Source organism: Castor canadensis, chromosome 15 (assembly GCF_047511655.1).
Source record: "Castor canadensis chromosome 15, mCasCan1.hap1v2, whole genome shotgun sequence".
In the NCBI taxonomy this organism is placed as follows: Eukaryota; Metazoa; Chordata; class Mammalia; order Rodentia; family Castoridae; genus Castor; species Castor canadensis.
The window spans coordinates 59,635,544-59,757,439 of NC_133400.1; the positions used below are offsets into that span (position 1 = coordinate 59,635,544).

Sequence of the window (121,896 nt, forward strand, 5' to 3'; positions counted from 1 at the left end):
TCTGAAGAAATAAAGCTAATAGAATGTGCATGGAGAGACAGAGGGAGAGAGTGAGACAGAGAGAGAGAGAGAGAGAGAGAGAGAGAGAGAGACCCATGTAAGATCTTCAGGGTGATTTGGGAAACTGGAAGCACAGGAGAGGTGATAGTCTAAGTTAAAGTCTGATGGTTAACAAGCTCAAGCTCTAGAAGAACCAATGCTTCAGCTTTAGTTTAAAGGTAGGATAAAGCCAGTGTCCCAGTTTAAAGAGAGTCAGATGGGAGGAACTCTCTTACTCGGGTAAAGATCAGTCTTTTTATTTGTTTTAGGCCTTCAACTGATCAGATGGGCCCACCCAAATTAGGGAGGGCAATTTGCTCTATTTAGTCTACCAATTTAAATTTTAATCTCATCCAAATCACACTCATAGGAACCCAGAAGGATGTTTGACCGAGTATCTGGGCACCCCATGGCCCACTCAACTAGACACACAAAATTGTCAAACTATATTTTGAGTAAAGTCAAATTCACTTACTTCTCTATCTCATAAATAACAAATGTTTTCAGATTCTTTACAATTGCTATGCTCATTTGCATGTTTTCTTTCTTATGGCTTAAATCTGTGTTTTTCATTCACGTCTGATTTGTGGCAATGCTGATGGACAGAAGTTCCATTTCATTCTCATGTAAAATTATGGATTGAATTATTGAAATACAGATTTGATGACTCAGTAAACAGGCATTTAAGCTTAACTATTAAATTTTAAAGTGTTCCTAACTATCTCTACACCCTGTGTTGTGGGGCACACAAAGGCTGTTGTTTGTATTCAGTGGAGCAGGACATCCACAAACACATTTGTTTACCTTGAAAACACATTGTGGTCATGTAAATGTTAAAAAGTCATTTAGTAAAACACTTCACTTAGTAGATCCACATGAACACCCGTACACAGAAAATCTGATACAAGTGGCTATTTGTAGAAACATTCCTTTGGAAAATGACTTCTTAGGCTTGGTGGAGGCGGTAAAAAGGACATAGGAGATGAGACTTGACTCCCAATTCCTGCTCTGGTTTGAAACAGTTGTCTGACCTTGGGTAAATCATTTCATTTGCTTTATCTACAATGACTCTAAGGGTTTTTCCAGTTACAGAAATCTCTACTTTTACAAAATAAAAGGATATTTCTTCTTCCTTATCATGGTTATCATAGGAAATAAAAAGATTCCATGAATGGAAACAGGAAAACTGTGCATATCTGGAAAACACTGGAAATTCACACCATTTGGTCCCAAGTCAAGCGCATCATCTTTAAAAACACAATTTGAATTAGGTTTCATAGCATTTGATCAGAAAAATCTTTTTATTTTATCATTTTGAAGTTTGTGACATTCATTAATTGTGAGTTGTCATAGTCTTCCAGTGCTAAAATTTTTAATAGAATAATCCATATCCAAAGGTACTAGAATAAGTGAGAGCTTTTCTTAGCAGCACCTGAGAACCAAATCTATTTCATCCTACGGGAAGCTGGATTTGACAGCTAATGGATCTGTTTGTTCTAAAATTACAATCTGTTCCAAGGCACTTTTTAAGGTTTCTATCGACTCCATTATGTGTGAGATGTATAAATATGTATTCATAGTTATTCACTTCTAAGAAAAAAGATACAAGCACAATTATATTTAGACAATAAGATATGATGTTTAAACAACATAGTTTAGTTTAAATTTTAGCTAATTAAGAAGTTTCAATACCCACTGACCTTTTAGATATATGTATATTTTCTATGTCTAAAAACAAAAGGAACTTCTACTACAACAGAATTATACATAATGTTGGAAGTAACAGCACCATCACAGCTTCTAATTATGTGCTACTAATTCCACAGCAGCTGTGCTCAGATGTGCATCATTTCTTTTGAGGAGGTCTTGGGGACATTGGTTTCTTTTCTAGCCAGAGCCATGTTTGTGCCCCTGCAGGTACCTGCTGTCATTTGAATCTTGGACTCTGATTCAGCACTGTGCCTTAATTTACCCAACCCATTTTCAACCCCTCACCCAATTCTGTGATTCAATTAAATCTTTCAATATAAATTGACCAAGATAGCTCACTTGGTTTTTGTCATTTGTACAAAAAAATCCTTACTGCTGTATTGATATTTTACTCAAAGTATAGCTAGCTGCCTTTTGTTCCATCCCTTTATTCTTTATTCTCCAGCTAAGCTGGTAAATTATTACATGGTCGGAGTTCACTAGGCTCCAATAATCTTATTCCCTCCAGGTTAATAGGTGCCTTTTAAGCTTGACCTCAGAAAGTATTTGCCTTTATCTGGAATCAAGGTTTGTCAACAGTAAGGTGATTTGGGATAGAATAAGGGTGTGATCCTCCTTAAGGGAATTTGGTATACATGTGCAGGCTGCTCTGTTGAATAGGAGAATTTGTTTTCCTGTTTCTCTAAGCTGACAACAAGTCTTGGAAGTCTCCTGGTGTCATGTGCTAGAGGAGTATAGGGAACCAACTCCTTACAAGCAGCAGGTAGCAAGGACAAGAAGACACTGGTGGAATCACAGGAGAGCAGCTGGAGGAAAGTGTGCTGTGGTTTCATGCTGGGTGATTGCCCTGGGATGGGATTGAATGGGGCCCAGGAGGGTGGAAGGAAGAGAGGAGCATTCTGTGAGATCAATGGCCTGTGGAGAGGCTTCTGGGGAGGAACACACAGAGTGGTAAGAGATGGGACCACCATATAGAGTGGGAGTGGTCTGATGATCTGTGAAATATCTTACTAAGAACTTAACTATAGAATGCATCTGACATAGAAATTTGAATGGAGAAAGCCTTTCATATAGATTTGCAGAAGAATCGTTTGATCAAAATGAGATTTATGTCAGATTGTTCTCCAGGTTCTGTAGGAAATCTGAGCAAATAGATGAGGTGAATGACAACCCCCGTCCCCCACACCCCAGATGAGAAAGTATTGCCAAAATTGCAGGGATACATTGGAAAGGATGAGCTGGAAGGATACAAATACAAGACCCAGCATTGACTTGCTTTGTCAGGAAGGGAGGAGGAGTCAGACAAGAGAAGGAGGTCAGGCCTGAGGTTGACTTAAAACTGAGGACCTCAAGGAGAAAAGCACCCAATACAGCTGTTTGAAAGTAGGAAGGAGGGAAGAGGGGAGAGGGAACCAGCACTGAATATTTTAGAAAAAAATGTGTATGATGCTTCAAAACTTGGTATCTTCTAAGATAAGAATTCCAAAAAAGGACAAGAATTCCCCTCCCCCCCACCCCCCACACTCAATAATGATCAGACCAAAGTACTGGGCACTAAGAGAATTAATTCCATCTGGCCTTAATCTAGGAAACAGCTACTCAAATCAGTAACTCATTAACAAAACCATTTTATGTATTCATTTTTTGTCAAGAAATTTATCTGAATATTCTTTCTACCTCTTGCTTTTTCTTTGGGGAGAGGAGAAGGGTTGTTTGAAAATTAAATAATTGGTTAGTAATGATGATTATGAATAATCATACACATAAATAAAACTTATCCTCACAATCTATAGAAACTCTCCTGAGTTTTAAGAAGGGGAAATAAATGTAAAATCCATTTACATTTTTCATATATGCAGAGTTAAGTATGAACATAACAGAGCATCAATCATAGATGTGACACCCAGTCTTGACATCAAGAAACTTTCTTGTCCTGCTGACCTCTGTTTTGTCAGTGGCCATGTTGTATGCCATGTGACCCAAGGGCATCCAGTAACCAGGCAGATGTTTGGAAACAAGTCTGTTCAGACAGAGAGCATGGTGATTAAGTTAACCAATGAAATTCTTTCTCTTGGAAATTTTGTTTCTTAGAAACTCAAAGTCCATTGAAACTATACCTCCTTGACTCCAAAGTTTGATCTTACCTGTCTAGTCTCTGCAGACAGTTAGACAGAAAGATTCCATAATTTCTCCTCTCCCTGACCTATAACAAGGTCAGGTCCCTAGACGAGCATCACTGGCAAAGGTGAGTTCACTGCTGTTGGAATAGCCCAGAATCAAAGTGCCACAGCCAAGAGCCAGATTTGTGGGATCCTTACCTCTTCTACTCTTTTCCCTCCCTCCATCTCCACAACTTCAAATAAAGTTTCTTGCTTAAAGAGTGCACACACACACACACACACATACACACACACACACACACACACACACACACACACACACAATGACTACAACATCTAAGCATTCTTTACTGACGCAAATTTAAGAACACTGGCCATGACCCTTCTCTCCTCAATGTTGCCAATTATCAGTCCCGGAATCAGAGGCACTGTCCTCCTGAATGTCATCAAGGAGAGAGGCCAGTTGTAGCTTGCAAACAGCTAGCTCTAAAGTGAAACACACTATTGTCTGTGGCCTTTTTAATGTAGTAATAGAAAGGGGCCTGTCGCCATCAACCACTTATTAGAGGAACAGTTCCCCTGATTGATGGTTCAAGATCCACCTCTTTCCAGTTATCCCAGGTATAATTTACTGATCTTGCTGTCAGCTCAGAGCAATCAGCTTTTTCCTCAAAAGGATCAAGCCTGCAGTGGCTGCCTTTGTCCAGCCATTCAGCCATCAGAGCATCTACTTCAGCTATCTTCACAGGCTTCATGGGTGAATTGCCTGGCTTGTACTACATGGCAGTTCTCTGATGCTGTTGTACTTTTAAAAAGAAAGGAAGAGACCCTTCATCCTGCCCCAGAAGGAGTGCACAGTGCCCTCTTGATTCAGGTGTCTGTCTTTTACTGTCCCAATCAGTCTGGTGTGTTGTGTGGTATGACAGTTACAAGGAGAAATCCCTGCAGAGCAGCTCTGAGGTGTGCGAGGAAATAAGTTGCAACACACACTGTCTGGTTGACCAGAGGGAGCTACTGTGATGGCAGACTAAAAAGATATGGAATGCAAAGCAAACTACAGTGAGATATCACATCACACTCACTAGGATAGCTTTTTCAACAGCAAAGCACAGCAAATGTCAGAAGAATTTGGAGAAACTGGAATCCATGCTCATTGCTGTGGGGATGAAAAATGACCCTGACACAGGGCAGATTCTCAAGAAGTTAAGCATAGAATTAGCATCTGATCTAGCAATTCCACTTCTGGGTGTATATCCCCAAAGAACAGAAGTAGTGACTCAAAACAGGTGTTTGACATCAATGTTCACAGAAGTATAATTCACAATGGCCAAAATGAAAGAAAAAACCTCATGTACATCAACAGGTGAATGAGTGAACAGGATGTAGTATGTATATGTATGTGTACACACACACACATATATGTATGACAATAGGGACACACATCATTAGAGTCTAATGACTCTCTCTCTTTTATATATATATATTTATTCACATATAAATATATATGTGTATGTGTACATACACATATACATACAAATATATCTATGTGTGTACATATACATACATATATAGAGAGAATTATATATTATTCAGCCTTAAAAAGTAGTGCTGCAACATGGATGAACCTCAAAGACATTGTCCTAACTGAAATAAGTCAGATACAAAATGAGAAATATATTATTCTACTTATATGAGGCACTTAGAACAGGTAACTTTCTGGAGAGAAAATAGTTTTTCCAGGGGCCGAATTGTGGGAGTGTTGGGGAGTTATTGGTTAATAGATACAGAGTTTGTTCGGGATAATTAAAATTTTCTGGAACTGGACAGAGGTGATAGTTGTACAACACCAGGAATGTATTTAGTGTCACTGGAATGTACACTCAACATGGTAAAAATTAAAAAATTAAAAATAAATTTAATTTGCTCAATCCCTAACCAAAGTGGCACAGTTCCATCTACCATCTTCTACCAGGGTGTTTGTAAATATGTTGTTACATTCCAACAGAGAAAACTAGGCAGTCTGATTCTGGAAGACTGGTTTTGCTGGACATCCAGGCTGCCTTGCTTCACCATTATTAATAAACTCTGCAACTGCAAAGCCGTTACAGTTTTCCAAGTTCAGACAAATTCGCGTCCATTTTTCTTCCTGTCCTCCTGAGCAAGTGAGCTCTGCTGTAGGCTGCAAGCAAGTTCTTCTCTTCTCCCTGAGAAACCTTTCCGAATGAAAAAAACATGGTCCGGAGCCCTTCCACCTTCTCTGTGCTGCTGGTTCTCAGCAATCTATAGTGCCTCTTGCTGCATTCTGCCCTTTACAGCAGGCTGGCTTTGCTCATCTGCAGACTTTGATTCCTGTGAGGCTGGGGATTACAGGCTGTCTGTTAGTCCTGTCTCACCAGAGTTTAATTTAGATTCTAATGGTTAGCAGTGCTATGCTACCCAGAACTACACGTAGGTCCTCACATCGTCCAAGTTGCCCAGTGATAGTCCTTCACAGTGTCACCGCAAATCTAGGACAGGGATAGCCAAACAGCCCTGCAAGCTGTCCATCCCGTGTTGGAAAAGGGAAGCCCCGTTCCTCTAGCTGGTGGAGTGTTCCCCACAGTCCTGGGGCACTATGATGCTGACACACAGCTTAGCCATGGTTTCTGCAGGCAACAATGCCTGTACATTGTAAATCTGTTGACAGAATAAAAACACTGGTGTTCTCACTTTAGAAGGAAATAATTGTCAGATTTCTGTGTAGGTACTGTGTTACTCAGCTTTCCATCATGCTAATGCAATACCTGAGATAATTAACTTGTAAAGAGAAGAGATTTAGTTTGGTTCATGGGGTTCTAGTCCATGATAATTAGTTCCATTGTTTTGAGTCTATGGCAGAACAAAAACACTCACCTCACAAGTCAGGGAGCAAAAGACAGGAAGAGGAAGGAGCTGGGATCCCACTATCCTTTTTGAGGGGATGCCTCCAATGACCTAAAGACCTCCCACAAGGCCCCACCTCCCAAATTTTCCACCACCTCCCAATAACACCACCCTTGAGACCCATTCTCTTACCCATGGACCTTTAGAGGACATTCAAGATTCAAAATATAACATGCACCAAATACACAGAAAATTCCTGTTGAAACACATTTATAAATTAGAAGTGAAAACACTCATGCCCCAGGAAGCATCAGGCTCACCCTATTTGTCATCTCAGTCTAGATGATTGGAACAAGTGACAGAGCTTGGAAATAAGTGTTATAATATAATGAGAATACAATAGTGACAGCTGAGGATAACAGAGCAGACACCGAGGTGGCAGCTTGTTTGTTTTGCACCTTCATTCTTTGGAGGGATTTCCTCCTCCCCACTATGGATATTAGGAAAACAAAAATAAAACATTCTAATTTCCAATGCTTTCTTCCTCTTCCTACTCACTTCAGCTACTTCCCTTGTGAATCTCTATAATCTGGTAGCATGATTCTGACAGGTTAGCATCTGTTTGTGTTTGGTGTGGCATTTCTGATGTGGTGCTGGCTTTACTTTAAGCAGGAATAATTATTTAGAACAAAAGTAGTTCACAAGAGTGGGTGAAGGGTAGAGCTTCGGATCAAAATCTAATAGTCAAGCACTCTATCTCTTTAAACAACGTTTGGCCAGTGTCATCGGTACCAACATAATATTAAATCAATTAGACCATTCTATGGAGTTGGGATAAAGCTATGGGAAGTTCATCAGATCTGAAGGCTTAATAAAAATAAAATGCCATTCTTAAAGAATCCAACTAAAAACATATTGGAAGCAATGTGTAAATAAGCTTGTATAATGTGGGGTTATTTGTTGTATTGGCAAGTATTACCAAAGCACACTCACTCCCTTTGGAGAGACAGAACAATGCCCAATCCATTCCATTCTGGATCCCAAAGTTTTCCCCCATGGAATAATATGATTCTTATAAATCTATGTAGATTTCTAGTTTGTGCAATTAGAATCTAATAAAGCAATTAAGCCCTTTAAAAACTAGTCTTCCATGGGAATGGAAAGGAAGTATTGCATCTTACATGAGAAAGCAGTCATTCTGGGAGCTGTCCTGGCTAAAGTAAAGGGTGGTGGGTATGCATGGGTAACATACACTACAGCAGCCTCTTTTCAAGAGTCTAGTAACACCGTCAGTACCTTTTCTGGATTTTCCTTCCTTGTGGGCATCACTGACAGCTGGAGGTAAGCATAGCTGCAGATTCTGTCGCCTCTACCTGGAAATTGTTGCCATGGTACCTTCGAGTAGATGCAGACCTGTGCACCACCCTGGCACTGGCCCACCAATATGTACAGGGAGGTAGTGTCAGCCTCAGAACAAATGGAAACCAGGCCCAGATACTCAGGTTGGCTATTTTGAATGTTCAGGCAAGAGAATTTGGCCCGAACACAGACAGTACTTGAATTTGAGATCACTGAAACTTTCAGTGAGTTTATAAATGGCCACATTACATTCAGCCTGGCCCACTGCTTGCCTGGCATTCTCCTGTTAAATTTGGAAGAAAAGGCATCAAAGTACTGTCCTAACCATGAGTACAATGTGCATCAAATATCCAAAGGAAGAGTCATGCAAATGTATGACAGTCCTGTATGCCTCAAGGAACACTCTTCATTTAGTTTCCGATGAATACTTTGTCCACAGCATTTTTGTTAACATTTCCCACACATTTATTCATCTTATCACTGGGCCCAAACTACTCTTAGATTTTCTCTCTTTCTTCACACACAGGTGTTGCATACACACATGTGGTGAGCAAGCACACGCATAACACAAATGCTCTTCTACCTCACATTTTATATTAGAGGTCTCTCATTGAGGTATTGTTTTGGAAACTTGTGCTGTCTGGGTTTCCTGGAAGAATGAAGATGACTAAATATTCCTACCTCTCAGAGTATGTTGACAAAACATTTTATGATATTTCAGTACATTTAAGGAGCTCTAATGCTTTGTTTTAACCTGAAAATGCACACACTCTTTGTAATACTATTATCTTATCATAAAAGAAGGAAGAAAGGGAGGGAAAGAGGGAGGGAGGGAGGGAGGAAGTAAACTACAATCTTAATTTCCAATTAAAAGCCTAAGTGAAATGGTCCTTCCTAAAATTCGTAGACCACATTATCTTTGTAACATTTTTCCTACAAAAATCAAACAGATATAGAAATAGCTTCTTCCCATGGTTTTCAACAAGGAGAGGCCTAGCCTATGCTCCTGAGTTATATTTAGTCCCCCAAAACTGAAGCTACATCCAGGTTGCAGAGTGCTATGATATGCCAGGTACTTCATGTTGCTCTCCTTTCCTCTCATGAACTTCAAGAAGACTGCAACATGAGAACAGCCAATGTTTATAGAACATTGACTCTATACTGAATGTTTTCATGCAATATCTTATTTAATCCTCAAATCCAGACTGTGCTTTGTTATGATATAAAGAAACTGAGGCTCAGACAATTAACTTGATTTGCCTAAAGAACACAACACATGACAGCATTGAGAGCTAACCCAAGTCGGACTCCAGAGCTGTGTTTTTCTCCCTCAAGGTTGTTCACCTCCTGATAAGCAGGGAAATACTTTTCTCTGAATACATTCAGCTCCCCAGTTGGGGAAGCCAATGCTTTGTGGTTAGGAAGCTCTACAGAGTGAGAGAACAGGGACTATTATGGTATTCCTAAGAGTACCTCACAGTATCAGGCTATTATTGGGATTGTTCACAAGTCATGGCTTGCAAACTTTGGGGCACATCGGAATTAGAGAATTTGTTTAAAAATGCAGATTTCTGGGCCCCGCTCTAACCAATATTTTTTCCAAATAGTACAGAAATGTACTATTGCTTTAATAGGTTCAGACTATGACATTTCTAGTCTTAATGGTTTATCTTGTGAATGGCAGGTGTCATCAAGCATCTTGCCACTAGGAAACTTACAATTTGGTGTGATAAGCAAGATATTTATGCAAACAGATATGCAGTATGTGGAATGGCATGCACTTGTGTTGAGATTTTAGTAGAAACTGCGCGAATGTAGCAGGGAAACAGAATAAATCATGTAACCTGGAAAATGGGGATGTTAAATAAACGTGCATCACTGAGTAGCAGTGGGTATTAACTGTGAGCTAAAGATGTTTCATGGCCTTTAATTTAAATGCCAAGTAAGCACTTCCAATGTGAGCCTCAGGTCATTTGCTTTTATGAGGAAGAGAATATTCTGTTTTTCCAAAGCAATGATGCATTAGTGTCTGTGGGATTCCTTTTATTGTCTCTATATTAGCGTTTAAAATCTACATGCAAAAAGAAATCTATGTGGTGACTCACATCCATAGTCCTTGCCACTGGGAGGCTGAGATCTGGAGGACTGTGGTTCATGACCAGCCTGGCAAGTTCTCAACTCTAACAAGTTCTCAACCCCATCTCAATCAATATCTGGCCGTTGTAGTGTGTCTATCACTCCATGCCATGTGGGAGACAGAGATTAGGAGGATGACAGTTCCAGGCCTGCTGGAGCAAAAAATTTGGGAGACCCCATTTCAATGGAAAAAAGCTGGGTGTGGTATTATGTGCCTATCATCCCAGTGATAGCAAGAAGTCTAAAATAGGAGAAACACAGTCCAGGCTGGCCTGGACAAAAAGTGAGACCCTACCTCCAAAATAGCCAGAGCAAAAGGGTTGGAGGTATACACAGTAGTAGAGTATCTTTCTAGCCAAATACTGAAGCCCTGAGTTCAAACCCCAGTACCACCAAAAAAAAAAAAATCTATCTTTTGACTTTTAAATATATTCCCTTAAATATAATTATTAACATATTAAAATGGTATATCAGGTAGCTAAAAATTGCCTTTACTTTCCTTTAAGTACTTTATCATTAAAAGATTGAGTTCTCACAGCCCTCATTTTGTCACCATCTCTGGAAGTTATTTGTGTGCCCAGGGCCCTATTCTTGTTACATTTGATTAGGGAAAATGGAACAGTAAGAACAGTATTGGGCATAATATTGGAACAATGCATTGTGAAGTAGCAGCAAAGAATTAGTAACTGGAAGTGTTCTACATCTTACAAGTCTTTTAAGATAGAAAATCCATCATAATCCCATATGCGCCTACTGATACACAGTAGCCCCTGATATAGCAAACAAGTGGCTCAATAACCATGAATGAAGCAATGTTCCCTCAAAAAGATAATTGTGTTTATGAATGGCATCTGTCCAAATAACTTAGAATGCTATAGTTCTGGAGTATGCTGTGTAAGGAGGGAAAAAGAAATACAGTGGATTTAATACTACATCTGTGACTAGTTAGTTATGGCTACCTCTAGGTATTTGGTGGTTTCAGCAAAAGTTCTAATTCATATTCCAGATATCAATAACTATAGGGAAGACTGTAAAACTACATAGACAAAAGATTTGATACACCCACTAGTTTAAGAAAACTGAAAAGTGAACGCAGCTCCCTGCTGACCTGAAAATTGCATTCAGTGCATCATTTCATGAGGTATCTATGGGTATCTATGCACAGATGGAGGCTTTGTATAGAAATGAGGTATCCTGCAGGTCCTTATCAATGCTGATTGCAAAAAATGCACTAGATTGTCAGGAGAGCACGGGAAGGACATAGCAAAGGAAACATTGCTACAGTTACCCAGGAGCTTGGAGACACTAATTATTACAGCTAGATAAGACACTGGGTTTGGATTGTCACTGTTACTTTTCAACTATGGCTGTTGAAGGCTGACTTTTATTTGATTTAATACTTTTGCTCAGACATTTTTCATGTCTATTAATTTCCTTTCTACAAATCACTAATTATTCTCTTCAGGCTTGCTTTTTTTTACATTTTGATATTATTTGCCTTTGGAAAATTTGAATTTTTTATTAAACAGAATATACAAACAGCATGTAATCTGGTTGGCATAGGTAGCTAGGTATGTAAGAGGCTAATGAGTAGAGTTTTAGGAGGATAAGCTTGGTAGAGCCTAGAAAAAAGCAAAAATAATATACCAGACAAATTTAAAATGAATTGATAAAGAATTCAAAATCTAGACATTTTCTAAAAGAGCTAGCCATTTTCTCTTTTTTCTTTTGGTAAACTGATTGGTGCCTAAGTCTTTATTTATGACTTCTTGTTGTTGGTGGTAATGATGATGATAATGGTATGTGTGTGTGTGTGTGTGTGTGTGTGTGTGTGTGTGTGTGTTGTGTGTGTGTGTGTGTGTGTGTGTGTATTGGGAGATGAAACAAAGGCCTTACATGTGTTAAGCAGGTACTGTATCACAGAGCTACACATCCAGCCTTTGTTCTGCATTTATAAGCTTTTTTTTGGTGGTACTGGGGTTTGAACTCGGGACCTTGCACTTGCTAGGCAGGCATTCTACAACTTGAGCTACACCTCCAGCCCCTGGGTTTTAATTTACAATGGTGACACTGCTTGATACATACCATTCAGGTATTTAATGTATATATAATAAGTTTACAAGTAGAGTTTTAGGACAGTAAGCTGGGTTTAACGTAACTTACTTATCTGTGTTCTTCCAGAATGCAGAAAAAGCAAAAATCACATCAATGGTCAATGCCATCTGAAGAAAACACTTAGGAGACAGGCATAACATACCATGCAGGACAATGGGAGAAGCTTTAGGGTTGGTCAGGATGCAGAAGAAGCAAGGGGAAGGCCTAGCCCTCAGCCTTAATTTGGGTATGCTCCTGATAGGTAAGACCAGGCAAGGGATACAGCCAAGGATTGGTTAGTTTGCATAATTTGGGGGAGACTTGTGGCATAGTTGTCCCTAATTAGTCTGTACATGGCCCTAGATTGATTAGGTGCAGGAAACATGTAGGCACAGTGTGTGAGGGTTAGAAAAGAAGGTGGCTCTGATCACAGGGGCAGTATAAACAACTGTGGCAATCAGTTTGGCCCTGTGACTAATGGATGTCAAATACACAAATACAGAACCTAAGGAAGTACTGTTAGGGCAAAGACAAACAATCCCTTCCACCAGGAACTCAGAATCTAGTAGCTAAATCAAGTATTTATGCTGACAAAGTAAATCCAAAATATGAATGATGCTGCTATACTAGCAGCTTGTTATGGCTTGGGCCTCAAATGTCCCCCAAAGGCTCATATGCTAATGGCTTGGTCACCAGCTCACGCTACTGCTAAAGGGTGGACCCTTTAGCAGGTGGAGCCTTGTAAAGGAAGTTAAGAAACTGAAGGTGTGCCCTTGTAGTGGGTACTGGAGCCCTGGCTCCTCCTGGCTTTTTGCTTCCTGGCCAGCATGAAGTGAACAGCATTGCTCCACCATGCACTCTCCGCCATGATGTTCTGCCTTGCCACAGGCCAAGAAGCAACAGAGCCAATTGATGATCTGAAACCTCTGAAACTGTAAGCCAAAACAAATCTTTCCTTCTTATAAATCGATTATCTCAAATATTTTCCACAGTGACAGAGAACTGACTAACACCCAGTTCAAACAAAAGATGATGGACATTTTAGAGAGATAAGCAAGGGAACAGAAAGTTTTCTTTCTTTAATACCCTCTTCAATATTGAACTAGAATAACTACTTCAAAATCATACAAACCTGGGGCTGGATGTGTGGCTCAAGTGATGGAGAGCTTGCCTAGAAAGTGCAAAGTCCTGAGTTCAAACTCCAGTATCATAAAAAAAAATGTAAGAAAATGGACTGGGGTATGGCTCAAGTGGTAGAGTGCTGGCCTAGTTAGCCGTGAATTCAAGCCCCAGTGCCACCTCCTCCCCCACCCCCCACCAAATCATATAGCCTTGTTAATAAATGCTACCCAGTGCACATGGAAGGACATAAGTCAAGGCCTTACCCAGTGCCTGGCCCATAAGAAAGGTTAAAGGAAAGAAGTTCTTATATCTCCCTCCCACCTTGATGTCATTTTTGTCTTGCCATACATCATTGAATTAATGACAGCCTGACGTCATTCTTTTACTAAATAGAAGTATTCTTTGTTTGCAATTAATATTGGTAGACAGTTTGGCTCATAGTTGTTCATGATTCTTTGTAGATTTGTTTGTTCGCAGGGCCTTGCACATACTAGACAAGTACTCTACCACTGAGCTACACCCCCACCCCAGTTGTTCGCATACTTTCCATTTCAAAAGAAAGTCACACAGAGTTAAAAAAAAAACAAAACCTGGGTTAATTTTGAGTGATTCTTGATTAGTTGGTGTGTGATGGGGGAGAGGCAGCCTAGAGGTGCCCAGATCTGGACCTCTGTGGTGATGGTCACATCTCTTTCTGCTAGAACCACATTGGCATTTCCCTGTTCCAGTGGGACCTCATCCAGGCACTGCCATTCCTGGAGGGCATTACCACTTGAGGGTTTCCTTATGAATCTGGCAAAGAATTATAGAGCACAGGCTCAGGATGCTTGGAATGTCCTGTCTACCACTAGCAAAAGCAATCCTTTCCAATGAGGAGTGGTAACAGGGTTTGGGAGAGAGACAGAGAAGCTGTTTCCCATTAATTTATAACCTTTTGTAGGAAAAAGCTGAGACAAAGATAGTCTATAATTAAAAATTATTTTTCTCATGCAATAACCATGGAGATTCAATTTCCATGGAGTAAAAGTATATGATTTAAAATGTTTACATTTTTCTTAGTCCCTAGGGTTGTAAATTTTGTTTCAGTGCCAAATCCTCTAAGCAAACAGCCATCAAACATCTAATACACTTGATGCACAAAGGCCATTGCTGAGTTAGTCTGTATCATGATACAATGATATCCATGGCTACTGTGTTTTCATGTATATTAAACGCCAATCATTCTGTTCCGCTCTCAGCAAACATTATTTCCAATTTTTGTGCTCTATCCTTACTTCTTAAACTTTACTGTGTGCAATAATCATCACAACATTTATGTGAAGAACAGATCCCATGAACTCAACCATACAAATCAGAAATTCTGATTATGCCCATGGTTAATGAAGCCCAAGCATCTATTAGTCAACCCCTCTCACTAGGTCAGGGCTTAAAATAATTAGGCAGTATAGCCTCTGAGTTACTATAAAGTCTGTCAGTATTTAAAACCAGATTTTATTAGTATATGTTGATATAAGACTCTTGCTAGTTTTTGTATAACCATCATTGTTTGACCTTCCAGAACAAGTCAACAAGAAGGAATCAAGTTTTTATCAAGAATATTAATCTTTTTTTAAAAACAAATATGAGAACTGGTAGTGTTTTTACAGACCAGGGGGGGAAAAGTCAAAGAATATCTAAGTCAGCTAAAGGAAACTTTACAATCTTCAAAGACCAGCCCTAAAGGAAGGAGAGAGGTGGGTTGTTCTAGGTCTTTGCAAAGGCAGTAGGTTAAAGAAACAAGGGCTTTGTCTTTTTTCCTTAAAGCAGGCTCTTAAGCATTCTTTCTCTGGTCATTGCACATCTGCCCCATGAGTCAGTAATCCCAGTTCCTTCCTGAGTCTGTAAAATCCCTTGTCCAGGACTCAGGAGAAGGCGGGGACATTGGGCATCCGGGGCTGGATCCCAGCCCATGTTCTTGAGGCTTTGTGAGACTTCTAACAGCATCATGCTACAAGTTGTTTTGCATCATGTTTTACATTTTACATCATATAAACAATAGGTATTTTCTCCTGTGTTCTAACCCCCCCAGCATCAAGTAGGTGGGAGAAGTTGCAGGAAAGCAGGTGGCAACTGGGAAATTAGGAGGTTAGGAAAAGGAATGTTATTCCCCTGTAGGTCAAAACACAATGTACACAGGTGTTTTTTGAGTTACCAAGACCTGACTTAGGAAGAAATGCCATCTTATATAAAACCATAATCGCAAACATATGTTATATATGCGTATGTGTGTGTATGTGTGTATGTGTGTGTATACACACAGATACTTATTTATATGTCTGTTTTCCCCTATCTCCTATCCACCATCCCATGTGTGTACACTGGAAACCAGTATGGAAACTAGCCAAATGGATTGTTCTCACTACCTTTCATCTTCATGTGTCTTCTTACACGTATAATTCGGACAATCACCAATACATCCCCATGCATCTTTTCAGCCTTACCCTCCTTTCTCTCATAATTCTCTTCCCAGATCTTTAGATCTTCTGTCCATGATGCCCAGCACCAGCACCATTTTCTCTCCTAATTTTTTCATTCTGTTTCTTCATTGGAAATGGCCTTAGTCATGGCTGGAAAACATTGCGGTAGGGCTAGTGACACATCTGTGCTGAGCAAACAGAGAAGCCAAACATTTTGAAATGAGGACATCATGATAAAGAGCCAGGGCCAAGAAACCACAAAAATCTTTGAAATTATTTTGTCATCTTTTTTTGAATCTCCTGTATCTCTACCTCATTACCTTCCTCCAATTAAATCTGTCTTGTCAGCTTTTCTGCTAAAACACAATTTCTTATCAAGCTTTATTTTGTTTAGCTTCTTTCCTAAGTATTGTATCAATGTTATCTTCTGTTATTCTACAGGATTTTAGATACATTATAAAACTTCTACGGGTTTGACCCAAAACCCCAACAATATGACATTGTTGTAGGACTAAACAATTCCTAATCTCAGTTTACTAATTGATAAATGGTCTTCCAGGAACATTTGGCTCTGTGTGTGTCTGACATATAAATAAGCAGGTATACCTACTATATGTAGGTATATACATATAGTATATGTATTTTATACATTCACATATCCATGGATATACACATGCTTGTGATTATGTTTTTGGAAAACAGTCACATATAGGTGCCCCACAATAACAAAAGTTATTTCATTGAGTTGGCAAACTGAGGATGTCATTGAAGAAACCCATCCTTGGAAGACACCAAAAAGTAATAAAATAACTGTTAAATACTGACTTGACAACCCCCAAAAGTCTTCTGTGTTTCATTTTCCTTTAAAATTTTTTCCCATCCAATTTCCCCAGTCTGGGGATTATGTTTGTGTCTCTGCTTAGTCACTGCCCACCTGTTCTTTAGGGTGCTCCCCACAGTTTTCCTGGTGGTTCCAGCCCAAACTGTACCATTTTCTGAAACCTGAATTATGCCAAGTGCTAAGCAGGTATTATTTAATTCTCATACTCTCCCATGAGGTGAACCCTGCCACCCCTATTTTATTAGAGAGGAAACTGAGGCTAACAGAAGTGATATAACCAAAAAGTGGCAAAATCAGCCAAGATTGGGACCCAGCTACCTGCTTCTTGAGCCTCTGATGATGCTATCTGCTCCCACCTCCCCTAACTGGCTTCCTTGGATGTCCTGTTGACAATACAGCACTTGGTTATACTGTTTTCTTTTCTAGCATTAGTGTGTTTGACAATACAGCACTTGGTTATACTGTTTTCTTTTCTAGCATTAGTGTGTTTGGGTTTTTTGTTCTCTATTAGATTATCTAGTGTTTAGTTTTTTTTGATTAGGTTATACATCCCTCTGAGGAGCATATAAAGGCTCAGACATGAAGAGAGTATAAATGTCTTTAGTCATTAATGGTGTCAGGATAGCAAGCACGGTCCTACAAACATGGTGGGGTTAAATGACTTTCTGAGGATTCAGTGGGGTGTGCAATAGCTTTTGTCCGGTGAACTCAATTTAGCCAACACTCCTTGCTTCTCTCCAACTTCTCAGCAAAGTTTAACATGTTATGTCTTTTCTCTGCCCTCCAAAGTCTGAGAAACTTTGCTCCTGCACAGATCTGGGAAGCAGTCTAATCTTTCTGCCTCTCTGTGGCTGCAAGGGAAACTTGGAGTGGGGTTGGGGTCAGGAATGTTCAGGCTAGTGTGAACTCTCCCACTGACCTTCTCCTGTTCTCCCACCCCAGCCTTTTGGCAAATCCCACTTCAGGCTTCGGTTTCCTCACCTGCCATCAGAGGATGGACCAGTTGACCTCCAAGATTTCTTCCAGGGCCACAGCTAAGGCTCTAAGATGTTGTTTAAAGAAGTAAATCCCAAATATTAAGCTGTTGTCACCACTACTGTTTCTGCTTTCCATGCCATCACTGTGTTGTGTGTTGTATGTGTGTGTGTGTGTGTGTGTGTGTGTGTGTGTGTACGTGCACTGTTTGTGTGACTTACAGGAATGGTTTGTGTGCATCAGTGTGTGTATAGATCTGTACGTGCTCCTGGGTTATCTGTATATGTGGGCATTCGCCCAGGGTTGACATGTCCCAAACGCTAGTGACACGTTAAGAAGGGAAAGGGTGGTCAGCCCACCTGTGCCTTCCACGCAACTCTCCCTGTCTGTCTCTGAGGCTCGCGCACCGCCCCCTGCCCTGGTGCCGCCCTGTGGCGCTAAGAACCTAAACTTGACTGTGGCCAGGGATGTGGGCGGGGCGAACGCGGGCGGTGGGCGGGGCGAACGCGGGCGGTGGGCGGGGCGAGCGCTGCGCTCCGGGCATGCTGGGCCAGGGCGGCTGCTGCCTGGGCGGGTGGCGCTGGTCCCCGGCCGGCCCGAGCGGCGGCGGCGGCGGCGGCGCAGGTCAGCATGAGGGAGCCACTCGGTAAGTCCCGGCGTCTGCCGCGCTCCTGACACCCGCTATTTGGCTCCCTCCCGCGGCGCTTCGCGGGCCTCTCCCTCAGCCTCCCGCGCTCGCCCCCCAACTTCTTCTGCCGGGACGTTGCTCCGGTCCCTTCCCTAGCTCTAGGAGATGTCCGCACCCCTGGTCGCAGCCCCGCCCGAGCCCCCGCGAGGTGTCCAGCCCGCAGCTTAGCCGCACGGTGGGCCCCATGCCCGCAGCCTGGGGTTGGGGGGCGCCTGCGAGCCTGGAGGGTCCCCGCCCCTCAGGTGCCCAGCCCACGCGCGGGGCTCCCTGGGTGGGTCCGGGCGGCGGCTGGCGTTAGCGCCGTGGCGCCTGGGGGCGCGGGAATGCCCCAGTCCCTCGCCATCCTTCCCGCGTTGTTCTCCACGCCGGGGTTCAGCCAACCCCCTTTCTCGGCCGCGCCCCCAAACCCCGTGGACACCCCACCCCACCCGAAGAACTGACAGCCTCAGGGGTCCCCGGTTCTCGGAGCGCCCCCCGCAGTCGGGACTGCAGGCGGGACGTTGGGAGCTCGCCCCGGCTCCCCGCTCCCTACTCGGGTCTCCGCCCCAGTGTCGCGCGCCCGTAGCGCCGCGCCGCGCCGCGCCGCACCGCACCGCACCGCACAGACCCGCTGCGGATTAAGGCGCTAATCAGCGCTACCTCCCAGCTAGTGCTCATGGCGTGCGAGGTGGAAAGTTTTGCCTGTAAATCTCCTTAATCGGCTCCTGGGTGGGATCTGGAGCCCGCCCGTCTGGGTCTCTGCACCCAGATCTCCGCTAGCACCCCTGACCCCACCACACCCCCAGTTGCAGTCAGTTTACTCCCAGATGCGGGGGTCTCAGCGTCTAGGTGTCCTGAGCACAGTGCTGCTGAGCACCCACAGCTAAAAGCCGCTCTTGCTGCTTGTCACTCACGGGCCAAAGAAGCCGAGTGCCACGGATTCGTCTGGGGGTTTGAAAAAGAAGCTCTGATTTCACTAGTGAAAAAAAAAATAAAAGGGGAACTTATGCCAGCGCCACCTGGCCATGCTCCAGTCTTCACTCATCCACACTCTCTAGGAGCACAGGACTTTTATCTCCAGGTTCCCGCATCCCTCACCCCAGTCTGGATGCCTAGGTACCTGGCCTTGACTTCCAGAGAGGACTGAGCTGAGTGGACCACACAACCCCCCGGTTTTTCCTGTTGGTGACAGTTTAATGTGATGTTTGTCCACAGCTTTGTATTTTCCTTTGAGTTTTTGTGTTTTCAGACTTAAAAAGAGTAGACTCCCCAGGGATTTATTTGGGGGGAATGTTCGGATTCTTGGGAGGAAAGTGAGAGGTGGGATCCTGGCAACCAGAAATGCTTTGTCAAAAAAGAAAAGAAAAAAGCAGACTCAGTAGTGTAAAATGAATAGTCAGAGGCTGTGGAGGTAAAAGTTAGGAAAAAAAAATGCTTTATGTCAGGTGCTTTTAGAATTTAAAAATGACTGAATTGAGACTGTAGCAAAGCAAGAAGTGGAAATCATATGGAGATTCTGTTTCACAGGGGTTGTGTTGGTTTCATTGTGAAATAAAAAGAGTTTGATAAATAGAGTTTGATAAATTCCTCTGGTTTTCCATAATAGTCTGTGGATTTGGACTTAATTGTTTAGCTTGATATTAAGTCTAATTCTCAGTCACCAGCTGAAGAAGCTTCCTGAAGGTCTTTCCCTGTTAACTCTAGACAGGCAGCATATACCAAACTTTCACTCCCTCTGGAGTGGGCAAGCAAATATTTGTTGAACAGAGGCCTTTAATCTGTTGGGCCTTCCTCCTGCAAAATGTCACTCTCTGCCTTGGAGAGGGAAGGTCAGGGCCTTGGCAGGCCCCAGGGATTTAGGGGGACAGGGAGGGTGGAGGAGGCCTGATTCAGGAAAAAAAAAAAGTTTGTCTTCCATCTCCTTGGAACATACAATGCTTGTGTGGCCACGTGCTCTGAAGGGCTTGACAAGCTCATCAGAGTTATCTGATAGTTCATCTGAGAATTAGATTCCAGAGCCTGTGGTGTATTGTTCAGTAGCTATGGAATATAACTGGTGATCTGAGCTATACAAGGAAAATAGATAAGCACCAGTTTTTCGGTTTTTAAAAGAAGACAAACATGAAAAATTCTTGAGACCTACATTTTAAAATGCAATTTAAAGATGAATTCTTTCTTTATGCCAGTAAAGAAAGCCCAGGAGTTGGTGTCTCTTCCAAATCCTGCTTGTCCTGGCTAGGAGAACCCTCTAGTTTAGAAGAACAGTAAACACCCACCCTAGTAGGAGGCCCGAGTTTCCCTTTTAATGAGTTTGGCTTGACTCCATGGGTAATTAATCTAGAGAGAGTTTAGAACACAGAGCGTTGGATTGAAACAATTGTTCTGTTGTGGATTTTATTTTGATAAGCAAGGACTCTGTCTTTGCAATCCATCCCAGCTGAGCCCCTTGCTCTGCAGTATCTTTTGGTTCTTAGCAGATGTTGTTTTTCACCTTTTGGGTGGGAAGGCTTATCTCCTGCATGGAATCTTATATTGTGCTTTGCGTCAAGGGCCTGCTGGCTGAGGGACACTGACTTGCTGAAGTCAGCAGCCAGGGAAGGGAAGGCCTGCCTTTCAGTGCTTTGCTGTATCCTTAAAGCACTAAAAAATAGTACTTGAAAACAACACACACACACACACACACACACACACACAGAGGAATCCCCTCGAACACTAAAACCTCAGTCATCTTAATTTAAATTTGGTGTGTCTCCTTTCAAATATATTTATTGTCTTTACTTCCTGTAACTAAATGTATTTTCCAACAACTTTCTGTTGATGATATGATCTTTGCTGGCAAAGATCTCTTCTCAGACTACTGTCTAGAGTTTTCTGCTTATTGGTTATCTCTTTATAGTTTACCTAATAAGCTTGTTTCTCCTTTATGGTCATACTGTTATGAACAGTGCCAAGGTATAGTTCAAAGAGAGAAAGAAGAAAAAGAACTGAGTGTGTATGTGGGGAGAATAGTTGGAGAAAGAGAAACAACTGCTGATGCTAGCTATCTCTTGGCACAGCGGGCTCACTGAAACTTTTTCCTTTTTGCTTAAGCATTGAATTTTGCAATGTTTACTTTGGAAATAACTTTATATGTCTTTTGTAATTAGAAAATAAGTAAAATGTAATAATTATAGGAAATAATTTGAAAAATGTTTTTAGAAAACTCTGGCTCTTTTATGCCAAAGATATTTATAAATAAAAAACAAAACTAGTGTGTTAAAAGTTTAATAGAACATTTTAGCAATCTTTACATGAAGCAGTTGACATATATGATGATAAGGGAATAAAATTCTAGCCTATTATGTTAAATAACCCCGAATTTCAGAGGAATTTTAAATCTTATCCAATTTCAGTCTGTTCTTAAATGACTAGCAATCTTTTAGAAATGTTAATGAGGTACTTAGGGTTCCATAAAGATGGGGTGAAGTAGCCAAAATACTAATTGTGTGATACAGAGTTTACAGGTGGAAAGAAAATGGGGGTTGGAGAGAGAGAGAGCTCTCACTAGTTGTGGAAAGAAAAGATAATACTTATTAAACCTAAGTGCATAAAATTGGGCACTTTTTTGCCTTTTCTCATTTTTAGTCACTGCCTTAACTCAACCCAACCCAGCACGTTCCAAGTTCCTTTTGATCTTAGACCCAAGTTTTCCATTTCGTTTTTTTTTTTTGCCACCTTAAGGAAAGCTAACTCAGTGATGCCTGCCCTGCTAAGATGGTTACTTCATAGATTAAATATGCTTTTTATGTCTTATTCGAGTTTAACAACTTGAGTGCTCTGGCAGCACTGACCATCGCACTGCCTGGTATGGTAATAACAGTTTGTGAGAACTTACTGTCCCAGAACTTAAAATGGAGCTGTGGAGTTATTTCTTTAATAATTAAGACTAGAAAGGGAAGTGGCAGTCCTATTCATAATAAAACCCACAACTCCACCATTAAATAAAAAGCTGTAGAAAGCATTAAAACTCTATGTATTAGTTAGCAACATACTCCATTCTGGCTTGTTTTATGTCTTGGCTGTTTACCTCTTGTTTAAAGAAAGCACTTCGTTATATATTAATCATAACATTAGCCCTAAAAGTTGTCAGTTGGAGAAATATTTATACTGAACTGCCAACAATTTGAAGGACCAATTACATCTTAAGTATGGAATGTCAGTGAACACAAGTGGGAAGTTTAAGGTTATTAGAGGAGGACCATTGTCTACTGGAGACCTTTATGGGGTAAACTGTAATCTGGAATTAGAGTTGTTCAGTGGAACATGTGACTTTAGATTTACTGGAAACAGGTTGAGTCTCTGGCAGATAGGACATATGTGCTATATACTAGAACCATATGTAATGTACTATTCATTTATTTTCTCCAGTGTTTCTTTTATGGCCATTGAGTCTTTCAAATATGCAATATATTTTCAAAGGTACACTTTCCTAATCCTTCCTAAGCAGCACTTTTTTTTCCTTTTGGGCTAGAACATGAACTAAAGATTAATAAAAAGAGATAAATGCACATATACTATCAGAATATTTTTAAAGCAGTGTTTGTTGTTGGTGAGGGCATGGTGAGCTATATTATTTTTATTTATAAACAGTATAGCTAATTATAATAATATATAAGTTACAAATATTAAGTTCTCTTAATATACTGATAAGTTATAAGTGATGACTAATGAAATACTATATTAATATAGTTTAATATTAATAATGTATTTATTATATTAAATTATATAATACTTAAGCTAGTAGGAAGTATAGATATAAAGTTAATCTCAACTATGCTAAGTATATGAAGTTGCCAGTATTTGATCATTTTGGACTTGCAAAATGATAAGGTCATATGTTTTGGCCTAATACATTTCATGACAGAACATAATGAAATAAAGTTAATGTATAAATAATGGAAACATTTTTTAAACCTCAGAGGCTAGTGCTGTTGTTGATATTTTGGTATGATTCTTCTTGGTGTTTTTCTCTCTTTCTATGCATATGTGTACAAATAAAATTGATAACACACTAGTCTAGGGGTCTGTATCCTGTCTTTGTTGTTTAATATGGTAGCATGTCCATTTCCCTGTGCCATAATAAACCTAAAACTATAATTTTATATGGATGTATACATATAGTCCACTATGTGTATGCACCAGAATTTTTTAAACTACCCTTAAATGGACATTTACCTCAATTTATTTGTTTATTTGCTTTTGGCAGTTCTGGAGTTTGAACTCAGGGCCTATGAATTTGCTCGATAGGTGCTCTGCTGCTTGAGCCATGCCTCCAGCCCTGGCTCAGTGTTGCATTGTAAGTAAAACATTGTGCATCTCTGGCTATTTCACTAGAATGATCCCAAGAAGTGAGATAATTAGTCCACAAGGTTTCAGATATGTACAGATTTTATTACCTATTGCCTGACCACTCTGAAGAAAGGAAACATCTATTTGCACACAGCCCCTGGCACGCACTCATACAACCACAAGTAGGAGAGCCCTGACAGCTCATCATGCCCTCACCACCAATAAACACTGCTTCTCAAAAGCTTTTGTAACCTGGAATATGAATAATGACAATTTGGGTTGACTTTCATTTCTTTGTAGATGAAGGCAATTTTTTTTTCATATTTGGATGGGTATTTATCTTTTAATTTTCAGTTTGTGTTCTAAGCAAATTTTAAAAAGGGAAAATGTAATATGTTTATTAACATTTTGTTTCACTGATTTGGGAGACCTTGTAACTATAAATTATGAGAATAAAATATTGTCATATAATGAAAAAGGAAGAGAAAATGTTACATATTAAATGGCATTTGTTTGCTACAGTCCACCCCTAGTGATGAGAATATGGATAATTGAAATAATCCTGCCTAGACTGTAACATCTACCAGGTTGAGTGCTGACTGGCTCTGATTTGTCTTTATATTCTCCAGTGCAGAGCTCGTGGTCTGGCAAGTCCATTGCATAGCAAGTGTCTTGATGGATTTAGGCTGGAATAAGTAAGTGTGCAATACTTGCTCTTTGGGATGGAGAATTGTCAGATAGCTCACTCCTGGTCCTCCTTTTCCCAGTGTGTGGCCATTTACCTCTGCTGTCCCAGCGTGGACTCTGCATGGGTGCTAATGAGGCCAAGGTCAGAGGTTCTATCTGCATATGACCTATTTAGCTTTGTTCTGTGTCATGGCCACAAGCTGTACTCTTATTTATTTATTTATTTTCTCTCGTGGCCAGCTGAGAAATAAATGCATACTGTTTATCACAAGGGAGAACAGGCAGGTAGGGGGCGGAGAGAGGGGACAGTAGGAAGCAGATTTCTAGAACTAGGTCAGCCTTACTAGAACTTCCTTTTCTCTCATGCTGTGTTCCAGGTTCAATCCAACGCAACACAAACACACACACACTGACACTCAGCAACACAGAGAATAGATACCCAACAGTGAAGGGGAGACCGCTCAGCTTACTCTTAAATCCCGTGGATCGTTAACAACTTCCTGGTTTCATTTATTTATTTATTTATTTATTTTATTTTGGTCATGCTGGAGTTTGAACTGTGGCCTCAAGCTTGCTAGACAAGCATTCTACCACTTAGGCCATGCCTCTAGCCCAAGAAATTTCTGATTTTATAACCCCAGCCATTTGGGTGTAAATAGCATAGCTAATACTGAAAGCAACTCAGAAATCTGCCTCATTTTAATTGCGTTAAGTAGTCTCATTCAGGTTATTTGGAAGGGACAAATAATCTTTGATAAAAACCCTTTTGCAGTGATTTGGGGAAAAGAAAATTTTGTGGGAATAGCTGGATTAGTCAAAATCAAATTACCTGTCATCTTCTCAAACCAGTAGTTATTTCCAGTTTCCGTGAGTGGGATGATGAATGATCCTAGTCACACCAAGGCTGAAATTCACTGTACTTTCCTTACTTCTTTCCTTTTTCCTTCCTTGTCCTTCCATCCCTCCTCCATCCCTCTCTCTCTCTCTCCCTTCCTTGCACAGTATTGGGATTTGCTTGCTAAGCAAGCACTCTATCACTTTAGCCACTCCTCCAGTCCTCACTGGGCCTGGCCTGGAGCTATGAACCTCTGGATCTTAGCTTCCCAAGTAGCTAGGATTATGGGTGTGAGCCACTGGCACACAGCTCATTGTACTTTTCTTAAAAATTACTCTTACTGTTCTTTTTTTCCTTATCCTCTCTCCTACATGTTACAATTCTAACCACTCTTTCTACTTCTCACAACTTTATTTATTTATCACTTTATTTGTTTACTTATTTTCCCATGTTTATCCCTCGACACCACTTAAGTCCTTCCCTTACCCACCAGGTTTACCCGAAAGCAGTCTTGTCCTTCCCCAAATCATTTGTGGTTTCTTGTTATCTACTCACATAGAGTCTAACCTCTTATTAATGTTGCAGAGAAGAGTGACTCCTTCTGTATAGAACATTTATTTTTTCCTTTAGAATTTTGGGGTTTGGTGGTGGTGGTTACTCCTCTCTCATTTCTCATTGATGGAGTTTGTCTGCTTTTTGGCTCCACACAACAGGTTTTGTGATAGCTGCATGCATGTTACTTAGGAAGAGGCCTATGATGGTCACGAAGCAACTGAATGGTGTATTTGTGAATGGATCACTTTCCTGAACATTCAAAAATTAGCATGAGTATTGCCATCAAGACATTATAGGCAAGTGAGGTATGACCCTTGTGTGTGCATGTGTGTGTACACACATCTGTGTTGTGTGTGTATATGAAAGAATCATCTACAAGAGCCATCTCAATTCTAAAGAATGAAACCATTTTTTCCTTTTTAAATAGTTTTAATGTTTAATGCCACCATGTCTTTTGTCTCTTCTGATTTATGTTTATGCATTATTTGGTAAATTAGGAAGCTTGTTGATGGTAAGGAAGGAAATATAAATGGATGAATCTAAAACAGTAACGGAGACTTCAAAGCTAGGTAGAACTGGGTTCAAACCTTGAATCTTCCATTCAAGGGCTATATAACCTTGGACCTGCAGCCTCAAGTATTCTCTTCTGTATAGTGGAGTCACCCATATATACATCAGGAAGTTTGCTGGAAATACAAAATGAAAGAAAATAACCCAAGCAACTAATACAGTGTCTGGCACAGGCAGATACTTACAGATTTATTTAATTTATTCTTTCATGCGTCCTGTGATTGTGTGCTTATGAAGCAGGTTTTTCTTGTGGTTTGTAGAGAGAAAGTTTATTGGGGTCATGGGGCAAGGGGCGCGGAGAATAAATTAACCAGGAATTGAAAAGTGTTCTTCATGAACTTGCTCATTTACTGGAAAGTTATTTTGAGCACTTTACAACCTGTCACAAGCATTCCCAAAGCGGGGAGGAAGATAATAAGATATAAACCTAGAGATGTCATGAATCAATCAAAAGCCTCATCCAGAAAAACTTGGCTTTTCAGCCTCACTCTTCCTCCACCTCACCCCCTTTCACCACCTAAATTAGAGACTGCATGCTAATAAGTATTTCTTTTTTGGTCCCATCTCATGAAAGCATAATTTAAACCAATCCAATACAGGCAGACAGAAAGGGCACTGGGGACTAAACCTGCTCTCCTCACTACTGTTGTGTCTTATTTCTGTCACTGTTTCTTCAATGAAGTTTTACAGCTTTTTAAAATTTTTTATTTAAATAACAGAAGAAAAAAATCACCCAAAGTTTCTCATTTATTTTAACTATTTTTTGATCTCGTACACTAAGTATAAAATCTTTCTTCTACAAAAAGAATTTTTATAAAGGCAGTTTTCCTTCTTTGTATATGCTGTCTTACAGAGTTTGTTTTCATCAAAAGACTTGTTTGGCTTAACCCAAGTTGAACAAGACCAAACTAGGGAAGAGTGTGTGGCTAAAGGCTAGGCAAGAAGTTCTCTGAGCTAGGCTGCTGGTCTAGCCCTGATTTCTTTCAGTGAGATTGAGCAGTGCTACAAAGTCTTAACAAATGAGCATCTTGACGCTAATCACTCCTGGATGCTGCACACGTGGTCTTCTATAAGCTAGGTCCATCTGTTTTACATATGAGGAAACTGAGGCTTGGAAGTTAGGTACCTTGATAAAGGCCACCTAGCAAGTGGAGGAGCCAGGATGGAAATAGGATCTTTCTGATGTTCCAGCCCATGTAGCCCTTGCTGTTTGTGCTGTGTCCTGCCACCTCTATGTTGATGGAGCAGAAAATGTGCCACAACTTCCTTCTGAGATGAGGAAAAACTGCGGGGCATGTGCTCCCCAGAGAAATGGGTCAACTGGAACACGTGTCCTTTCATTAGGCTGTCACTTTTCATTGCATTGGTAGTGTTTATACAATCCTATAAATTGTATCTTGGAAGTGATGGAATAACTGTCTTAAGAATGTAAATTGGAAAAGCATAATAGTGAAATGCAAAGAAACAAAAAGCTGTTTCTTGGCCTTCTCAAACCAAATGAAGGAATAAAAGTGGCAGCATCAAAGATTGCTTCATTTCCAGGTCCTTTGGCTTCCCCTTTGCCTCAGCAGTGCTGGGCTTGTGTATAGTTCAGAACCTGGGTGTTTCAGATTCAAGCCTTGAAAAATCCCAGGTAGAGGGAGGAAGGAAGCAGAAAGTGGTATGTTCCTCTTAAGATTTATTTCTTCTTTGTGTGATGTTTGCTCTTAGTCATTAGTAACTATGACTCTTTTTGGAAAGCAAAGTTTAGTTAGGATAGATAGCTGTATTTGTTGTTGAAAACAAAGCAATGAATTTGTTAGACTAAAGAATTTCATGTCAATTGCTAGGATCTTTGAATTTGAAAGTTTCTCTAGTCTAACATCTTGATCACCACAGGTATGACTTCTACATTGGGGATCCTCAAACTGAGAGTCATGACCCATTAGCAAGTCATGAAATTACTTTAGTGGGCGATGAACAGCATTTTTAAACAGTGAAATAGAAAAGATTACAGTACTATCAAGATATAAGGATGAATAGTTTTGCTGTAAGGTTTTGATTGATTGTGTACACACCTGTAGTGGGGCGCTGTAAAAACAAAAGGGCTTGTAAATCAGTTACCTCAACTTCAGCTTCAGCAGCTCCTAGATACAGAACTCCCTGCCTTCAGGGGCAGCCTTTATCTTGACAGACTAGAACTAGTAAAGTGTTCTTATGATAAATGTCTCTTCTGCTTTCGTGGTTTGTTTTGTTTTGTGCAGTGAGCACTGGGGAGGGAACTAAGGACCTTATGCATGCTAGGCAAGTGCTCTACCACTAAGCTACATCCATAGCCCTCATGGTATTTTTTTAAATATGCATAGAATGAAAATAATATTAAGATATTTGATAGTCATGGGGATTAATACTGATATTTAAAGTGAACTCATTTGTCTTATTGCTGTGGCCTGAATACCAGAATTCTCTTCCTTACCTGAGATTATATGTAGGTACCTTTACAGTCTTGATTGCTCTTCTTAGATGTTCCATTATGAGCATTTAATTCAAGAAAATAAAAGTAGTGAAGGAAAAATTTCTTGAATAAACTGGCTGGAAAACAATACTTCCAGAGAAGGTGATTTTTCAGTAACGCCTGGAGACAGGCAATTTGGGTAATGGAGGCCTTCTTCATCCTATGAGACTAGGTAGGATCTCTTCCACAGCATCCTGTCTTTGTGCCTGTCATGGGCTCTGGCCCTATGGAGAGGTGTCAGGCTTCCACATCACTAGCATGTACATATGTTGTGTTTTAATTGCCTTTTTTCCAACTGCCTCTATGGCTAGACAATAAAATCCTCAAGGACAAAGAATGTGTCTTACTTATAATTTCAGTGCTTGGCACTGAAATTCTAGGCACCCAGGAAATATATTTTAGTGTTTTGAACTATATAAAATAATGTTTACTGTTTTTAGTGACTTGGGTGAAGGATGAATATTACATTCATGAAAGATAAGGTATGTGAGTATTGTAAAGTGATCGTGACTTTGGAAATCAATAGTAATATACTAAATGATACAAAAGGAACATGGTATAAACTACATGGTGAGAAGGAATGACTACTCTGAAATCTTTCCATAAGGCAATAAACTTCAGAGACAAATCAGAACCATTGTAGCACAATGAGTCCATAGTGTTATGTGTGCATAGTGATTTCCACTTCTGCATGTTCTTACTGGGCTCTTGAGATAGTCCAAGGGGATGGGAAGATAATGACATTGCCATTTTGCAGAACAGAAAACTGAGACTTGGTGTGTTTATTGACTTGCTCCAGAGATTATACTATGACAGGGTCAGACACTAGAGCTGGGGTCACACCTGATCCTGGGCCATTTTAGCTACAAACCTACCTTTCAAGTTGGATAGCAAATTGTTATGATAATGGTGGTGACAACCTTGGGTTTATGTCATATTTTGTTGTGTGTTAGTCTTTACAGCAACCCTTTGAGTGAGTTAGTGCATGGATGACAGAACTAAAATGCTGTTGCTTTAGAATGCTGGTATCTTGGAATTGGAAAGGAACTTTGAACACCTTGAGTGCCAAGTGCTCTCATTAGACCTCTTGGTCCCTCCTGGTGGCCACCATGATTGATGTGATTAATGTGTTTGTGGTGGGAGCCTGCCATCTCTTAGAGAAGCCCATTCCATTTAAAGTAGATAAGGTTGCTAAAGAAGCAAGTGGTATGGCAGAGATTAAAAATAACACACTGTTCAGAAATCAGTGAAGGGAGAGGTTAATGCTTGCTTAGTGTGGGTGCAGAAAAGAGGCAGAAGCCTGGGCTCTGAGTTGGGATGGAGAAGGTGAAATGTGTAAGCTTTCATGAATTTGGGTGATGGTGAGGCCATTCAGATTGTTGGTGGGGCTCCTGGGTCAGCCCTTCACCTCTGATGTTTTTGCCCAGATTGATCCATGAGTGGAACCCTGTGCACTCTACACCTGCTCCCCATAGGCAGCTGGACTCTGAGAGGGGAAACCAGATAGGGTCGCCAGTAGTCAGAACACTTTACCTCAGCCCTCTAAGGCTTTTACAAGGTTCATCTTTTCTGAAATGTGTTTGTGGCTTTTGTGGGTTATCATGCCATTTAAGGTTTTCTAAATATAATTGCAAACACATAGGCACATTGGACCAACTTACCTAACCCCAGTAGGATGATGTGTGTTGTGAAGGTGATTTCTTTACCACTCTGACAGACTGCAGTACAGCCAGCTATGGCTCAGGCACAGGCCAGTGGGTCTGGGGACTCTGGTCTAGGCCACCAGGATTCTATTTCTGTGCAGTTTCTTTACTCCCAGGTCATTATACCCACAGTCTATTTGAGTGCCAAGTAGCCGTCTCATATATGGACACATGCAGCTTATGTAGTGAACTCCTAATTATTCTTCAGAACCTTTCTCCCATTTGTGTATTGACCCTGCAAGTTTTCATTGAGAGCATACCATCTGCTAGATGCTGGGGATGTGGCACTGAACGCAGCAAGACCCTGTCCTCATAGCCTAAGCCTGCATTCCCACATCCCTGAGTTGGTAATGTGATCTCTTTCCTCTGGAGTCCCTAGCCCAGTGACTTGCTTAGGTGAATGGGAACAATGCTTGCTTCTCTGATCCTTCCTTTTCTTTCTGGGTGAATGAGCCAAGTCACGATTCTCTGAAAGTCATCCACTAGGAGTGTCAGGAAGGTAGAGTTGCTGTGGAGATTTCTCTGAGTACAGTAACTGTCAGAACTTGTCAGCCTTCCATAACATCAGGGATATGATGGAATGTCATAGGCCTTCAAGGTGTCATCCTCCCCTGACCACAGGGATTGTCTTGGTTCTGTTTTCTAGTGGGTGACAGAGAATGAGGACATGCAGGGTCAGAAGGACTGTGTGTAACCCAGGGAGAATTCTTCCTGACGGGAAGTGCAGTAGGTCTTCCCTACACCTACAGCCAGCAGGTGTTTCCTGGCCATTGTTCCTGGTGATCACAGCAACTCTGTTTCCATCCACCACAGAATGGGGCTGGGTGGGCTCTTTATGTGCTTCTTGCCCAGGCCAGGGATATGGCCAGCCTTTCTGGAGGTCAAGGTGGGGGCAGTTCTGCCTCTTACACATGGATGGGAAGCTGCGCTGTGGCCCTCCTGTCTTGCACCTCCTAAACTCCTGTCTTGGATCCTTTTTCTTTCTTGGTCCTCTTGCCCTTGGGAATTTACATTGGGGCAAGCTGTAATGAAGGTCCAGGGCGATATTTGAGTGTGGACACTCTTGGCTGAGAGATGCAGAACTTCTCCCTAAAAGTCATCCAGGAGAAATTCCATTCTTTCAAGCTTCAGGTGCTACTGGGCCAGGTGATACATGCCAGAATCCCAGCACTGCAGAGGCAGAGAGAGGCAAGAGGATGGCTCCAGGGCTTTGTACAGAGACTGTCTCAAAACACCTAATAATAACAACAATAATTGCAATAGTAATATACTAAAAGGAACTCTTAGATCACATCACAGGTCGGATGTGTTTTATTGATTGCACGTTGGTTGTTTTCTCATTTTGAGCCCAAAGACTTCCTATCTATTTCTGGTTGCTGGTTTACCACCTTGGTGCTGTCCCTGCAGTGGCTTCTCCAATTGCTTCTGCTGAGGTGTATTGTGGCTCTGTGTTGATTAAAGAGCTTGTTCTGTCCCTTCAGAGCATAAGGTCTATACAGAAGGAAGCAGGGATGTGTAGTAAGATTAAGCTGAACACCAAGAATTGCTCCTTTTAGAAACACAAAGTCGTAATTGCAGCTTGCATGTCTGTTTATTTTGTCCTTACCCATTGGGCCTGCTGGTTTTAGATGAATGGGGAAGAGGCCGGTGGGCAGTGGTGATCATTTCATGGCTTATCCACCATTTCTGCCTCTTCTGCAAGAGGCAGTCACCAGGGTACAAGCTGCAGACATGCCACCATGCCATGTGGAGTCAGTGCTGTGTCAGTTCTTCCCTGGATACCTTGTTTCAGGTGGCTTGAACCATGTGGCTGGGCTTTCCACATAGGCACTTTGCTAGGTCTGGTTTGGTTTAGATAAAGGGAACTGAGGTTCTTCAGGGAGGTCTGGCCACAAATGGAGTTCTCTGTTGCTCCCACAGTGATGGGTCCCACCACCACAATGGTTCCAGCTGGGGAGCTTTGATGACGCCAGCACATCATGTACAGCGTGGAAGATCTCCTGATTTCTCATGGATACAAACCCTCACGAGACCTCTCAAGACCACGCAAGGATAATCCCGAGGGGCCAGCAAACTGGGACAAGGCCCCAAGCGGGCCATGGTCTGCTGAACGGATATGAGGATGACCCTACAGCCTTTGCTCACAATTGTACATCCCTGGGGAAGGGACTTGTGAGTGACTCAGAGAGCAGCCGCAGCACGCCGAGAGGCCACGGGGAGTGCCAAAGTGCTTCTGCTTCTAAAACTGCTGAGGCGGGTTAAGCTTCCGTGTTGACCCACCATTTCTCTTTGACTTAGGAGTTTGGTCTTGGCTTAGACGTAAGTAAACTCTTTCAACCCTATATTTGGCTTGGACGAGGGAGAGAGAGAGGGCTGAAAGACAAGAACACCTCTGTCCTTTGCCGTATTTAAGGTATTCCTGTAGCACATAGCTGGGACTTGGCCATAGTAGGCCTTCACTAAACAGTAGTGAGTAAGCAGATACTATCACACTGAGCACTGCATTGTGATGCTCTGCCTCTCTTCTGCCCTCTAACGTGCCCAGCACTCCCATAGAAGGCATTTTAGAGCTTTGTAAAGCTCTCTTATGTCCAGCCACACATTCATAGTGCTGATGGGTTTTCTACTAACACATTTCAGTATCTTGTAGGTTTCAGAGAGTTAAAAAGGGCTATGTGCCCTGCCCCTTTTGACCATTCATATAATTCCATTCTTCTCTAACCTGCCTTGCCATTGCACACATGCTGACCTAGTGTGGATATAGCACCAAAACACAGCACACCTATGGATGTTTTCTTAGGACAGAAAAAGAGGGCAGGTTGGCCAAGTGGGCAGGGTGGTTATTGAAGAGGGAGTTGCAGCAGCTTGCCACAGGGCCAGCATGGGAGGGGAGCCATGGAACTCCCTTCCAAGAAGTTTCAGTGGAAGGAAACCTCAGTTGTCCTTGCATAAAATGTGTTTTTGTCTCTAATGTTGTGTCGGGACCAGGTAGAGTCTGGAGACTAAGAGTGCTGAGCACGTGATGTAGCAGGGTATAAGAAGCCAGAAAGAGATAACAGAACCTTCACAGGGAAGCAGGGTCTGTCTTTAAGAGGAACAAACAAACAGAAAGGGTGGGGAATTAAGGCTGATGGTCACAGGTCTCCTTCCCAGAGAAAGCATCTTCCTTCTTGGTTGACAGCTTTCAAACAAACTTGGGAGGGATTTTGTTAGGATGGTCAGAGCTTTCAAAACCTTGGCTGGGCAGAAGCAAAGGAAGGAGAATCTTTTCTTTCCCAGCGTGGTAAAAGCAGGTTGATGTTACCAAAGCAGAGTTTCCACTGATGGGACCAGGTTCAGGAGGGAAATGCAAATATGAACGAGTAGAAGATGCTCTTTACTAACCTTGTCTTCAAAACTCACACTTCTGTCTACTATTTCTTGGGCTTAACTCTTATCACCCTGGTTCCCTGGAAAACATGTCCACCATGAATTTTTGGAAGAGGGCTCTTTTGGACAAGTTGACTGAGGGTAAAGACAACCTTAATTGCCACCAGACAAACTTGAGCTTGATTTCTTCTTAACTTCTGCTCTTTCTAGTTTGTGCTGAGTATATCTCTATAGTGTAACTTGGATGACAAGGTCCCAAGGTTGTATCTTGTCTCCTGTTTCTTTTGTATTGCTTATAGAGCTTATTATGATACTGTGCACACAGCAGTTACTTAATATGTGCTAATGGATTGTGATGTATTCTTCTTAGCATTGTGACAACTTTGAGACCATACAACTGCTAGATGTTGTAGTACATACCTAAAGTCCCAGCTTCTTGGGAGGCAGAAGGGTTAAAGTTCGAGGCCAGCCCAGCCAAAAATGCAACAAAACCCTGTCTCAAAAACAAAAGGGTTATAAGTATAGCTCAAGTAGTAGAATGCTTGCCTAGCATGCACAAGACCTTGGATTCAATCCCCACCATTGGGGTGGGGAGGAGAGGGAGAGAGAGAGAACCAGAAGACCCAGTTCCTAATGAGGTAAAGTCAGTGGCCTGGAGTCTCTGCAAATGGGTTGTGTAGGTTATGTGAGGTTGTCCTCAGACTTGAAGGATCAGATCAGAGTGAGGTTTCAGAATGGGAGGCAGTAGAATTCCCTTTAGAATTCCATGTGGGCAATATGGCTCCCAATCTCACCCACAGCTTGCTCAGGACTTTTCTTTCTGTGTGGTAGCAGGTTCCTTAGAAGCATCAACCTCCTGCCTAGCCTGTAGGTGGGTGGGCACAGTCGGATATGCAAACAGTCATTCTTTCTGTCATGAATAAGATGTTCAGATGAATGACTAAGTGTGGCACTGGGACATTTTCCTGCAAGTGGACTGAGTTCTCAATAGGCCCAGCCTCCTCTCTGTGTTTCTGAAGTTTACTGACTAACTCTGGAGATGGATAGCAGCTTTTGGATTGCACGTTCCCTTATAGGGCAGAAAGAAAAAAATCATACATAAATGCAAAAATCCAGGCCAGTGCCCATAGCATTGAGACTTGCATCTTACACAGCTGCAAGTCTTCCTAGGTTGACATGAAAGGCATTTTCTTTATTTAGTAGCCAACACAGACTGAAAATAGGAGGCAAAGTTTATGGAAAAGTAGGTATGGAGGGGAAATATTTCCCTTAATCAAAAGTACTTTGGGAGGAAGTAAATAGGTGTCAAAAGTTAACAGCTTAAACAATGTTTAAAAAAAAATAAAAAGAAAGAAAGACAAACTAACCACATGATGGCTAATGTGAATTCTGGATCTGGAATGAATGTGCTCTGCCAGCTCCCAGCCTTTGGTCACTTGACAAGCACAGCTGTGGTCTTGCTGCCTGTCCTGTCCTACACAGTGACCTCTGTTGGGCTGGTTTCCAGGTCTAGGGGGCACATGGGGCCCAGGATAGCCCTGTCCAACTCCAAGCCATCTGGGGACTGGGAAGAGTCATAGGCTTCTCTAATGCTGGCTCCCTGGTGGGTTGAGGTCTGACCTGGAGTGGGTCCCTACACCTAGGGCAGGTCCTCAGCATCTCACTAGCACCCTAGCAAAGGTGGAGATTAAGGTGGTTTAGAAGGTTACAGAGAGAGATCTTGTTTTATTCTGGCAGTTTGTGGAGACACAGTTCTATTGGTAATAGTGTTTTATAGCTGAAAAATGTAAGTCCCCAAGAATGTTAGTGGCTTATCCAGGGCCATTCAGATTGACATGAAAGGGAACCCAGCTTAGCTACAAACTCTGGGCTGCCTGATGCCAGTGATTGCTACCCGCAATACCAGGCCTGGCCATTCTTCCTGTATGAGGCCAAGTTCAGTTTGAAAGGGTCCTCAATTCTATGAGCTCCTCTTCAGCGGCCCTGTGATGGACTCTCTTATCACTTTCTTGTCCTCTACCCTCCCCTGGCAGGCATGGCTGTGTCCTTTCCTGTCTGGGGAGCTGTAGAAGGAATGCATGGTTCCATACCCACATTAGGTAATATATATGGTTTTGCTCGTCTGTGGCCCTTGTTAAGGACTGCTTAAAATGCAAGGTAGTGTTGTCCATGACTTAGGGCTTGACTGGAATGTCAGCCATGGGCTTTTTAACTTGATTGCCAAACGTGCTGCTTACCTGTTTCTTCACTTGCTGAGAATGCTATACTCTGAGCTTTGTTGCCAGTTCAAGTGATACTGACATCCAAGATGGAAGAAGAGTGATGGTTCTGACATGCAGAGAGGTAAAGAATGCGCCAAATTGCTAAATGGCTGTCATGCTCTCATGGTAAAGACAGGAACCAAAGGTCAATGCTCTTTTGTACACAGCCTATTCAAATTAATGAGTAGAGAAAACTCATTTTCCACAGCTATATGTTAATGTATGGGACCCTCCTTCTTATGGCTGGAAAGTACAGAAGGTGGGCTCTAACCCCTAATGGTGTGACCCTCTCCTAGGGGCCTGCCCTGGCTTTGTTGCCCATACTGAGGACCCTGCTCTAGCATGCTCTACAGGCCACCTTCCTCAAACCCCACCAACCCGCCCTTCCTGAGGCCCTTCCTGTTACCAGAGTTCTAGTCACATGGGGTCACCTTGTGCTCCCACTCCCTCTCCAATCTGCCTTCTACTGGAAACTTCACTTCATCTGTCCCACTTCTTTGGGTTCCTTCCATGGAAATCACTCATTCCCATTAATTCTTCCAGTACTTTTCCTGGGCCTCCAGGATTGTCAGCTTTCTGAAAACTGATAACATGTCTCTGACTTGGCTAATTCCTGTTGCAGTTTTTTCAATTAGTAACCAATTAGTTAAATAAATTTGCTGACTCAGTCCTGGTCCTCTGATGTCTAGGTGTTTGTATACCTGCCATGTATTTCAGAATGCCTGGCTTACCTGGGACCGGCGGTAGAAAAGTTGTTCCAGTGACCTTGTGAGGCTAGCTGGGAATGGTCCCATATGAGGGGAAAAGTATTGGCCTCTTGGCTGGGCAGGCAAGGTACAGGGTCAATGGCTTCACCTTACATATCAACACTACAGGACAAGCAGGGAACAAGGGAGGAGAAGGACACAGCCATTGGCCCAGAAGAACTTTTGGCAGAGTGTGTGGTTCTGAGTGGAAAAGTTTTCTTTCTTTGTGGATTCTCTGCATGCCAGAATTGGATCCACATGAATAAGAATGCAGGACTTGTTGTAAGGAGAGACCATCCTTGGGCAGGAAGTGCAACAAGAGAGCTGGACCATAGACATGGGAGTAACAAAGCTGGGTCCCCATCGGGTGTGGCAGTTGCTGTCTCTCTAGACAGTCTTAGGTGGGGGTGGATTCATTCACCTCAGACTCTCCTTGTCTGCTATCTGGATCTCTGTTCCTGTGCTTCTCCTCTGCTAGACAGTCCTCCCTTTACAATGGCTGCCTTCTAGAACCTTAGGCTTGGGTGACTTTTATTCTTTCTTGTCCCACTGCTACTACCACCTGTTCTGTCCATTTATAGTTTTGAAAAGAGTGGATGGGTTGGCAATGGGTGGGTGCTTCAACCTTGGTGGAGGAGTGCGCTCTCCTACACTCATGGGAAGAAGGGAAGACCAGACGTGATGCTGGAGTCTTCCCCACATTGAAGACTTTGGATGAGGAGAGTTTCCAGGCCATGGAACCAATAATGGAACAACTCTGACGATGTGGCCGTTCCTCTGTTTAAGTCACTTCCCTCATGGAGAGCTGATGTGGATGCTAACCTACCCCTGAGCACTCTGTCAACACAATGTGCCAATGAAAGTGCTAGCAGGTATTGCATGAAAGTCACTTACATGGTACAGAAGAAACCCACAGGCCATGTCCAAAGCTTGCTGTCCACATGCATGCATGCACGTATACACGTGCATGTACACGAATTGAGATTAAGGGAAACGTGGATGAGGGGAAAGCTGTGTATTGTCTGTACATAGAGAAAACTATGTGCTTCTAGTGCAGGCAACCATATCTGCATAACACTTAGTGCCCATTAAAATATGTGAAGACTGTTATCAGGCATTCACGGTTTCCTTAGTGTGTTTCCTGTAAAATAGTATAATCAGAGGAAGCTGTAAAATAATTTGACATAGCCGAGGTTTAAATCTCAAAGTCACACCATAACAGGCTTCTCTCTGCTTAGCCCCAGGAATTCTGGTAAAAAAAAAAAAAAAGAAAAAGTCTGTTAGTTAACCATGAGAATAACTTGTAATTACCTCTGCCATCAGCGGCCATGGTGACTAATTAGAGACTTAGCAAACTGGGAGAGTCTCTGATGTGGTGGCTTGGGGCCCTCATCTTGGGAGGTTTTTATCAGATCAGTAAACATCCATTCTAGATGGTGCTACTGGATATGGTAAACAGTCCATTTTCAGGGGATTTTTAAGCTTCTTTCAAATCATATCCTGCTTAGAATGGTTTTCCAAAAAAAAGGAATGCTTCAACTTTAACATCTGTTTCTTTGTATCTCTTTCTCTTTACAAAATTACAAACCAACACACACTATTTGTCTTTTAGCTTAAGTGTCAGGATTGCTGTCTTGGCTTCTTCCCTGAAGTGTGGATTCTTGAGCTGGCATGCTCCTGAGCTCACTTAGAGTCAGGCCTTCCGTTTACCCATCTTTGTGGATGCCTTTTCTCTGGGGCACTTTGTTCTTATTCAGAAGCAGCAAAACCTTCCAGAAGTGTCTGGGTCCTCATCCTCTGGCACATGCTCTCATATGGCTTTGCCATCACCGACCGACTTTTCCCAACAGGATGCGGGAAAAACACAGCAATGAGGAAGTATTTCCAGAGTTAGGGGAAGACTGCAGCAGCAACGCAGCTGAGACTGCATATGTCTTGGCAGCCATGACATCACCAAAAGGAGCCTTGTCCATGGGGATGTTCTTTAGCTAGAGAACTGGGTGAGTTTGGGGAGCTGGGAAATACCTGTGCAAGAGATGGCAGATGGTAAGAATGGGAGACACAAGCTTCATGCAACCCAAGTGAGTCTTTAGGTCCTGTTGCTCTGCTTCTAAGATGATATCTGAGTTCTTGACGAAGAAGGAAGAGTCTAACCTGGAAATCTCATTGATGTGCTGCCATGTACCAGCTGTGGGGTCACAGGCTCATTAGGTGTCTTCCCTTAGGTGTGGTGACAAGAAAGATTACAAGGGTCTTCTTCAGTGCCTCTCAAGCTCTCTGGTATATGCATCCTAGTGTCTGCCTTCCCCACTCCTTCGTACTCTGAGCTTAGCTTCCAAAGAATAGCAGGTCAGAGGCACAGAGAACACTCCATAAATACTTGTCGACTCAGTGAGTGATAACTGGAAGTGAGGGTGGAGGTAGAAATGTGAGAGGAAGTGAGAAGCTAGAGTGGGTTTTGTTAATGTCTACAGTTGGCACTGAATGGACTATGCTAGTAAAAATAATTTATCTTGGTAAGAATCTGTTACATCCTTATTAAAAATGGTCTGACTACTTTTTAGATTTACATGAGAACAAATGGATGGGAGCTTGCTCTTCCTGTTTTGTTTTTAACAAACCAAATATTGGTCTGTTTTTCATTGTCATTGAGGGAAAGGGTGCAGCTTCTTTCTTAGAGACCAGCCATGCCTGGGAGGAGCAGCATCTTGTTATGACAGTCAATAGGATCATCACTTCCTATTATTGTGAAGGCCTATGAATTAAAATTTAGGAAAAAACAATGCTAATCTCAAATAATCATCACATCAGTACAACAACTCTTCTCTTTCCCATGTGCTCACCTGCACCTCCTTCCCCAAAATGCAAGAAAAAAGGTTCAGCATTACCTGTCCACTGAGACCTTATTGCAGTTGAGCGAATAATAGCAACAGTAGCTAAAAAAATTAAAAAAAAACAAGTTTGAATGTGTTAGATGCTTTGGTAAATGCTTTAAGTATATTATCTCATTTACTTCCTCCCAACAAACTCCAAAAAGCAGGATTATTTCTATCTCCTCCATACACGTGAGGCATCAGAGGAAGAGAGGTTAGGATGTCACAGAAGGCACATGGTCAGAAAGTGTGGTGTTGGCATTTAATCCTGCACCAGGGCAGAGGCTCTCACACTCCCACAATGTTGCTGCACTCTTCCCTGTTGGTGTCTAGCATTCTCCACTGAGTACAGTGCAGTGCACAGCCAGTGACATCCATCCAACACATCCCACCCACCACGTCTCCATATTGTTATTTTTCTTTTACTTCCATGCAGATCTTGGTTCCTTCTTTCATTTGCGTTCCTACCCTCTCTACTGCTTCTCTTTTCTTGTTCTCTGTGAGTACATCTATCAGGTGGTCCCTGTGAATGAGAGCTTCAGATGTACCTGCTTCAGGGCTGGGGTTGTGGCTCAGTGGTAGAGAGCTTGACTAGCATATGCCCAAGGCCCTGGGTTCCATCCCCAGCATTGAAAAGGGAAGAAGGAAAAGAAGTCCTCCTTCAGTGAGTGGTTTTCCTAGTCCATGATTTTATTACATACAAAAAAGGTTGAGTATCTCTTATCCAAAATTCTTGGGACCAGCAGAGTTTCAGATTTCAGAATTTTTTTTTTTTTGGTTGGAGCTGGTGGTGGGGTTAGGGGTAGGGGTGGGGGTAGGAGGAATATTTGCTTAGGCTTTACTGGCTGCATGCCCTGAATCCAAAAATCCAAAGTTTGCTCCAAAAGCTTCAGACTCTGGAGCATTTTGGATTTTCAGATTAGAGATGTGGTCCTGTAATATTAGAATTATCATCACAGTTTCTAAGATGTTCAATCTTTCATAGCAGCACCCACAGTAAATTCACTAATTGATAAAAAAAGCAAGCAGCAATTCCAAACACCTGTCCCTGAGGTCATGCCTCATGAATGCAGTCTGTGGTTCACCTTGCACATCCAAATGGTCTTTACTAGACATTACAAAATCAAAAGTCTGTGACAGCCCTGGCACAAAGATGATGCATGAAACTTGGCACCCACAAAAGAGCGATTCAGGTTCATTTCCTGCCATCAGTTTTTTAAAAATGTTTTTAAAACATTATGGCTCTGTGTCATAGCAAGTTGGTACTGCTGCAGGGATGGCTTCCAAATGCCTCTTTTCCCATTCTGAGCTCATCTTTGTAGAGCCTAGAGCCATGCTCAGGCATCCAGACCTGTGATGTTAAGTAACTGTTCTTTGGGTACTATCAGCAGTTGTTTTTCCAAGATATACCCCACTTAGTTACCACTGGGCACAATGACAACCTTTGTGCCTTTACGTTAGTTTCCTATGCCCCTCATCCAGGTGTCTAAACTGTGCATCTTTTAAATGTCCAAAAACATATTTTGCTTTTTCTTCCAGACCCATTATTAAGTTTGTGTATCTAAAAAAAGAAAAACAAGAAATAGCATCCTGAAATAGTCTGCAGGTACACTATTTGTCATCTGCAGTCATTTATTGTGACATTAGAGAAAGCAGGCATAACAGTATTAGCAGTCTGCGCAGACATTTGTGGATTCTCTAGTTATAACTGTCCCAGTGCAACCTACCATTCTTGTTCCAAGTGCGCTGGCTGAATGGTGATACTGCTCCACTATGTTTTCTGAGCAGCTCTATCCTGTCTGACTGATCTTTAATTCATGCTAACCTTTACACTTCAGTCTTAATCTTTTTCTGACCTCTTATTTCCCTTTTCCAAAATTAGCCTGTTTGCTCTCCTGTGTCAGAGTGTTATTTGCACAGGATTATTTATTGAATAGCCCTAATGTTTTGGGCCTGCCGAGAAATGGAATTGCAGGCTTCTGGTTGACCCAATCAGAGGAGCTTGTTAAGCACTTAACACTGAGGCTGGTGAATTTGTGTCACTCTAAAGAGATGCCCACAATGCCTTCTGCCATGGCAGGGGACAGAAGAAAGCTGCTCCTGGGACAAGTGTGCAGTGCCTCAAATGCTACTGTTATGCTCAGCTTGTCCAGTTATTTATGAATGACTGACCCTCTGGAAGGAGGGCAGCTTTTTACAGAATAGGTTGAGGCAAAATGTGCAGTCACCTGCTGGTCCATAGTATGAACGCCATCACAGTGTGAAGGAGGGGACTGCAGATATGGGGACCAGGAAATGCATGACTGGTGGGACCTCCCCACCTCCTCCCTGACCTCCACATTGAAGGATGACTGACCTAACTTGGGCTGCCCACAGGAGGACCAGGTTCAAGATTTGGTTCATGGAGGAAGGAGGGCTAACTGCAATGCCTATGTTTCACTTCCCACAGAGGACCACTTTCCCCCTTCTTCCATTCAATCTGGCAGCAACAAGTCTCTGCTCAATTTCTTATTAAATCGTGCATTTATCCTGGGCCCTAGGCTGCTGGGCACAGCTCTAGCCTGTAGCATGCCCAGGTATACCTTATCTACTGAGAGGATAGTCTTAGAGAGTGTGAAACACTGGTTAAAGTCATCTCAAATATTGCCATTTTAAGTATGAGACCTTTACATTTTAAAAAGAGTGGGGCTATGAATAGCTCAGTGGTAGAATGTTTGCCTAGAATGTGCAAGGACCTTCCCAATATTCACTTGCAAAAATAAAATAATACAGTAAATACAAAAGACAGTATTTTATCTTTGGTTGAAAATGAGTCATGTGAACTAACAGAAATTCCTCCTAATTTTTCTCTTACTTACCCCATTTAGTGAGTAGATTTGCTAATTTCCCTTCAATACGTTTTTCACATGTTCTTTCTTATTCTAAATATTTTTGAGGAAGTTTCTTTGTTAGTTATTTTGTTGGCCTCATCACTTGTTATCACATACAGAGCTGTTAGCAAGTCTAGCTCCTGCCTTATCTCCATCCTACTCTCCAGGGAATTCTGTATAAAGACCCTGCTGGTCCCACTGAACCTGTAACACAGTTGATGTAGCCTCTCACCTTCCACTTTGCTGCCTTATCTTTTCCCATCCTGCATCATTGTACTCAGTGTGTTTATGTGAGGAGCCTTGTTGTTAATGTTTTCTACATATAAATCTGTAGCTTTTCTTTTTTTTTTGGTAGTGCTGGGGTTTGTACTTAGGGCCTTCAACTTGCCAGGCAGGTGCTGAGGTAGCGTAGCATTTTATATTGCAAGGGACACCATGTATCAAAGCTAGTAGAAGAGCTGCATGGGATAACTTGTATGAAAGAGACATTTACCACGACTCTTACCATACAGGGGTCCACTTATGCCTGTCAGGGCCTGGCTTAGATTAGGTACAAAATAGATATTTGTTAAATAATTGCTTTGTAGTGTTCTATGTCATATGGACTATGTTTTCAAATAGATTATTTCAAATTTCCCCAACGATTTGTATTTTCCTTAAATTGGGACTTTGGTATATTATGAAAATAGTAAGCTAAACCCAGAATGCTTAGCCATTTTAACTACTTTTGGCAAAGTGAAGGCGATAACATTTTTGTGTGGAACAGAAAACCAACCACATTATGTCTGTAGGAAGTCACAGTCTGTTTATATTCTTGCCCTAATTACATTGTTTTATCCATCTTCATGGCACATATATGCACCAATAGCACCTTAGGATTTCAGTCACATCTCTCAGCACAATACACACTCACCATGAAATGAGGGAGCATCAGTGGATAAAGTGAGCTAGAGCCACAATGCCACTTACTCCATAAGGTTGGGCACTCCAGAAAATGCTTTTACAAATGAGGGATAAGAAGGGTGCTAAATAAAGACCTGTGGTATATAAAGCCTGCTTGTTGTCAGCTTAAGAACAGAGGTAAGGAAATGGATCATTTCTGATGCAAGGAATCAACCACACACTTCCCTGGGATTCCTTTTGCTTCTCCCAGTTGAGTGTATGACAATTGCAGTATCCTGTTAACTTGCAAATATTGTTGTCCTTGAACTTTGTGTGGAGTCTGATACCTGACAGCCAGGAGGTACTGAGCACTTACAAGTGGATTGATCATCTTCTACATGTCTCTTCACACACTCAGTCATACAGGGTCCCTAAGGGAAGGGCCACAGCTTCCAAAGCTGCAAGGCTGGCTCACTCACCTGGGCAGATGGGTCTGCAAAACAGCTAGTGGTAATGGCTTCCAAAATGATAAGTCCTTGTAGAACCCAGCTAATCAGTGTTCTGCCAACCATTCAAAACTCAAAGTGTTGAAAACCCGACTTTGATGGCTACAAAGAGATTGTGACCTGCTCCCATGCCCAGTGTTGACCACCTGCACGGTATGTGAGTAGTAAGCACAGGGGCACTGAGGCTGCTCGGTGGCACAAGCTTTACCTCAAAATGATTTAAAATATTTCTACCCATAACTAAGCTTGGCACTAAGTGGCTGCTTACCAAGTGATTTGGAATCTACCCTTGCCTTTGAAGGCAAAGAAGTAGCTACAAAATAAGAACAGTAATGATACAATTTTTTACTAGGGGCTCCTTCAGACCAGCTGTCTTCACCTGTGTGTTGGGAATGGTTCCCTTTCAGCCTAGTTCATTCCCTGCCCTTCCATGCAGCCCTCACTGTCATTGCTGTGCTGTATTTCCAGCTGAAAAGTGGTCTGTGTTGTAGAAATATTTGTTTTTGAGACTGTGTCACTATGTAGCAAGATCAGCCAAGACTCTCTATGTAGCTCATTCTATCCTTGAACTCATAGTCCTCCTCTTCAACCTCCTAAGTGCTAAGATTATAGGACTGTACCACCGTGCTTGGCTCTGGGATGTAGAAATAATTTGAAACCACAAAATGTGGTATATGACACTTAAGAACACGAAAAATCTGACCTTGCCAGTAATCAAAGAAATGCTAATTAAATAACGTTATTTTTACTAATCTAATAAGGAAAAAATAATTGTAAGTCGGGGTAAGATGGTCCAGCAAGACCAGCTATCCTCTACTTATGAGGTAGGATTATAAATGGGAATGGCTTATCTAAGGTAACTTGACAATATGTCCCACGATCTACTCATTCGTTTTCTAAGAGTTTATTGTAAATAATCTTTGACCTTTATTAAGTGTGGACAGTAGCATTTCTCAAAATGTGTTAGAACACCGTGGCACAGTATTTCACACCTATAATTCCAGCATGTGTATTTTTGTAAAGGCTCCTAAGAAAAATCTAATGTGCAGCAAAGTAATCCCTCCCCTACCAACTCATAGTCAGCACTACCAGTATTTCCCAGATCACCCAGATAAGAATCCCCTGGATACTTGTTAAAAATATAGATGCCTGGGCCAGACCTAGGCCTACCGAATTTCAACTTTCACAGAGAGAGACTTGGTATTGTGCATACAGTCATGTGTCACTTAATGACAGGGTGATATTTTGAGAGATGCATCATTAGGTGGTTTTGTCATTGTGTAAATCTAGGTGGTACAGGTCAATCATTGGACATGGCCTCTGGATGCAATCAGGAGACAGGAAGAGAACAAAATGCATGTGGCTGCTGCCATCATAATGTAGCCCACTGCTTCCCAATAAACTTTTTTATAAAAAATAAACACAGATCATTAGTAGCATAAGTCATTCATTATCATCAAGTATGTGTGTACATAGTTGCCTGTGTAATGCTTGCATATGAGTGGCAGGGTGGTAGGGGTGCTTACTCCAGCATCACCCCAAACGTGAGTAAAGCATTGCTCCATAATGTTGCAATAGCTACAATGTCAGGAGGTGGGAGGACTTCTTCAGCTTCATTGTAATCTTACAGGGAACAAATGAAATGTCACTATGCATGTGTGACTGTTTAACCTGCCCCCACCCCCACCCCCTGGGTGATTCTCACCATCAAAGCAGTGTGGGAACTACCCCAGCTGTGGTTTTTCCCTGCTGCACACTGGGAACACTTGAAGGGAACCAGGAAGAATTCTGATACCTGATCACTTGTGATGTCCCAGATTCTGTCTCTAACATCTGTGTTCCTCTGTTTGTTTTGTAGGTTTTACAGTCAACCCACCTTACCATGGTTCTCACAGCCCCAGATCAGAACCGACCACACCCACAGGAGAAGAGGACAGGAGGTCACTAGCTTGCTGGGTCTGAGGGACCGGGAAGACGTGGAGGTCAGAGGAATGGCTCAAGCCCACAGTCTGCCCGTCCACATGAGGGAGGGTCCATGGGAAGTTGGAGGAAGGACAGAGCATGTGATGAAGAAGGCAGTTTGGGAAGAAGAGCTGAGGATGTCAGGTCCTGCCAAGTGGCACAACGTAAACCTTGAAAGCGGGAACCAGTCAAGGAAATTAGGGAGACAGATGTCTGAGGGTGATGGAAAGAGACTGTTTCAAGATCTGTACCCATTTGTTCAAGGAGAGAATTTACTGATTTCTCAGAACAAAAAGAAATCCCGGTAGTTGCCTCGAGTTCTTTCCCCTGAAAGCCTGGCTTGCATGGAAATTCCCATTCCTTTAAATGATGGCCATTTACCAGGTGTCCCTAAAATGCCACTATATCCTCCAAATTGTGCACCATATGTGGAAGCCACAAGGAACCCTGAAAAGGCTGCATTTCCCCGGCCGAAGTTCGGGAGACCTGTCAAGCCTCCTTCTTATGGCTCTCACCATCCGTCCAGGGGAGGGGAAAATAGTGACTTTCAGGACAGCCAGCACACAGACCGACAAGGGTCCTATCTGACAAAAAGTAGTGACTCCAGGCATGAGCGTGTAATGTCAGACTCTGGCTTGGAGCCTCCAGTTTATGTGCCTCCACCCTCATACAGGTCGCCCCCCCAGCACATCCCAAACCCCTACCTGGAAGATCCAGTGCCCAGAGATGTGAGTGGCAACCATAGTCAGCAGCAGCACCTGACTGAGGAGGTGGAATCAGGGTGTCCACTTCCTTCTGGCCCAGTTGGAACTGGGAACGAATACAGTACAAGCCTACGATCTCCTCAAGGGGCTCCCCGATACTCCCACCCCATCACTGCCTATGAAGGCTCTGTTCAGTACATCCCCTTTGATGATCCTCGGATACGACACATTAAACTAGCTCAGCCCCCAGGGTTCTGTGAAGAAACGAAGCATGATGACAGGCCATATAATTCTTCTCCTGTCACTGCCCAAGAGTCAGCTCATGGGAAAATGAGACTTGATGATGCCCTTCGACATCCACAGGGCCTGATACCCACATCAGGTGCCGAGCAGGGCCTGGCTTCTGCTGACCCCAGTCCTCGGTGGCTTTGGAGCCAGCTCCCCACAGACGGAGAAAATGGAGTCTTCCTTGACCAAAGAGACCACTGTGTCATGAGAGGACCACAGGCTGACAGGAGAGGTGACCAGCACGGACACCCAGGGGCCCAAGCTCCCTCCCCACACCCACAGGGCCAGAGTACCTGTGAAAGCCAAACAAAGCTCAGAAAGTTTGAAACTGGGATTCAGACCAAGAAAAGTTCCAAGAAAAAAGTGAACGAGACCATATTTTGTTTGGTTTCCATCCCAGTTAAGTCAGAAGCACATCTGCCAGGTATAGATAGGAATAACAATGACCTAAAACCGAGTGGTGCGAGAAAGCCTGGGCTTGATAAGGGCATAGCTCTGCAAGAACAAAGTCTGTTGAGCATGTCTTCCACTGACCTGGAGCTGCAGGCTCTAACAGGAAACATGGCATTCCCAAAACAAGATCTGGGGGAACCGGAGGAAGACAAGCAAACAAATGACCTCAGATTCACCCACCTTGCAAAACAGAGAACTCAAGTATTCTGGCCCGTGGCCAGGCCACCTGTACAGGGACCAGCAAACCCAAACCAGTTTCCCTGAAGAATCCAAAAGCCCGCAACACCTCCCGGCTGCAAAGCCAGAAGGGCCTAGGAACGTAGCACTGACCCCAAAATGTTTAGACCCCACTGCCTCTGAAGCTTCCCTCCACCCAACATTAGCAGACAGTGACCAAACACAGAAGCCAGAAGCTCCTAACCTCAGGGGTCAAATGTCCCTCAGCCCATCCAGCAACAGCGCTTTTTCTAGGACTTCCTCATCTAGAAATCAGGCATCTGTACCAAAAGCGGGCTCAGGTCAGCCCTGCCTAGATGGGGACCACTCTCCACCCAAGCCGGAGGTGGTGAAAGGAGAGCCTACAGCTGGGCCATGCAATAGCAAACAACTATTTGGTCAGTTTCTCCTGAAACCAGTTAGTCGTCGGCCCTGGGATCTGATAAGCCAGTTAGAAAGTTTCAACAAGGAGCTTCAAGAAGAGGAAGAAAGCCATAATAGTAGCAGGAGCAGCAGCAGCAGCAGCAGCAGCAGCAGTGAGGATAGTGAGACAGATCAGCAGCCTGAAGACTGGGCTGACTGTAGACCAAGGCCCCGGGGCTACCATGAAAGCAGCCAGGAAAGGAGAACCGAGCAGCAGCCAAGGGTGTCAGTGCCAGAGGACCCTGGGTTTCAGGTGGGAAGAGTTAAAAGTAAGTCTGAGAGCTGGAGTGAGGAGCCAAAGCCTTGCCAGCATGATGGTCCTCTGTCCCCTGGTGCCTCGCAGGTGAAAGACAGCAGAGGTGACCCCTTCCAGTGGGTAACTGAAAGTGTGATGGCAGAGCAGCAGCAGCGGAAGCAGGAGGTTGTGAATGGGATGTATGAGCTAGTGGTCAGTCCAGGTCCTGTGAAAAGAACCATGGCCACAAAACCAGCAACTCCATCCTCTCTGGCTGAACCAAGGGAGCCTCTGGAAAGCTGGGAATTCACTGAACTCACAGAAGCTTTAGGCTCTGTGCCACTGAGCAGAGTGGTCCCTCTGGAGGTAGATAGTGGTGAAGAGATGGGCACAGTGGTCGCACTGTCGCTTACTAACAAAACCCAAGGCCTCTCAGCACCAGACCTGCGCTCTGTGGGGCTCACAACAGGACACAAGCAGAATGTCACTGAGCTCGAGGAGGCTTTGGGAGGAAGGAATGCAATGGAAATCCCCCCAAGCGAATCCCTGCAGGCGAGGGCCGAGAGGATCCTGGGCATTGAGGTGGCTGTGGAGTCCCTCCTGCCGGGTGCCAAGAAAGCAGGACAGAGCCAACCACCTGAGCCTGATGCAAATGCCTGCAGCCCTGAGTCACTCATGGAACAGTCACTGCCTAGCCCAGAACCATCAGGTATTCCCCCAGTGACCACTGATGCCTTCTATAGCAGGAGAAAGTGCGGCTGGACCCAAAGCCCCCTGTTTGTAGGGGAAAGGGCACCCCAGATTTCTGAGCCCTCAGATGTGGATAGGGTCCCTGCCAAGCAAGCTACGAGCCCTGAGCCTCAGCCCAGACCCAGAAAGGCCAGGTCCTTTGAGGAAAAGGATGTGGGGGCAAAGCCACCCTTCAGGTCCACTTTATTCCATTTTATAGAAAGGACCTCAAGTGTGGCAGGCCCAGAAAAAAGGTTCCGAAGCCCTTCCAAAGTGAGAGTTTACAAGAGAGGCTGGCAGCCCCTCCGAGGAGGGCGGACTCTGACCGCATGATGAGAATGAAGGAGGTGAGCTCTGTGTCTCGGATGAGGTGTCTGAGCTCCAGGAACACAGACTCCAAGGAGGAAGGTGAGGACCGGAAGGCTGTGAGAGGCCAGGCCTGGCCCCCAGGAGGCCCTGTGTCTCTGAGCAGTGGTGATCCTCCCTGGAGAGTGGGGCATTCACCCTCCATATCCAAGGGCTTCACCTCTCGAGAAGAAAACGGGCATCCTGCAGCACAAAAGGAGAAGAACTGGGATCCAGATTTCTGGTGCCCAGGTAAGCAGTTAGGGCAGAAGGCACATGCTTGCTATTTGTAATCCTAAATTCATTTTAAAAATAGATTGGTGGATAATACAGCTCTGCCTATTTGGAAGAGAGCAAGTTGACTCTGAACTGTTTCTATCAAAAGATTCATTTTTGCCAGGCATGGTGGTGCACACTTGTAATCCCAGTACTTGGGAGGCTGAAGCAGGAGGAAGGTGAGTTTGAGACCAGCCTAGGCTACATAATGAGACCTTGTTTCAAAAAAAGAAATAAATAATAAATATCAAACACACAGAAAAAGATTCTTCATTTCTAAAGAGCTATCCAGAAGCTTTCTTTAAAAACCAAGATTTTGTCCCATATTCTATAATATCTTCATAGAAGTCATCTATGTAAACAACTGTGTAAAATTATCAACCTAAACAGGGCTTTTACTCTGAAGAGGTGATCATTACAATAAAGCATTTCAGCATGGTTGCCAGCAGGCTGTTAAATCTTGTTGGTGATCCTCGCTTAGGTACTTTGATTTCATTTCACTTTCTTTAATTTTCCCTTTCAACCCTGCCCCCAATTTTTTCTGCTTTCACTATCAACACCATTTATGAAACATTCAAAGATTTAGTAGACTAAATTAACAGTTTTCCCTTTCAAACCCTGCCCAGTCTGCCCACTGTCTTAATCCATTTTCTGTTGCTATCACTGAATATCTGAGGCTGGATAGTTTATAAGAAAGAGAGGTTTGTTTAGTTCTCATCTGAAGGCTGAGAAGTTCGAGACTGCACAGCCACATCTGGTGAGGGCCTCGTGCTGCTTCATCACATGATGGAAAAGAGCAGAAGGCCAAGCACCTGTGGGAGAGATCCAGGGGTGGCGCTCTGGGATAACTGACACACTCTCAGGAACTGCTGCATCCTGGGTGCTAAGTACTGGAGAACTGCCCCTCCTGAGCCAAGTCCCCCCCCACCATCTTCCCGAGCTGCCCCAACAGGGTTCTGCTCCCTTCCAACCCTGCTTTTGTTTTCTGTTTTGAACTCCAAGAATTTAAATGTAGATGGGAATGCACAGTTGTTTCAGCTGAAAGAATCTAGAAATTCTTATTAAGCAAAAACAATCAGCTTGAGGCACCTTTTAAATTTTCCCACAAATGCCCACGTTGCTCTGTTCCTTGTGCAAAACATTACTGAAATAATCCACTTATCATGGGCCTATTGGATCCTCTGACTAGACAACTTGGGTCTTTGGTGAGGAAGGGAATTCCAAGAATGTAAAGTCATCACCATTGTCGTGGAAAAGGTGTTGCATAGCTCTTGGTGTTAATTGATGTTAAATTGACAGACAAAAAATGTGTGTATTTGTCATATACAACCTGATGTTTTGATACACGCATTGTGCAGTCATTAGCTCTAGCTCATTAACAAGTGTCTTAATGACCACAGTTATTTTTACGGTGAAAACCCTTAACATCCACTCTGCATTTTCAAGACTACAATACATTGTCAGCAAGTATAGTTGCAGACCTTGTGAACTTATTCTTCCTGTCCATCTGGAATTTTGTATCCTTTGACTAACTAACACTGCCCCATTTCCCCACCAAGCACCTCAGCCTCTGATAACCACTGTTCCACCCTCTTCTTCTGGGAGATCAACATTTTTTTATTGACACTGAGTCAAATCACTCAGTATTTATCTTTCTGTGCCTGGCTTATTTCACTTAACAGAACGTCCTCTAGGTTCATTCATGTTGTCACAAATAATAGAATTTAATTCCTTTTCACATCCGAATACTGTTTTATTGTGTGTACACACAGGCACGTTTTCATCATCCCTTCACCCATCTATGTCTTGCTTTTGTGAGTAGTGCTGCAGTGCACGTGGAGTATGGATGTCTCTTCGAGATACTGATTTCATTTCCTTCCAATAAATACCCACGAGTGGATTGCTGGGTCATATTGGTAGTTTTATCTTTAATATTTTAAGGACCATCCACCCTCTTTCCATAGTGGCTGTACTGATTTACATTCCCACCAACAGTGTGTGACACTTTCCTTTCTCCACATCCCTGCCAGCACTTGATGTCGTTGATAGTAGCCATTCTAACATGAGTGAAATTTTATCTCCTTGTGGTTTTGATTTGCATCTCCCTGGTGATTAGTGATGCCGAACATTTTTTTCATGTGTTTGTGAACCACTTAGATGTCTTCTTTTGAGAAGTGTCTCTTCAGATCTTTTGCCCATTTTTAGTCAGGTTTTTGTTTCCTTATTGGATTGAATTCCTCATATATTTTGGATATTGGCCCCTCATCAGGTATATGGTTTGCAAATATTTTCAATTCATAATCATTCTCTCTCTCTCTCTCTCTCTCTCTCTCTGTCTCTCTCTCTCTCAATATTGGTATTTGAACTCTTCCTTCCACTTACTAGGCAAGTGCTTTACCACTTGAGCCATACATCCAGCCCTTTTTGCTTTAAGCTATTTTTCAGATAGGGTCTTGTTTTTTGCCTGGGGCCAGCCACTAACCACAACTCCTAACTATACCTTTCACATAGCTAGGAAGACAGGGGTGCACCAAGTTTCTTTTATTGAGATGGTCCAAGCCTGGCCTTGAACCACAGTCCTTCTGATCTCCACCTTCCAAGTAGCTGGGACTACAGATGTGAACCACTGTGCCCAGCTATTCTACAGGATTCTCTTTACCCTGTTCTTTGCTTTGCTGTGCAAAAAAAAAAGCATTCAAATACCACTCCCTGGTCCTATGGAACACACAATCCAATTTACTGTGATTTTCTATTTCTCAGGATTTTTATGTGTACGGTGCTGGTTTTGGACATAGAGAAAATGAGTCATAGGCTATTTTAAAGCCAGTTAAAGAAAATCTCTGCGAGCGGGGCATGGTGGTACATGCTGTAATCCCTGCCCTTGGAAGGCTGAGGCAGGAGGATGGTGAGTTTGAGGCCAGCCTGTGTTACATAGTGAGAATCAGTCTGATTATATTTTGAATATGAGGTCGATGGAATTTGTTTGGAGGGGGTGTGAGAGACCAAGCAACATCAAGAATGGCTCCATGATTTGACCACATTGGTAGTCGCATCCTGTGTGCAGGAAGTGGTATCAATGTGCTCTAGCAAAGATGCTACCTGGCTTCATTAAGCCTGCTGTGCCCAGGCTCCTGTCATCTGCCGGGGTCCATCTGGCTTTTGTAGATGACACAGGCCATGGCGGAGAACACTAGACTTTTATTCTCAAAGGCTTTGTGGGTGGCACTGATTTTTAAGGGACCGTTTTGGATTTATTATCTTTCCCAAGGAAGAAAGCCACTTTGAAGGATTCCCCTTGACCTTCCCACTGCCATGGCTCTGGCCTTACAGGGAGGGGTCTGCCAGCTAAAGAGAAAGCCAGTTTTGTTGTGCATGTGGGGCCTGGGAAAATAGTCACTGGGTGGGTCTGTGGACCAGGTCACCTGCTGTGAGTTGGACTACATGGCCCCATCTCCCAGCTTAGCTGAGAAGGCATGGTGCTGGTGCCTTAGACTCCCAGGCATCAGTGTCAACTCAGACTCTAGTCAACACTCCTCAAAAACTGTAGATGTTCTGGGCCAGGCATGCTGGTGCACCCTGTAATCCCAGCACTTGGGAGGCTGGGGCAGGATGATCATGAGTTCCAGGCCAATGTGGGCTACACAGCCAGACCAGAAGATCTCAAACAAAGACAAACAGAAGTCTAGGTTTTCCCTTTCTCCAGCATGCGGAGAACCGTAACTCTTTAGATAGGATGGGGGGTCATTTCTGGGCCATCGCCATGCTCCTGCAACTGTTGGCCTCATGGTCACTTTAGGTATATTATGGACCTGAGTTTAGGCTCAGGTCTAGAAACTGGGCAAGGCATTATGACTCGTACTGGGGCAGCTCCCAGGATATTTTTTTGATTTTAAAAATGATTTAAGAAAACCCAGTCTCCTATGAGCCTCTTGTTGCTTGGTGCTTTGTGAGTGGGGCTCCCCAAGCTACATTCCACGCTTGTAGAGACCTGCCTGGGTCTCATGCCTAAGGGCGGCCACCTGGGCTTCATCACTGTGGAATATCGTGACCCTTGTTGCTACATCAGGGAACTCCTTTCTTCAGCCCTGGCTATAAGGGACAGTCACCACATTCCAGGGCTCCTCTCTGCAGCCCTGTCTTCATCAGTTTGGTAAACAAGGATCTTCTGGGCCCTTAGGTGGAACGTAGCTTGTGGGTCTTCCGCTCTTGTGTGATGTCTGCTCATTCAGGGCGGCCCTTGCCTGCTTTGCTAAGCTTCCTGGAACCATCTTCATGGTGTCTTACTGCCTGCCAGTCTGTTAGGAGCTGGATCACAGGACGGGGCTCTCAAGTCGTAAGCTCTGCTCATGTAGCTGTCGGTTCAGCAGCTGTGATCCAGAGCCCTTGGGATTCCCTTTCATGCAGATTCTCCCAGCTACTGCCCAGCTCATCTGGCATGCAGGCTCCCCCCACCCAGCATGCCCAGGGCCCCCTCATCTGGGCTATGTTGGGGATCAATCCCTATTACTGGTCTGGTTGCCAGGAAAGGAAGTGAGGGTGATCCTGAGGGTGGTGGTACTGTCTGATTGCAAACACCTGCCTCATTTGAGACCTTTGCAAAATTCTTTTTTATTTTTTTGGCAGTACTGGGGCTTGAACTCAGGGCCTCACACTTGTTAGGCGGGTATTCTACCACTTGAGCCACTCTGCCAGCCCTGTTTTGTGTTGGGCTTTTTCAAGACAGGGTCTTGCTAACTGTTTGCCTGGGGCTTGGCTTCAATACAGCATTTCTCCTGATCTCTGCCTCTAGAGTAGCTAGGATTACAGGTGTGAGCCACCACTGCCCAGCTTCTGCAAAATCTTTAAGCAAGGGGCAGATGCTATATTTTAACAAAAAGAAATGGACAAGTACTGCAGCCCAATAGGTTCAAGGTTTTTTGTTGTTTTCGGGGGTGGGGGTAGTACTGGGGTTGGAACTCAGAGGCTTGTGCTTGCTAGGCAGGTGCTCTACTATTTGAGCCATGCCTTCAGCCCTAGATGCTGGGTTCTTAACTGAATCTATCCAGATATTCCTGTCTTGAGTCTTAAGTCCCACTCCTCTCCTATTAGGCTGTGATCTTCATCAGAGGCCTGACAAGGCTGATAATTCAGCTTCCTCCAACATTCTGCTCCTGCTAAGATTCAGCTCAGAGCTGAGTCCTCCCCTTTGACTATTCTCCACCTACAGATTAACATTTCCTAAAATTCTGGGCTGTGCACACCTCTAATTCCAGCTACTTGGTGGCCCATGGAAAAAGCCTGTGACCCTAGCAACTGTGAAGATTTCAGCAGTTGATCTGTTACTGCATTCCAGGATCAGTCTGTGCCCCACCTGCTTCTAGGTGTGAGGTTCCTCACTGGTGGCCTGCCAGCCAGGGATCCAGCTCCAGGTGCCATGCCAATCTGTCCTAGCGCCACTCCAATCTCAGATTCTTCCCTGGAGATAGACAGAGGGTCTCTTAAGAGACACATGTAGGGAAGTGAGGAGGGCAGGAGTGAGCAGGAGACAGAGAACCCCAAATTCACGTGCAACTCTACCTTCAACCAATCCCACAGGGGCTGAGTTGGGCTGGACACTGCATCTTTGGGCCAAAGAACTGCTTTTTACTTTTTATTTTCAACTTCTCTCTGTTCTGCCATGACTCACTCCCATCATTTCATAAAAACTGTCCAGGTCACTAGCAGTCTCTCTATATTTCATCCTTGAACTTATGGTCATCTGATTTTTCCTTTGTGGTATTGGTGACTGAACTCAGGACTTCATGCTTGCTAGGCGAGTGCTCCGCCACTTGAGCTCCTCCATCCCCAGCCCTTTGCTTTTAGTTTGTTTTTCAGATAAGATCTTCCACTTTTTGCCGGGGCTGGCCTTCAACTTCAATTCTCCTACCTCCGCCTCCTGAACACCTGGGATTATAGGTGTTCATCACCACACCTAGCTTCTCTCTCTCTCTCTCTCTCTCTCTCTCTCTTTCTAGTCTCTATGAATTCAGGTTCTCACACTTGCTAATTAGGTGCTCTATCACTTGAACCACACTCCCAGCCTGAGCTCTTAAGCTTATTTTTCAGATAGTGTCATATGCTAACTTTTGCCTGGGCTGGCCTCGAACTGCAATCCTCCTGTCTCTGCCTCTTGAGTAGCTGAGATTACAGGTTTGAACCACTGTGCCTAGCCTGACCAATTAATTTTTAACAAGTGAGCCACAGTCATGCAATGAGGAAACACTAGTCTTTTCAATGAGCAGGACCTGGAAACTGAATAGACACATGGGAAAGAACGAGGTTGAACTCACACCGTATCCAAAAGTAACTCAAAATAGAGCGATACTAAATGTAAGGACCCAAAGTGTGAACCTCTTAAAAGAAAATATAGAGATGATACTTATAAGCAACGAACCCTTAGACATCAAAAGCACAATCAAAGAAAAATAGATAAGTCATACATCAATAAAATTTAAAACTTTTGTACTTCAAAGGACACTGTCAATAAAGTGAAAAGACCCCCATAAAATGCAATAAAGTTTTGCAAATTACATCTCTGGTAAGAGATTTTATCTAGAATATACAAAGAACTATTACCACTCAATAGCAAAAAAGATAAATAACTTTAAAAATGAGCAAAAGATCATAACAGGGGTTACTCCCTGCTGAACAGTATTTGAGAGAAGATATAAATCAAACCACAATGATCTTCACATCCAAGGATGGCCATGAACACATCAGGTAACAAGGGTTAGCAGGGATGTGGGGAAATCAGATTTCTTGCAGACTGTTAGTGGGAATGTAAAATGGAGGCCATATGAGAAAGAGTCAGGCAGTTCTTCTAAAGGTTTATATAGCACCACCATTTGACCTAGAAATTCCACTCCTGGATGTCAGCTGGGGCAAATAGTTCACAAGATCCCGTCTCCAAAATAAACCCAGTAAAATAGACTAGAGGTGTGGCTCAAGCTGTTTTGTGAGCGTGAAGCCCTGGGTTCAAACTCCAGTGCACCAAAAAAAAAAAGGTGGATGGTAGCAAGGAAAGGGGTCAGCTGCCTAGCCAGGTCTCCAGTGAATGCCCACCTAGTGAGTGTTGCTGTGAAGCAGTGAGGAGGGTGTGTCTTAGGAGCCAGGCCGCTCAGGTGAGCCTCCCACCTGAGTCTGTGTATCACTGAAGAACGGAGTTAAGCTAAGGTAATCATTCTGAACACAATCCATGTTGTGAGAAGAGAAAACAGGCCTTTGGGCTGATTTCTCTTTATTTCATCATTCCCACTCCAGCATGGTTTCTCCTCCTCTTTTTTTTTTTCCAGTACTGGGGTTTGAAGTCAAAACCTACACCTTGAGCCACTCCACCTGCCCTTTTTTTGTGGTGGGTTTTTTTCAAGATAGGGTCTCATGAACTATTTGCCTGGGCTGGTTTGAACCACCATCTTCCTGATCTCTGCCTCCTGAGTAGCTAGGATTACAGGTGTGAGCCACCAGCTCCCAGCATGTTTTCTTCTTTATTCCTGCTTGGGTCTCGGAGAGAAGTAGTGAAAGTGAAGTGAATTCACATTTTTTTGAGCTCCTTTTCTAGACCAGGCATTGCACTGGTGTGTATCATATGTTGTTGTTGTTGTTGTTTAGTTTTAGGCAGGCATTCGTATTTCCATTTAGTGAAGGAATGGGAGGTGGAGAGCATGAGGGGAAATATTCAGTGAGAGAGTGAGAGAGTGTGTGTGTGAGAGAGAGAGAGAGAGAGAGAGAGAGAGAGAGAGGAGAGAGAGAGAAGACAAGACAGGAGAGAAGGGAAAGGGGAAAGTGGTTAGCCAGGAGGGGGACACTTCAGGGTAGATTGTACCAAACACAGATAGGAATAGTGAATCATGGCTCCCATCCATCCACCCCCACCCTCCCCACCTCCCATCTCCCAGCCGCCTGGCACCAGCATCACTGCCCGTGGCAGATGGGCTGGCGTAGCGTTGGTCAGTATATGTAACGGGGTAGTGCTGGGCTGTTAGGGGCGGTAAACTGCATATTGCTGCTTCACAACTGACACTGAAGAGACAGATCTTGTGGTGCTCAGGTTCAGGAGCCCGAGAGAGTTCTGTGCTGTAGTCACCCGTGATAACGTGCTCCAAGATTGTGGCTGTTTCATTGTGGACAGTGCTGGGCATTGAATGAACTTCACCTAGGTTTCGCCATCCCTCTGGGATCGTTCACGCGCAGTTCTGGAGCACTAATGAAGGTAGTATATTCTCTCCAGAGTCAAGTCAGCTTTTGATTCATGTACTTACAGGAAGTCTACCGGTGAGTGGACTTCTGAATAATCTCACTGTGCTAGAATTGATGACACTAGATGATTAAAGAATATTCTCTACTCATGTCAATTGGGCAGCAATAGACACTAAAATCTGTTGGTTTTATGATTCAGTATATAGAGGATGAGGCAGAGTGGATAGAAAAATTGTAACATTTCATTACACATACCAGAAATATTTGGTAGGGATAGTTATTGTGACTTGAGAGACTCGCTGTTGGAGGAATGATAATATGTGCGCAGGGGAGAAGGTTGTTGTAACAGTGGGTAATGGATGAAATGAAGTTCTAATCACCTCCAAAAGGTCTTTTTAAATAGCTTTATTGATGTGTGCTTTTTGTACAATAAATTATGCATTGAAATTGTATGATTTGATTACATGATACATGCCTACATCTGTGACGCCATCACCATTATCATGAAAGTGAGCAAGTCCGTTATTCCCAGAGCCCCCTCATGCCCCTCTGTCACCCCTTCCTCCTGCCTCACTAAATTTATGTTCCATGTTGCTGATAGTATTCCCTTGTTACTCCGTCAGTGTCTGTGGGCTCTGTAGTGATGGCCACTCCTTCATTCCTGGTTTTGGCAATTTGTGTCTGCTCTTTTTCTCTGTCAGTCTTTCTAGAACTTTCAGAATTTTATTGATCCTTCTCAAGAACCAACATTGACTTTTTGTTATTTTCTTTTCCTGTTTTCAGTTTTGATGATTTGTTCTGTGATATGTGTTTTCTTCCTTCTCCTTGTGTTAGGTTTATCTGGGTCCTTTTTTAGATTCCTGAAGTAGAAGCCTGAGACCTTTCTCCTTTTCTAATACAAGCAGTTGACTGTATAGATTTCTTTTTCATCATTGCTTTAGGTATATCACATACATTTTGATATATTTTCATTCAATTGAAAATAATTTATAATTTCCCTTGGGACTTCCTCTTGACCCAGGAATGACTTACAGGTTTGTTGCTTTATTTCTGAGCATTTGGGCATTTTCTTATCTTTCTCTTATTGAGCTCTAACTTAATTTCATTGTATGTAGAGACTATACCTTGTTTGATTTAAATAATTTCAAGATTGTTACTGTTTTATGACTCACATGCTTTGTCTTCACTAATATTACACATGCACCTGAAAATAATTGTATTTTGCTACTGTTGCTTTTTATAGAGCTTGGAGTGCTCTATAAATATCCATTAGATCCCTTTGGTTGGTAGTGTTGCTCAGTATGTTAGTTAGCTTTCTGTCACTTTGACAAAATACCTGAGTCAACAACTTATAATGAGGAAAGATTTGTTTTGACTCAAGGTTTCAGAAATTTCAATTTATGGTTGGTTGGCTCTCTTGTCTTTGGGCCCATGGTAAGGCAGAGCAACATAGTGGGGATTGGGTGGTGGAGGAAAACACCTACCTCATTGTATCTAAGAAGCAAAGAGAGAGGGAGGAAGGGTGAGGTCTCAATATCTCCTTCAAGGGCACACTTGACTTAACTTCCTTCCATAGGCCCTACCTCCTAAAGGTTCCACCACCTCCCAATAATGCCATAAACTGGCAACCAAACCCTTGGATGTCATTTAAGATCAAAACCCTAAAACTAAGTCCTATTTTCTTTTCTTTTTTATTTTTATTTGTGTGTGTGGTACTGGGGTTTGAACTCAGGGCTTTGCACTTGTTAGGCAGGAACTCTACCTTTTGCACCCTGCCTCCAACCCTACTTTCTTGATAATGCTCTGTGTGCTAGTTCTGTTAGAGAGAGGAGTGCTGAGGTCTTTAGCTACAATTGTGGTTTTGCCTGTCTCTTTTCAGTCCCATTAGTTCTCACTTCATGTTTTAAGTGAAGTTCTGTTGCAGGATTAGAATTACTATGTCTTCTTGGAGAATTGGCACTTTTATGATTATGAATATCCTTAATAACTTTTTTGTTCTGAGGTCTACTGTGATGTTAACGTGCTACTCAAGTTTTCTTTGAATAAGGTTTGAATGATGTATCTTTTTCATCCTTTTAGCTTTAACCTACTTAAATCATTCATCATTATGTTTGCATTGAGTTTCTTCTCACCTCTCAGTGTTAGGGATCAGGGCCTCTTGCATACTTAGGCAAATGCTCTACTATTGAGCCACATCTCCAATCCTAAACTGAGTTTCTTGCAAACAACATACACCTGGTTCATTTTTAAAAATTTTTGACAATCTCTGTCTTTAAATTAGTGTGTCTAGACCATTTTTATGTAATGAAGCTATAGATATGCTAGGATTTAGGCACGCCATTTTATTATTTGCTTATTCCCTCCTGTTTATGCTGTTTTCCCTCTATCCTGACTTCTTTGGGATTATTTTAATATTTTCTACTATTCCATTTAAATTTATTATTTCTTGAGCTGGGGGTGTGGCTCAAGTGGTACAGCATCTGCCTAACAAGCTCAAGCATAGGCCCTGAGTTCAAATCCCAGTATTGCAAAGAAATAAATAATAAATTTATTTCTTTTTGGCCATTTCTCTGTGTATAGTTTTTTTTTTTTTTTTTAGTGGTACTGGGGTTTGAACTTCACCTTAAGCCACTCCATAAAACCTATTTTTGTGAAGAGTTTCTTGAGATAGTGTCTTATGAACTATTTGTCTGGGCTGTCTTCTAACCACAATCCTTCTGGTCTCTGCCTCCTGAGTAGCTAGGATTATAGGTGTGTGCCACCAGTGCCTGAATCTCTGTATACAGTTTTTAAAAATCCTTTCTCTTTCAAACAGCAGCTTTAGGGCTTACAACATGCATACTTAACTTTTCATAGCTTACTAAGAATTAATATTTTACCATTTTAATAGGAATGTGGAAACCTCATTACTCTATATGTCCTTTGCCCTCTTCCTTGTGTTATACTGTCTTGCATATTACATATGCACATCAAAAAACTCCTCAGATGATGTCATGAGTTTTGCTTTCAACTATCTAACATATTTTAAAGAACTTGGGAGAAGAGTCTACTATATTTACCTAGGCATTTATCATTTCTGTGGCTGTTCCTTTACTCTGGATGTTCCAAAATTCCTTTTGGTATTACTTCTCAAATGATATAAATAACACACACACACACACACACACACACACACACACACACACACACACACGCCAGTGGGGGAGGGGCGGTTCTGGCAGATTTATTTTACTTTTTTGTTTACTCATTTCCTGAATCAGCTCTACAGGCCACCTTTTTTTTTTTTTTTTTCAGTACTGGAGCTTGAATTCAGGGCCTTCACCTTGAGCCACTCCACCAGCCCTATTTTTGTGAAGGGTTTTTCAAGATAGGGTCTTGCGAACTATTTGCCCAGGTTGGCTTTAAACCACGAGTCTCCTGATCTCTGCTTCCTGGGTAGCTAGGATTACAGGTGTGAGCCACTGGCTCCCAGCTATAGGCCCTTTCAATTCCATGTTCTGACTGTGGGGTCCTAGATGAAATTTTCTTGTTATTTTTGCTTTAAAGCCATCCAATATGAAATTTAAAGCCATCATCCAGATTTAAGTCGACATACCAGCTATGAAGGTGGCATTAAAAATCTCTATTCCAAGGAAACGTATCTTTCATATGTAAATATATGTTCCTACATATACCTCACATATGTGTTATTTATAAAAAGGTCACTATCTTAGGGGTAATTAACTTAATTGTTCATGTGTAGTTGCTGAAGGATACCTTTTTATCTGTAAGTGACTCAACAGGACAGTGTCCTTCCTTCTTTTTCTCTGTGACTCTTTGCAGACTACACAGAAAGCAGAGGGATAGGTGAGGCATCCTTTTTTCCTCCGTCAAATGGGGAGAACTCTTAGCCACAATCTCTTTGGCAGTGAAAAATTTGGAAGTTAGTATTTTCTTTGTTTCAGAATTCAAGAAGGTATTTTCTAGTTAGAACATACTAACTAGAAACTCTTAACTAGTTAAGAGTTAAGAGTTAAGAGTTTCTTAACTAAGGCTCAAACCCAAAGGTTAGAAGCCCTTTAAAGGACCAAAGTACTCACAATTATAAAAATGTGTTCCACTACACTGCCAAGTAGGGGTGTTCAGCACTAAAGAAAAAGAGAAGTCCTAAAATTATTTTGAGACTAACTTGCTGCTCTATTTAAATAATTAAAATTATTTTAATATTCTTTAAATATACACACATTGTCTTTTTAGAATAAATATTTTGAAGTTAATCTACATATAATAAAAGGCATTTATAATAAGTGTGGGCTATGAAACATTGTGACAAATAAATCCATCTGTACAATGACCACTAAAATCAACACGTAGGACAGTTTCATTCCTCCAAAGTTCATGTGTCTTTTCAATCAATTGCATCTCCTGTCCAGGAGTCCAGCAAACACTTTCCAACCCTCTGACAGTGTTCAGTGAGTGTCTGGCTTCTTTTGTTCAGCATTTACCACATTGTTAAGTTTTTATTGTGGATTCACATTCCATGGCATGAATGTACCACACTTGGATGCACTTTTGGTTTGTTTGCAAGTCTTGACTTTTGTGAATAAAACTGACATAAGTATCATTCATAAAAAAGTCTTTGTGTGGATGTTTTCACTTTTGAGTAAAGATCCGAGTGGGATTGCTGAGACATATGGTAAATGTGTTTTATAAGGAATGCCGATCTTTCTCCCCGCCTCACAACAAATGTATTACACTGCCATGGAGGTACAAGTGTTCCATTTGTCCCACCTGGTAACTAGCCATCAGCATTGGCAGTCTTTAATCCATCAAGCTCTTCCAGTACAAAACTGGGTATCTCCATGCAGAAAAAACTGAACCCATTTTTTACTCCTTATTTCCTAGTTGTGAAAATCAACTAAATTGGATCATATGATCTTATCAATATTACTTATTAGTTCTATAAGCCCCTTTTGTATATGTCTTAGGATTTTCATAACTTCTGTGAGTAAAGAAATGCAAAAGTATTTTAATATCTGAAAATCCAATTAATTTAATACATAATTGCAACAGAATAAAAAACTCATGATCATCTCAACTGATATAGAAAAAAATCCTCTAAATTTGTTTTTCATAGTGTGAATTCTTCATAGTATTTTTCATTAGTAGAGTCAGTAGTAATAGCCTCTCATTTTTGAGTGCAGTAATTTCATTTCTTTTTTCCTTTTTGTTTGGTGAGTCTAGGAATTTCATTAATTAGTCAAAAAAAACCTCTAGCTTTTTATCTTATTCTCTACTGTTTTTTTGGTTCTCTGTTTTATTAATCTCTGATGTAATTTTTATTATAGCTTTCTTTCTGCTAACTTTAGGCTTAATTTGCTTTTTTTCTACAGCATCTTTGAGTCAAAGGTTTAGTCTTTGAGTTGAGATTTTCTTTTTAAAATTTGGTGTTTAAATTTATAACTTTCCCTCTAAGCACTATGTTAGATGCATTTTATAAATTTTGGTAAACTGTGTCTTCACTTTCATTAATCTCAAAGTATTTAAATTTTTTTGATTTATCATACATTCATGTTATCACCCATGTGATCACCCATGTGATAATACTGTGGATGCACACAATGGACTTTGAGCAAGTCCCCCTCCATGGTATTTCCATTCCCCTCTCTTTCTTCCCCTTCCAGTGTGTGGTGGGTTTCATTATACTGACTTCGTATGTATGTGGTGTATTTCCATCTTCTTCACTCCTCAGTATCCAAGTGTTTTTAAAATATTCCCTATGATACCTGTTTTGACTCAGTTGTTTAGGAATATGTTGTTTGATTTGCACATACTTGTGAGTTTCCATTACCAATGTCTAAATTCTCTCCATTTTGGTTGTGTAGCATACTTTGTATAACTTTACTTATTTAAAATACATTGATACTTTTGTTATTACTTAGCAATGGGCTCTCCTGGTGAAATTCCTGTGTATTGTGTTGCTGAGCAGTGGTCTACACAGGTCTGTTAGCAATACTTTGGCTATTGTGCTGTTGAAGTCTCTTATTTCCTTGCTATCATGTCTACTATTCTATTATTGAAAATGTAGTTGTAAGATCTCCAACATTGTTGAGTGGTTAGTCTCCTTTCAATTCTGTAAGTTTTTTTTCTTCTTGTATTTTGGAAGCTCTGCCATGAGTGTGTATATGTTTATAAGCATATTTTCCCGATAGGCTAAATCTCTTAGCATGATAAAATATTCCTCTCTATCTCTAATAACATTTGTTTTGTGGTACTGGGGCTTGAACTAGGGCCTACACCTTGAGCCGCTCCACCAGCCCTACTTTTGTGATGGGTTTTTCAAGATAGGGTCTCACAAACTATTTGCTTGAACTTTCTTCAAACCAAGATCCTCCTGATTTCTGCCTCCTGAGAGGATTACAGGTGTGAGCCACCAGCACCCGGCTCTAATAACATTTTTAAGAATGTTAAATGTTTCAAATCTGTTGTATCTAATATTACTCTAGCGATGCTAGCTTTCTTATGGTTTTGCTTTTACTTTCAATTTATTTTTATCTTTTTTTTTTTTTGAGATAGGGTTTTTTGACATAGTCATGGCTGGCTTTGAACTTATGATTCTCCTGCCTCAGCCTTATTTTTATCTTTGGATGTAAAGTATGTCTTTGGTAGATAGCATACAGTTGGACCTTGTTTTTAGTTAAATCCAAACTGGTACAACTGCCTTTCCATTTAATTATTTAACGTACTCACGTCTAATTTGTTATAAGGTGGTGGGATAACATTCAAAGTGCTAAAAGAAAAACAGTTTCAAGCAAGAATCTCCCATCTAGCAAAACTACCTTTCAAAATGAATGTGAAATGTGCACATACCATTTTACATTTTGTTTCTGATATGTATCATCTTTTCTATCCTTCTACTCCTCCTTTGCTGGTTTCTTTGCATTAAGTAAATATTTTCCAGCATAACATTTTGCTTTCCTTAATAAAATTTTCACGAGTCATCCTTTTCCTTTTATCCTTTCTTCGTATGTATAAAGTAGATCCCTCCCTCCATCTCTCACTCCTTCCTTCTTTTTTTTTTTTTGGCAGTGGTATTGGGGACTGAACCCAGGACCTTGTACTTGCAAATGGTCTACCACTTGAGCTACTTCCTCAATCTCTGTTTTATAATTAGAATGCTTAGTGCTTAGTCCATATTCATTTAATATAATTATTGACATGGTTAAATTTAAATCTTATGTCTTGTTACTTACTTTCTATAGCCCCATTTGATTTTCTTTTTTCTTCTGTGCTTGACTTTTTGGATTAATTGAGCATATCTCAATATCTCATTTTACCCCCCCCCCCTTATTGGCTAATAAAACTGTTTTATTTTTTAATGGCTGCTGTAAGATTTAAGGTATACATCATCTTCAGTTCATTAGTGTGCCTTCAAGTAATACTACATCACTTCAATAATGTAGCACTTTTTTTGTTTGTTTTTTGGTGACACTGGGGTTTGAACTCAGGGCTTCGTGCTTGCTAATTATCACCCTACCACTTGAGCCACTCCACCAGCCCAATGCAGCGCTTTTGTATACTTCCAAGACTTCTCTGCTCTTTCTGGCCAGAACTTGAACATCTCACAGATCTCCGTGAACTGTGGGGTTGTTCATTTTATAATTCTCTCATAGATGCTCTTTGCCTGGTCTCACAGAGTTTCTCTCTGTCAATGTGTCCAAGATGCTAGAAGTTCCTTATGCAGATTTTTAATTCTTGCTTTTCTAGCTTACTTGTCTCTAGTATCCTGCACACTCCAGCTGCCTGTGCCTCTCTGAGTCTGACCTCTGTCTCCTCTGCTTAGCAATTCGGCTTGAGTCACCCCTCACCCCCCACCCCCAGTCACAGTCTGTAAAGTAGCTGCAGGACGAAAGCTGGGCGGTTATAGGCCTTGCCTTATTTCACTTCTCTCCAGTTTATAGCTCTGCTTTGTCTGTTGTTCAATGTCAGAAAACAATCATTTCATATATCTTCTCTAGTGTCTTATTGTTTGTTGCACTCGGGCAAGTCCAGTACCAGTTAGCGCCCCATGCCCAGAAGCAGTAGTGTTCTTTCTGGTTGCATTTCTATTTCTTACAACTTTATTTTTACATTTGCTTACACAACTACTTTCCATTTATCATTACCATGTGGTTCATTGAAATCAATGTTGATACGTTTCTTCTAATGATTACTTTCCTCTGTTGGTCAAATGTGGTTGCAGACATGCTGCTCGTAGCATTTTAAAAGTAAATACGAAGTTTTCTCAGACTTGTACTACCAGGTCTATTATTTAGTCAAGATGGTATTTACCTTATTTTCATTATTAGTGAGCATTTAGTGTCTATAGTTAAGCCAGGCTTTAAATCGATAAGAATGTGATACAAAAGAACAGAAAAAGCATTCTCTCTGAGTGACTTCAGTATTGTGGAGAAGTGTTAGCTTTGAGTCCTGTCATGGGAAAGAAATAGACTCATGCTACCTTTATGGAACCAGTGAGAAGCCTTTCTTAAGATTTTACAGTAAAAAAAGAAAGCATGTTTCATGCATGTTGTCTTCATAACTAGGAAATTTTATATAAAATTTATATATGTATAAATTTTAGTTCAACTTTACTTTCTCTCTAACTACTGTTACTAGAAACCAGGATTAAATGCCCAAGTGTCAAATCACAGGTAAAGCAATGAATGTTACTTATCGCACAGCCATGGGAAACACCAAATACCTACTTAAGGGCTTAATATTTTAAAAACCTTTTTCAGGTACTGTTGGCAGGAATAAGACCCTATTCTTACTGATAAAGGCTCATTTATGCAATCCTCTGGGCACATGACTCTTAGTGACTCTTTTATTTCTTTTTTCTTGAATCTGTAGCCTCAGGAAATTCCATTATCCATGAAATTAGAAATAACTACCAGTTTGCTAAGAAGAGCTAAGAGTCTGCTATAAGTAAATATTAAAATATATAATAAAGCTACTGAAATTAGAGCAGTGTGATCCTGACACAGAAGCACATGGACAGATAGATGATAAATTTTGCCAGATAGATGAATGGACAAGAAGATGGGCTGGAAATAAACCCATTCTTATATGATAAATTTTGTATTTCAAGTCCATGAGAGAAGGAAGAAATACCAGGAGTTAGTGTGAAGACAAGTGGAGCACCATTTAGGGGAGAATTACATTTTTTCCTTCTCCCTATTTCTCCCCTCCCTCTCCTCTTTTTTGTTTTTTAACAGATGAGTTTTGGTATGTTGCCCGGGCTGGACCCACACTTTGCAATTGGATGATTTCCTCCCACCTCAGCCTCCTGGGCAGCAGAGACTACAGGTGCCCACGACCATGCCTGGCTGAGAATTACATTCTTATTTCATAATACCCACACAAAAATGCCCATGTGGATTACAAAGCTAAACATAAACATTAAATGCTTAAGATGAATATGCTCATACATTTGAAGGAGAGGGAACTAAGGCCAGAAAACTTAAAGTAAAAGATTAACTCATGTTATTTGCATGCATGTGTCTGTAAGTGAGCATGTTAATTCAAAGGTGAAAAGAGCTACCCCAGACTCTGAGCTGTGGTTATTTTTAAGGGGTAGCGGGACTTCTACTTTCTTTATTTATGTCTCCTTGGGTTTTCTGCTTATTTTTCTTTTTACAATTAGTGTGTGCAATATAACTAGGACCGTTTTTCATTAAAGAGAAATTAAAAAATGGATATTGCCACTGAGCTCAGTGTAGAGTTCAGCAGTAGGGCACCTGCCTAGTATGGCCAAGGTCCTGGGTTCCACCCCCAATACTGCAAAACAAAACAAAAGAAAAACCAGATATCACCCATGCATAACACAATGAAACACAGTAGCTAGCGTTTGCTGAGAGCTGATTATATACCAGCCCCGTTTTATGTGGATTTACACACTTAGAGCCCACCACGACCCATGATAAGTCCTGTTCTTATTCTTATTTTAAATAGGAGGGAAGATGGTTGAGAGAAGTCATAGCTAGTAAATGGTAGGACTATATTCATGCTCAGACAATCTGGCAGCAGAGCTGAGATTTTTTTTTTTTTTTGATGGTAGTAGGGTTTGAATTCTGGATCTCATGATCCCTAGGCAAGTGCTTTACCACTTGGGCCACACCCCCCAGCCCTTTATGCTTTAGTTATTTTTCAGATAGGGTCTCCCATTTTTGTCCAGGCTGACCTTGGAGAGATATCCTTCTATTTAACCTCCCACTTGTAAACAAGTGTGAGTCATCATACCCAGATTTTTTTTTTGAACAGGGTCTTGCATTGTACCCCAGGCTGGTTTCAAACTTGTGATCCTCCTGCCTCAGTCTCCTGAGTGCTGTGATTACAGCTGTTGAACAACGGTGCCTGGCCTCAGAGCTGAGATCTTAACTATGACACTATATTAACTCTCAGGACAGTTGTTGCCTAACCACAGGCATAATATTGCTTTTTCAACAGGTACATGTTCACTATGCTGAAACCTGACAGAATACCTAGTTATAAACATAGATTGAAAATAAATAAATAAATAAACATAGATTGAAATGCCTATCTGTTTTCATCAGCACCAGAAAGATTTATCTGAGACAAAGCGAAAGACTTTCTCAGTGTTTCTCAGTGTTATTCTGCAGTGGAACTGTTTATGCCTCACCTAGGAGAGTGAAGATAAAATTAATGCCTTCTCTCTCATGCAGCTCATGACAAATCGTAATCATCATTTTGCAGATATTCTCAAACACATGGGATATTTGAGCCTGACACATAGTCTCTCCTTTTTGATCAGAGAAAGTTTTCATAGCCATCTTTCTGTTGCAACAGCAGGTTAATACTTTGATTTGGTTTTAATATTTTAAAATATTTTAAAACCAAGAAAAAAACTGCCAACTTAAGAGAAACAATTTACAGGACTCCCCCCCACCCTCAGAGCATCCTAGGATGAACAATTAACAGTTGACAAATTCAATCTATATCATAGCCATTGATAACAATATTTATTTCTCAATTATCAACAAAAGCAGAGAGGTCATGCCCGTGGAAAGACAATCAGGCTGAATAGAAAGTTGCGTTTTGACAAATGCTAGTATAAAGGCTTCTTGTAAATACTTTCTACTCACTCTGCATAACCAAATGAATATTTATTAGGAGTTATAAAGACAAAGGAAAAGAAGAGGTAGGCCATGTAGTTTATATTGTATTATAGCTCTCCCCCTGCCATATAACAAATACATTGTCAAGTTCACATGTATGTTGCTTTCTGTCTTCCCTGGGGATTTTGAATCTGACCAGTTGAGGTACACTGAGACAGGTTTAAATGCATCAATCTAAATTCCCAAGGTCAACACTGATCCTCTGCTGCAGTGTGAATTCCTTCAGCCCTTGCCAGCTTCCCTACAACCCAGAAGCCCAAGAAGGGTTGTAGAAAGCTCAGTGTGCAGTCACCCACTCCTGAGAAATTTGAGTGTTCAGTGATCGATGAACAGTTTTTCTTAGCAAAGAGCATTGTTTATGTGGAGATTTGTGGGAAACAAGGGTCCATGGCTTTCTTCCCCATTCTCATCACAGTCAGTCTGAGCTCCTTAGGAGGAAGAGAAGGATTCCTGATACCTACAGGGTGCCAGTCACAGTGGGGATTGTCCAGTGGGCGAGCTGCTGCAGAACACTGAGCAGAGACCATCATTATTTATTCAGTCAAGGTGGAAGGTAGTGCAGAAGTAGATTGGGGGGTGTTGACAGTAAGGTTTAGGAGATTGCTATTTATAACCTGATAAATAAAGAGTCATTGAAGATACCCTTATGAAAAAAAGGCATTTTTTTCTTTTTAAAATTAAAAATGGGTTGGTGAACTTATTGTTGGGTTGCTCAACCTCGGCACTGTGGACATGAGAAACTAGGTAATTTTTCACCGTGCAGAGCTGTCCTGTGTATTGTATATGTTTGGCAAAAGTCCTGGATTCTCAGTCACTAAATACCAATTGAACTCTCCAGTTGCAGCAAAAATGTTCCCAGACATTGCCTAATGTTTCCTGCGGGGCAAAATTGCCCTGGTTGAGAACTGGGGGAAAGGCTGGAGGTTAAATGCTCAGCTCAGAGGAAGAGGAACCAAAACAAGGTCTTGGATGAAAGAGACATCATTTGACTTCAGAATAGTGACTTTTATTACTATTGTGTTGAGCTCAATATAGAAGTGTTGTGTGGTACTGAATTAAAAATCTAAGGGAACAATTTAATGAGGCATTCCTGTTTGTCTCTTCTGGAAAAATATGAAACTCACCCTTGCTTAGAGAAAACTGAAGCTGGAGTTGCCAGGAAAAGGCCATGGCCAGTTGTCTGAATATATTTATCCTTTATGTAACTGGAAATACCAAAAATAACAGGCACCTTTTAATGAAAATTGTCATTTTGTGTTCACAAAGCTTTTGGTTTATTGTACAGGAGAACATTTTCTTACAGTTACTGCTGCAATTCCTCCCTGCTGAGGAATGTATTGTAAAAATTCATGCTGCTACCCTTTGAAATGTGCAACTAGAGGTTGTTACATCAAGTCAGTTTTCAAACAGGCATGGGGAAACAGTAATATGAAATACACATCAGATGCAAACAATTTGGTTTTGGCTTCAGCTAACAGTGAGTTCACTGTATCCCAGTGGTGTTGTGGCAGCATCTGGTGAAATGTAATTGTGTTAGAGCTGTTCTTGGCCTAGTTGAACAAGGCAAAGATTTGGCAGGGTTTGTGATGCCTATGGTTTGTTGCCATGGTTTCATTTTCTTAATCCTTTTTACTTTTTTGTCCATGCAAGAAATAAAGTTTAGCCATAATCCCCACTTGTCTTTGAGTGTTGATGACTGAGATGTGTGGATGTTTCTAGGTAGATTTCCATTTGAAAAAAAAATGTTTTTTGGTGTTCTTTATGCTGATGACAGTGAGAAAAATTTCCTGATTAGGCCATTTAGAGGTGTTATTCTCAGAGATTGTGTCCCTTGGGGCCATTCTGCCACTCTGACCCCTCACATCGTTTCAGATAGACCAGGTTTCACTTGTATCATTAAAGGGGTTGGTACAAGGAGCAGAGAATCCAGTAATATTTTTCAGAGTTCGTTCTTAAGGTTATAAAACATCCTGTGTAATTTTGCATTTGAAATTCACATTTTATACCCCACCTTGACTTTGGCACAGTGAGAACTTCAGCAGCAAGCATCCTGTCTTCCTGTGCCATTTCAACCTCCCAGGATCATTTCTGTTGAGGAGAAGCCTCCCTAAGGGAGCATCAGCTCTGATGGCCTCTGGGCTGGGTTTCTAGCAGCCCCTTCCCTAGCTTTCAAATTCTCAAAGCAAAACTCCACCATACTTAGGGCAGCAGCAGGAGCAAGTGTAAACCAATGCATGCATGTAGGCTGTTGGTCATCTGGAACAGGGAAGCACTGTTGTATGGGCTGTATGGAAAGTCCTGGCCTCTCTAGTGTTCCCTTCTTGCCTGTTTATCATTCTCACCACTTCTCCCACATGGCCCTGTCTCTTTCTCCCTTTTCTTCTCTTTCCTTTCTTCCTTCATTTTCTACATAACGTAACAGTAGCAAAGTATCTGCTAGTAATCATGGCTTTGTGTGTACTTTTGGTTCTTTTTAGGATGCTCTTTAAAGGAAGTTTGCCAAGAAGGTGAGGGAAGTACTCTCTCAAGCAGCCGCTTGCAAGCCTGTGAGACAGCTCCTAGGTACAGAAGAGGGTCACACCCATCTGTGAATCAGTGTGTGATTCCATCCCCTGGGGAGCAGTCAATAGTACACAAAGCTGTTGGGCCAGACTGCAGGGCCTTAGCTCTGTTGCTCACTAACCTGATTGCCTTGGGGTAATCTGCTAGCATCTGTGCCTCTGCACACAAGGATGATAACAGCAAGTACCCTCCTCGGGTTATGGGAAGGTTAGAGTAGTTATAAATGTCAAGTGCTAGCTCATAGACCACAATCACCAAATGTCAGCTACAGGAATATCATTGTCTTTGTCCTCAAGGACCTTGCAAACTAGTTAGAGATGGGACAACACATGTGAAAGGATTACAAAAATCAGTTGTAAACATTTAAGCATTAGGGTGTAAATGCCATGGGAGTTTAAAGAAGGATGAAGTTTTTCAGTGTCAACAGTGGTCAAACAATGTTAACAGAGAGGGAGATTATGTCAGAGCTGGAAGGTTGTTAAGTCAACATATATTAAGCATTTATTACATCTACTGATTATTCACACAATCTTGTGTTTACCATATGATATTCATTTTCCCCATCATGTTCCATGGATCTGAAGAGGAGGCACATTTATGATCTTTGTGCTAGGCAGCCGGCTAAATGACCCTTCCATACACTGGACCATTTAGTCCTTTCAGTGACCTTAGAATTAGGCTGTAACATTTCCATTTTCCACAGGAAGAAGTTGAGGTTCCGCAGCGGTAGTATGTCTAATGTCAAAGCACTACCAAATGGTAGGGTTGAGAATGGAGCACAGGTTATCTGATGGCAGATCTGGCAAAAGGAGTACACAGGGTGTACAAGTCTGGCAGAGAGGGAGACAGAAAGAACTAATGAGATCAGTAGTCCAATGGGAACAGAGTGTCTACTGGCAGTCAGAAATAAATTGGGATTGCTATGGGGCGGGGGGAGTTTTGCTTAAAAAGGATGCCACAAACCCAGTAAGGTGTTTGGGCTTGGAAGTGGAAGCTGATACCAGTCCCTGAGCCTGGAAGTACGTGACAATGAAACATGCACTTACCAGTGGCGGGAGGTGAATGGGCTAGTGGAAGGAGGGAAGGCACACTTTCGCTCGAGGGAAGACAACCAAGCAAAAAGAAGTAGGAGAGGTACAGGTGTGGGAGAGGCCCAGACTATGGGTAACAAAGAGAATAAACAAGGAAACATGAAATCTGTAGTATCCCTTAAGGAAATTTTGGACAGGTCTGTGTGACAGGTTAAATGAGACAATAAATGAGAGAGAACAGACACCATCTAAGATTTCTTTTTCCCAGAAAAATGGTGGTAGCTCTGACAAGGAAGGGGAAATTGGGAACACAGGTGGGGAAGGATTCATTTTGAGGGGATCCTATAAATGCTGGGCAAATGGAAATTGGAGCATATGTGAGAGGCCAAGGCTGGGGACAAAGATGTAAGAATCAGCCATATAGTGGGAAAGGACACATTGCAATGAAGTGGTCATGGTCATGGGTAGGAGCCAGATGAGGGAAAGTGCATGGAGGGCACAAGAATGACTACTTTGGAGGGTTTCAGGATCATTGGGTTTCTAGAAGGGACAATCTTCTGCAGGAGACAGGTCACTGCAGCCCTCTGAGGCTGCAGGTTCTCTCTTGCCTTCCTGGAACAGGTACAGCGGGTTTACATGGTCTACTGTGTATGAAAGCGTAAAGACTAGAACATGACAAAAGCACGTTTCATGGTCACTGTCTTTCAATCTCATCTCCAGAAACACATGTAGCTCCTCAGAGTATACCATTTTCACAAATTTCTTTATATTGTGGCAAAATCTTTGATGGGTTAAGGATTTCTTTTTATTATTTTAAGTCAGTGAAGTAGGAGGTATACAGTTAGCAATTCTTACAGATTCCTTTCTGGTCTTTGCCCACACAACTATCACTTCCCTGAGGCCCTTCTGTTTCTGGCCGTCGGGAACAACCACTGCTCTTACTGGCAACAGAGTCACATGCTGTACCTGCTAGAATGGGGCAAGTGCCTCCAGAAGATTCCCCTGCTGTGGCCTCTACCACACACATCCCAGCCAACCCACATACCACCCAGATAACTCAGAGGGGAGAGACATACCAAGGCTGGTTTTGTTTCATTAACAAGATTAAAGTAAATTTTGAGTTTTATTTTTGTTGGGCGGGAATCATTTTAAAGTATTTTTTCTGATTATGAAACATTCATTGTAGGAAATTAGAAAGATAAACAGAAAAAGGAAATTAAAAATGATGCAATTTTTTTTAATGTTATAAATTGTCCAAAGTTGTCTCTGTTAATAGGAATGAGATCACACTGTTTAGTAACTATTTTAACATTTTTATTGTGGTAAAATACATACAAGAATTTAGCATACTAACCATTTTAAGTGTACAGTTCAGTAGTATTAAACACATTCATCATGAGGTACAACCATCACCAACATTCCTCTGCATTTCCCTTTTTGCCTTTAAAGCTGAAATTGTACCCAGTAAATTATAGTATCCCATTTCAACCTTTCCACAGTCCCAATTCACGCACGTCCTTTTTATTGGCACTTCTGGAGTTTGCATGCTTGTTAGGTAGGTGCTCTACCCTTTGAGACATACCTCCAGCCTCTCAATTCTACCTTTGTCTCTATAATTTTGAGTACTCTATCTCAAGTGAGTGGAATCATACAGTATTTATCCTTTTGGGACTATACTAAGAAATATTACTTTAAAAACTTAAAATAACATGGCGATTTTTGTGCTATTAAATACTATTTTAAAATGTGATTTTTCTGAGACAGGGTATTACATAGCTAAGGCTGTCTTTCCTGCCTCAGCCTCCTTCCTACTGCTGGGACTGCAAGTGGGCACCACCATACCTGGCTTAGAATGTGATTTTTAATGGTGCATGATACTCTATTACATGGATCACAATTCGTTTAACAATCTGTTGTTAAATACTTTGGCCATATTTTACCTGCATAGCAGTGTAACAGAGAAACAGAGCTGGCCAGGAGGTAGGGATCAGAAGTTAGAGGTACAGAATAATGTTTCCTGGGGCAGTCTCCAGAAGACAGAGTTCACTCAGGTAAAATCTTCCCCTAGTTTGACTTCTCTTCTTGATGTAGAATGTGGCCCCATGTTCACCGCTGCTGTGTATATCCCAAAGAGCTATGTCTTTAACCATACTCATGATTCTTTTGGACAAATTAATTGAAATAGAAACACAGGATTAACAGGTTTATTATAGTCCATGGCTTTTGATAAGTGTTGCAAAATTTGGCATTCAGAAAATTTGAATCAATTTATATTTTTAGGAGCAATGGAAAAAAATGCTTAGTTTCCTGAGCAATCTGATCAACTTTGGGTGAAAGCTTTTTAACAAATTTTTTTTTTTTTTTTTGGTGGCTCTGGGGTTTGAACTCAGGACCTCACGCTTGGTACAATTTGAGCACTTTGCCAGCCTGGGTGAAAGCTTTTTTAAGCAGATTTTTGAGCAGGAATACTTTTAACTGCTTAAGTTTACTGAATTAAGTTGTGCCACAGATATCCTGTCAAGCAATGTTTCCTACTTCTGAGTTTCTTTTGGATGGTTGTGAACCTGTTTGGGTTGTTTCTTTTTAAGACGACAGTATCAGCAATAAGGAGTAAAGTAGAAAGTACCAAGAAGAGCTGGTGGAGTGGCTCAACGGGTAGGGTGCATGAGGCCCTGAGTTCAAACCCTAGTACAACCAAAAAAGTAAAAAACAAAATGAAAGTTCAGAAAGTACCAAGATAGGGTATTACAGTCATAGCTGAGAATTCAATGATTACAATATTGAGGATGGTTTAGGTGTCAATGATTGCATTGGATGACGTTTTAGATTACAAAGTATGTGGACCAACATTTAAAAAATATGAAATTCGAGCTGGTGGAGTGGCTCAAGCAGTGAAAGTGCCTGCCTAGCAAGTGTGAGGCCCTGAGTTCAAACCCCAGTGTTGCCAAAAAAAAAAAAAAAAGAAATTTATAAATATAGGCACATTTCTGGAAGATGGACAGGGCCAATTGCCTAATTCTTTTGTAACAGATTATAAGAGACTCCTAGGTTTTAGGGAAATAGTGTCTTGATGTTTCAGTAGGATTTAATTTTAGCTCTCTCTCCATTCATGATACTGGCTGCTAATAAAATTTGGTAACATCAAAAATCTAGTTGTCCAAGCAATTCCAGTGACTTAACACTAGCAAATGTATATATTATATAAATGCAGCATTAGCTTTTCTCTATTCCCATGTTATAGCCTAAGTTGTGTCCCCCTTCCCTGCAAATTCATGCGTTGAAGTCTTAACTTCCAGTACATCTCAAAGACTGTAGGAAGCAGAACTTTAAAGTAAGACAGGGTAGAAAGGGCAGGTCCTTATCCAATATGATTAATGTCTTCCTGAGAACAGATTAGGACACAGGCAGACCCCACAGGGAGGACCATGTGATGATACCAGACATGACAGACACCTTAAGTAAAGGAGAACGGCTGTCCAAAGAAACCAGCTCTACTGACACCTTGATCTTGGACTTCAGGCCTCTACAACTTCTAATCTCTAGAAATAAATTTCTGTTACTTAAGCTACCCAGTCTGTGGTACTTTGTTATGGCAACCCTAGCCAATGAATGCATTGCATTTTGTTAATTTCTGATTTCACCCAGCAAAGTGTATCATTAATATATGCTTTTCCATTATCAAAGTCTTTCTGTAAAAGACTTTCTTCTCAGTTCTGTTTAACATGTTGTTATTCCTTGTTTCAAGAATACTCCAAATGGAATTACTAACTGGTATAGTTGCATTGAACACAATTTGAGAGATAAGTACCAACACTGTTACGAAGACAAAGCTCCTAAAAGTCCTCAAATGATGCTTTATATTTAAAATGGAACGCAGCATAAATAAAGATTGTTGGGGGTAAGGATTCAGAGACTAGGAGAGACCATTCTACTCAGTCAACAAACATTTCTGATCATGTTATGCCGCAGGTCTTATTCCAGGAGTTGGAGACAGCAGTGAGCAAAAAACCAAAGGCTTGTTGTCTTTCTACTGATGCCCTAGCTTTCAGATAAAGATGCAATACCTATTTCTTCTCTGTTCTACTCTACTTGCATTATCAAGCACCACACCTGTTTCATTTGATTTTCTGTGGAATCTGTTGGATTTGAATCAGGCCACTTTTGAGTTAGGACCAGGAAAATTCCAAGCTGTCTTTGAATGTGGGAGTCTGAGGCACAACAGGATGAAATTTGCATGGTTGAGGAGGGCGTGTTTCCATGAAAGCTCTACCTTACCAGTCCTGGCTGGCTGGGTTGCCAATGTGGAGGATGGAGCTCTGCAAACCACACTGTGGGCTCCCAGGAAAGGCTGTGTGAGTGACAGTGAGGTGAGGAAAGACTCACTTCCTGTCTTTACTGTTCCAGTTCCTGGGCAGATGAGCTCCATTTGGATGTAGCTGCTGTTTAGCAGGGGAAGAGCCATCTAGGGAGACTGTGCCCTCGAATGGCTAACTGTATGAGTACTATGGGTGTGAGGGTGATGGAGGTGTTCTATATCTTGATGGTTCCTTGGGTCCATTAATTTCTCAAGACTTATCACAATATATAATTAGAATGTAAACCATGATGGTCATTCTGAACTGGGGTTGCCAAAAATGTGCCAAATTTTGTATCTCCAAATAAAATTTTTGTAGATAAGTTATATTTTTATAGATAGTTAATTCTTTACATTTTAATAGTATGCTGACACTTAGAATTTCAGTCTCTTGGGGCTGAGACTGAGGTCCAAGGTAGAACCTGTGCAAGGCCTTGGGTTCAATTTCCACCAACAAAATCAATCAATTGATTGATGAGTCAGTCTCTTCCAGTGGTTATGTGAGTGGGACTGTGGTGACGCGGACATTCTCACTGTAGTCTTCAGAATACTGACTACATACAAGTGTGCATATATACCTATTATGAAGGAAAGAATCATTACAAAATATTCTTTAGGAAGACCACTCTTAAATATAACCCAGAATTTCTTTTATTCTTCAGATTCACCTCATAACCTTAGAGAAAAACTTAAGGCATGAAAACAGCATAGTATAATTAAAAAAATTCTTTATACATCTTTTGGATTTTTGGCTCCGGGTTTCTCACTAAGTCTCTCTAGAACACTAACACCTGAAATGATGCTTCCCTTTCTTGCTTCCAGAGAAAGGTGTACTGGTTATTTGACCATGGACCTTTCCCATGCTTACAGACTCTCTTCAATGGGGTTTTAGTTTGAGACCGCAGTAGATAACTAAGTTTTGTTGGTATAATTTTGTTGTATTGGTTTATTTGAATTTAAGAGATTTATCCAAATGCTTTGTTTATAGGTCTTTATTACCAATCAAAATAAGCTCCTATGTTGAGTATTTCCATAGAAATGTTGTATGTGTTGGATTGGTGCTCAGTCATGCCATTTAATTTACAGACCGCAGCTGCACTATGCATCTCAAGGGTGGATGATGTAAAGGAGAAGTTTAACCAAGCAGCGGGAGACCTGGAGTCCAGACTGGGCAGTAACTGAGCTGAATCTGGTCTACCAAGCAGGTACTGTAAGCCTCTCATCACCTACTTAGGACCAGGTTCTGAGGTATGGAGGTTTCTTAAAGGAATTTTGCCTACTTTATTGGGTTTGAAGTTATTTTTTTTCATTCTCCCTTTTGTACACCAAATATACATTTCTAAAAATCTTTCAAGTTTAGACCTTTGGAAAAAAAAATTTTTTTTGGCAGTAGTGGTGTTTCAACTCAGGGCCTTATGCTTGCTAGGCAGGTGTTCTACCTCTAGAGCCATGCCCCCCAGCCCTTTTTTGCTTTAGTTATTTTTCAGATAGGGTGTTGTACTTTTTGCCCCGGGCCAACCGTGAACCAAAATCATCCTACCTCTGCCTCGCAGGTAGCTGCAATTATAGCATGAACCACTATGTCTGGCTTATCTGTTGAGATTGGGGGAGTCTTACTAAGGTTTTACCCAAGCTGGCCTTGAACTATGATCCTCATATCTCAGCCTCTGAAGTAGCTGGGATTACAGGTTGAGCCACTGTGCCTTTTTCAATGGAGAGATCACGATTTCCATTTTGGAGATGTTACCTTTGGCAATGTTTCAGTCATTAAAAGGCAAAAATAAATGTTCATACAGCTCCCTTGCTTCCAGCTATAAGGAGTACAGCCTAGGGGAAAAGAGAATGGGAAAAGAGGAGTATGAAGTGGTCCTCAAAAGGACAGAATCAGGGCTGGGGTTATGGCTTGCCTAGTAAACACCAGGGCCTGAGTTCAAACTCCAATACTGCCCAAAAAGGGGGGAGGGGGATAGAATCTAAGTGATAGAATGGAAGACATCTTAGTTGAAGTGACATATACATCACTAATATAATCTTATAGTAAGATAAATAAAGTGGAAGGATAACATGTTCTATACTCAAAGGCAAAAACTGTAGCAGTTGATGCTTTTTAGCATAAGAGTTAGGATTGTGCACACCATGTCAAAATCCCAGGTTCCTCTTCTCCTGCATCAAAACCATGACTTCCACTTGCTTCTTGGTCTTACAGCTTTGGAGGTGGCTGGAGGTCCAGCTTGGGTTCTGTTCTGTCAGGAGCATGGATTTTATTCTACAATCCTTTGTTTTGGCAAAATGATGGTTTAGATTATCAGAGGAAAAGCATTTTAAGTAAAAGGACTTAGCTAGCATATTCTTTTTGGAGGGAAGAAATACATTATTTCTTTTGAAAATGATGCAGATGTAAAGTAAAGGAAAAAAAGGATGGAGGAAAATAAAATCAAATAACTTGTGTTAATTTGATGATAACCACTGTTAACAATCTATTTGTGAATCTCCCTAACATGTCTCTTTGCATATATATTCATGTGGGCATAGTGTTTCATGAGCAGGTCAAATGACACAGTTTTGTAATCCGCTTTTATCTCAACAAAATTTCATGGCTTGCTTTATAACAATAAATATAGACGCACATCCTGATTTTTATTACTTTAATTCATTGCATGGAGCAGAATTTACTTGATTGGTCCTAATTTGTGGGTATTTAGTTGCATTCAGTTTTTCACCATTAAAAATTAAGTGGCAATCTTTAGCATAATTTAACATCTATGAATATTAATATTCCTTTCAAATTTCTTTTTTTTAAAAATTCTTTTTAAATCAGAATACAGGCTTGTGATCAGAAAAAACTATCAGGAAGAGGGAGTAATTTTCCTTCCTGTGGCCTTCCCCTTTTCACAATATTCTAGCACAAACTTCAGTGGACCTAAGTCCTCTTCAACCTTTCTGTTTACACTCTTTAAACATAAATTTCTCACAGCAAAATTGTGAACTATACACTGTGGGAGGAGGGTAAGGCAGTGGGCAAGTGGTGTGTCTTCTCTGGGAATTTTACTGTTTCATCTTCTCCCTGTACTTGAAGCCTGTGTTTTCCTCCATAGTGGCTCCTGGTGCAACTTCCCCTCCAACCTCCCAGAGCAGTCCTGTGTAATCTAGCTCTTCCTTCCATCTCTTGCTCAGAGCTTACTGGGTGAGTTGAATTAGGTATATAGTACCAGGCTGATGTGAGAACATTTCCAGTATCACTTATCAAAGGCGGGATTTTAAGACAAGTCCCCCAAAGAGGGCCAACTGGGAATTCTGGGCACCCTGTTATGCAAGAAGGCAAAGGGGGAGGGCTTTGCATCCTTAGGTCACAGGAGTGAGGAGTGCCCCTACTTTGACCAGTCTGGTGCCATAGAAAGAAGAGCTATTCAGATGTTATGGATGACATTCTCAAATGGAAGACCCCAAGTCTCTGAGCTGAGGGTAAAAGAAGGGGAGGTAAGATAAAGACAGAAGTAGGAATTCTCATTTCTTTCTTTGTGTCACCCATTGTATTTCTTGGCATTTGTCATATAGTGACTATTCAATATTCATTATAACTTAGCCTCATATACTTTGCCAAGGTTGGGTTCCTAGAAAATGCAGAAGTATCAGAGCTAAGCAATTGGGAGAAGTCTCTGTGAGATCTGTAATCATCCTATCTCAGGCTGCTGAGCAACTTGGGGTATGGTGACACTACCTCATGCAGAACACCACATATATTACCAACTTTACCTGATAGACTAAACAACACCAAAAAAGTGTTAACACTGAAGCAATTTGGAGCTTGGGAAAATGACAACATGCTGAGTAGTCAGGGTTAGAGTTAGATGAATACAGATTTTCAGTTGTATAGTTTCCCTATGTTAGCGGTGCAAAAATTTATTCTGGTCTGCCATCGGGAAATGGAGATTGAGACCACAATTTATCTGGAAAGTATCTTGGTGTTGTTAGATATTACCAGTCTTAGTACTGGGACAAGTCTGCCTCCCACTTCAGAATTTACTTGAAGAAATGCAGGTATAAAATAATACATGTCGATAAATGCTGTGATACAGGCATGTAAAAGTGCTGTTAGGAGCAATGGAAATTCATCTAAACACAGCTCAGAGGATGTCTAAAAGTTCTCTATGTTTGGAATACCAAAAACGAAGCAATTATTAACATAAAACAGTGTAGACTTTCTCCAATATTATTCAGCAATATTTTATCAGAAGATTTAAAAATGTTTCTTTCTTATCAAAATGACCTAGAAATTCTAATTCTAATCAATCCTTTCATGGAAATAAGCAGATGTAGACAAAAAGATCAGCATATAAAAATGCTCATCTGAGGACTGTTTTCTATTAGAATGAAAAACAAATGAGCCTGGAAGCAAAAGGGGTAGGGGGAAGGGAGAAGAGGTAGGGGCAGCAGGAAGAGATAGCCCAAACCATGTATACACATATGAATAAATGAATAAACAATACAAAAATGAAAATCCATTAGGCAGGGAGGGGTTCAATAAATTATGATACACTAAACCAATGATTTGTAGTCACTGTAAATTTAAAAAAAAAACTTTAACTAGGATAGGGAAATATCTATGATGCTATAGAACAAAATGGAGGCCAGCATTTTTTTTTTTCTTCTTTAGTCCTGGGGACCCAGGACCTCTTGCATACTAGGGAAGCACTCTACCACTTGAGCCACACCCCCTGCCCTTTTGTTTGTATTTTTTGAGACAGTCTCTTTGAACTTGTGATTCTCTGAGTAGCTGGAATAATAAGCATGCGACCACCATTCTTTGCTTGGTTAAAATTTGTTAAATTTTACACATAGTATACTGTGTGCTGTGGCATCACCCTGGAGTCTTCTGCTTGCTCTTCCACAAAGCCCGCCAGGCAAGAGGCAGAGCCTCTGTTCTGAGTGTGCACACCACACTGTTTTTTTGTTGTGGACAGGTGTCCTTCTGCAGGGTTCCTCTAAGCAATGTGTTTCTTATGATCCCATGTATAGGATTGACATGCCACGTCCAGTTGGGTGGGAGAAATTGGAAACCCTAGAGTCTGCTTTTTTGGCTTTTATAATTGTGATGACAAGCTCCAATGGTGCAGGTTCCAAGTAGCGCTTATGTGGGAGCTCCAGGTACCTCCTTGACCCCCATACTTTACAACACTACCGTTTTCCTTACCAAGGCTGGAGTCCTCTTGTGAACAAGTGCTGCACAGGACAAACCTGGAGCTAGCAGAAAACTTTGTGTTCAAAAGAAAAAAAGCTGTGGCAAAACACAGTGTTCTGAGGAGTTGTGTGGCTGGGTCTATGTACAGACCACAATGATGTTTCTGGAAGACAATTCCTTCAAATTTGCCTCCAGCATAGGAATATGTTCAGCTTAATTGGTGGATCTTTTGCCAACTGAATGCAGTCAGTTGTCTTGCTGTTTAGAAGCAAATATGGGCCTTGAAACCTAGAGGAGCTGTCATCTGCTTCCTTTCTGCTAGAGTTTTCAGTTTGGGGAGGCAGCTTTTAACTGGTCTTGCTGAGCTTGACCAAACTAAAGGAAGAAAAGTTTTGATTTTGTTGAGTTACCAGGTGCTGCCCCAGCAGGCGAGGGCTGCTGCCTACCTGCCCTGCATGGCTTTCTCTACCACTTTCCTTTCAGTGTTTCCTCTTCATGCCTGTGTACATTGGAGAGAGGACTGGAAGATACCAGTTTTACCTATGGGTTAAGATTCTCAGAGGGAGCAAGGAAGAGTCACTGCTCCTAGGGTACATGGAAGAGGAAGGTGGAGATTCTGTATTTTGCTCTTTGAGCAGTGGGAGAGAAGCATGCTTAGCCACATGCTATGGGGTGTCAGAGGAGGCAGTGGAGAGAGCTGGGTTTTCCTGGGGCCTGAGAATCTGGGAGCAGAGGCATGTAATTGAGAAGCATGTCTAGTAGGAAGTCTTCCTGCATCATGTGGAGCCATGGCTCTGGAGCCCAGGAACTGAGGTGGCCCTCCTTGGGGTGAGTGAGGAGACAGATGTGATCCTGACACCCTTTTTAACCCTTTTTATCTTTTGAGATGTGTCTCACTGTGATGGCCAGGCTAGGACTCAAGTGATACTTCTGCCTCTTTTTTCTGAGTAGCTGGAATTACAGGAGTGCAATGCCATGCTCAGCTTTGATTCTGATGCCTTAAATCAGTAGACTGGATGGATGCATGTTGCCAGAAAACAGAAGTGGCTTAAAAGACAGCAAGATACCAAGTAGACCTCATCTAGATACAGGCTGCATTCTTCAGAAGTTATCAGCATTTGCCCTTTTGCATAATTCAGATTCAGGATTGCTGCCCTTTTCTCTTCCTCTCAGCAGGTAGTTTTGTCATGGTCATAGAGCACTGTTATTTGGCCAGTACTAGGGGGTCGTTTATATTTCCTGTACTCTAAAGCTGGGGTCTACAGCTCGTTGTGACTGGGGCATTGCCAACTTCCCAGCGGTAAAAATCATTTGCCATCCAGTTCCCTAAATATAAGTTGTAACTCAGACCCCTAAGACTGTAAGTTTATCTGAGTGCTCTTGAAGTGGGATTCTCCTTGAAGTTTACAAAATTATTAGGTTTTTTTTTTTTTTTGTCTTCAAGCACTATGTATTTTTCTGTTTCCAAACAGTCTGAGGGTGGCCAGTTCAGTTAATTTGCAGATGTAATCCCTCGATTCATGTTTTCTCCTTTAAGACCACTGAACCTGGACTGGGATGTAGCTCAGTGATAGAGTGTTTTCCTAGCAAGCTGGAGACCCTGGGTTCCTTCCCCACCATCAAAAAGGAAAAGACAAAAAATCTTGCCAAACATGTACTTAATTTTTATTGTGTAGGTTAACCAAACCACATTTGTATAGTAGTTGTTGCCAAACCATTCTGGAGGGTGTTTAGCTGAGCTGGCCTGGGATTGGAGGAGCACCTGCAGAATTGCTTTCTGTGGAAGTGGCACACACAGTGTTTGGGCTCAGGTCCTTCACAGATGGCTTAGGCTCCTAGCAGATGTGCTGCGGAGATCCACTTTGAGTTGCAAACAAGTGTTATACAGGTGGATTTTGGGAACCCAGCTCTTTTGAAACTATACATGAATTTCATAAAGTTCCTGTTTTCAGTATGCAACAGTGTGCTTGAGGGTAAGGCCTGAAAGGCATCTTGGAAGTGAAGGTCACATTTAAACACCCCCACAGTGGTGAGATTGTTATGCTTCATGTGCTGTGAAGGCTGTGGGATGCATGTCTGTCTGCTGACTGGGCTTTGCTGTCCCAGGTGCCTTACCTGCCAGGGATGCCCATGTGCAACTTCTTTCAGGGGGCTGCTGTCTCGGGTTACTCTTTTCTCCTCCTTCCCCTCACCCCCTACCCCAGGTAGGCTGGCCCTACAGTTTGAGCCATGCGCTCAAGTCCTTTTGCTTTAGTTATTTTTCATATAGGGTCTTGCATTTTTGCTCAGGGCCACCCTGACATGATTCTCCTACTTATGCCTCTTGCATAGCTAGGATTACAGATCTGAGATACCATACCTGACTTATTTGTTGAGATGGAGTCTCACTTATGTTTTGCCTGGGCTAGCCTCTGACCTTGATCCTCCTGATTTTCCCTTTCAAAGTAGCTGGGATTACATTCACGCACCACCTCATGTGGCTATTCTCCCTCTTCTGAAGCCTTCTGCCCCTCCGTTGAATTTGTATCATAAGGTGGTGAGGGGATGGAGGTATGATCACAGATCCTAGCCTGCCTGCTGTGTAGCTGGCACACAAAAGATGCTTTGAAACTCAAGGGTTAGCATGTCGCTGTCAGAAGGCTAAAACTCTGCAGTGGAGTACTGACAGGGTATGAGTACCTGAACCTCCCCCTTAATAGATCCCAGTTATGCTGTCAACTCACATGGGGAAGAAAATCTACATTCATTACATTGAGAACCTTGGGGGGAGCATTTTTCTAGACTTGGGACACTGGCTGTGCCCAAGATCTACCTCCAAATTGGGGTTTGCCTTTGTTTTGGGATTTATATGCCTCTAAAAGAGAGAAAATTATATTGAAGCAGAAGTTCAGGTTAACTGTTCTTGAGGTTATATGGTTACACGGGATATGTGTGGAGTTGGAGCTCACTAAAGCCTCTAGGCTGTGCCATAGGGTACCCACCCCCTCATTCCCTCCCTCTTGTCTGATTTAAGCCACATGGCTAGCTTTTCTTTTATATGTCATATTCCCTTCTAGTACCATGAATCTGATGTGGACAGTTTTATAGAGGAAGCATGTAGGAATTTGTGAAATACTGAAAACTTTTTTCTTGAGGTTGGATGAGAGGTGGTCTGTCAGTCTCCCTGGGAGTGCAGGGGTTTCCTTCCTCTTGTTGGAGGGATGCTGTGGTTACCTCCTTCTCACCCCAACCCTTCCTTTTGAGTAGATGTTGTGGGCATTTAAGTTGGTCTCAGAATTAGTTCACAGAGAGAGAAGGTGCTTTGTATCATGGTGGGGAGCCTTCTAAGTGGTCACACAATTGGAGGGCTTGAAGGAACCTCCTAGACTTGTTTAGGAATACTCTTTGTTGTGAAAACAGATTTCTGTTTGAGAAAATGAAGAGTTTTTCCTGACATCTGTGCCCACACCGCCAAATGAAAGAGCTATCGGTGGATATTTCCAGAGTTATTCACTGTTTGTTAGAAAATTGGGTGTAGGAATACTAATGGTGCAATAGGGTTAAAGTAGTAGTGGTAGTTTTTGGTGCAAAAAATGTGTACACATGCATGCATGTAAATGCAAAAAAAATACCTATTGAAACTGTTCCAGGAATCAGGGGAGGGGAGATAAAGGGGAGGAGAGGAAGGGGCGAATTCAAGTATGACATAGTTGATACATTGTAAATGCCACAGTGTACCTCCACCCAGCACAACAATAAAGGGAAAAAAGAGATATTTTTGATGAGGAGAGCTATAAGCACATGAAAATGAGGGAGTCCTGTGGTGCTGCTGCCCCCTACTTGGTTTTTCCTCCTTCATTTCGAGTTTGAAAACATTCAGAAGGAATGTTTGGTATTACAGTTACGGCTATCAGACAGTTGCTGTGGAATCCCTAGCATGAACTCCTAGGCTGTTGTGTGTTTCTTTTTAACTGTAGGTATGCTGCTGTTGCATTGATCTGTTATTTCGCTTTGCACTTTATTTCTTTTGAGAGAACAACAGGGTGGTAGGGAAGATAGGAGTCTTTTGAATGTGTACTTTGTGGAAATCTGTCTGAAATCAAATCAGCTGTGCTCTGAAGAGTGTGGAGAGTCATCCAGAATGGAGGTGCAGCAGCTGACAGGGCCCTTGCCCAGGAGACAGTGCAGTTTCTGTTTGTTGTGTAATTTTATGCAGAGTGCCTTGGCCTCTGACCTCCAAGTTTGTCAGAGGGGAGTCAGGGAGCTGAAGGGCAGAGGTGAGTGGAGAGGTCTGTGTACAGGTTTGCTCACATGAGAGAGGAGGCTTAGATGGGTTTGTTTGTGATAGTGATGATTATCTGTCTACTTAAATCACTATTGATTAGGAGACGATTTTTGGAACCCTGGAATCAGCCAGAAGCTCCCAGAACACTCTGTTATTCCCACACGAAACATCCCCTGCCAATCTCCTTCTCTAGCAGCTACAGCAAAAATGTGTTTTGCCAGGAGAAGGATCAAATTTGAATTTCCCATAGTGATTTTTGTGGGATATGGCTGATTTCAAGCAAAGGCATCTTCTTTTCTCCATCTGAAATATTTATCACTCAAAATTAGCAGAGTGATACAGTGGGAAACAGTGGGTTGAGGGAAATTTGATGTCTGAATAGAGAAGAGATAAAAAATTCCTAGCTTTACTGGAATGTGTTGAGGATGGGCTAAGCAGAGGCTTAGAGTAGAAGTTGATGAAAATAAATCAGATTGTTCATTATTAATGGCTCCACTTACAATTTTCCTTCCATTACCCTTCTTAATTCTTGTTTTTGTTTTCTGGTTCTGAAAAAAAAACAAACATAAAGAATCTTTTTCTTTGACCCAGACCCGGAGATGAACGTAGAAATCAGATTTTCTGTGTGTACAACGTTTTCCTAGGCACAGAACCCAACTACATTAAGAAGTCTGTTTCTTCTTCCCAAGGTCTGCTAGACTAGGCATCACACCCAGGAGTTCTCAGGCTGCTGATAGGGGAGAGCATGGGACCTGGGCCAGCCACCTTGTGGGGCCAGCCTCCTGATGGCAGTCTACCAGCCACTGATCCCTCCTGAGTGTTGACTGCGGCCGTGCCGTCCTCTCCAGTTGTGTGCCATGAGCTCTGTTTGGTGAGCCCAGGTCAGAACAAGGAAGGTTGAAAGTCTGCACTGCCCTTTTTAGGTTCTCTGTGGGAGAGGCCACTGTGCTTAGCCAGGTGTGGGTGACAGCATGCTGCCACCACAGCTGCTGTCTGGGTATCCAGGGTGAGCAGTTGCACACCAGGTGCTGGCCACACACACTGGGTATGAAGGGACTGTAGACAGCTGGGAAACAATACCTGTGAACAGAACAACGGTCTTTTTTTTTTTTTTTCATTTTTCTTTTATTATTCATATGTGCATACAAGGCTTGGTTTATTTCTCCCCCCTGCCCCCACCCCCTCCCTTACCACCCACTCCACCCCCTCCCGCTCCCCCCCTCAATACCCAGCAGAAACTATTTTGCCCTTATCTCTAATTTTGTTGTAGAGAGAGTATAAGCAATAATAGGAAGGAACAAGGGGTTTTGCTGGTTGAGATAAGGATAGCTATACAGGGCATTGACTCACGTTGATTTCCTGTGCGTGGGTGTTACCTTCTAGGTTAATTCTTTTTAATCTAACCTTTTCTCTAGTTCCTGGTCCCCTTTTCCTATTGGCCTCAGTTGCTTTAAGGTATCTGCTTTAGTTTCTCTGCATTAAGGGCAACAAATGCTAGCTAGTTTTTTAGGTGTCTTACCTATCCTCACCCCTCCCTTGTGTGCTCTCGCTTTTATCATGTGCTCATAGTCCAATCCCCTTGTTGTGTTTGCCCTTGATCTAATGTCCACATATGAGGGAGAACATATGATTTTTGGTCTTTTGAGCCAGGCTAACCTCACTCAGAATGATGTTCTCCAATTCCATCCATTTACCAGCGAATGATAACATTTCGTGCTTCTTCATGGCTGCATAAAATTCCATTGTGTATAGATACCACATTTTCTTAATCCATTCGTCAGTGCTGGGGCATCTTGGCTGTTTCCATAACTTGGCTATTGTGAATAGTGCCGCAATAAACATGGATGTGCAGGTGCCTCTGGAGTAACAGTCTTTTGGGTATATCCCCAAGAGTGGTATTGCTGGATCAAATGGTAGATCGATGTCCATCTTTTTAAGTAGCCTCCAAATTTTTTTCCAGAGTGGTTGTACTAGTCTACATTCCCAACAACAGTGTAAGAGGGTTCCTTTTTCCCCGCATCCTCGCCAACACCTGTTGTTGGTGGTGTTGCTGATGATGGCTATTCTAACAGGGGTGAGGTGGAATCTTAGTGTGGTTTTAATTTGCATTTCCTTTATTGCTAGAGATGGTGAGCATTTTTTCATGGGTTTTCTGGCCATTTGAATTTCTTTTGAGAAAGTTCTATTTAGTTCACCTGCCCATTTCTTTATTGGTTCATTAGTTTTGGGAGAATTTAGTTTTTTAAGTTCCCTGTATATTCTGGTTATCAGTCCTTTGTCTGATGTATAGTTGGCAAATATTTTCTCCCACTCTGTGGGTGTTCTCTTCAGTTTAGAGACCATTTCTTTTGATGAACAGAAGCTTTTTAGTTTTATGAGGTCCCATTTATCTATGCTATCTCTTAGTTGCTGTGCTGCTGGGGTTTCATTGAGAAAGCAGAACAACGGTCTTGGCAGAGTAATAAGAGTTTGAAGAAGGACAGAGCTGGGAACAGAAAAATGTAATTCTAAAAAAAAAATCCTAATTTTAACTGATTTTCAGATGATTCCCAGAGGTAAGAAAGACAGTATAGGAAACAAGTTGAAAATCACCTTGAAACATATAAGGTAAAAAAACATTGATAGAAATATCCTGCTCCTATGTGAAAGAGTAATCTGTAATCCTTACATTCAGCTTAAATGGTACAGAGAAGCAAAAGAAGAAAAAAAATATCAACCTGTCTTGTCTCCTGAGGAGGAAGAAACTATAGATGAGAAACACTAGTTAAAGAATGTCAAAAGCCTAGAACCAGCTGAGCCTTACACGATGCTGAGGACAAAGAAAACAGTAAAAATTAGAGTTTCACAGTATAAGTAGGACCGAATCAGAGGCATGCTTGGTAAGTGGAAGAGGATGTGGATGGACCTCTGCTCCTGATCTGTTTGCTCATCAGCTTGAGCACGGATAAGGGCAAAAACCGGAGAGATTCTTTTCTTGTACAGACCCAGAGGCTAAGGAAAGTAGCACATGTGTTCATAGAAGCATTGTAGATAAACTTTGAGAAATCATAAGCAATGGGAAAGAAGGAGCACAAGATAAAGGCAAATCATGTCCTCATTTTCCTGTGCTGCTGTGCCCCGTGGGCTGGTTATTGTGACTTGCTTTGAGGTAGAGTGCGTAAGGTTGATGGAATAGATAGCTTATGGACATGTAGGAAACAGAATTGTTCTCCAAGAGTAGACCTGATTTCAGTAGAAGTCAGCAAAGGCGTACTACTTGGTTTTGAGGGCACTGCCAGACAGGACAACCAGAGTGCTCTTTAGTTCTGCTTCTTCACCTGGACAGCTTTGGAGTCACCGGAGGCTTGTTTCTAAGCCAGAGGCCTGGGGGCAAGAATTTGCCTTTCTACTGAGTTCCAGTGACATTGACATTACAAGTCAAAGCTAATTTGTTTAATGTTGTTGGAGTTGGGGAAGACAGAACTTGTGGAGAAAATCGTGAAGTTGGTTGGTAGTATTACTGGTGGGGGGCTTCTGAGTTGGTTGAAATGGTTGGCACCACTTCAACTTGGACAAATATCTTTCAACTTTTTGTATTCTAACTAGACCATCACCTGTTAAATGATTTCATTGGGGAGGACGATATGTATATTTCCCAAATCTGAAGCACCACAGAACCAGGAGGGATAGTTATAATGTTGAATGAGAGTTTAAGTGATCTTGGTGTGTTGGGAAGATTTAGTAGTGATGCATGTGAAATGTCTGCAATTGTATACATATAGGAGGCCTGAAGTCTTATGGGATAAAAAGTCTTGGGGATTGGGTAGACTATTTTCCTCCCAAATCATAATCTAATTCTACCTCTCCTTGGGGGGGAAATTGTAGTCTTGGTTAGGTCATGGCTGAAGTATTTTTGCAGTTTTAGCACGACATTTTAAGGTTTTTGACAACATTGAGAGTGTATTGAGGGAAGAGATGAATATGTTTAAATGGATGTTGACAGACTATAGACTACCTAAACAGATGAAGGAACCTGGAATGCTTAGCCTGGAGATTATTTAAAGATTTCATGGTGTTTGTCTACAAATATTATGGAGTTAGATCTGTTTTATGTACTACCTGAGGGTAAAAGGAGGTCCAAGGCTGAAATATAGTGGGATGCAAGTGTTCAATATTAAGAAACATTTTATAATGATGCAGTGTGATTCCTTAAAAGCTGGGAATGTGGTGCTAGCTCTGGTATATTCAAGCTGAGACCTGATGACTGTTTATCTGGAATGGCTTTGTGTGGTAACACCACCAGTATCTCACCTGCTTACAGTAACAGACCTTTATTTCTTGCTCATGTCACATCATAGCAGCAAGAGGGCAGCAGTTGCTCCAGGTGTCTTATTTTAGGACCCAGAGAGGGAACTGCTCTTTTTGGGTCTGAGATGTGCTATTGTAATGGGAAGAGCAGGAGTGTAGGAGAGATTGAGCAGACTTGCAGGTTCTGCAAAGATGGGGAGGATATCTTGCTTCCTCCATCATAAGGGTGCCACACAGGTGCCACATGGCCAAAGGTGGAGAGGTGAAGTGAACTCCCACTGGATGTGCAGCATCAGGTTGGCAGTTAGAACCCAATTATAGGGAGGAAGAAGATATTTGGAAACAGTAATCCACCTACTTGTGAAGACTGGACTCAATATTTACTCTAAGTATTTAGAATATTTACAAGGCACACGGCCCACTCTTCCCCTTCATAAAGGGAAGAAGCAGAGCCAGCAGAAGTTGAACTTGACTTTGTCACCTCCTCTCTGCTGTTGAGCCTCTGTCAGAGGGTAGGCTTACTGAATTTCATCTTTTAGCAGAGATTTCTAGCCTTTTAAACACATTGCTTCTGTGTTAGTTTTCTATTGCTGTGTAATAAATTACCACAAATTTCTCAGTTTAAAACAATACACATGGGGCATGAGTCTAGGCCTGGCTTAGCTGGGTCCTGTGCTTGCTATACAGTCTCTCTCAGTGTGACTGCTGTGGCTGGAATCTCATCTGAAAGCTTGCCTGGGAAAAGATAACCTTCCAAACTCACTTATGCATCGAGGGCTTTGGAAGGATTCAGTTTCTTACAGGTTACTGTACTGAAGGCCACAGTTTCTTGCTACTGTTGGCTAGAGACTAACAGTTATTTGCTTACTTCATGAAAACCAACAAGAGAGTCTTCTGGCAAGCTGGAAGTCACTGTCTTGGGTGACCTTATTGCGGAAGTAATGTCACCTGGGCCATATTCTGTTGATTAGAAGCAAGTCACAGGTCCTATCCATAGTCAGGAGAGGGGATTACCCAAGAGCATGAATACTAGGAGGGAGGCTCTGAGAGGCAGTTTGCCCTAGAATAGGACTTCATGTTATATCTCATAATAAGACTTCTGCAGCATGCCCTCTACTCCATGGTAGAAGGGAGTGATTCAGTCATTGTCAGAAGAAATTTTCATAGTGCAGGTGAGATTGGAACTGAACTTTGAAGTGGTAGCCCCAGGATGTCCATATGTTAAAAGGGACTATGAAGAGAGTGGCAGTCTAATTGGAAGGAGGGATTTGACAGATACAGCTGGTATGGTATAGCTTGGGTCATACAGCCAAAGTCTTGCCACATCAGGCCTGGAGACTGACACAGCTCTGAACAATGCAGAGATTCCATTAAAGAAGGGAGAAGAAAACGGGGGGAAAAAAAAGACGAGATAAGGAGACAAAAAATGCAAGCAACACCAAGAAGTCAGGTCTGCTGACTTCTATTTCCTCCTAAGAAGCCTGAGTAGGGGCTCAGGGAGCATGGAGCCCCACAGAAGAATCAGAACTGTCCACTTCCAGATAACATGGTAGGCCAGCCCCCTTTCAAACCTCTCAAATGTGGGGGCTCAGTCAGCCATCCTGTGGGCCGGGCAGATGACAGTGCTGACTTTTATTGAGTCACTTACCACAAATAGCTTCTCTTATTTATAAAAAGAGCAATGTTTTTAAAATGGGGCCTCTTGGGTTTTTTTTTCTCAGTATTGGGATTTGAACTCAAGGCCTTGCACTTACTAGGCAGGTGCTTTACCACTTGAGCCATACCCCAACTTTTTTTGTTTTAGTTATTTTTTAGATTTTTTTTTTTTTGCCTGGGAGTCAGCAGTCCTCCTACTTATACCTCCCATGTAGCTGGGATGACAGACACACACAGCTATGCCTGGCTTATGTTGAGATGAGGGATCACTAATTTTTGGCCTTAAACAAAAATCCTCCTTATTTCTGCCACTCCTGGCTGGAAAGGGCCTATTTTTTGATGTGGTGTTAGTGTATTGTATGTTTGGAAGAAGAAGTGGTAGCTTTTTTTTTTGCCAGTGTTAAACAATCATCTTGGCAGCTGGTTTTCAAAGGAAGGAAAAAAATGGCATTTGTGGCGAAAAAGGAATGCTGATCAATGTCAGGTGGCATGCCTTGGAGGCTCACAATACTCAGGTGTGATCACATGAGGCTTTGTGTGGGCATTACTTCTGTCTTTGGCTGGCATCACTTGAATGAAGCTGAAGTCTATGGGTTCTGTTGTATGGTACACAGCTAGGCACATAACATTCCTTATTTAAAATGGGAATCCTTTAGACTGGGAAGAAATGGGAATCTCATTTTGGGGAAGAGTCATAAAGCAAGTCATGGATTTGGAGAAACAACCCAGCCATGTGGTTACCTAGTTATCTCTTAATTTTCCGGGTCCGGTGGTAATAGTCTTTCCTGGGAAAATGTTGGTGAAGATGCCACAGAACCAAGGACAAGATTCCCTATTGCCCACTGGTCCTTTTCTTTATGTAAGGCTTTGTGGCATTGGTTTAAGTGACTCTTACTGTCTGATTTCAAACATACACAGCTCTTAACAGATGTGTTCGAATGGGGCACAGCCCGAGGGAGGGCCCTGAACCGCCTGCTTATATGGCCTTGTTTACCTGGGGGATATTCCACCTCTGACTTTGTGTGGCCTCTGAGAGCAAAATAAATTCTTCACACAGGTGGCAGTACAGTCAAACTCTAGGAAAGCGGGAGAGAAAAAGTTCAGCTTTTAAGTACTTCAAGCAGGAAGGAAACTTCATGCATTAATTAGGGTCACTCATGCTGGCTTCTATAACCCATTAACCTTCAAGTCTTAGGGCTCCATACAGATCCAGTTTATGTCTTGCTTAAGCAGAGTCCTATGCAGGTTAGGTGTCCCTCCTCTATCTCATGGCCGCTGTATCTAGGGACACTTCAGCAGAAGAGAAATGGCAGAGGCACAATTAACTTCCTTACTGAGAAGTGAGTCACATCATTTTTCCTCACAGTCATTGATCTGAACCAGTCACATGGCCTGAGCTAATTGCAGGGGTGACAAGGACATGTGTAGGGAAGCACTTGGAATATCAGTCTTTGTTAAACTCTGTACTGCTTTGATCTCTTATAGGGTTGGTTTATCAGTCGTCTTGGCAGATGGTGATAATGGCGTTTTCATTCTGCAGAGCAGGGTGGCTCAGATCATGGCTCTGCCACTTATTCTGTCACTGTGGGCAATGCCTCAGTTTTTTCACCAGTAAAAGGGGGTCACTAATAGAACTGTTGACAGTATGAAATTATGTCTATAGGAAGAAGGAAAAGTTGATGGTGGCCAGTTTCATCTAAAATGTTTGAGTGTGTTTTTCTTTACTTTGATGCAGAAAAAAGTTAAAGTCAGTGTTTATAAATACTGGATGCCTTTTGGGTATGCTGCTTTCTCCAGTGTTTGCCTTTTGTGACTTCTCTTAGGCATTTGAGGAAATTAGACCTGCATCTTTTAATTTATTTTTAGCTCTCATGCCCCATAATAATGAAGAAGCCAGCTATCAGAGCTGAGTGTGCTATGCTTTGGTGAGTTGTAAGAGTTTTTACTACAACAATTCTCTGCATGGACAGAGCTAGGAGAATGAAGAAGAAGCTACTAACGATAGCTCACCTCTCTAGCAGTCTGTTCTCCTTGCTCATCAGCTGTTTCCAAAAAACATTCAGCAAGATGCTGTGTGACATTCAGCTAATACATTTCCAGGCAGTCTAAAACAGCTCTAAAACCATGGCTTTTTGGAGTATATCTTCTTTATGGAAAATCATCAGTAAAGCTTGAGGCTGCTGAGTGTAAAATAGAATTTGTGTTGTGAGGTAGAAGTTGAATCATTTAGCCTCAGTTTTAATGAAGGGCTGAGAGTTGATGTAACAGAACTGCTAAGTGCTCTCTTTTTATCAGGGCTTGCGAACATTCCTGGCTGAGAGCAAGCAGGGAGATAGGAAACTTTCCTTTATAGTCTAGGTGGTAAGTTTTTGAACTTGGCCCATACTCACCTTGTACCTATATGTGCCTACAGTTGGGGATAGAGGAATGCAGAGGTATAGCAACTGTCCTGGGCTGCTTATTACATCTTTTCAAGGGAGCCTACTCTGCTCTTTCTGACTAAGAGGGAGAAACTGGAGAAAACAAGACAGAAGTATGCCCTTGCTTCAGACTGCAGAAAAGCTGGTCAACCAGTTTTTGCATACTAAGCGCTGAGAGGTCCTAGGTTAAATCCCCAGTATGGGTGTGTGTGTGTGTTTATATGTATGTGCATGTAATACTTTACGTTTTGACACTTTCAGATAATTGATAAAGGATTATGATTGTCCTTACTTTACTCACATTAGGAAATAGGTTGACAGACTACAAATTTCTAGATAAATTTTCTGATTAAAGGATAAAGTAAATATGGCTGTGATATTTTATTAAGCACAGTTCAAAATGTGCTCTTTTGGCCTTGTAAGTGGCTTGTTCCTTATCCAGTTTTGTTTTCTCTATATAAAAAATCTTGATCTCCTGTTGTTATATGTTGTTAATTTGAGATCTATGCCTTTGCTCGCTTTGCTTTTCCTATGAATGTTTCTCTTCTATAAATATAGAAGTAGAAGCATATTCATGTACAGGCTGAACATACCTAATCTGAAAATCCAAAATGTTCCAAAATGTGAGCAAAAAAAAGCTTTTGGATTTTGGACTTTCAGATTAGGTGTACTCAACAGAGAAAGTCTGTGCAAAATTCCCCAAATCCATAAAACCCTTAAATCTGAAATACTTCTGGTCCCAAGTGTTTCAAATAGTAATTATTCAACTTGGATATCAATTCCAGACATTTTCACTTAAGCCACTTCATTTTTTAAAGAACTCTGCATTAAGCTGCACCCTTTGTTTGTATGTAGGAGTGTGTGATAATGTAGAGGGATTCTTGCCTTGCTATTTGGCCAGATGAAAGTTTGGTGAAGTCTGGTGCTGTGTGGCTTAGTAAGTGGTGGAGGTGGGCTTGTAGAATCTGGCACTGGTGAACTCTCTTGGAAGTAGCTCTAGAAAAGAAGGCCTTCTGGACTGGCCTCAGTCTTCCTCACTGGCCCCTCTTGTTTGTTATGATGATGTGAAGCTGCTGTGATATTTTTATGCCTCTGACTTAACACAGGTAGCTTTTTGGTGACTGTATATCCTGTATATCTTCAACTTGAGGGCCAAAAAAAGAGGTGAAAATGGCTGGAGTGTGATTTGAATGACACAAAACCCACACCTCACAGGAACTCTGGTGAGTGGAAAGTAGGGTCCAGGTCACCTTTTCCAGTCCTTGACGATCAACTCATGAGGAAAATCACCCTCTTTCCTCAGAGACTCATTCATAAATAAAAAGTCTCATCTAAAAAATAGCAATGTAAACACTTCTCTCTTTCTCTCTCTCTTTTGTTTTTGTTTTAAAGGCTTACAAATTGCAAAAACAGATGCTTTCTCTTGGCAGCTTTGCCTGTCAAACCTAAGCTGCATGTGGATGGAGACTAATTTTTAACTGTTATTCTGAATACACATGCAAATGAGTCTCAATTCTAATTTCAAAATCTTATTTGAACTCTGACTGATATGAAAACGTGTCATTGTTTACTAAATCAGAATGATAGCCTGTAACATTTTAAGCCAAATTTGATCAAGTCATGACTAAGTGTAAATTTGTATATTTCCAAATAATACATCCAGCTGAATTGATTGACTATCTGGCAACCCTAAGTCAGCTACATGTCTCATGCCAACACTGCTCTGCTTAGAAGCTTCATCTGGGGTGCAGGATGAGCACCCTGCTGAAGACAGAGAGGGCAGCCACACAGCTGTGGAACAGGCTGCTTCTGCTGTAACCCAGTCAAGGACTGTTCCTGAGTTGCATTCTTGAGTTCAAGTGTAAAAGAAGAGAATGTTGCCTGTACAGGATAGCATTCTTCTTCTTGATCTTTTCTTACTTTCTCTTCTGTGGAAGCTACATCTCCATGCTGTTTGATGGTTCAAAGGTGCACTTAATGTTTAAGTGGGTGTTTTGCATTGTCCTCTCCAGTTGCAATGAATCCCAGCTCCAGTCTTCTGTTGCTTAGCTTGATGCAGGTTTGCTGTGCCAGCGCCTTCCAGGTGTCCCTTTCTGTGTTATTCTAGAATCATCTCTGACTCAGAGCCTAGTGGCCTGCCTTTATTTTCTCACGCCCAGTGAAAGGCCCAAGTAGTTTTCTTTTGCTTCCACTTGGTACTTTGAAGAGTCAAGTTTTTTTTTCTTTCTCTTTCTCTCTCTCTCTCTCTCTCTCTCTCTCTCTCTCTCTCTCTCTCTCTCTCTCTCTCTCCTTCTCCCCTTCCTTCCTTCCTTCCTCTCTCTCTTTCTTCTTTCTTTCTTTCTTTTGTCTTCTTTCTTTCTTTTCTTGCCATGGTGCCATTTTCCTCTCCCTTTGGTCTTTTTTTCTAAAATCATCCTGGTAGTCTTAGTTGTCTGAGATGCTCCTACCTAGACTGCACTAACCAGGGGCCAGTAATAAACTCCCATGTTCCAGAGCTGAGCCACTTACTCTCATTCAGGATGCCATTCTGGGCAGCTCATCCTATTTGTTTTCTATTACTTCTATTACATTTATGTCCTGATGCATTTAAGTGGGCCTGAGGGGTCTGAATCAAGTCACTCTTCATTTTCTTCAGATATTTTTCTTCATAGTAAACACAGATTAAAAAATTTCTGTAGGCTATGCATGGTTAGGGTGAATTTTTGTTTTGCAATGTTAGGGATTGGAACCCAGGGCCTCATGGATGCTAGGCAAGTGCTCAACCATTGAGTGACGTCCCTAGCCCAGTCTTGGGTGAATTTTAACTCAGTTCTCATAACAGTCCTAGGATAGATACCCATATTGTCTTCATTTTGCTGATGGGGAACCAAAGCACAGAGAGGGTAAGTAATCGCCACAGGTCACCAAATTGCAAAACTGGGGAGTCAGGATTTAAACTCAGAAAACCTGGTTTCACAGCCTGTTCTCTTAAAAACTATTTTGCATTTCTTTTTAGTTTGTGGCACTTCTGCTCTCTGGAATCTTCTTTCCATCTAACCTAGTTGTTCCCCAGGATGAGTTAGCCTTTTCATAAGATACTTAGTCACAATTTTAAGTAGTCAGGTTGGTGTTGAAAAAAGCATTAGGCTTAGAACTAGATCACACCTGACTTGATCATACTTGACTAATGGTGTGATTTTGGACTAGTTTTGTGATAGGATTTCACTCATAGACATTTGATAGGACTAAATGTGAGTAAGTAGTAAGGTACTTGGCACATAAGGGTAATCAGAAAATGGCAGGTATCATGCATGTAACTTAAAAAGTCAAGAAGCGTTAACTTTAGAGTGCTGGCGTGTGTTTACATTTTGTCAGCTCTGGTTTATACTTAATAGACCAGGAGTAGGGGCTTCCTGTACTTTTCACTCCATTAGGGAGAAAACAAGGATCTGTTTGTTTTCTTTTTTTCTACTTTTGTTTTTCTTTATTTTCTTATCTTTGTTTTCTTTCTTTCACTTGAGCTAAAGATAGAAGAGAACTTTACCATTCAGGAGAAAGTAGTCTTGGGTGGGGAGTTTAGCTCAGCAGTAAAGTGCTTAGCACTTGGATTTGATCCCCAGCACCACAGAAGCAAGCAAACAAACAAAAAACAGAAAATAAACCTTTTAACATGTACTTAAGTTGTAAGACAACTATTTACCTTTCTTGTGTTTTTTATCTTTCTGTTTATTTCTAAAAAATAATGACACATTTTATTGTCTAGCTAGCATGAGGGGCCTTATAAAAATTTCTCTCTAAAAGCACATTAAAATAATATTTGTTTTTGTTTATTTGTAATCTTTGAAATTACAACGTCAAATTTTGTACTGAAGAAAACCACAGTCACTACCTTAATTAGTGAGACTGAAAAAAAAATCACTTGATTTATGCTAATTTGAGTATGTTTTGCATGCTAGCCTCTCCCCCTTCCTTACTGTCCCTGAGATGAGACAACTGGTCCTCCTTTGTTAATGTTTAGTGTGTGTGATGTTCACCTTTAATTCAGCTCAACTTTCTATAGAGTCTTAGTTCATTTTTACAATGATTTTCTATTGAAAGCTTTTGGGGGAGACATGTGCATTGAGGGTGTTTGTTCTAAGCAGCAGGTTGTTGTGATAAACTGTAAATTAACATTTTATTCAGGAATTTTCCCTTGGGTTTGTTGAACAGTGGCAAATGTCTCAGGTTGGTTTCAATGAATGAGTCCTTTTAGGGACCTTTACAAGGAAATGTTTTGTCCAAGAAGAACTTTGGTCAACCTTAATCCCTGAGTCCCTGACCAGAACCAGATTAGGTAAATGATTAAAAATAGCAGAACACTTGCATAGACTCAGTCCTTTAACATTTCTCAAATTTGCTTTTTCTGAACTCCAGTAAGGTGGCAATTATCCAAAGTTCACTTATTCTTCACCTAACAGAAATCACACAGTAGAAGATCAAGGTTAGGGAGATGAATCCTTCTGACAGCATCTGAGTTGACCCCCCCCCCCGAACGTGGAAATGAAGAAACAGGCTGGGGTGGGGGACAGATAATTCCCCTGCCACTCATAAGGTGGCTGATCAGAGAAGATAAGAGTCTGGCTTTGCAGTCAAGTTGCCCTGGCTTCCTTCACATCTTGGCCCAGCTGCTTAAAGACTTTGGCGCCTTGGGACTATGCGATGTATAGGGCCTCCTTTCCTTATTTGTCAGAAGGCATTAATAATCTTAGCTCTTTCACAGTAGGTGTGACATTGAGTGAGTTAATGCACACAGAGCCTTGGGAACTGTACACAGCCCAATGTAAATTCTTTAGTGTTAACCCTTGCATTGCCTTATCATTTACAGAGTGCATTTTCTCACTCACCATCTCATTTAATCAGTGATTTTCACAGGATCATTTTAGGAAGGTGCGTTTAACATTATTGAGTATTTGCCCAGGGTCACCCAGCCCTCAAGTGTCATGACCTGAGCCAAATTTTGTAACTTAAGAGCCCAGCTCTTAGGGTGTATGTCCTAAATTGTGCTTGGGCAGCACATATACTTTACAACATTCAGCCTTTAAAACTTACGTATTCTAAGTTTTTAGAAAGTACCTCAAGCCTTTGCTATTTCAGGTTCAATTTAAAAAAAAAACTCTAACCCACATCATCTTCTAGCTATAACAGCTTGGAAAATATACATGAAAAATATGACCTACAGTATTGGTTATAAAAACAAATAAAACAGAACCATGGTTTCTGCAATTAGTAATTTCCTTTCAGCCTATCAAAGTGGCTGGGACCTCAGCCTCTGGGCTTTTCCTTTGGCTCTGAAGAAGTCCTGCTGCATGTGCTCTGATCCACCTATTCTGAGTAGGCCTGCATATTATTGCATTCGTACTGCGTTAGATGAAAACAAGTTTTAAAAGGAAAACTGAGTCTCCTAAATTGGTCCAGTGTAATCAGAAGGCAAATGTTTCAGTTTCTTCACTGTCCTTTGACCTAGTACTTTCACTCCAAGAATCTATCCCTAGGGATTTCATGACAGTATTGTTTATAATAACTCTTCAGTAGGAGATTGGCTAAATTATGGTACGTCCATAGAAAGGCATATTATATGTGGCATAAATGAGTTATGAGTATTAATATGAAAAGGAATCCAAAGTAAGAATGTGTCACTGAAGAATAGAAGGTAGGAATGATTCAGTGTTTGTGTACAGCATATGTGATTAGAAGGAGTGAGTACATCAAGGGAAACGCCAATGACTGGAATTGGAAAAATCTGTTGTAAGAGTTCAGAGCAGCAGTATTGTTGAGTGGAGTGAATGGCCATTATTATGGAGGACTTTAAGGCAGGGTCTTGCTATGTGGCCCAAGTTGGCCTCTAACTTACAATCCTCTTGCATCAGCCGTGAGGGCTGCTATTACGGTCATGCACCACCATGCCTGGCTGCTTTTAACTTGTGTATCTTTGTATCGTGTAATATTTAAATAATTATGTCTGTTACTTTTGCAGTCAGAAAAAACAAAATTACTTCTGTCAGTGACCTATCCAGTGTCCTCAGTGACTAACCCTGACCCTGGCTTTGAGCTAGGGGCTTCTGCTGACTCTTGGGAATGCTCTTAACTGGATCAGTTTTATGCCATTTGGCACTTGTTCAAATAAGAACCTGGTTCTTCCCCTCTCATCAAGCCAACACACACATGCTCATTCTTATACTATAATCCATCTATTCACAGAGCCTATACACATACACGTACCCAGTGAGTAGCAGTTAGGCCTTTGCTCTGAATCCCCTTTACAAATGTACTGTTTTGTCTAGTTTCCCAGCTCGTAACAGATTATTAAGAAGGTCTGATAGTGAAAAAGGAGACAGAATATGTGTAGGGAGATATGAACTAAGACCCCAACAGAACACCACAGTTCAAACTCCATTCATCACTAGTACATTTAGCTTAACATACCTCAAGGAGTCACTTCACTGAATTAAATGCAGTCACTGGAGTTTATCACAACTTTGTACAGGTATTAAGAACAGGTGACATACTGCTTAAAATGTTCTGTACAGAAAGGCAGGATTGTAATAGAACTTTAAAAATGCTACTAAAATTTCTTGAACAGTATGGTATATTAAAATGTTAATTATCTAGCAGTTCTCTGATGCTGAGTCAATGGTTTTGCTTACTTAAAACCAGTATCTGTATTGCTAAAATTATTTGTCTAAAAAATGTTAACTCGAGGCCAAAAATCATTTGGAAACCACTCTGGCTCAGTATTCTGAATTAGCATATCTGCAAGGCAAACACTCTGTCAGAAAAAGACTTCTCCCTCTCTTTCCTAATGAGGAAGGAGCCAAATTTCTACCTCTACTATCCATGTGTCACAGTAGGCCTTGTGGTTTGTTGTTATTATTAGATTGAATTATAATGAGAAACCATTGTGCCTCTGGGGCTTCCTGTCTTAGCCCATGCAGATGGAGCCACAGTCACAGAAATAATTTCTAAAACAAATTGGCGCACTCTTCAAAAATATGTGTCCTATGCAGAACAGAAATAAGATCATTTTATTGTTCAAGGACTCTAAATTAGTAATTAAATGCAACAGGTCCTATCATGGGTTTATTAAATATCATTGAAAAATCCACTGCCGCCTCTGTAGCACAGCTGGGCCAGGGCCGGATGGATGGAAAGAATTTTGTCAGTAGAGCACAGCTAGTATCTGGGTAGACTGAAGCAGGACTGGGCAGTGTTACAGGTAGTGTGGCCAGGTGAGGTACCCTGCCAGAGGCTAATAAACCCCAGCAGTGCTTCTGGCTGTGCAGTGGATCCCTGAGGGGCTTTGTTACTAAGTTTTGCCCCTAGGCGGGGGACCAAGCACCAATTGAGCAGTGAAGGAGATTTTTATTCTTGAAGAAGTGGGAGAAAAACTGCAATACTACTTTTCAACCCTTGGTGGGGGGGGAGGGTCTAGAGGAAGAGAAATGAGGGGGAGTAATAGCTAACAAAGGGGGAAATGTTTGTGTCTTAGAATGGGTGGAGATGTTCCATGAATTTAGTCTTTTTCTTCTTTTATGGTTCTTGCAGTCTTGGCTGTGGCAATTGTTAGCTGTCATGGCAGTGAGGGTATGCCATTTAGCTTGCAGATGGGATCATAATGAAGTTGGAGGTTGTCTGCCAGTCACTCTGGCAGCCCTGTTTAGATCCAGCCAGTTTCTGCTAGCCCACCTGAAGAGGTACTTCTGGCTTGCAGGCATTCTGTCCTCAGAGACAAAGATGATGGGGGGGGGGGGTATTCGAAATTCAGTTAGATCACTTAGACAGTATTCAGGGTAACAGCTTCACAATTTGCCTTGCCTGAGCCTGTTCCGGTCCCCTTATGTTGCAGTTTTTGCGGTGCATTTTTTTTTAAGATAATTCCCAGGTGAATCTAATGGTCAGCTAAGGTGTGTGCTGGCTCTGTCATTTTCCAACTGACCTTCAGTTTCCTCACTTAAAAATGGGAATGATGGTAGAATCTTCCTAAAATCCTGTGATAAGAAGAAACTGAAATCATGCATGTAAAACCTTTAGTATCATGCCAGGCAAAAAAGTACCCCATAAATGTTAACGAACACATATGTGTATAAATGTGATAATGCTTTTTAGGATATATATAAACAAACACATTTATATTACATAGAGATAAAAAGAAAACTTATTGCTAGTCACAGAGACTATATGTAAGTAAAGAATATAGGTCACAGGAAAGTTGAAACCAGTTTCTAAGATTTACCCCCAAACAAGATACAGCATCAGGAGGAGCACATCAGAGGTCTTGGTAAAACAGGCTGGAATCAAGCCTCAAGTTACTTCCTTCATTGTGATTTATGGTAGAGGAGCAAACCAAGCTGTTGGCTGCTGCCAACTGTTGAGAGGAACCAAGGCCTGCAAGCTATGTCTTGAACTGCAGCCCTGGGATTGGCAGCAGCTCTTGGTAGGAGCTCTTAGCCAGTTAGAAGATGATATAAACAGAGGAGTGTATGTGTTTGAGAGAGGTTTAGGTGGTCACCTTGCTTTAGAGATGCACTGAATGTGTGGTGTGAGGGAGCCATGTTCTGGTTTGTACACTGGGATGGTGCTTCCAGGTACTTGGGTGAACAGTGGAGGAGATAATCAAATTGAGTGGAGAGATATATGTCTCAATATGTGTTGCTTTTGAGACATCCAAATGAACATCTTCAGTTGTAACTAGAGTTCTAGGCCAGAACCCAGATTTCCAGTATGTTCTGGAGAATCCAACGATTTGCCCTGGTAAGTCAAATAAAGATAAGAATAATGCTAACGGGCAGAAAAAGGAGATTTATGATGTGGTGTGGGCACCCCTAGAAAGAGGCACAATGAGCATTTCACTCCATCTTCTGTGTATAGATGTGAGCTTTAGGTTTAAATAGAGGAAGAATTGGAGCAGGGGTAGAGAGGCATCCATAATTATTAAACAGTCCTGCTCACAGGTGTGATCCAGTTGCACATTTTCTCAAGATTGGTCAGGTGCGATTTGTCACCATGAGAAAGCCATTGTTGACTGAGGGGTAGTTTCAAATCTTTCCACAAGATATTTATCTATCAGTTCTGTCTTTCTGGAATCCAAGATGATCTCAGAAGACAGTGGCTCAGAGCAAAGGATAGATACAAAATGGAGGCAGAGATGCTGAGTTTTTATCCTGCTTTCAGCTACCTTTTGGACATTTGCAGGCCAAACTGCAAAAGCAGTTTCTAAGTACCTGTTACACAGTAAGTAGGTGGGTAGATTGGTCTTGAGCCTAGAAAGGAGGTCTGGGGTGGAGGCATGGCTCTGAGGCCTCTGGTATATAAGTGAGCCTGCCACGGAGGGGGATAAGAGTGAGCCAGGCTACAGTCTGTGGGGATGCACCTTGGGCACCACTCACGTTTTAATGGCAGAGAAGAGTAGGATGAGTTTAAGGGAATGGAGGAAGGGCCAGACAAGCAGAAAAAAACCACACCAGAGCCACAGAGAGAAGAGTGCAGTGGTGAGAGACAGATGCAAGCAAGTCAGGAGGAAAATTCAGCAAAGCTCCTTGTCCTTGCCACAGGAATGTCATTGGCAGCCGTGGGGAGGCATATTTTGGCAGCATGATGAGAAAAAGTGCAGTGGGTTACTGAGCAGGAGTTAAGAAAATGGAGACTACATGTGTAGAGAATCCATCAAAAACTTCAGGAAAGCCAGGCTTAGTAGTTCACAGCTGTAATCCCAGCTGCTCAGGAGGTAGAAATCAGGATTGCAGTCCAGGCCAGCCCTGGCAAAAATGAGAGACCCTATTTAAAAAACACCTAAAGCAAAAAGGGCTAGGGTGTGGCTCAAGTGGTAGTGTGCCTGTCTAGCAAGTGTGTGAGGCCCCGAATTCAAACCCCATTTACCTCCCTTCCTCCCTTCACCACCACCAACAAAAAATGCTTTGGGAAAGAGTTTAGTTGGTAGCTGTAGCTTAGGTTGGGAGAGATATTGGGTCAAAGAAAACATTCTCCTCACTTTAAAAATGGGAGACTGGAATTCATTTGTATATGAATGAAGAGATATTAAATGTCCTTGCTGAAGAAAGAAGGGGTTATTTATACTCTTCAGAATTCTAAGCCTACAAGAGGTAGTAGAATCTGATTAAAGGGAGGATCAGGCTTGGTGTGGCCATTAGAACAACTGAAGCAGTCTTGGTGTACTGTGACATCACATAGCTGAATTCTCACCTACTTCACTTAGAAGTGACAGTGGTTCAGGGCACAGTGCTGTGTCCTTCATTTCTAGCATGTTGGAGGCTTCCCCTTCCATACTTATTTCAAAACTTACACTAACACCAACACCAAACTGAGACACTGCACCAAAAGAATTTCACAGTATTTTGTGCCCCTTCAACTAAGGTAGAATTTTACTGAGAAAGGTAATTTAAAAAAAAAAAGTGATATGGAAGGGCTTCATTAAGTGTTTTAGAATTTATGTAACCAAACAAAACCCTGAGTGATAGATTTTGTCAGGAGTTCCTTATATTATTTTCCAACCAGCCTGTAGGAATGTTCATATAAGTAAGTGTTAACTATGCTTATAATTACTATTATTATATTTTGGAGACAGGGTCTCTCTAGAGAGATAGATAGGTAGGTAGAGACAGAGACACTGCACTGACCTAGAACTTGCTGTGTAATCTAGGTTGGCCTCCAACTGGAGTTTCTCCTTCCTGGAGCACTGGGACTAAAGTGTGTATCACCATGTCTGGGTTAAAATTATCTTTTGGAAATTAGCTAGCATTTGTTGCCCTCAACGCAGAGAAACTAAAGCAGATACCTTAAAAGCAACTGAGGCCAATAGGAGAAGGGGACCAGGAACTAGAGAAAAGGTTAGATCAAAAAGAATTAACCTAGAAGATAACACACATGCACAGGAAAGCAATGCAAGTCAACTCCCTGTATAGCTATCCTTATCTCAACTAGCAAAAACCCTTGTTCCTTCCTATTATTGCTTATACTCTCTCTTCAACAAAATTAGAGAGAAGGGCAAAATAGTTTCTGCTGGGTATCGAGGGGGTGGGGGGGCAGCCTGTGTCTTTGCCCCTGGTTTTAATCTATGCTTTCAGTAATAGCCCTAAGTTCTGACATCAAATTTTTCTGGCTTTATGCATGCCACCTCTAACTTTGTGCTTTAGTGCAGTTTTTTTCCCCCTAGACCTCAGTCATTTTAAGTTAATACTGTGTATAGAACACAGGGCCTGGTGCTCATGCTTGCTAGGCAGGTGCTGTACCACTTGAGCCATGCCTCCAGTCCTGAACCTCAGTCATTTAAGTGGCATCTATATGATACTTCCCTAGCTGGGGAGCCATGCATGTTACTATGTATTTGGCATTTTAATTTAAGTGGATTCTTTTATTAGTTAACTCTTGTCCTAAGTATTTAGAATTATCTTTTATTTAGGTTTTTGTAGTAAGTTAAATGACTACTTTAATTTTAAATTGTTTCTGTTTGTCCCTCCTGATATGGCATGTTGTGGTACCATTGCCATGCTTTGGGAAATACTGTAGTAGTGTGGAGGGAGCAGCGACAAAATTGAAAAGTCACTTCTATTCTGATGCCAAATAGATGCATTTCTATTCATCTTGTTTCAGTAGCATCTTAAGTGGTGTTTACTTTTAGGAACCTGATTTGGATGCTCTGGCACGGCGGGCAGCAGAAAGGAAAAGAAAAGCAGAAGTGAGATATAAGGAAGCCCTGAAAGTACAAAAAAATCAAAAGGAAATATTAATGAAACAGAAAACCTGGTAATAATTTTTGCCTTATTTTCTACTGAAAGTAAGAGAGCTGGAATAGAGGGCACACAGGATGCTGTGAACGCAGATATTAGATAAAAGTCATGTAGTATATCCGTTGCATTTGTTAAAGCTGGGTTTAAAAATTAATGCAGTGGGTGAATGGCTTACTTAGGTGAACATGCAAAGTGAGCTTCCTCTTCCAGTTGTGGTCTGAGCTTCTGTGACCAGTTCAGAGCACGTACCTCCTAATATCTGTTCCTGATGTAAAAGAAACAAAATCTATGTGATTAAGAATACTAAATGAGGTTGTAGACTTTGAGGAAGTGTTTAGAATTTTATGCATGTTTTAAAAATTAGAAGTCTGTTAGTGGTGTGCAGCGGTCCTTCTAGGCAATTGTCCATCTTTATCAACATTTCTATGCTGTAACTGTTCTAATGAACAGTAGCTGTTTGTTGAGCGGGTCTCCTCCCTGGAGCTTTGTGTCTTTAGAGATGCCTCTTTCAGTTGGTAAACATGCTCACACATACTGACTTTATTAAACAGCATACTGAGCTGGTGGGATCAGAATGGAGGACATCTTCAGTCAATGGCTTTTATGTTTTTAACTCTGCGAGACTAATTGATGACATCTCATGTTTTTAAGGCATATACAAGCTTGAAAGCAAGTACTGCTTGTGGAAAAAGAGAGATCTGCAAAAATAACAAGTCTGCCACTGCCTCTTCCAGCTCCTTTGGAGGTGAATTGCTTTGAGTTTTGAAAAGCACTAGCATATAATAATTCTTTACTATTAAAATTTATTGGATGTAAACATAATTATCATTTGTTTAAACTTAATCTGTAGTTGTATAAGTAACATATGAGTGTATCTGGTGTATTTAAAAATAATCCTAGGTATTATTTCACCTTCAGTATGTACTTCTGATGTACAGACTTTTTAAAAATAAAACAAAAACTGCTGGGTGCCTGTGGCTCACACCTGTAATCCTAGCTATTCAGGAGGCAGAGATCAGGAGGATCATGGTTTGAAGCCAGCCTGGGCAAATAGTTCTTGAGACCCTATCTTGAAAATACCAGCACAAAAAAAGTGCTGGCAGAATGGCTCAAGTGGTAGAATGCCTGTGTAGCAAGTGTGAAGTCTCAGTTCAAATCCCAGTACCACCAAAATAAATAGATAGATAGATAGATAAATAAAAACATAATATGCATAGTTTGCTCAATATTATTTAATGCCCAGTGTGTGTTCAGTTTTCCCCAATGGGCTCAGTTTTTTTGCTTGTTTGAAAAACTAGTGGGTTTTTTTTGTTAAGTTGTTTTTTTTTGTTGTTGTTGTTGTTGTTTTGGTGCTGGGTTTGAACTTGGACCTTGTGCTTGTTTGGCGAGTGTTCTGCCACTTGAGCCATGCCCCCAGCCCTTTTAAGTATTTTTCAGGGTGGCCTCAGACCTTGAGCCTCCTACTTACGCCTTCTGCATAGCTGGGATACAGTGTGCACCACCATGTGTGACTTGTTTGTTGAGATGGGGTCTCTAAAAATCTGTGTCCCAGTGGGCCTCTAACCACAATCCTCCTGATCTAGACCTCTTGAGTAATTAGGATTATCGACATGTATCTACACCTATGATTTTCCGGTTTTTTCTTTTTTTTCTTTTTTTTTTTTTTTTGGTAGGGCTGGGGTTTGAACTCAGGGCTTCATGCTTGCAAAGTAGGCACTCTACCACTTGCACCACACATCCAGTCTGTTTTTCTCTGATGATTTTAGGGATGGGCCTTCTCAAAGTATTTGCCTGGACTGGTCTCATGATCCTCCTGATCTTAGTCTCCCAAGTAGCTAGGCATGAGCCACCAGTATGTGGCTTGGTGTTGGCTTTTTGAAGGCTATTAACATTTCTGTCCTTTTATTTTCTCATGTACTGTGATTTAAAAAACTGCATTCATTTTCCTGCAGACTTTTCCACACTCTGGATTTCTTGCTCTGAAGATATAAATTATGGAGTGGTGGTTCACACTTGTAATCCTAGTACACGGAGAACACAGGATAGCATTTTGAGGCCAGCTGGGCCAAAGAGTTGTGAGACCCCCCTTCTCTCCATCTTGAACAATAAATACTGGGCATGGTGTCGCTTGCCTATCACCCTAGCTGGGATTGCAGTTCAGACTGCCCAGGCATAAACCTTAGCCCCTACTCAAAACATAACTAAAACAAAAAGGGCTAGGGGCGTGGCTCGAGTGGTAGAGTGCCTGGGTAGCAGGTGCAAGGCCTTGAGTTCAAACCCCAGTACCACCAATAAGAGAAAAAAAAGAAAAAAGAAATTACGGTTCAGATACTTTAAAAATCTGCTCAAGATTATAAGATAATGAGAGGGATTTATTTATATGAGTAAAATGTGTGCTTTTGTGATTGAAACTCATTTTTAAGAGAATTGTTAATAACAATAGAAATTAACTTTAAGAAGTATTGGAGCCCGGAGCGTTGGCATTAGCCTGTAATCCCAGCACTCAGGAGGCTGAGACAGGATTATGGCGAATTCAAGACCAGCCCCCATCTCCAAAAAAAAGTGGTTTTCTTGTTCATATTTGGTTTTTGTGGTTATTGACATGGCTATTTATATGGTTGTCAAAATTGCAGTTATCTGAAAAGTTAAGCAGAAGTAAAAGAATACCTTCACAATTACAGGGATGTCTAATGTGGTTGTATATACAAGTATATTTTATGTGTGTCTAATTAGCATAAGTCCCAGATATTCTCTAGGTCTTCCACTTTGTCAGCCTTTCTGCTTTTGTGTTGAGCCATCTGCTGTGTTGCATTTGGTCCAACAAGGTTCAGATGGAGGAGTCCTATTTCAGCCATGCCCTTAGCTCCAGGCAGGATTATAAAAAGGCAGGCAGTGTTTTATTCATGATGCCTTTTGATTACCTTTGTCTTATTCCTAATGTTCATAACAAGCCAAGATTAAAAATGTACAAAACAAAATATTGTCTGTGTGTAAGTACTTTGTAGGTATGAATTATATGCAGATATGTTGTTGTCCTTTTTTCTTTCAACTTCTCATGAAAATTTTCGAAGTATAGGAAAGTTAAGAATATAGTAATTGGGCTGTTAGAGTAGCTCAAATGGTAGAGTACCTGCCTTGGGTTCAAACCCCAGTACCTCAAAAAAAAATACAACCAATGCCTGTTTGTATTGTGTATAGACTTCAGTCAGATAACTGTATATATATGTGTACACATTTAATGTGAATGCAGAGGTACTGTTTCATCCTAAATACTTCAGCATGCTTCTTATAATAGGGGATTCTCTTGCACAATCATAATACATTCATCACACTAAGAAATTAACATTAATGCCTCAATTCCATTTAATTTCCATCCATAATCTAAACTCTGATTGTCCTGCCTTACAGCTTTTCCCTGTTTTTAAATGAGGCAGTGCTCTAGACTCTCACATTGCTTCTGTTTGGTTTATCTCTTTGGTTTATCTTAAACTAAAACATTTTCTTTGCAGTGCTAGCCAAATTCTCATTTTAGAATCTTTTTCCTTTAGCATATGTTAATTGTATAAAATAATGGTTTTCATTAGTGTGCCTTAAATTGTACAAATTAGCAGGTTTCCTATTTCAGACACTTTGAAGAGACTACACGAGTTTCTCACTTCTTCCCTTGTCTTGTTTTCATGTGAAATTGTGCACTCATTTTCATGAAACTGAAAGTTAGGTTTAAAGGTTTGATTGTCTTTTGGCGATAATACTATACAGGTGAGGCTGAATAGTTTTATGCATCACATCAGAAAGTACAGAATGGCCAGTTGCTCCCGTTTGATCACTAGTTATGGCTGCAACTGTGAGAGCTCTCCATCAGAAAGTCATATGTTTCCCTTTCCAGTTACCAAGTAATTTGTGAGGTGATGCTTTGGTAACTGGCTAGGTATCTGTCATCCTTCTGCATTTATTAATTGGCCTACTTTTGTTTTAAAGAAGAAAGAGAGCTCTCTTTGGTCAGTAGAATGGAGTTCAGCTCTTTTAAGAAGACGGGCATATACTTTTTCCCCTTAACCAACTTTTAGAGTAAAGGATCAGTGGAATAATCCAGTGATGGCAATTTTTTTTCTCTTTTGTGAATATCACTGTGGACCTGTGGATTTTTACTTATTCAGTATTACATAGTCATTATAATAGTTATTTATAATATTATAATAGTCATTATTCTTTTTCTTTCTGATGTTTTAGTGTCTGAAATTTTGTTAGTAGGAGACTTTCCAGGCTGGCTCTGTGTCCTCCTTCCTGTTTGAGCACTTCTTTACTATGAACTTACTGGATCCCATTTCTGGTGTTTACAAAGAGCCCTGGTTCTTCTTAGAGGAGAAATGACACTTATAAACTAAGATTGGGGTTATATTCATATTTGACTTAAAAAACATTATTTTAGAAAGGGGTCCATCATCCATGCCTATAAAGGTGTTAGGGAAAGCAGTGTCTTCTATATAATTTGAGTTGGATGTGAATATATGGTGTGGCAGGGAAGTAAAGGATTTTGGTCTAGGAAATACTAGATTATAAAATATTTTAGGGACCAAGGAGGTGTACCCTAGAAGTACCTTATGTCATATATTCAGAAGATCGGTATATCTGTACCACTGTTCCTCCAAGCATATAAAAATAGGAATGCTGAGAAACCTGGGGAAATGAATCTGAACTTTTTAGTCTTCACAAATGAAGAAAATCTTTAAGCAATCCAAGAAAATAACACTATTTTATAGACTAAAATCTTACGAGAGAACTGTTCCCATGGTGGAGAGAATGGGCACTAACTGTGTATTTATTATTTTAGTTGTATCTCATTAAATCACCACAATAGCTTTGCATGGTAGAAATTATCCCATGTCACAGGGGAGGAAAATTGAAAATCAAGTGTTAACCTGATCACAGTCCTTAATGTGAGAGAACCAGAGTTTATCTGGTGTTTACAAGTGTTTTCTCACACATTATTTGATAGCTACAGTAGCTGTCTCAATGGCCATAAGTTATAGGGATTGCTGTGAACCTACTTTACTTGAGAAGACGAGGAACAGAGAGGTTACAGAACTCTGCTGTAGTCTCGTGCAGAAGGGACTCAGCTGAAGTATTAGCATTCCTTCGTGAACATTGTTCTCATTGTGTTGTGTACAAAACGTCACTGATATAACTGATTATCAGAACCATTTGAGCTCCTTGAAGGCAGGGGCCGTTATTTTACTTTTCAGTATCATTTGCCATTTTAACACATAGTTGACACTTAAGAAACTTCTTATTAGTTCACTTGATTTAGTTAGGTACTAGTACATAGTAAACTGTGGTCGATGACCAAATGCACTCTTACAGGAAAGGGGGGAAGTAGTTTACTTCCTCTTTTTTGAGAGTTGTTCTGTTCTGGAATTGGTGCTCTTAAGTATAGCTTAAATTGCATCATTAAACACTGAGAAGTAGACCAATCTGAATTACAGTGGACTTTCTGTGATTAGACATGGAAAGGGTCCTGATAGTGTGGGCCTTTTTTAAAAAAATTAATGTAGCGAGGTGCTTATAATTGATTTGACATGTCCTATAAACACTTTTTTATTGGGAAGATTTAAAATTAAGTACTTGCTGGGCTTGGGAACTCTTGCCTGTAATTCTAGCTTCTGGGGAGGCATCGATCCAGAGGATCACAATTTGAGGCCAGCCTGGGCAAAAAGTTATTGAGACCTCATCTCAATCAGTAAGCTGGTCATAGTGGTGTGTGTCTGTAGTCACAGCTTCTTGGGAGGTAATAAGTAGGAGGATTGTTGTCTGAGGCTGGCCATGGGCAATGAAAGAGAGACTGTATAAGAAATATCTCAAGGTTGGAGATGTAGTTCAGTGGAAGAGCACCTGTCTAGCAAAGGACAAGGTTCTGGACTCAATCATTTTTGCTAGGGGAGAAAACTAGCAAAAATGAATTGTTTCTTTAAATAAAGTTGAAGTGAGCTTCTGAAGTAAGAGATACTGATTGTATTAAAGATACCTAGAAGATGTTTTAAAGTACTAGAGATCTGATACTTTCATTAAAATTTGAAATAACTTAACTGTGGAAAAAGAGATGTCTTTTACTGTGAGCAGACTTTTCACTTACTTGAATGAGGTTAACTCACTGTCTTAGTCCATATTCTGCTGCTAATGATGCAATGCCACTGACTAGGTAAATAGTAAAGAGAAGAGACATTGTGGTTCAGGTTTTGAGGGGCTGCATTTGGTGATGGCTTTCTTGCCGGCAGAGTTCCAGGTTGTTGGAGGACTAACATGGCCATAAACAAGAAGTGTGCCAAACTGCCTTGTATAGTGGACTCATTCTGGGGTAACTCACTGACCCCACTCATGAGAGGAGACCCCTGATCACCTCCCAGTGGCCACCAACTCTACTTCTTAATATCTCCTAATGAGGACCTACCAAGCACTGATTAAAATACTTTTTTTTCCATTGGATCCAACTTTAAGTAAAAATGCTTTTAACCTAAGCATCTATTTTTTTTATGTTCCATTTTTACAGAACATTGAAGTGAAAAGAATTTCTTCAGTGAAAACCAATAGCTCTACTTACCATCATATTTCCACTTTTGTGAACAGACAGATGGACACAAAGCAGGTGATTGACTTACTGTTTTCTTCATACCTTCACTTTATTACTTCTTTGATCACTGAATTGATTTATATTGTCGTTCTGTGTCTGTTGTTGCCAAATTTTAAAATCTGAACAGTCCCACTAACCATCCTAGGTTGACAAGTATAAAAAACCTCTTTAAACATGCTTTGACTTTTCATGTCAGGTGTGTTATGGTCTTACATAAATGGAAGAAAGCAGATGATTATTTAGATTGCTATCTATTAAAATAGATTTTCTTACCATGCATTAGAGTTTGTCTTCATACACAAACATATACACATACTTTTCAAAACATGATTTTTAACAGACACATAATATTTCATCATTCTAATTGTCTTTTTGCTTATTTAAATACTCTAAATGTAATAGTCTTGTACATTTATATCTGCATCTAGTTGTATGTTAAGAGTAGGTTCCTAGAAGAGAAATCTGTGGTTCCAAACTGTAACATTTGATACAGATCAAAAGATTGCCTTTTAAAAAGTATCAGCAATACATGAGAATGGCTGCATAGAATTATGGATTAAAAATTATTGCCATCTTAAAAGTGACAAATGATATATTCTTATTATAATTGTTATGTCTTTGTAAACAGTGGATTTGAATATTTTTCATGTTGTATATATTCGGCTACTAGAAAAGTAACTATCAGCATAGCATTTGCATTTAGAAAGCAATAAATAGGGGTGAGGGTCATTGCTCAAGTGTTAGAGCACTTGCCAGAGTGCAACAATTACATATTTTGGTTGACTGCTGAATAGCAGTTAATACTTAAGATGAGTATCATCATCATAGAATGAGCTTATAAGGTTCAAGACTAAATCTGAGATTTATTTAAAATTGTACAATATTATTATGATTTCAATATCATTATAATACAAGAAAAACCTGTTTTGGGTAGTATATTTTTGCAATATTAGATAGATGCTGCCTTTTAGCTGAGACTAATGAAGAAAGACTTTTCACCCATCTCTGTCAGTATAGGCTACTGCTGGTATTGCATTAGTCTTTAATCTTTTCTTTTGATAGCAGCTAGAAGACCTTTGTCCCCTTCAGTCTTTGGATCAGTAGTTGTAAAGTAGTCCCACAAACTAGAGCTTCATGCAGTCATGAAGGAAGTTGCTTTCTGAATATTCTCAAGAACACATATATGATTTTACAAAGTTTATCCTGGTATTTTACTTGTTGCTTTACACAATCACTTAGGTAAAAAAATCTATCCTTAAACCTTGAATTTAAAATGTGACAACAGGCAATATGCTGACTTCCAAGATAAAATTATCTTTGAATTTTAATATGCATCTTGGCTTATGTCACAATAATTTTGCATCTTCCTGGGAGTAGAATTTTATGATCTTATAGCAAGTGTGATATAAAAATAATTTCATTCTTGGCTTGCATGTTTGGATAGATTGTAAAACTACTTTGGCTTATTCAGCCTTCCTAGCATGTAAGAGTTGATATTGTGGCTTTGAGGTTTTTTGAATATCCTGTGAAAGAAATTCCAAGATCTCTTGCCTGTCAATACATTTGCCTTTGCTAAAGAAGGACAGTGAAAGCGGCCTGCTGTAGTCCACCATCACTTCCCGTTTGTGTACTGCAGAATACAACTCATGCACTTTGTCAGAGCATGTTTTCAAAAAAATTCTTTTGTTGGGGGAAGTGTTAAGTTACTAGGGCTTGAACTCAGGGCCTGTGCTTGTTAGGCGGGTGCTCTACCACTTGCGCCATGCCTCCAGCCTTTTTTGCTTTCGTTATTTTTCAGATGGGGTCTTGTATTTTGAACCTTGATCCTCCTACCTACAGCTCCCACAAAGTTAGTTAGTACTAACTTTTTATTGAGGCTGACCTTGAATGGTGATGCTCCTTGTCTCTGCCTCTTGAGTATCTGGAATTACAGACGTGAGCCACTGTACCTGGCCCCTGACATACTCTTTTTGACTGACATTCATAGTTTTTGCAAATTTCACATCTTTCACCTTCAACTATTAAAAATGAAATTTTCATTATTTCAACCAGATTTTTGTTTAAATTTCAATTATATTAGCACAAGTTCTACAAGGGTTTTTCTCCATAAAGCATTCTTGTAAAGTCTTGTTTTCAAATTTGGTAACTGAGAACAAACTTTGTTTACAGACCTTGATTTTTTTTTTCCCTTGTGGTGCTGTTGATCAAACCTAGAGCCTTGTGAGTACTAGGCAAGTGCTGTGTTCCTGAGCAACTCCAGCCCCACTATTTTGTAATGCTTTATTTTCTTCATATTCGTATATACTTTGTTATTTCCAAATTGGACATACTTATCCATTTTGTATGTTATTTCAAAGTTTATCCTCTTAAATTTTTGCTTTATCAAAATTGATACTCTGCTTTCAATTAATTCTTAAGAGAGGTGAAGAATTCCTTAAAAACTTTTTTCTTGAAAACTTCATGGACTGAGTGGAATGAAATATTGTTCTTAAAGGTTATTTTGTTTAATGTTATGCATGTTAATACACTAATTCTATGGAGATTATAATTTTATTTACTCTAACCTTTTTCTGTTTGCCTAGTGTTACTTAGATTTGCATAAATATTTATTGGCTCAAAACAGAATATTTTTAATGAATCTATTTGTCTAGTGCACTCTTGCTTATCAGCCGTCAGTCTCTTTACCTAATCTATCTCACTATTTGAGTTTTAATTTTATATACAGTGTTCATGGCTTTTGTGGTCATTTCTTACTGTTTCAGTTGACTCATAGAATTTCAGCATACAGAGTATGAAAAAACTTCCACTCGTAGTTACATTTAAAATGTTGCCTATATTTGAAAGTAAATGTTTAGGTAATGAGAAAAAATCCTGGTTATATTATTGTCATGTTAAGAGGTGAAGACTTGCATAAAGGGGTGGTCATTGGTTATGCATAAGTCTAGAAATTACCATTTCTGTTAAAGTAGGTGTTCTGGTGCTCCCCAGGTGATGACACGCGGCCGGCGTTGGCTAGAAACCAAAATCAAATCTGTGCACTCTAAATTACTTACACAGCCTTAGATGGTGTGGGTGTTTACCTATCAGTATTGTCATTTTAATGGTGTTTCTTTACTTTAAAAGTATGGAAGGTTGGGTGCTGGTAGCCCACACTAGTAATCCTAGCTACTCAGATGGCAGTGATCAGGAGGATCATGGTTCAAAGCCAGCCCAGACAAATTGTTCTCCAGACTCTTATGTTAAAAATAGCCAACACACAAAAAAAGGGCTGGCTGAGTGGCTCAAGTGGTAAAGAGCCTACCTAATAAGCATAAGGCCCTGAGTTCAAACTCCAGTACCACAAAAAAAAAACAAAACAAAACATGGAGGAATGTGTTTGGATGAACAAAGCCTAATCTAGTTTGAAGTGAATTTATAAGACTTTATACTAGCAGTTTGATCCTATGTATGTGTATAAGCTGATGATAATTGTGGGCATTTATTAATAGAATGCTTATTTTTTTAATTTTAAATGAATAGAAAGCATGCTTTTAAAGTTATTTTGTTTTTCAGTTAATTTTTTGTTTCACACTTAAAAAAAATTATCTAAAATGTTATTGACTGCTAGCCAGATGCTCATTTGTCTGCTGAAGAAGAAGCTAAACGATTAGAAGAACGACAAAAACAGGCAGCACGGGAGAGAATGGAGCAGTTTGAAAAGGCACATGAATGGGGTTTCCAAGCATTGAAAAAGATCCATTTGGCCCAGTAAGAACTTCTGTGACTGTTACTGATGGCATTACAGAAGTGGGTGGTGCTAGGCTCAAAGCAAGGTGGCATGAAGGATGTTACATACACTCTCTGACTCATGTGACTTCAGGTTTAGTTAGGTTAAGTTATTCTCACAGTGTATCACTAAATCTAAAAATTTTCCTGGTTTTTAAGTTTATTTAACCCAGAAAGAGCCTGAGAAGATTAATCCCTTTTCTAATGTAATTATTTGGGCTTCATTTGTGCTCTGTAATTTTGAGGATTAGATTCATTGCATATCTATTGAGCAAAGCAGAGTATTGATTCAAAGGTAAAGTGATGATCCTTGCTGTCATGGAGCTTTGAGAAAGTGAGTGTTGTCAACCTAAAAATGTGGATAGTTTTAGCCTCACTTCTGTCCTGCTGATTGTTCAGTCAGTAAGCATTATAATAGCATAAAACAATTCATCTTGTTGGAAGTATACTTTTATTTTCTCAATTTGCTAATGCATTTGGGAATTTTAAACACCCACCTTAGTGAGGAGTCTTTAGGTACTTCTATGGAAATTAAACTCTTAGCTCATAAAAGTTTATTTATACTATTTGAACTAAATTAAGACCGTTTCCCTTAAGTTTTTGGCTTCTATAAATTGGAAGTAAGTTTGTGACAAAAATAACTGAATGTCTAAGTTACTAGTCATTCTCCTCATCTAAGGCTAACACCTATAGAAAAAATACACATGAGAAAAAATCATAAAATAAACCCATTCATCATAAAAACAGCAGTATTGAGTGTTTAAGATGTAGGCTCCAGCTTGCATGGATTTGCCTCTCTTCATTACTTCCTGTTTGATCTCAGATAAGTGACTTAGCCTCTGTGAGCAATGTTTCATCATTGTTTGATGAGGATTAACTGAGTTTCATAAAGCATTTAGAAATGTGTGTAGAATTTCACAAGTTCACAGTGAATGTTAGTGGTACTAGTCATGGTTACTGCAAGTAATACTGGCAGAGTACCACACCACAGTTCCCACGAGCCAGAAGAGTATGCAGGCTCTTCTACCTTCTTACAGAATTAATGCTCCTTACATAAGAGTTATCCAGAACTGTAATCTCAGTGCTAATAGATGGTCTCCCTTTCCTATCTGAGCCATGTTGCTGTAGACCTTGTTGTGGTCTGGCACTTGTTTCCTGCTGGGTCTGCTGTGACTAGTGGGTGGCCTCTATCTGCCTCTCCAGTTCATATTTCTCTTTAATCCCCTTGCCCTCCATGCTCTAGCCCTTGCTCTAGTGTGTGCTTTGAGCATCACATGCCTTCATCTCCACACCTTGTGCACCGTTGTTTTCTTGTTATTTCAACTGCTCTTATACCCACTTTTATCTGACTAAATTCTCATCCCATCACTGAGCAGTTTCCCTTGCTCTTCTTTACCCTTCACCACCAAAATTCAGTTAGATAACTCACTAAAACTCTGCTTAAACTTTCATATTAGGCATACTGTAAGCTTAAAGAGATAGACAGGTCCCTTTTAATTAATGAGAGTCACAATAGTGACTCTCAGTTAATCCACAGTCACTCTGATCTCAGTGCTTACCTGACACATATATATCAGGAGCCATGGAAACTTAAATAGAAAGTAACTTCATGACTTCCCTCAGAAGTCAGACACTTTTGTAACTTTATTGCCTAACCAGTACCATTCTCTTTTGCTACTAACATAATGCTACTTCTTTGTTGGTCTCATAGGGTTGAGATTTTTTTTTCCCCGAGAATTTATCGCAGTATCTGGTATTCAGCAAATGTTTGTTGAGTGGATAAATTAATTAACTGTAATGTGTTTTGGTGCAGAACAAATGGGAGGGCAGGGGAAGGAAGCCTAAGCCCTGCTCCTCATGGTCTCCCCACTTTCCCTCCCTGGTTAGTAATACTAGCCAAAGTTCGATTCCTCTGTCATTAATCTCTATTCTTGAAGAATCAAGAGAAGCTAATGAAAGAACTCAAACAGCTGCAACAAGAGGACCTGGCACATAAAAGACAGACTGTAGCACAAATGCCACCACAGCTAGTTGAACTTCCATACAAACGAAGTGAAATAAAAGATGACTGGCAGAGAGAGCTAGAATTTGCCTTTGAAGATATGTACAATGCAGACAGAAGTAAGATATTTTCCATAGATTTTCAGCAGTGCTTTTAAATGTTTTAATGGGAAAATATATATGTAATGATGAAGCAGTTTTTATTTTTGAATAAGCTCTCAATTTGAAAGAGACCCTTATATTTAAATGTTCAAATTACAATAGCCTTCAGATTTTTATGAGTGATCAAACTCTTTAGTCATGTTGAGATAGAAGCATGTCTTTATATTTCTTTTTTGAGAGGTGAAAGGAAATCTGATTTTGCACCTTGAACCAGAGCCTTTGCCCACTGTGACTGACCAGATGCAAGATGAAGACCTGGACCTTTCAATGGAACAAGAAAATAAAGGTAAACCTGAGGACCTTCAAGTGACAGATTCTGAAGTAATCTGTCCTGATGAAACAGTAAAAAGCTCCTTCAAAGCTGAGTATTACAGTATTTCACAGAAAAACAAATGTCAATCATCAGTCAGCAGGAAAATCGATTCTAGTTTAAGTACAAACAGTGACTGATACAAATGGGAATGGTGACAGGAAGAAAGGACATTTTTATACATACAGGAGGAGAGCTATTGTACTCATATGTACATGAAATATGCAAAGTATTAGGTTAAGTTAGATACTCAATTATGAATTCGTTTGAAGGGTTGGCATTTTTAGAACAGAAATCCTACTGTGTTTAATTTACTGCTGGGTTCTTTCTGTATAGTGTTGCATAACGCAAACTTTGGTCTCCTAATATTCATGTCTGACTCTGGCATCCTGAACTTTTCCACTCAGCTGTCCTGTAAATACTTAAAACTCAGTGTCCAGCCATACATTTATCATCATTTCTTGCTTACTGAAACTTCTTCCTATCTTCCTTATCTTAGTGAATAATGGCACCACAGTCTGTGGTTACCCAAGCCAGACACTTGCCTTCCTCACCTTAAAGACCAAGTCCTCTTCATTGAATTGACCTCTGTATATTCCCCCACCACCACGTGTCTATGGGTACTGCCTTTACTTAAAACCACTCAGACTTCTTATCATCTGCACGGGACATTGTGAATGTAGCCCTGTAGGGTTCCAACTTTAAGTCTTGTATTAGAATCCTCAAGTAGGGGCTCTAAGCTTTATCTGCCTTTTGCTATGCCCCCATTGCTGTCCAAACAAGTATAGGTTACTGTGTTTTGAGTTTTACATAGACTCAATTTAAGATGGTTTCCGTGCTCACTCACCTTTCTTCCAGGGTTCCCACTTAAACTTAATTTATGCCTTCTGCAGAGTCTTAATTTCTTGCTAGATCAGTAGTGTCTTTAAGAAGATATTTTTACCATTCATCATCTTTCTTTGTTTCTTTCATGGGAGGTATCATTCAGATCTCTGTAGTTTGTCAGAATTGTAGGTCTGGCATAACCTAAGGGAATGGTTGTTCTTCACCTCCTGCTTGATCGCACATAGGATTACTGACTTACTACTGTTTGCCAGTATCTTTCAAAGTAGGGAAACTGGACGTTGTAGCACACATCCGTAGTCCTAGCTACTCAGAAGGATGAGGCAGTAGGATTGTTTGAGCCCAAGAGTTCAGGGCTAGCCTGGGGAACTTGGTGAGATACATTCTCTTTAAAAGAAAAAACAAAAAACAAAAAAACCTCTAAGAATCCTGTTGTTTACTAAATCCTTATTTTAAAATATTCACAGCTAAAGGCTGGGGATGTTATTCTGGTGGTAGAGCTCTTGTGTAGTATGTGTGAGGCCCTGGGTTTAATCTCCAATACTGAGAAAAAATATATTGGTAACTAATCTATTTCTTAAAAATGAGTGAGTCACAAACCAACAGTGATTGAAAGAAGCAGGCAGAAAGGATTATCTACATATATGATTGTGAGTTTATATGAAGTTAAAACACAAAACAACAGGTAAGACTAAGGTTATCTTTAGAGTGTATTGATTGGGAAGAAGCAGAAAGAACCTTCAAGGTGCTGAAGTGTTCCACATAAGTGTCTGGATGATGGTGGGGGCAGTCTAACCAATGTTCAGATTTTCAGTTCTTACATCAAGATCTTTAATCCATTTAAACTGATTTTTTTTTTATAGGATGAGAGATAGGTAGGGGTCTAGTTTCAGTCTTCTACATGTGGTTTGTTTTTTTTTTTTTCTTTTTTGGCAGCCTTGGGGTTTGAACTCAGAGCCTCATGCTTGCTAGGCAGGCACTCTACCACTTGAGCCACTCCATGCCCAGTCTTCTACATGTGGGTATCCAGTTTGCCCAACACCATTTTTCAAAGAAACTATCTTTTTTCCAATGCATGTTTTGGCACCTTTGTCACATCAGGTGGTTGTAGCTATGTGGGCTTATTTCTAGGTCTGCTATTACTTTTTTTTTCCACCATTGGTACTACTAGAGTTTGAACCCAGGGCTTTGAACTTTGCACTCTACCTCTTCAGCTGGGCCTCTAACCTCTATTATTGTTTAGGTTTTTTTTTTTTTTTTGCTTTTTGAGACAGTCTCACTATGTAGCCCAAACTGGCCTTGAATTCATTATCCTCCTGCCTCAGCCTCCCAACTGATGAGATTCTAAGTGTGTGCCACCATACCTGGATCTTTTATTTGGGGGAGGGGAGATGGTACTGGGGTTTGAATTCAGGGCTTTGTGCTTCCTAAGTAGGCACTCTAGGCACTTGAGCCACAACCCCAGCCATACCACACCTGGATCTTTACATCCATCTTTATTTCTTAGGAAGGACTTTTGAAAGAAGAATTTCCAAGACCAAAAATAAAAACACGTTAATGGCTTTTTAGTGTATTTTATATCTCCCATCAGAGATTTGGTGTTTCTTTATTTGTTAA

General features: G+C 41.2%; 1 pseudogene; it reads left to right on the plus strand.

Moving 5' to 3' along the window:
- The first annotated feature begins 18,255 nt into the window (after nt 1-18,255).
- On the plus strand, nt 18,256-109,551 carry LOC141417475 (junctional cadherin 5-associated protein-like; annotated as a pseudogene).
- The last annotated feature ends 12,345 nt before the right edge of the window (nt 109,552-121,896 follow it).